Here is a 144179-nt window from a genome sequence, read left to right as displayed (position 1 = left end):
CACATAGTGGCTCAACAAAACCGATAATAGATCCCATTCCCACTTGCCCTAATATAATTAACAAAATCAACCATTATTTGTCTACTTTAGGACCTCTTTTCTTAAGCAAGAAAAGAGAAACCAAATGCTCTGATACCAATGTAATGGAAATGGCCTATGAACTTTGAGATTAACGGAATTAAGAGAATTAGATTGAGCATTTTTGTGAGATTACTTTGAGAACATAGAGGGTGAACTTAATTGATGGTAGCAACATGAACATAGTACTTAATTAACTTGGCATGAATAATACTTTTGAGAGAGAGAGAGAGAGTATTAGAGAACATTACAATAGTTGAGGACCGGATTTACTTGGAGCCGGCGGTCCCTCCTCCAAAAGGTGTTTGTATTATAGATTCTCCCATCAAGAGAGACTTGGTACAATACAATATTTGTGCTCCTTATGACCTTGGTGATGCTATGAAGATAGAAAGCTTCATGCATCATGAACATAATATAAACTTTGCAAAAAGCATAAACTATCCTACACCTTAGTCCCAAGGCCTCAAACACCTTCGAAGGTGGCAGGGAATGAGGGTAGGGAAGAGGAAGAAGAATCATTCATAGGAGAAAGATATAATTCCTCATTTATCATCACTCTTCTCGCTTAGCATAGCATAATAGCATAGTAATGAATATGAAGAAGATGACAAGCTTAAGCATTGAAGCATGGATCTTGGTTGGATTTGCATTCCATAGCCAAGAGTGTTGGTGTAGGCTCTCCACTTCTCAACAATCTTGGAGAAGGAGATAAAGCTCTTGCACTTTGCACTCCACATAATGAGAGAATGTGTGTGTGTTTGTGTATACCCCCCTCTCATGCTTGGTCCACACCTCTCTCTCTCTCTCTCTCTCTCTCTAGTAATATTTAATTATATCATTTGAGACATATGTCCTCTTTTTCCTCTTTGAGAGAAAGAACTTAATTATTTATTTTTATGCATTTAAATTCTCATTGGACCCCTTCAAATCCTATCCAAAAGGATTCAAGCACATCATGAGGGCCACATGTAGAATTTTTAACATGTGTCTTTTATGCTTCTTAAGTCATTTGATTTGAATTGAATTTGAATACTTCAAGCACTTACTCAATCAAGCATGTGTCTTTTATGATTTTTAAATCATTTGGTTTGATTTGAATATTTTAAGCACTTAATCAATCGGGCATGTGTCTTTTATGCTTCTTAAGTCATTTGGTTTGAATTTAAAACTTCAAGCCTTAGTCAATCAAGCATGGAAACATTCATGCCTCTTGAGAATTTATCTTGGAATTTAATATTTCAAAAACTTAAGTCATTTAAACATAAAAATCACCTCAAGCTTTGGCAAGGTTCCCACAACCACTTTAAGCATCTTAGCACCTCATGCTTGGGTAGGATTCCTACCTCGAGGTTAGCCCTAGCTTTCGTAAGGTCAAGGGACTTTTTAACACTAACTTTTGAAGGTCTTTAATAAAGCTAACCCTAAGGTCTTTTAAGATCCATTAGATGCACATTGCTATTTGATAGACTACCTCCTTTTGGATCCCTATTGAGATATAACCATCTCTCTTCCTTGGTCCCTTGTTGAGGTAAATCTAAAAGCACTTATTGCACATTGCTCTTTGGGTAGGTCGTTTCCTTTTGGACCATTGTTGAGATAGGTTTAGAAGCACATATCTATATCCTAACTCTTGTTCCCCTTTTATTTTCCCATATTAAATGATCAATTTAATATGAGAAAATCATTTGGTAAAGTTAGATATTATATTTTATGACATCCACCCAAAAGGAGGATGAGGTTATGATCGTTATTGTGCAAATTTTGGTTGGGATGTGTTTTTCAAAGGTGTATTTCATAGGGGATTTGGTGTCTTGAATGGAGAGGGTGGTGAGGTTTGATGGTCATTGAAGAATATTTTTTAGGGTCTTTTTTTGGGTGCTTGGGGTGGGGGTTGTTGTTGTTGATGTATTTTAATCCTAGAGCTAGGCAGTGCCTTTTTGGGAGATTGAGTGCCCTAGCCACAAGGTTTATGGAAGCCTTCCTTGCAAAAATGAAATACATCCCACATCAATAAAGCCCTATGCCAAGGTGTGGGATACCTACGATGAAAGGAAAGATAATCAACTTTTTGAGGTAGAGAAGACTTTCACAATCCCAAAAATGGCATATCATGGTTCAACCTATGTGTGTGCTAAAATAAATAGCATGAATAGGCCAATAAAATGAGGATCAACAAAATAATTGAGTTTGCAACAAGGACTTCTCTTTGACTAGAAGACTAAGATTTTATGCCTATTCACCACACAAAAGGGAAAGCGTTTGCATACACCTCACGTTAACTTTCATGTTTGGGTTCACAATGAGTGAGAGGAGACTAACATATACACCATAGAGACGATTGAGGTCTTATATAGGAAAGATTGGTGGGGTCTTTCCCCTTCATTCATTAACTACCATGAGGGCAAGTATCCCTTAGCAAGCTTGACTTAAAAAAAGTATTATTCTTGGATTTAGATTATGGTTGAACTACAACAAACATTAAAATACTAATTTTGTGCTTTCAAAAGGGAAGGAGAAAGGAGTGGAGGCCAAGGGGAGTGATGTTATGGCAAAGAAGAGCAACAGAAAAGGATCCAACTACACCTTTAAGTCAAAGGATGTTGAGAAGCCCCCTACTAAGAAACATAGAACGCAAGTGGCATCCAAGGAAGTCGATGAAGAGGAGTGGAAGGATAGCCAAGGGGAGAAGGAAGTCAATAGAGAGAGTGAAGAAATGTGAGAAAGCTTAATAAAGCGAGCAAGAAATCCGAGCAAGAAAGGGCTCAATGGCAAGTTATGCAAGGATGTGTACGCTCCATTGTGACACAACAATGCAAGACTAGGTATATAGCTTACACCACATAATCAAGATGACAATCAACCAATGTCCAACCTACAAAATATTCATTGCTTATTCCATGATCATTACTAGATAGCTCCTTGGTCTTCTAGTACATTTTGGGCTACATTCACATCAGCTTTGTAGATCCCTCTTTGAGTTCTTCATCCTTAATTGCATTCTTGTTTACTACTCAAAGAGAAGTCTCTTCAATTATGATCTCTTTTTGCTCTAGTTAGGGTGCTCGTTGTGGGTTCAAATCTCTTTGTTGGCATGCTCTTGGCTCTTATTTGCTTTGCTTTTGGGATCCATGTTTTTAATACCATGTGTAAGTCAACCCTACAAGATGCCATAGGGAGAAAAGCATCTAATATCTTTTTAGCACCACTCATAATCATAGAGTTTGTTGCCACCCCTAACGTATTGATGAGTAAGATAGCTAAAAGATTTTCTCTAAGTTCTTATCCCATTTCTCTCTAAGACTTTAGTTTAAGGTGCACCAATTTTGATAGCATCCCTGCCCAGTTGTCTTGTGGTGCAAACGCCACTGCCCCCAGCTACTTACCTCCACTAATTTTTGCAAAGTTTCGATGCTAATAAATATGTTGGCAAAACTTTTCCGTCTCTCTCTACGTACCCTAATGTATCTACATTGAGTGTAGTCCACCAACCCAAGGTTGTTTTCATCACCAAAAATTGTGTTTGTCATGTGTCTAAAAGCAGTCAAGGCCTCATTGCCAAATACATCTTCAAGCTTTGTTACTCTATTTCTTTGTCTTCTCCATGTATGTGTGTGTGTTGTGTGTGTGTGTGTGTGTGTGTGTGTGTGTGTGTGTGTGTTTTTAAGAATAATTATCTAACGATAGTTTGATTTCACAAACTATTGAACCACACAATGGGACTAGAAACCAGACAAAAGTGTATATAATAGCCAAGAATTATATCTACATTAGACAAAAAGTGTATATAATAGCCAAGAATTATGTCGACATATAGACTAGACATTTAACATACACAGTGTATCAAGGAGGCATATACAAGGGCTATCAATAAATTATATGAATAACTCGACAATGGGTGATCATCTTTCATTGTTGCAATTGTCGCCATAATCCCAAGGAGGAAACCTCTTACCTACCACCATCCAAAAAATTCAAGTCCATCAGTACTTGACAATAATTGGGAAGACAGGTGTCAACAACTCCCTCCCCTTGTTATTGGTGTCAAGAATTAAAGCAAAAACTAACAACATAACACAGATCAAGTATTGTTTTTGGAAATTGGAGTCATTTATTTTCATCTTTCAATTTTAGAAAAAATCGAACAGCATCTCCTTTGTAATTAGAACCCATTTTCAAAAAGTCCAGTCCAATGCCATCTCATTCGAGACCCTCACATGAGGATTAAGGCTTTTATTTTAGACCATTGGAGTGAATATAGAGTAAAATATGAGGACTAATTTCAAAAGCTATGCATTTTATTCACCAAATAAGTAAAGTGTTTAAAGAACAATTAACATTATAAAATTCATGAATGTGAGTATACTTGGCTACAACCATATTGCTTTCGTACAACTAGCATCATCCATGTGAAAAAAGATAGCATCAGCTCCACAATACAATGACTTCCCAGTCCAAACACAAGTGTGAGAGGTCTGTTAGGTTACAATGTTGTTCAATATATGTGATATTTGACGACCTTCTAAAAGCCACTTCCATCTCAATAAGGATATTTGAAAACCTCAATTACTTGTATACCATGTTGGCAGATTATCATGCTAAGTAATTGTATCTTACCGCATAAATAGGGTAATTAACAGTAAAGTATGGATATCCAGCAACCCCACAATAAAAATCTATACTAGGTTAGTTGAAATTCACGATTCAATACAAAGTTAGATTTGTAAATCCGAACAGATACAATCCAAAGTCTATCCGAAGATCATTAGTATTTTTCTTGTACTTGTTCATTATGCTAGGAAAAAAAACCGGTCATCTCCTCTTGTATGAGACCCTCATATGAGGTTGTAGACCCTTACAGTAAACCAAACTCTATTAGCAATCGTCTAACTTGCTGAGTATGAACATTGCCAGATTTGCAATGGTTTTTACCATTTTTCCAAAAATAACCGTGTATTATCATGAAAAGCCTTAATAGAGCTACCAACTAGCTCAAATGTTATACATATTGAGCCAATGTTATACGTGATTATTGACATGTACTTAACCGTAGATGGAAAACATTTATACATGTGTTAGAAAAGCAATAACTCGACCATCATGAAATGCTTGAATATTGAGTAGGTGCAAGACCACCTACTTGAAGTCCTTGCTATGAAGTTGTAGATTGGAGAGTGCTAAGGATCAAGTATGGGGAGTCTACCTCGACAAGCATCAGTAGACATAACGGATTCTTGGTGAAGTTTTCATTACCCGAGTCCTCTTAAATGTTTAGAGCAACAGTCGCCTGCCAATGTGAAAACTCCGCTACCATACACCCTTGAAGTTTTGCATGTTCATGTGTGTGTATGTGTGTAGATGGGTGGGTGATAGCCGTGTGTGTGAAGCGTAGCGTGTATAAATGTATGAGGGAAAGAATACTGCCTGATCTACATCCGCGAGAAGTTGCATGTGTGTGCAAGCGAGTATGAAGGCGACATACCTAGGCCGTAGCGGCACACCAAGGGCTCCCAAACATATCCCAAGCAGGATGCTTTGAGGTACCCTCAGGTAACACTCACAAATTCAGTATACAGACGGGCTCCTTAGATGATACCCAAGTGAGAGAGAAAGAGATTACGCTTCGGATATTATAATTGAGAGAGAGTAAAGAGTGTTCACCTAGAACCGCACGATATATGGTACTCCACCTAATGCAGCCCAAAAATAGAATGTGTTTACTAGGTCATAGAGATATTGGGTGGGGGGGCGAGAGAGAGAGAGAGAGAGAGAGAGAGAGAGAGAGAGAGAGAGAGAGAGAGAGAGAAAGTGAATGAATGATGTATGCGATGTGTGTGAGTATATGGGTGTTTGTATGGGTTATGGGGGTGAGAAAATATGCCACACAAGATCATTAGGTTGTACTAAGCTCCTGCAACATATGTGTGTACTCATTGATTGGTGCCAAAAATGACGAGGGAGTAAGGAAGAATATAGTCATCTGTAACATCATAAGGGTGTCAAGTTCGAGTGAATGTATGTTACCCATGTTTCATAAGGTCTAACTGATTGATAACTCAGACTGAGAAAAGGTATGGTTTTTCTAAATGTCACGGTTCACCTTAGACGTGCAAGGACCAAACTTGAGCATAGAGACAATTGACTAGATTCTTCTGCAAGTATGTTGTCTAGGTGAAATAAGAGTTCATAGCTAGCTCAAGGCTAAACCAAAATTCCTATCAACCATATTTGAGGCTCATTTCAAGAATTACTATATTTGCTAGTTTATGGTTCGTCAAGTGGTGTGATAATCACAGTTATCTACTTAGCATCCATGGTTTTACCTATTGTTGGTCATGGGGATCAGCAAAGGTATTGTACTGTTTGGATCCCCATAGTTTAAAAATAGAGAAGTTCCATTGTCTCGCGTTTAAATGTGTGTGTGTGTGTGTGTGTGTGTGTGTGTGTGTGTGTTTTGGCTTCCTCCAATAACCTAGTGTGTACTCTAATGTCTTAAACTAGACCACTATCGAAGCTACAACAATAGACCTCTATGCACCAATGCCGTTGGATTTAGACCACCCAATATGTAGCCCTAACACTATGACTTTGTTTAGTCACTGTTTCACGGGTGCACTTTTTCTAGGCCATGATCTTTGTGTTGCAGTCCTACATTGTGGACAAGCACACCCACAATGCCCTCCTTCCTCTTGATATCATCATGATTCCACCTAATTTTCAAGAAGTTGAACAAAGTATGGGGTGTTACACGGGGTAGGATGGCAAAGCAAGGTGGCATATGATAGCCAATGGAATCTAGGGGCACTTTAGTGGTGGCACCTAGCAATGGCATCAACGTGGTGAGCAAAAAATGACTCTTTCTCACCATCTAGGGACAATGGCATCAAGGTGGTGAGGCAGAACCTATCATATGCAACAAGGTGGTAAGCACAAAATGTCTCTCTCTCTCTCTCTCTCTCTCTCTCTCTCTCTCTCTCTCTCTCTCTCTCTCTCTCTCTCTCTCTCTCTCTCTCTCTCTCAGAACATTGTTATTCATGGAATTCCCAAAGAGAAGTTAGAGATGCCTCCTTCTCTTGCCATTGTTATCGAATATTTCTTCAAAACCCACTTTGGCACGTCTAGAGTTATGGTCTAGGAGCACGTAGAGTGGGTAAGCAAGGAGGTCCTTGCTCGAGAGAATGGCCAATTGTATGCACCATGCCGGATGAGACCAAACAAAACGTTATTTTTTATAATAGTTGGATCTATTTGAGAGATACAAATGTTTTGTATGTGAAGATCGCACTATTAAGGAACAAAATATGCATCGCAAGACATATGAGGAGAGGAATAAGAAAAACAAGGAGATCTCTCACAAAGAAATGTGTCCAAGGAGGAGGAAAGTCCCTTGAGAAGATAGGAATGCGCGACCTATGAGACCGAGTTACAATTGAAAATAAGCTTTTGAAATTGCAATGGATACCCATGGAATATGGGGGTTGGCACAAAAAATGACTCTTTCTCACCATCTAGTTATCATGTGTACATTCATTGATGTACTCAAAGAATCTCAAGTAACGAAGAGGGCAAGGAGGGGTAGCATGTATGGTTAAGAAAGGATTATAAGATTTTGTATCAATTGCAAAAGATGACAAGTACAAACGTCATGTATGGCTGAAAATTATGACACCAAAAAGAGGGCCCATGTTTGTAGTCGGTTGCTACATTCCTCATCATGATTCCCCCTTTTGTACTTGCATGGATAGAGATCAGCCATTTTTTTATTTAGAAGAGGACATTGCTTATTTCAAAGGCAAAGGTGATGCTATTTTCTTTGGGGATACGAATGGTCACACAAAAACATTGCAACATGATACTCAACAATTTGATATGCCATATATTTCAAGGGAGTTGGAGGAAGATCACTTGTATGATCGTACTTCAAGGGATGAGAAAGAGCCGGATCACTATGGAAAGTTACTTTTACGCATGTCATTGCAAATGGTGTATCTTTGTGGAATGGAACCAATGGATTTGCATGTAGAAAACATAATGGGGATAGTGTGATTGCCTATATGCTACTCTCTGAATCCATCATGTATCACATCAATAGTTTTATATTTGACCAATGGACTCTTGAATCAAACCATCGGACCTTATGTATTGACCTTGCATGTGGAGAAGCAACTAATCATGATAATATCAGCCAAAGGGAAGAGAAGTTATCACTATGTATGGATTTCAAACGGGCATCAATGTACATTGAAATGGTTGACCAAAAGTTATGGATGAAAAGCTTCAATATGACGCCAGAAGGGAGATTAGCCTATGGTTTGTTTGGCATGTAGTCCACAACATAGTGAATGTAGCTATAGACAAATCAAGAGATAAATTCCACAAGCATTATGGGCGCATTTGATATTTTTTGAAACCGTTCTCCACATGTATCTATAAACATAGAGAATCTCTCTCTCTCTCTCTCTCTCTCTCTCTCTCTCTCTCTCTCTCTCTCTCTCTCTCTCTCTCTCTCTCTCTCAGGAAATGGCTTTACACTTAGACTAGTATCCCATCCCCTACAACTACAAAAATACAAGACTAATTTGATATATTTATGTATTAATAATAACATACAAAAGGGGGAAATGCAATCCAAAAGACAATACACATGTGGAAACAATACACAAACGCAAAAAAAGAATTTTCTCATAAAACAAATCTAACGTGCATTGTCCTATGCATATGTAGACATGGGACTTTTTTCCATCGTAAAAGATTAGGTCCTAATACGTAAACAACAATGCGGTGCTTAGAACAAAGATGGAGTGGCATTCTTGAAACACAATAGTGCAAGGATGGGGATAAGTAACATCATAAAAATCATCTATTACACTATTAAATTTAAATAAATATAATCGCTATCAAGGGTAGCCCAACAAGTCAAAAAATTCCATGAGGATATAGAAAAGTGGTATGAGAGTGAAACCTAGCAAGATACAAACATAAAAATGCCAAAATGTTTATCCCATCAATTACGTGTAATAGTTCTTGTTGAGCACCTTAAACATATGTCAAACGTTTCATGAAAACAAATAACCATGTTGTTGTCCATCCATAAGTTTTTGCCCCTAGGTATCTTGCTTGTTTCCTTGCTCATATTTTTCACCTTGCTCGATTTTTTACACTTGGTTTTTGGTAATTCGCTAAGGGGATACTCGCTAGGAGTCCCATTTACGTGTTGAGCAAGGATACTCACATCAATGCATAGACATCAAAATCTCGCTGACCACTTGATGGGGCAACATACTATGTGGAGAGAGAAAATTTGATGGCCTTTCCTCTAGGTTAGTTTTTTTTTTTGCAATATAACTAGGCATCAACCATTGTGGACTCCTTATTATTTCTAGTATGTAGGGCCAAATGTCACCATAACACCCCTACCACTTACCACTAGTGTGCAAGGCTAGAGATAATGTAGCATACACAGCCACAATAAGTGAGTTTGGCTCTCAAATACACCTTCCAAACCTTCTCTCCGTCACTTTTTAATTGATAATGAGCACCTTGTGTTTGTTTTGGCAAGAATTTGCTACAAATCCATTGTTCATTGGTGGTTTGAATAGATTTGGGGACATGAATCCCAATTTATTTATTTGTTCATTGGTGGTTTGAATAGATTTGGGAACATGAATCCCAATATGACTTTGGGTAGGGCTCAATTAATATGGGTTGATTCCCACAGGGATCTGCCATATCACACATTAGCCATACGGTGCCTACATGGAATGGCATGAGATTCTATCTCTTTGCGTTATCAAGGACTCTTATATCGATGAGTTTTTGACAAAGACTGGTAACTTTGTTGATACTTTGGAAGGCTATGATCTCTCCAATGTGGTGAGTGTCTACAGAGATGCAGATTTGCTCTTCAAGCATATCTTGTATTTTTGGGGAAATCTGGAGATTTGAGGATGATATTTATCCAAATATTGTGAGTATGCTATCTTTGCTTTTTCAACCTTCAGTTTTTACAAGTTAAATTCTTCTAACTATTGCAGACCGATATGCTCATAGTGGCCATTTTCAATTACTCTCTAAGGCCCAAATTAGCACACTCTTGATATGATGGGCAAGGTGGGCGGTACAATCCAAAACACACACATATTTTGGAGGTCTTACACAAAGAAAGGGACCGTTTGGAGGTTGCATGGAGGATGGATGGATGCCCTATAAGAGGGCCTACACAGCGACATCCATAATTTGCATGATATGTAATGGGAAATAGAGCCATATAGATAAGGTTCTAATTGTTATTGGCTAAGTTGTATGGACAGATGGTTGCTTGGAACTTTTATAGAGGCTAAAGACATTGTGTTTGACATGTTTTCCGTCACGGGTATGATGTGGTGGTCATGTACCAATTGCACATGCATTGTGTTAGTCTCGAGTAGTACAATGGGGATTGCTTCTCATCTTTCTAGAAGGGAACACACAAGTTTCTCTCCACAATCTTGGGAAGAGGAAGTTCATGAGTCCTATCATCATACAGGGGTCATGGGACAGTGCACATACATAGCAATCACCAAAGACACATAGCCAAGTGCCACTACATGAGGGGCAATCTACTTCTCACTTTGTACCTCTAGACATGCCCCTTATGACTCATCTATACATACATGCGACCCAACCCCTCCTCCTTACTAGTGTCCAAGCATTTGTATTGTCTACCATATGTTAGAACTTGAGATGTTTATGAAGGATGTTTTTATTGACACAATGTTGTCAAAAGCACTTGCTAGGAACTGCTCACCAAAATATGGTGTTCACCCTTTAATAGTGATGTGCATTCTCACAGCATCATGTCTTTTTGTCAAAAGTGCTTGCTAGGAACTGCTCACCCAAAAATGGTGTTCATCCTTTAATAGTGACGTGCATTCTCACAACATCATTTCCTTTTGAAGCCAAGGGAACCATCAAATTTGGCATCTAAGAAGTACATCATAAGTTAGAGTTTTGGTGATTTTATATAACACAACATTGCCAAAGGGATTCAGTGTAAGCAAGGTTTCTCATATGCAAGTGTACCTAATATTGTATTATCGCTAATTTATTAATCATAATCTCTTTACCATCATAATCAATAATCCTTCTAGTATTAATCTCACAAACTCTTAGCACCAAAGACCCAATATCTTCTTGACATACTTGCGAATAACCTTGACATTGTGAACTTGACACGAAACAAGATGGGGTAAGAAGAGTGAGCCATATCGACAAATGGACAAGGCAACAGTCCAATAATTTTTGTAATAATTTGTAGCAATTCTACATCAATAGCATATGCATCATCAATAGATGATAAATGAGAGCTCTCTTTGGGATATGGAAACAAGAATTCAGAAAGCAAGGCAGGTTTTAAGAGCAAGATATATCAAAATTTGGCAAAATGTATGAGCAAGCTATGGAAACCAAAGAGATAGAAGAGCTAGAAGTAGTGGAAACTTCTCCTTGATTATGTAGAAATTGTGCATGTGTAGAAGAAATCTTGACATCACATGATACTCCTTGAATACGATTTAAGAAGGCTCTTAAAAGGAATATTTTATTGAAGATAACAAAAGGGTAACAAAGTAGAGCTTTGTTAAGTGGACTCAACAACAAGTCTCTTAGCATCAAAATTGCTAAGGAAATGTAAAAAGATGTTTGACCAGTTATCCACAAATAAGCAAAAGTCTTTAAAACTAGATAATGCACACCTTTTTGTGCAGACAGCAAATCAAAAACTTCAAAAAGGCCTTGGTGGATCTTCTATAGGATCCAACATGCGAATTGGGACTAAAAAGAGAATGGGAAGTGGTTATAGAGGTGGTCAACATGATTTTCAAGAAGCAAAATTGGATGGACAAGTTGAGTGTGGCACCATTGAGGAAGAGTTATCTTTGAGATCAAAAGGTAAAGGAACAAAGGTATAAGAACCAATATTGGAAGATCTATAAAGGTCATTTAAACATTGAACTTAATCAAAAAGTAGTCAGGCTTGAGGATAAGAGTTTAGCACGTGGATCAAGTACATTGTGTCAAGAAGGTGATACTTATTGTTGCACGTGGTATAATAGACTTGAACATATACCAAAAGATTGTGATGATGTTAATGAGACAATTAATCAAAATTTGGTTTTTTGAAAGACAAGAGGATCCACTTCAAGGAAATGGGCCTACCTCTTTAAAAAAACTTTGGAAAGGGAGGCATGAAAAAGTTTATGGAAAGATACTGGTTAAGAAGAATTTTTTTGATGCTTCAGCTGTTGGCTTGTAGGTACAACGTACTTATCAAGAAGATTCTGATGATAAAGCTCAACCAAAAGGAGCTTTTTGCCTTATGCTATGAAGACTGCACAAAAAGGAAAGGTTTCCCATCAAAATTTACGTCTAGTAAGTACTTATATCAAGAAGACAATTAGATGGGAGGATCCTATAGATTCTCTTTTGGTTTCTGCTTATATTGTAAGAACACAATATAATGAAGTCATTATGGAAGAAAACAAAAAGCAAAAAGAAGATATTCTAAGTATTTTAAAGAGAGAAATCAAGTCAACCAATGAGAAAGAGAGAGAACAAAGTCAGAATGTGCCTTCACTATCACCAAAGATTATAATGGAACAACCTCAAAAGATAAAAATCAAGGTAAACCTAGAGGACTAGCATATAAATTGAAATCAGATTTTAAGTTGGCCACATATATATAAAGAAGGTGTTGGAAGAAAGGATATCAATAAAATGGATTTCACCTTGGGAGAGATCTTAGGAATTACAAAATGAGAATTTCATGACAAAATTATAGATACCATGAAGAGGAAGTGATAGATATCATTGGGCCATGTGAACGAGACAAGAAGGACTCAAGAAATAAATTCTTCAATGACTAATGGAAGTAATCTTAGATGAATATGAAGATGAGAAGAAGAGGAATCATGTAGCATTGTGGATAGCAATCAATTTTCTCAATAAGGCATGTGTGATTTCATAAAGAGGAAAAAGCCATTTTACAAGAATCGATTGGACTAGGGCTACTACTAAAGTTTGGGTCAAGGTGGGACATTTTGATAAGCCTTTTGTTACACTTGTGGACTATAGTTTAGAAATTGATCTATGTCAAAAATCCTACAATTCAAAAAAACCATGGCCTATAGACATTGAAGATGGCTAATAGATTTGAGCTAATAATGCTCAGTAAGGGGATCTTTATGGAGCATGTCCCAATATCAACTTGACTATTGAGAGAGGTATGTAATTAACAAAATTTCTTTGTGCTTGAACATTCCACTTATCCTCTTAATTTGGGGTAGCCCTTTATTACAATGATATAGATGGAGACAAATCTTTTAGATAATGCATCTACATACATAAGGATTCACAACAAAGATGGTAAGAGTGTTGTTCAATTCTTGACTATGTGCATAGATCATGCCAAAAATAGGGATAGTCTTTGTGATCATCTAAATCCATTCAAAGGATGAAGGAAACATGCACTTCCATTATCAAAGTTTGAAGGTTCTTCAGTGCATGCACTTTCTATTTGATTTGGTTACCTCTTTTTATTCATGTTGTAGAAGTATTGTATCAATCACTATGAAAAGGGGGGAGGAAATTAATGGAGGGAAGAACGTACAAAGAAAAAAAAATTGATAGAAGAAAGAGCATGATACAAAGGCTATAAGGAAGTTAAAGAAAATGATATAGTGTGCTCCAATATGGAGCAAAGCAAATTACAAATGTGGAAGACCAGTTATTGTGACTATTGATACTAGTCCAACAACAGGAATCAAGTGGCTATCAAGCAAGATGGTGAGGAGGGAATGAGAATCAAGAAGACATGGCTATAGAAGGTTATGTTGTTTGCACAAATTTTTGCACCATGTCTTATGTTGAAAGAAATCAGTACTATTATGCATCTTCTCTTTAAAAAATATTGAAGACATGTATGATGGGAAGTGGGTACGTATTGGTCGTTACTTGAGCACTTTGGCAAAGCATGAAGAATGGAGTGACCAAGAGTTCAAGAAGATTTGAAGGAAGGCATACAAATGTTTCTTATAGAATGGAAATTTATGGAAACCTACAAACCAAATAAGTAGGACTCCAAAAGAATAGTGTGCAACGAGGAGAATCAACAAAAAGTATTGAAAGAGATCCATGAGAGTCTATGGACTGATCATCGAGGTGTATGAGCAACTTTTCTAAAGATCAAGGAAAGGTATTGGTGGAAAGGTATGTATAAACATGTCATGTAGCTAGTGGAGACTTGTGCTACTTGCTAGATGTATTTGAATGTGTGATATGATGATGTATGCATCATATCCACCCATTAGCCATGCATTACAAATGAGTGATTACCTTGGTGACTATGCATGTGAGTCTTTGGCAATGCAATACATTGTGCTTGCTAGATAAGATATGACAAATCAACTAGAAGGTCAAGCTTTGACAAGCAAGACTACAAGTGTGATATGTAAATTCCTTTGGAAGGTAGTATTTTTTGCTATGTTTGTGTTGGAAAGATAATTGTAGATCAAGTACATTGGATGCAAAGGAAACTAAGGATTTTTACAAATATATGACTATAGAGCTTATGTATGGTCAAAAACCTATTATGCCTCTTGAGGATGCAATTGCTTCTTGGAATGTGCTACCTTGGAAGGATGAAATTAGTAGGGAGGACCTTCTATCATTGCGGAACCACAATTAGAGAGAAGTTTCAAAGACATCAAGATTACAACAATGTGGTCGGAAGATGCTAGGATGAATAATGAAGAGTGGCTTGACGAGAAACATAGGCTTCATCCTAAGGAAATTGACAAGAGAAATTGGGTTATGGTATATGTTGACAATCAACATAGTACACTCGAGAAGGTTGCAAAGAGATGGTTTGATCCTTATACTGTGAAACATGAGCATGATAGCACAACATATTCTTGTGTCAACTAGATGATATAGAGTTGAAGATTCCAATTGCAAGTAAAAGAATCAAGCTTTTCAATTATAGGAGTGCAAGTGAATTATTTGAAGACCATGCACAAGGTAACGAGATATTTTTCTACAACTTGGATAATAGAGAGGACATTGATTGCAATAAAGACTAAACATGTGGCACACATTAGAGGATGTCCAGGTTCAAAGAGGTTGGATGTTGTATTGCTACTCAGACACAACGTGAAAAAGCCTGGAGAGCATTTTCATCCAACATATTTATTAGTCTAGGCCCAATGGTATTAGTTAAGCCACTAGTTAGTGTGGCTACAATGTGGATGGATCAAATTCCTAATCTTTTTGGACAATTTAGCTTATGTTTTGTAATTTTCAAACCTATCATTTTATAAAACAGCAATAAAATCATAGAAAACTTCAAGAATAGGGCACCTGCATGAAGGGGGCATAGAGCAAGTTAATTTTTAGCCACTTTTAGAGGTGACATGTAGAGAAGACAGGCTCTCAAGTTTGCTATTTTAAGAAAGAAAACATCACTCTCAAAAGTGGAGAAGGAGCGATCATGGCTGCATCTCGAGAAGTTGTTCACTTGCTACACCTTTACTACATAGTGTCCAAGATATGGCTCATTCGTAGATTGGCCACTCCAAAAATACCAATTGTGTCTCAAGAAGCTATATAGAAAGTGTTGCCTAGTGCCCACAGCATCTCAAAATTATCATCATCTCAAAATGCTACTCCAAAATCAAGTATCTCCCTACACAACCTAATGTTGCCGGTTCAATTGATTCAAAAGCATCTCAAAAGACTTGCCTATAAAGTCTAATTATTCTGACAAAAAAAAAAAGGCAATATACTCAAAGGTAACCTTTTCTTTTGGAAATTTGTACTCAATCTTTAATTTTCATTGAAGTTCTTGATACTTTCTAAGCCATAACCTCAAAATCAAAGATTTTCTCTCATTTATATTAAGCAATGTACACCATAGTTATTATCTATGGTAATGATGTAATGATCATTTTCTTGTCAAGGAGCTAGATACTGCTAAGGTGATAATTCTTTGATAGGATCTCTCCTCACACACATACTATCCATCACTATTAGCCTCTTGCACACATGGGAATGACTTTCTAAAAGTTTAATGGTTATTGCTATCACACATGGCAAGTGAAAGCTAGAGGGAATCTTATGAAGAAGAACCTTCGGGGAGTAATGAGAGATATACCACAAGAAGGAGATATGTTGGATACATGGAACATACTAGCCCAATTCCAAGCAAAGAATGAGCAACCTTTGGGTATTCTTATTAGCTCTCTTGATAATATTGTGTGCATCTTTTTTGCTGAAACCTCTTCTACATATGATGCTTGGACCATACTTGAGAGGATTCTAGAGCCAAAACCAAGCATTGTTGTAATAGAAATGGCCTATGAACATTGAGAATAGCAGAATTAAGAGAATTATAGTGATCATTTTTGTGAGACTACTTTGAGAACATAGAGGGTGAACTTAATTAGCGGTAGCAACACAACCATTATACTTAATTAACTTGGCATGAACAATACTTTTGCAAGAAAGAGAATTAAAGAACATGACAACGGTTGAGGACCGGATTCATGTGGAGCCGATCCACATGAAGTCGCCCCCCCCTCCAATAGGCTTTTGTATTATAGATTCTCCCATAAAGAGAGACTTGGTACAATACAATCGTTGTGCTCCTTGCGACCTAGGTGATGCAATGAAGATGGAAAGCTTCATGCATCACGAGTATAACATAAACTTTGTAAAAGCATTAACCATCCCCGGACTCAGTCCCAAGGCCTCAAACACCTTCGAAGGTGGAGAGAGCTAGCGGAGAATGAGGGCAGGGAAGAGGAAGAAGAAGTAACATACAAGAAAGAGATAGTTCCTCACTTATCATCACTCTTCTTGCATAGCATAGCATAATAGCATAATAATGATGATGAAGAAGGTGGAAAACTTAATCATTGAAGCATGGTTCTTGGTTGGATTTGCATTCCATAGCCAAGAGTGTGGGTGTGGGCTCTCAACTTCTCAACAAGCTTGGAGAAGGAGATGGAGCTCTTGCACTTTGCACTTCACACAATGAGTGTGTGTGTGTGTGTGTGTGTGTGTGTGTGTGTGTGTGTGTGTGTGTGTGTGTGTGTGTGTGTGTGTGTGTGTGTGTGTGTGGGAGAGAGTATACCCTTCAAGCTAGCCCCCAAGTTTCTTGGGTCGACCCCCTCTTTTTTTCCTTGCTAGAAGCTCATTGGCTCTCTCTAGCCTAGCCAATCACAAGCCTGGGGCATAACTAGCAATAGGGGTAGTCCTTAGACAAGTGTCCTCCTTTCCCCTTTGTGAGGGAGGACTTGATAAATGCTTAAACAATTAATTGAATTAGTACTATCATTGAATCCCTTTAGAGGCCAACCAATAGCCTTTAGGCACACCATGAGGGAAACCTAGCTAGGGGCTTGACATGTGTCCCTTTTGCCTCTTTGAGTAGGTGTCCTTTTGATGAAGGAGTGGACACTCAAGCCCATCCCCTACTCTCATGGATCGCCCCCTCCTTTGTAGCCTTGCTTTGAATTTTTGGAACACCTTAATCCCCTCTCGCACCTTAAGGAGTGATTAAGCACCTCAAGCACCTTAGTTAGCAAGCACGACAAGCACCTCAAGCTTGGGCCGGGTTCCCACCTCAAGTACAGCCCTAGCTTGCCTAAGGTCCTAGGTCTAAGGACTTTTAACACTAATCTTTAATGGTCTTGAATGAAGCTAACCCTAAGGTCTTTAAGCTCCATTAGCTAGCACTGTTGTTTGACAAACCATCCCTCATTTGGATCCTTTGACTTTTACCCCGTGTTGAGATAGATCCATAAGCACATGTCTATATTCTAACCCTTGTTCCCGTTTATTCTCCCACATTAAATGATCATTTTAGTATGAGAAAATCATTTGGGTTGGTTAGATATTAAATTTTATGACATTACCTCTCTCTTGAAATCATATTCGTCCTCGACTATGAGGTAGAAGAGATAAAGGCTTAATCATTAGTCGATGTTTCTTAGCGGGTGGAGGATCCCTTTTTACCCTACAAAATCATTCCAAGATGGATGACTAATCCATTTGGAGCTTGGGAGACTTAGCTGCCCCAAGCATGTCCACTCTTGAGTCCATTTCATTATCCCAAAGTAGACTGACAATTTCTACTTGGTGTTTGAGAGACGTCGTCATCACAAACATGATTCTAAGCATGCATACTACTTAAATTTGTGCACAAGAAAAAGAATATTAGTCTTATAAGACAAAAACATTGATCATTTAAAAGAAGCATGTACATTTGCTTACTCTAATGTAGCATTGTAAGCATTGACAAGGTTTGTACTATCCTTAAGCTGTATTCCTTGCGTCCATCTAGCATCTTCAAAAGGATAATTTTTGAACTTAATAAGATACCGTCGGATAATCTTACCATGTCGTAGTACCTTGTTGTCATGCCGAAGTATAGCTTCAAGTTGTAGCACCTCTTCTTGGTTTTTGATTTTTGGGGGGTCTTTAATAATTGGTTCTGTTGGTGGCTCTCCTTTGTAGGGCTTAAGTAGGCTCACATGCAAAGCATTGTGTATGAGCCAATGGTTGGGCAATTTGTGTTGATAAGCCATATCATTGATTAGCTTCAAGATTTGAAAAGGACCCTAGTATCTTTTTGCTAATTTAGCATGATACTTTTGATGGCGCGTAGGATTTTTGCCCGTTGTTTGCCTCAATCGAGCCTTGGGAAACTTAAGTAAGACCCAATCATTTTCTTTGAACGTTAAGGCCCTTCTGTGCTTATCAGTAGCAACCTTTTGCCTTTGTTGAGATATGGATATAGCCTCCTTAATCTTTTGGAAAGGTTTTTTGTAGGTCATGGCTATACTCATCAGCAATGAAGATCTTCCCATGTACTTTAAGTAGCAAGGGACTTTTAGGTCTTCCCTCTATGATCTCAAAAGGTGCTTTTCCTTAGTAGTATGGATAGTATTATTGTACATATACTCTACAATGGGTAAGTACTTCTCCCATTGTGAGTGTTGATCTACTTCTGTAGCATAAGTCTTTAGTAGATCAAGAATTGTAAGATTGGCTGTCTCACTTTGGCCATCCGTTTGTGGTGGGTGATAGGCCGTGGGTGATAGGCCGAAGAGAAATTCAATCTTGTACCTAGATTTTCAAAGAGACCTTTCCAAAAATTACTGATCATTCTATGATCTCTATCTAACACGATGGATGTTGGCAATCCATGGTGTTTGAAAATTTGGAATATGAAGAGGGTTGCCATTTGGTGTGCCTTAATAGTCTTTTTAACAGGAATAAAGTGTACTTGCTTGCTAAACCTATCTAGTATTGTCCATATTCCCGTATTCTCATGGATAGACTTGGGTAATCAAAAGATAGAATCCATGGATATCCTCTGCCATGGTGAATTAGGGATTGGCAACAGCTGAAGTAATCCAGGTTGCTGCCCTCTATCATACTTGGTCCATTGGCATACCACACATTTTGAAACACACTCTTGTATGTCCACTTTCATGGTAGGCCAATAGAAGTACATCTCTACTCCTCAAAGAGTAGGTTGAATGTGAAAGGCATAGGGGACTGGAACGTGTGATTCTCCTCCCAACCGTGTCCTATATAGGCCCTTGGCCTGGCTAAATATAGGAACCCCCTTAACGCACGTCCGTCCTAGCCCTTGGCCTTGCCCGGTCCTACCCTTGGCATGACCTTACTCCCCCCTTGGAGGAGCGTTTTCGTCCTCAAAAACAAGAGTGATACACTAATGTTTTACATAGTGTCATCTGTCATGGATCCAGTTGTTTGCTTCATTGGAACACGGTTCAATAGGAGGCTGAATGAAACCAAGAATACCATCTTGATTTTCAAGATTGTTGTCCATTTGCAACCATCTTGTGTTATCGGTTCCTATCCAATCATAGTGTGTAGACTCCATGTAGAACGCACATGAGCATGCTAAACGAGTTATCACAACAAAGATGTACCCCCAAAAGAGTACCACTTTCCATGAAAGTAACTTGATGACATAATTCATCAGCCAAGTTTAAGTCCTTGACTTGTTCGCAAATTGCATCAGTAAATAACCCCACCATAACTAGCGTTCAAGGTTGAGAACCTGATTTATACATGAAGAGACCAAACCTAGTTGCAACATGCATTAACTTAAGGTAAGAAAACTCCAAGTAGAGCAATAAATGCTTACTAATTGGATTGCTTGGTGCTAATGTAGGCACTTTGCATATCCTTTAGCACAAGATTACACTTTGTAATCTGTCTTACCCCTTGGATAACTGATAGTACTGAGGTGTTTTTCCCCACGGTTTACAAAGAGTCTTCCAGATGATTGGTAAATGAGGATCACCATATCATACAACATTGATGAGAAAACAACAATGAATCTCATAGAGATACTTCACTTAGAGTGCAAAATGCTTCATAAGCAACTCATGTGATGAATATGCATGCCGCTGCAAACCAGCCTTTGCTAAACGTCAGGTCCCATAACACTTAGTGTGCATGCATTTAGAAAAAACAGATCCGAACATGTATATTCATGACCATCCTTGTAATTACGATTGGCGAATGTGATGCACCTAGCACACATTAAAGAGGAATGTAAATAGTTTTGAAAAGAAACTATAAACTTGCAAATTGCAATCATTTTCAAGCGTTGCTGAAACGTTTGAACCATAATAGAAGGTGAAACAGTAATCACTTCTAGGTACAAACAATGAAACCTTTTCAGTAGCAACTCATAGCCTTTTTATATGCATAAACAACCATCTGTAACGTTGTTTAGCTGCACTTGTACCGTAACAAGTCATTCTAAGTATCCGACAATTTTTGGCCATCAAAATTGCTTCTGATACGTCGTGCCCAAAATGGTCTAGAAAACAGATTTGACCAGCATCGAGGGACTTTGTCGTGACACATACTTGAAATAGTGGCACCAGTATCTGTCCCAGAGACTCATATTCTCCAGATGTGGAATATGTCTCATATAAGGGTGTCTGAAAAAAGAACATCCTTTAAGTACAAGATGTACTTATGCGTGGAGGTAATTGCAAACACTCTATGACGGGATTGAAAGGGACCCTCATTAGCCTTGCTCCACACTAGCTAAACCAAACTCCTTGAGTTCCTAGACCATGTTGCATCCCATGTGACAACATGTGCCAAATAAACCCTACAAGTGGGTGCCCCTAGGATGATATCTTCATGCTTGAGAGGAAAGATGAAGAAATCTTTTTTTTCAACAAAGCCTTGGACACGAAGCCTCAATTTCCCAATCAAGGAAGTAACTGTGGCTTCTTGCCCCTTGAAGGCTCCATCGGCTACAACAACATCTCCCATCTCATGAGTTTGAATGCCTAACTTGGTGGCCAACTCCGTGGATATAAAAATCGTAAGTAGAGTCAGGGTCAAATAGGATGCAGGTGTTTGGTAGCATGGCTAGGGTGAATGCCATCTTGCCTTCACTATAGCTTAGGAGAGCGTGCAGAATAGACGAGAATGAGAGAGAGAGAGAGAGAGAGAGAGAACGAGTTGATGGATTTGAAAAGTACGCTATGTATATTATTCCTTTGTAAAACCTTACAATATATAGCAAAGGGTTGCCATGCACATTTCTAAAAGAGTGTAGTTCATCTGCATGCTATAGGGATATGTTCCCATGGGTATATCGTCAAGGGCTTGAGCCCAACAATCCCCCCCTCAAGCCCAAACTAGAAAAACCACTCTCATGATATCGTGAGTTTTTGGTGTACTCCTCTCACAACCAAGGATTTTCGTGTATCCATAACTTGGTGCTATGATAGTGAACCCCCCCTTACGCATAGATGGTGTAGGTTAAAAATTAGCTACCAATAAATGGAGTTTTTGGTTCACTGCCAAACGTTGGGTTTAAGGTGTACCCAGTAACCTCATGAGAAGCGGGACAAAAATGGGCTAAGATAAATGTTTTTGCAAGGTCTTACCACTTATGTATGTGTGGCAGTGTCTAACCCGTACAAGTTTTTTATCATGGCATGACTGACAACAGATAAAGTAAAAGAGGCTTTGATTGAAAAAGTGTATGATTGTTTTGACAATAGACAAAAGAGACAAATTTATGACATTAAACTGGCAAAAATAATTGTGAAATCTTGTACTGCAATCTCAAAGCAGATCTTCATGTGTAGCATTTGTTGATGTACCTAGTGCGTGAAGCAAACGGTTAGAAGAGTCTTCACTAGCTTCATTGCTGGCTTCAATTGGTCAAAAATACCTTGATTCGATCTGCATATGTGGATTGACCATCTTCTTGTGACTACTTTGTCTATGCCACTGCCAAGACTATCCAAACTGTGCTTGTATCACCTCTTGGAAAACTCTTTGTAATCGATGAAGCAGCTTTTAAGGGGTGCTTTCCGACAAGACTTTTCGTGGACAACGTTTTAATATACTGTCAAAAACTTTGCTTTGCTACACCGTCAATAGGCTTGATAGCGTTTTGATATGTCGTCGCTACCAAGACCAAGAAGAAAATGCATTTTGGAATGTCGTTGAACAACCTCACTAGCAACTGCACTTAAACAATGTATTTAAACGTTGTTGATGACCACCACTGTGGAGGGTTTTGAGTTGCACCAAAAGACCACCCTTTCACTACAAGTGTTAGAATTCCCCCCACAATCGTGCCAAGGACCTTTTGAGAGTGGGAAAATCCTCTTGGTTGAAGGTCAAAGACCAAATTAAACAAAGGAGAGTCAAACCAAACGAAGAAGAAAAAACAAAATTGTCGATGGCAAGCTCTGCAGATGACGCTGACAATGGCTTGCTTCAGAGAAGTGCACAGAGGCCGAATTGGGAGACACTTTAAGGTCAAAAGTTGTACCTTAGGCCATGGCAAATCTTTTAATGGTGGTTACGATCAAAACCACGCAAATCGACAAAGGCCAGATCTCCTCTGCAAGCAACTATTCTCTCAATGTGTGTCGAATACAAACTTTCAATCCAAAGCTCTGATACCAGTGTTGGGTAGCGTGGCTAGGATGGATGCCATCTTGCCTTTGCCATAGCTTAGAAGAGCATGCAGAATAGATGAGAGAGAGAGAGAGAGAGAGAGAGTCGATGGATTTGAAAAGTACGCTATGTATATTATTCCTTTGTAAAACCTTACAATATATAGCAAAGGGTTGACATGCACACTTCTAAAAGAGTGTAGTTCATCTGCATGCCACAGGGATATGTTCCCATGGGTATACTTGTCAAGGGCTTGAACCCAACATATTCCTTTGTAAAACCTTACAATATGTAGCAAGGGTTGCCATGCACACTTCTAAAAGAGTGTAGTTCATGCATGCTATAGGGATATGTTCCCACGGGTATACCATCAAGGGCTTGAACACAACAGAAGGCATCATGCTCCCTTTCCTTTCCCCAAGCATAGGAGAGAGGTGATCCTTTGCAATGAGAATCCTCTTTTGGAGCTTTGATCGTGGAAGCTCTAGGATTCTCATTGTGGGCATTTCTTTTGGGCCAAGAACGATAGCCATGTCCTTGCTCCCTTGACTTAAAGAATTTGTGGTCCTTACAAAAAAGCTTCTAGCTTAAGAGAGAGTTTATTTTTCCTCTCCTTGGACTGATTGTAATAGAAATGTCATATGAATTTTGAGAGTAGCGGAATTAGGAAATTAGATAAAGCACTTTTGAGAAATTACTTTGTGAGCATAGAAGGGGAACTTAATTGATGGTAGCAACATAAACATGGTACTTAGTTAACTTGGCATGAACAAAACTTTTGCAAGAGAGAGTTTAGAGAACATGACAACAGTTGAGGACCGGATTTATGTGGAGCCGATCCCCCCTCCAATAGGCATTTGTAGTATAGTTTCTCCCATCAAGAGAGACATGGTACAATAGATCTTTGTGTTCCTTGTGACCTAAGTGATGCAATGAAGATGGAGAGCTTCATGCATCACAAGCATAACATAAACTTTGCAAAAAAACATTAACTATCCCAAACCTCAGTTCCAAGGCCTCAAAAACCTTCGAAGGTGGAGAGAGCTAGTGGGGAATGAGGGTAGGGAAGAGGAAGAAGAAACATTTCATAGGAGAAAGAATTAGTTCCTCACTTCCTCACTTATCATCATTCTTCTTGGTAGCATACATAATAGCATAGTAATGAAGATGGAGGAGATGGCAAGCTTAAGCATTGAAGCATGGATCTTGGTTGGATTTGCATTCCATAGCCAAGAGTGTTGGTGTAGGCTCTCAGCTTCTCTACTAGCTTGGAGAAGTAGATGGAGCTCTTGCACTTTGCACTTCACACAATGAGAGTGTGTGTGAGTGTATGTGGGAGAGTATACCCCCAAGCATGCCCCTAGCTTCCTTGGTCGACCCCCCTTGTAGCTCATGCTTGAAGCTCATTGAACCCCTCCAGGTCTAGCCAATCACAAGCAAGAGGCATATCAAACAAGCATGCTAGTCTTGGGACAAGTGTCCCCCTTTCCCCTTTGAGAGAGAGGACTTGATAAATGCTAAAACAATTAATTAAATTAACTAATTTGTCATTGGACCCCTTGGGAGGCCAACCAATAGGCTTTAGGCACACCATAAGGGCAACATGAGGAGGAACTTGACAAGTGTCCCATTTGCTTTCTTTGTACCAAGCTTGCCTTGTGTGAGGGTGTGTGTATTCTCTCTCTAGCCCCCTCTTGTAGGGCTCGCCCCTCCTTGTAGGGATAGTTGTTGACTTTTTGAACACCTTACCCTCAAGCACCTTAGTCAGCAAGCATGACAAAGCACCTTAATCTTGGGTAGTGTTCCCACAATCACATCAAGCTCCCTAGTTAGCAAGCATCTTAGTCAGCATGAAGAGAGAAAGAGAATCCCAAAATCCCGTGTTTGTGTGCACCACACTTCTTGACTCTTCTCAAGGAAGATGAGCGCTCTGAGAGCATCCTGATCAGGCGATCGGGTATTTTGTCCCCCTTTTGAAGCCAATGGATCCATCAAAATTTCCATCAAAGCAAAGCTGCACAAGATACACTTTCGCCCTCTTTTATGCTAATTTTTTCTCTTAATCATGACATACACTCTCTCAATTGTGTAGCTCTTGCTCTCTTATCAATCATATATTTATACTATTGTCATTTATGATCCATGAGATGAATAAACGAGCAAAAAAAAAAACTCAATCATCGTGATGGTTGGTACCCAGTATGGAGTCTTGTGTTCTAATTCTTGTTTATGTTGCTCTCTTCATGTGTTGTGATTATTCAATCAATTGTTCCATTGAATTTATTTTGATTTAATCAATTAAAGTTGTATTGAAAGTGCTGGGAGGATTTTCAAGAAGCCAACAGTGGTATCAAAGCTTTGAAAATGCTCCAGACAGTGTGCAGAAGCAAAGAAGAATGCGTCTTGTAGAGAAATCAAATAAATTTTGGCATGAAGAATCTCAAGAAAGTTGATTTTGGAAGATTATCTCTTTTCTAAAGATGCAAGAACAACAAGCTTCCTCATCTCAATAGATTCAATCACAACTACAAGCGGCCTATTTCAAAGAAAACGATGCAAGAAATTGAAGAAAAGCAACAAACAAAATTCATGCACGCTTAGACTCTAGAGGAATAATCAGAAAGTGTTGAAAAAACAACTTCAAAGTCAATCAAAGTGCCTACAATCATCAACAAAATAAGAAGACACTCTCTCAATAGCTTCTAACGGTTGTTTTGGATTGTTCAAAGGCTTTGCATATTCATTAGAGGTCCTGGATTTCTTTTGGCTTGTTTAATATACACAAATATCATCTTGTTCATTTTCTTATAATCTTTTTCTTTTTGGAAATTTAACTTTTGCATATATTTTGGATTTACACTTATATTTTAAAAAAAATTTAAACCTTAGTTAACCAACTATGACCACCCTAGATTCTCTTCTTATGGATCAAAAGATTGATGTTCTTTTTGAAGAGCTTGAAAAGGAATTGGCATTGCACATACTCTCCTTCAAGAAAAGCTTGAGAAGTTACAAAGCAGAGTTTCCACAAGCGCAATCATGAAGATGACAATGAAGACAAGCAGATTATCAAAGTGATTAAGCATACTTTGGATGCTCAAGCCAAGACAAAACAAAACAAGATCTCTAAAAAGGCATTTACTTTTGTAAAGCATGATGGAAGAAAGGATGCTTGCGTGCTTCTCTCTTGGTTATCATCCTTGGATGACTACTTCAAGGAAAAAAGTTCAATGAACAAGGCAAAATCAAGTGTGTAGTAAACCAAATGATAGAACGTGCTTCTCTTTGGTGAAATGTGATTCGTAAATGACATAAACAACCATGAACTTGGAAGAAAATTCAAAGAATGGTAATGAAGTACTTTCTCCATTCTCAATACAAAGAGAAATCTAGACATGCATGGGATACTCTTTAATCTAGTACATGGAAAACCGTTAAACAATATACAGACACATTTTGACAAATTCTACTTATTCTACAAAATGTGGAAAAAGTTTCACCCTCTACTTTCAAATGCAAGTATATTTCCAATTTGGAGTATACTTTACCTACGAAGGTCAATAAATTTCATCCTCATACATTGGAAAGAGCTATTTCTTTAGCTCAGGATGTTGAAGTTGCGAAAGGTAAAGATCCAACTCCAAAAGGGAAACCAATTAGAAGGAGTTATTCTTTTCTTCCATCACCACACAATGTAAAAAAACTACTACACCTCAATTAAGGACCAATGGTACCAATGGACAACGATGGGTGCAACACTACAATCAATATTCGACCATAGTCGAGCAATTCCAATCAGAATGGTTTTGGACAAAGGAAGGTAAATAACAATTATTCAAGTAATGCTTTTAAAACTTTATCTTTTCCTTTCTTGAAGTCACAGAACAAGGCTCTACATAGTCACAACAACAACAACAACGGCAACAAAAATAATGGAAAAGTTAATATGAAGACTGTTGTTTGCTACACTTGTTGAGCACCATATTGTCGAAATAAAATTGAACAAAGAGAAATTCAACATCAAATTGAGGAATTATTAACTCATAGTTTAATTAAACCAAGTAGTTCACATTTTTGTGCACCAATTCTCTTAGTCAAAAAGAAAAATGGTACTTATCATTTGTGCATTGACTATAGAGCACTTAATAAAATCAATGATAATGAATGATTCCTTGTGTTGATGACTAATATGATAAATTAAAGTGGTGCATCCGTTTTTAGTAAGATAGATCTTAAATCTGGATTCATCAAGTATGTATGATGGAAAGTAATGTTCATAAAACTGTATTTCAAAAACACAATTCTTTGTAATTCCTTTTGGGTTGACAAATACACTTGCTACATTTTCATGCATGATGAATCACATCTTTTGAAAGCATCAAGTTTGTGTTGTGGTTTTCTTTGATGACATTTTAGTTTTTAGTAAGAATGAAAAAGATCATTATGCACATGTGGATTTGGTTTTTAAATTGCTGCATGAAAACCAAATTTATTTGAATTTCAAGAAAAGCTTATTCTTCAAACTTGAGATTGAATATTTCGGTCATATTGTCTCTAGTGAAGGAATCCTTGTGGATCTTGAGAAGACTCAATGCATCAAGGAATGGCCTAGACCTCAATCTATTCATGAGATGTAGTTATTATAGAAAATTCATACAAAATTTTGCATAGTTGACTTTACCACTCAAAAACCTTTTGAAAAAGAACACATCTTTCACTTGAAATGATCAACATCAAAAATCTTTTGAGACACTCAGATATGTACTCAATCTTGTTGTTAAGCTAGCACCACCGTATTATAGTCCTTTTAAAATCATTAATCATAGTAATGATAATTCTTTTCAATTGGCTCTCCCTGAATCTTGGAAAATTCACAACACATTTCACATAACTCTTCTTTATCGTTCTCTACCGTGACTTCCTATCATTGATGATCCACATTTTTAGAAGAGGATTTTGAAATCCTTGTACCTCAAACCATCAAAGACCATCATTAAACTTTGACACGGAGTGGTATGTTGCATCGCAAGTATTTTCTTAAGTATAAGAATCATGGCCTTGAAAGCACCAAGTGGATTCCAGAGAGGGTTTTTCGCTCTCATCCTAGTATCAGGCAAACTTCAAGAAGTTGAAAGTTTGTATTCTTTACCTGAGGTTTTTCCTTTGGCTCAAAACTTTGGTATTTTATACCTGAGCTTATCCCTTTGACAGTTCATTCGATGGTAATTTGATGCTAAGGTTTACTCTTTGACTGTTAGTCTATGGTATTTGATACCTTAGGTTTTCCATTTGACAGCTATTCAGTGAATCATTTAGAGCAATACTTGACTGAGGTTTTGCACTTTGAACAATGTCATGCTCTTTTTGTCTTTTTTAGAGGGCCCACTAACAATGTCTTTTCAGTTTCGTAGATTTGGATATGTGGATCGCACTTACTTTTTTGGCTTCCTCTTTTCAAGATATTATGATGAGCAGTGGAAAGTTCCCTCTGAGTACTTTACTTGATTCAACATATATCGTGTGGAGATCTGCCTCGTCTCCACACAAATTTTGAAGATTCCTAGTTTTTTCTATTTTTTGCAATTGAGGGCAGTTGCTTTCCTATTTGGGAAGACTATTATATTTTTTCACATTTTATCAATTTTGCTAATGTTTTATTCTAAAAAACCATTCAAAGAAAGCAATGTAAATAGAACTCTCCTTTACCTACTATTCTTAGAGTTTAAGTTAAAAGCAATCATTGCTATTTTTGGATGCATGCATGAAGAGAGAAAGAGAATCCCGAAATCGCATCTTCATGCACACCACACTTTTTTTAGCAAGAATTAGCTTCTTGACTCTTCAAGAGAAAGCCGAGCGCTCCGAGAGCATCTTGATCAGGTGATTTGTTGTTTTATCCTCCTTTCAAAGCCAACGGAGCCATCAGAATCTCCATCAGAGAAAAGCTGCAGAAGATATACTTTTGTCCTTTTTTATGCTAATTTTATCTCTCAATCATGACATACACTCTCTCGATTGAGTAGCTCTTTCTCTCTTATCTTTCATATATTTAGACTATTGTAATTCATGCTCCATGAAAAGAATAAAGAGGCGGAAGGCAAATACTCAATAATCTTGATTGAGGGGGATGGCTGTTACCCAGTATGGTGTCTTGTGTTGTGATTCTTGTTTATGTTGCTCTCTTTATGTGTTCTAATTATTCAGTCAATTGTTTTGCTGAATGTATTTAAATTTAATCAATCAAATTTGTGTTGAAAGTGTTGGGAAGATTTCAAGAAGCCAACAAGGACACTAGAATATGCAGTTATTGGGCGATTGAAGGCATAAGCAGAGATTTTTTAAGTTTTCAAAATTTATTTTGATGTATTATATTTTGGTTATTTTTAAACGCCTGTTTTTGAGGGTAATTGCTTCCTTAATGGAGGGGGTTGTAATGATATTTATCTTATGACATATTAATCAAGTAATTATTGTATGGTACAAGTGAAAAGCAACTTAAACCGTCGGATTATCTTTCACCATCTAACAGTGGATGTTAGATGTTCACGGACAAACCAACTCTATTCATAAACTCTCTCTCTCTCTCTCTCTCTCTCTCTCTCTCTCTCTCTCTCTCTCTCTATTCTTGTAACACTTCATAAATTTATAAATAGCCACACATGGGCTCATTGAGGGACCTAAGCGGGGGGAGTAGCCTTTGCTTGTAGTCTATTGTTGATCTTCTCCACTTATCTCTTCTCTCTCTCTCTCTCTCTCTCTCTCTCTCTCTCTCTCTCTCTCCCTTGATCGTGTCTTGCATTGGATTGTGTGTACGTGCAAGTATTTAGGTGTGCATGCTTGTCAGTTTCCTCTCTCACATGCGGTGTATTTTTATTTTCACAAGGTGCTACAAACTCTTGCAGCGGCCATGTAGCCCCCATAAACTAGAGGTGATTGTATTGAGTAAGGAACTAAAAGGGGACTAGATATATTTTGGCCATGGTCACATTGACTTGGTCACATGGTCAACGTCGACTTGACAATAGCTGGTTCATTGCTTAAGTGGGCCATTCTTGCGAGCCCCCTGCTCCACCCACTACGTGTTGCAAATCGAAAACTGACAAGTGCTGAGGAGCCTCTTAGCTTTGGAGGATGGTTCAATCACCCCCTAAACAAGAGATGTAGCAAAGTTGTTATTACCCGCCATCTTGATTTTTTTTGTTGTATGAGAACGCAACTGCCACCCTAAATCACCTTAGGGGCGCTTTTATGATGCTTATGTAAAGGTTGTCTTAGATTTAAGAAGGCTTTGTAAGTGGGGGGTCAATTGAAGGCTGGGTTCAGACGAGCCCATGGCGGTAGAGTGAGAGATTTTTTCCTGCCTCCGTCCCTATGTTCACACAGGACGACATCAATGTTTAAGATAACAAATGGCAAGAGATGGTGCAAGTACCGATGAGTAGAGCAAAGATTGTGTCATTGGTTAGAGATTTTGCGTGCAAAGCTTGACTCCATCTCTCCATGTTTTGCACCAAAAATGTACTAGGTAGTTTGTATCTTCCATGCATGCACTTTGGGGGGGGGGGGGGGGGGGGGGGGGGGGGGGGGGGCTCACTCAAGAAATGGTGGGTTTGGAGAGAAATGAGTTTTGTTTAATCCAATGGGTGCGCACCATGTAGGATGCTCGCCCCTTCCTTCCACTCTATCGTTAGCGCATCTGAACCCAACCGAAGATTTGCTTAGCCCACCCAACAACTCGCTAGAGGCTCACCTATGGATACTGTGTATCTTTAAGTGGAGTGACCTTCAATTTCACTAGCATGGAAGCCTTTGTCGAGGTCCTTGTAGCTCTTGTTATCCTACCTTCAAGCAAAACCCAAGTATAGGACAAAGAAACTCACCCTAAATCTTACCATGCCAGCATGAGTATCCTACTCTCTCTCAATTTTTGGTAGTGTTAGTGAGAGTGTGCACATTTATACTCCACAATGGCTTGTGAGTTGACTTCGGTATGTGTGATTGGCTCCTTCAAAGCATTTAGCATGACAGGCGCACGGTTGAAGAAGCATCAAAAGTCTTGTCATGTTGCTACCATGATGATCTTTTATAGATCTATTTGCTTGGAGAGTGTGGGGGTTAACTCTGCCAAGTTTGGTAGAGTTACCTCATCACTATATCACACGAGCATGGTCAAATGGGATCAATGGTGGAGGAGGAAAACGCGAGGCGCGCCAATCGTGGATCGTCAGATTTGACAATCGCTCTGAATTTACTAGTCTGTCCGAATTTACAAATTTACCCCGAATTTATTAATCGGCCCACATTTACAATATGAGATACTCGAATCCCCTATATTTCAACGAACGCATACGGACGTAGTGGTTAGTGCACATGGCTCGTCGTGAGGAGGTCACAGGTTCAAGACGTGGGGTGCGGACTACCCCGAATTTACAAGCCTACCCGAATTTACTTTTCTCCCCGAATTTACCGAATGTCTCGAATTTGTGCATCTTACGGTCCGAATCACCTCAACCGTAGATCCCATTTGAAGCTGCCCGTGCAACATAGTGTGGAGGATAGAGTTAGAAAAGGGCAACGAGGGCCTCGTGCAGAAGTACTTCGGGCAGTTATGTCCCACTGGGTGCATGCGACGCATAGAGGGCATTCATTGTGTTGCGAACACCCAATCACGCACTCAACTCAAGACGGACAGTGCATCATGCATGCATTGCAACCCCTATAAAAGTTGAGAAAAAGGCGAGACTTCGCAACGCATGAGCGCTCCACTTGCATTGTCCAGTGGCCTATGCTGTGTGACTGCTATAGAGCAGGACATGAGGCTAAAGCGGTCTATGTCTTGCATGCGCCTTGCGAAATGTAGACTCTTGTACGTTGGGCAGAAGTGTCTACTAAAAAAGACAACTTTTCTGCATATTTTGGGTAGTTGGGCTAGAGCTCTCGATATATGTTGCAGCACAGTCTCTCTCTCTCTCTCTCTCTCGGTCGGACACTCTCTACCTCGCATACAGACCCGCGACGAGGCCGCTCCGATCCTCGTAAGTCTTGCATTTCTTAGACCCTCAGATCGCCATCCAGTTGAGTGTTGTGTTTGTGTGCGCGCGCAGTTATGAAAATGAAGAATTCGTGCTCATCTCAGCACAGCTCTAAATGTTTGAAATTCACAGCTTAGAAGGTGAGCCCATGCACACACACACAGAGAGAGAGAGAGAGAGAGAGAGAGAGAGAGAGAGAGAGAGAGAGATATCATCCTCTGGAGGTCACATAAATACGCCCACGAAAAGGTGTCTTCATTTTCGAGAAAGAGGGAAATGGTTGCTACATGGAGGGAAGCCACCTGAAGGTCGGTACGGCTAGGTAATGTGTAGTGGCTAAGTGGGTTATTGAGTGAGTCAAATTGCGAGTTTGGCTATTGAGTCAAATTGCGCTTTTAACTTGTTGAGGTGTTCTTTAAGCTCTTGGTTTTCTTCCATAATCCGCCCAAGGGCTGCTTGTAGCTGTCCGATCTTGCTCGGGGCTGCTACAATGGCGGCGAAGCTAGGTTTTCGCCTTGTATTGAGCTTAAGAGTGCTTGGGGTGTGCTTATGAAGGCTTGCCTTGTGTGCAAGGCAAGTAGGAAAATTGTATTAGCCTTGGACACTCTAAAGCAAAAAACTATTGCAACACACGCGACAAACTGCACACAACTGAACTGAAACTGCGCGCGCGCACACACACACACAGAGAGAGAGAGAGAGAGAGAGAGAGAGAGAGAGAGAGAGAGTCGACACGGTATGGCGGAGTTTCGAGCCAAGAGCCCCCAAAATTGGGGCCCCTTCCGTTATTTCTTTATTATTTCTTAAAAAAGGTACAATGTCTGAGGGTACTCTTTCTATGGCGATGCTCCTAAGCTAATGAGCCATGAGCGAGGCCTTGGCTTTGTATTTGAAGCCCCTGGCCAAAAGCATACAAGTGAAAAGCATTGTCCCCAAAAGCTAGGGTCCGAAAGCTCCTGTACCAAAAGCTGCTACTTGAAAGGATGCCCCGTAAATTGCAGAGGTCCATATGCTGTGCCACATTAAGCAGGCCTATTTGTACGTTGCCACGGTATGAGCTCTACGTAGTTTGAGCCCTATGCTTTATTTTTAATGGGTTAGGCTCCATCAGCTAGGTTCTGTAAGTTGGGAGAGGTTAGGTTTTCAAACCTAACCCCTACTGGGCCTATCGGCCATAATTTGCAAGTTGTTTGGGGTTTAGGTTTTAACCCTAGTCCCCAAGTGTCCTCTCGTCCAAATATCTTCTAGTCCGGACATGCTGCCACAAACTGCTGAGGTGTCAAGTTAGTAAAGAGCAGAGCCAACCTTTAGATTACGGCCGAGGGGTCTAAACCCTAAGAAGAACAAGCAACAAAGAAGAAGTCCTACCAACTTATGGGGCCCCGTTTGATGGGGCCCAAGTGACATAAAGGATTAAAATAAAGCAAGACCCACACACACATTGAAAGACTTGCGTAGCAGCTGATGACATGGCAACTATATGAAAAAATTTAAAAAATTGCGTTGACATGATGACGTGGCAGATTGTACGGATTTTCGCGTTTTGCGTTGAGTGCTGATTGTTATTTGAAGTATCTTCGGGTCCTGACCCCGGACTTACTAGTCACTCCCACCCTTACTTCATCACGCATCAGGCACCCTCCCGTCTTTATCGCTCTGTCTTATAGGGCATAAGCCATAAAGAACCCAAGACGTGGAATTCATGGATTCAGCAGAATAATTGCAGTTTTTGCTCAACGAGCTTCACGACGTTCTTTCGTGGCATCCTCAACAGAATCTTCCGATGCTGCAAAGCTTTTAACAATTTTTGAACTACATGTTACCCCCTGTGATGCCCCTGGTGGTACCTCCTCCTCCGGCACCAGAAAGTACGAGAGCTTCCAACCTACAACCTTCTCAGCTGTCTGTTCCGATCGGGGGAGTCTTCAGGAATATGGTGCAGCCATCTAACCCTGATCCAGTGCAACCGCCATTGCCCCCACCTCCACCACCACCACCACTGCCACCAAGCTACAATTTTTTACTTTTTTAGGGGTGAAAGATCGCAAGAAAGCATTGCAGTTCCTACAACAATTCGTGAACATCTATGCTTTGGGGAACTATATAAAAGAATCCAAGATTTCTCGAGCAGCAGGATTTCTTAAAGATAATGCTATGCAATGGTGGAGTTCAATTGTGACACAACCGCATGCTCCAAGGACCTTGCAAGCTTTCAAGACAGTTTTTGCACGTAGTTACATGACTTCGATGTTTGAAGTCCGGATTTTGGCAGAGTGGGGCAACTTGAAAATGCTTGCCACCGAAACCATGGATGACTATAACAATGCAGAGGATGGAGAAATTGAAGCTGAGCTAGCCACGGGGAAAACTCAGAAAGTGGTACCGCTCATTGGCGCTCTTCTAGTGACTATACAAGATTATCATGGAAAAGTCGATTTCCACATTATGAAGCTGGGCAATTGCGACATTCTCTTGGGCATGCCCTGGCACAACAAGAATGATGCAACTTTTCAGTTTCGGAACTGAACCATTGCCGTGATGCAGAAGGGCAAGCTAGTTGTCCTCAAAGTTCGGTTGTCCGAACAAAGCCCTGAATGACCTCTCTAGTTGTTTTCTAGTTAGATACTTTTGAACATTGTTCGAGAAAGCATTGTTTGAAATATGTTTGAAATGGATACTATCTGTTTTAAACTTGTCTTGGTGCCGATTTGAATTGTTTGACTCTGGTTTTAAGTACTCGTTTTAATGATTGGTGATTTTACTTTCGGGTGGAGAAGTGAGAAATACTATTTTGCTATTTTTTGAACCTCGGAACGACGTAGGTCGATGCTTGGGGAGCGTTTCATTGTATGTTTGATAACCTCGGAACGACGCAGGCCGATGTCTAGGGAGCGTTCCATTGTATGCTAGAAAATTGCCTAACGATGTAGGCCGATGTCTAGGGAGCGTTTGGTTGTATGCTTGAACCTCCAAGCGACGCAGACTGTGATTTGGGGAGCGTTTGGTTGTACAGTTCTTTGAGCTCATGGCTCGGACCTTTTAATTTATTTGTGGGGTAGTCGTTGAGTAGCTTCATACCGCAGACCGTTTGTCTGGGGGAGTGCTCAACGGTGCTGTTTGTTGTGTCTTGTAACATGCATATGTAAGCAATTGTGTTGCATTGTGATCTGCCAACTACTGAATATTCCTAATTGGATGAGATTGCCCGGGTATGTAATTTTAGTGCATCAAGACACCCGTGGAAGATCAGCGCGGTCTGGGTGTGATGGCGTAATTTTACTACGCCAGCATATCAAGAGTTCCGAACTGGACGAAAGGAGAAGCCAACTCCTTGATCAAAAAGAGCCGAAAGGAGAAGCCAACTGCTTAACAAAAAAAATAGCAAACTAATTGTCCCTCGGAATGACCCTCGGATTTAAAAGAAAAGCTACCTTGAGTTGTTTTGCAGATATGTTGTAATCGCGGACGATTACTCTCTTTCAAGAGGGTGGATGTCACAAACTAATGACGTGACAAGTTAGTAAAGAGCAGAGTCAACCTTCAGATAACGGCCGAGGGGCCTAAACCCTAAGAAGAACAAGCAATAGAAGAAGAAGTCCTACCAACTTATGGGACCCCGTTCGATGGGGCCCAAATGACACAAAGGATTAAAATAAAGCAGGACCATAACACTCACACTGAAAGACTTGCGTAGCAGCTGATGACATGGCAACTACACGAAAAAATCCCAAAAATTGCGTTGACATGATGACGTGGTAGATTGTACAGATTCTCGTGTTTTCCGTTGACTGCCGACGTGGCAGTTGTACGGAATTTAGTGAATACGCTGGCAACATTCTGGCATTGCTTTTGGACCAAAAGCTTTTGAGTTTGAAGGATTTTCATGTAAACTGCTTTGGGGCCTAGGGCCTTTAAATATGAGGCCATGGGCTCATTCTCTGGCATGCTTCCTGGAGAAGGTGCAGAGTCTGGAGTACCGGCTTGTACTGTGTTGAGGCAATATAAAGAAATACCGAAAGGGGCGCCAAGGTTTGGGGCCAATACTCTTTGGGTGGAATTCCGCCACTCGTGTTGCGTGTCATGTCTCTCTCTCTCTCTCTCTCTCTCTCTCTCTCTCTCTCTCAATTCAGTTGTTATTGAAGTGCTAAAAGTTTGTTCAGTCTGTTCTTTTCTATTGGCACGTGGTGCCAGTCTTGTGACACATGCCACATCATTTGTTTGCGACATATCCCCCTCTTGAAAGAACGGTAATGACCCTTGATTATGCTTCAAAACAGACATAGGACAAAAACTAGCTGAGTAGGCATCGACTCTAAGTACTGACGTACTAGACTACACACATCCAACACTTGCACAAAGACGACAGTTACTCAACATTCACATCATTATTGTTGTTGAGATATCAGATTAGAATCATGATTATTATAACTTATTTAGCAATCACATCTAGACCGCATTGATCTTTTCACCGTAGTTACCCGGAACGCAGAAACAGAACGACGACGAGATCCCCCGCGGAACAGCGAGGGGTTCGGAATGGGAACGGCGCGGAACGGGAGGCATCAAAACCAGAGTTACCCGGAACGCGGAACGGGAACGGCGACGGGGACCCTCGCGGAACGGGGAACGACCAGGGGTCCGGAACGGGAACAGCGCGGAACGGGAGGCATAAAAAACACCCAAATAATGCTTGAGAAGGGAATGGGTGTGAGGGGGTGCATTTTAATTTTTGAGTCCTTGCACACTAAAAAAACACCTAATGTTCATTGCAAATTTGCAAAAAACTGCCTATTTCTTCCCATTTTTGAGAGTTGGCCGTTCCGGGCCGTTCCGAGGCTGTTTTGGAGCCGTTCCGGCCGGCCGTTCGGGTATCAAGTGGTCACCCGGAACGGCAAAACGTTCCGGGGCGTTCCAGCTTGGCAGAGGGGGAGGGAACGGCGTTCTGGCCTTCTAGGGCCTGCGGAACGCGTTCCCCGGTAACTATGATCAAAACATCTAAAAAATGCAATTTTAAGCCTTGTGTGATTGAATAATAGTAGTGTCAGAGTCCTTTGACTCTAATACTCACAAAAAAGTTGATTTGAAGACCATTCAACCTTACTATGGCAAACGTGTGTCGTATAGACTTGAGAGCTTGAGGGGGGGAGGGATGCGGAGAGAGAGGGGGAGAGGGAGAGAGCCTTGTAGACTTTAGAGTCTAGAGTCTAGAATAATGAGGCTAGAGCTTGAGAGTCAAGACTCGAGACTCAAGAGGGTAGAGCTTGAGCTTTGGCCCTTGAAAGCTTGTGTGCATTGTGAAGGTAAGGGGTGGGGGGAAGGGCATTTAATAAGGGGGAGCCTCACAAGATAAAGCACATAAATTCTGAAAATCTGCCCATTCGCAGCCGTTCCGGTACCAAATGCCTGTCCAGAACGTCTGGCCGTTTCGAGCCATTCCAAGACATGAAACCCCTTCGGAACGTTGCTCAACTTTCCCAGCCCACAAGGTGACGTTCCCCGATAACTATGCTTTTCACAAATGTCTTGATCTACCAAATCTCGTTACTATCACATTCACATAATCCCTCATGTGACTAGACAAAATGGTGTAGTCATCTCATCTTTCCGACATGTACTCAAACAATACACATGAGAGAGCACATATAACATATTCATTTTAGAAATTCCCATTTCGTACATACATATTTTCATAAAGTCATTCAGCAGAACACTATCAGCCTGTCAGTATCCTGAAATTTGGAAAGAAATCAGTGACTTTACTCCTATTGAGGTAACCCGTGACAAATGAGTGGAGTGACTCCCCTCTTGTGCAGTCCGCAGAGCACCTGATTCAACCTTTTGTTTTATCCGTAACTTTCAGAATAGTCGGAGCTAGGATACTTAACTTTGGAAAGAGCCGCTCCTTCCTCTTCCGCTTCGTAGGCGTTCTTTTTGAAACTTGAGTAGAACCCAATCATTTTCCTTCACTGCAAGTCACGTCGATGCTTGTCCATTGCCTTCTTATGCGGTGCTTGAGACTTCTCCCTTCCGTTGGCAAAAGCAGTGTTTAGATCTTGTGTATACTGCTTCATAAAGCTTGTACTTGGTGCTCAGAATTGGTGGAATCTTTTTGACACCCTCAACGATCTCAAATGGCGCCTTTCCCGTAGACATATGAACCATGTTGTAAGCAAACACCACTAAAGGCAAGTACTTCTCCCATTGAGTAAGGATCTCAAATGGGAGAAGTACTTGGTGCTCAGAATTGGTGGAACCTTTTTGACACCCTCAACGATCTCAAATGGCGCCTTTCCCGTAGACATATGAACCATGTTGTAAGCAAACACTACTAAAGGCAAGTACTTCTCCCACTAAAGGCAAGTCACTTCAGTAAGGATACATCATTTATCGCTTCCTTTACTTGAAAGGGCCCATAGTATCGCATACTAAACTTTGGAAAGAGCCGCTCCTTCCTCTTCCGCTTCGTAGGCGTTCTTTTTGAAACTTGAGTAGCACCCAATCATTTTCCTTCACTGCAAGTCACGTCGATGCTTGTCCGTTGCCTTCTTATGCGGTGCTTGAGACTTCTCCCTTCCCTTGGCAAAAGCAGTGTTTAGATCCTGTGTATACTGCTTCATAAAGCTTGTACTTGGTGCTCAGAATTGGTGGAACCTTTTTGACACCCTCAACGATCTCAAATGGCGCCTTTCCCGTAGACATATGAACCATGTTGTAAGCAAACACCACTAAAGGCAAGTACTTCTCCAATTGAGTCTTATGATCAGAGAGAGATGACTTTAATAAGTCCAAAACCACTTAGCTGGCTATCACTGATTGCCCATGTCCGTGAATGAAATGAGGATGAGAATCTGAGCTAAGTGCCTATATTCTCCCATATTGCTCTCCAAAACAAGCTCGCAAATCGGGGATCTCTATCTGACATTATCGATTCAGGCATCCCATGTAATCAAAAAATCAGTGAGACAAATCGCTTGGCCAAGTAATCGGCTTTCATTGTCTTCTTTATCGGAATGAAGTGAGCTTGTTTGCTAAACATGTCGACGACTATCCAAATGCTATCATACCCACTCCGAGTCCTAGGAAGATCGAAGATGAAATCCATTGTTATACCATGGTCAGTGTGGAATAAGTAAAGGTTGTAGTCGTCCTAGTTATTTGTTTGTCAAACTTGACCTTTGACACACCAAACAAGTGCGTACAAACTCATCCACATCCTTTCTGAGCTTAGGCCAATAGAAATACTTTTCCACCCCTTTCAAAGTACTCTCAATGCCTCTATGCCTAGCAAAAGGTGGATTATGGCACTCTGTCAACACCTTGTTTCTCAATCCTAATGTGACAACAACATGGTCTTTCTGTCACGTGCGCATTGCACTTGAGCCATGTGGACAGGCTACTGCTGTAGTTTATTATCCGTCTTAGTTAGCTTAGGATCTAGCTTGGCATTTTGTGAGGCTCTAGAAGGACGTGCATGTTTAGGCAGGTCGTAGCTGCATACCCTCAGTTGCACAATACAGTCACCTAAGCATATAGGCATATGAACAATCACTTAAGTCATTCATTAATGAGTGACTTTGACATGATAGGAAAATGGCAAAAGACCTATAAAAGAGTCACTTGGCCTTCAATTTAAAAACAAAAGAATACAGTACCTGCAGAACAAGTACTTGCAGTACAAGTACACGCAACACCATCACCTCAGCACCAGCGTTTTCAGTATTCAGCATCAGATCAGCCCTAGCGTTTGCATCAGATCAGCCCTTGTATTTTTGCAGCAAATCAGCGATCATTTTTGCATCAGCATTCAGCCCCAGTGTTTTTGCAACAGATCAGCCTAGCGTTTTGCATCAGCATTCAGCCCTAGTGTTTTGCAAATTTCAACATTTAACACTCGGTATTCAGCATTTAGCCATTGTATCAGCATTTGATCAACATTTGTGCAAGTAACCAAAGCAAGTACTTACTCTGGCAACAGAGCAAGGGTGCCCTTGAGGGTTGTTGGGACCCGACACGTGGTGTCATCTCTCTCTATCATTCGAGCAGAGCTAGCTGCCCCTCCTATTCCTATGGAGATTGAGGCACTTACCAGATCAGTCTCCTTTGTGCACAGCTTGTGGGATACTACTAGAGATATGCTAGACTGGCCCTTGAGTCTTCCAGATAGTAGCTCTTCAGGGGGAAACTTCATGTTGGTATGCACAGATGACATCATGGTTTTAGATGCATGGCTTCACCATGGACAGGTTGCCCCCTTTCCCGTACTCTCTTCAGGCACCCTCGATGTCTCTTACATGGGTGGAGATTACTACTCATTCGTCAGGAGGACATGGATAGAGCCGCCACAGGAGTTGGGCACGAAGATGGATTTCTATAGAGAGCATCTTCTCCACCTCACAAGAGATGGGTTTGTGATTCGACCCAGCTACATGGATACACATAGTCTCATGGTTTGTGGTGTGCCATTGGTCAGATATGCCACCAGCTGGAGATTGGGATTGGTAGATTCAAAGGGATACCACCAGACAACAGGATATGCCGCTTATGCCAGCTAGAGCCAAAGACAGAGCTACATTACATATGTCATTGTACAGTGTACTATGAGATATGGGACCGTTTCCACTGCTTATTCAGAGAGGGTTTCGGTCCTTTCTCTAGGGTCATGAGTTATGAGGATCAGAGATGTCTTGGGCTATATCTACTTGAGTTACACAGATATAGAGACACTTTACTGGGGAGAGCTAGAGAGAGACAGTCCCAAAGACGAATTACAGATTTCTTTTTACTAGATATGGGACAGCCAAAGGAGCAGCCATCACTGCAGAGCTCGGCCCACACTCATTCGACCACTACCGTCACTCTCATCGACCGAGCATTGGAGCTACGGAGATCCAGACGGCCACGATTGAGGAGAGGGGCTACACAACATCGGCGGAGACTACAGCAAAGGATTCGAGCCATACTCTCTCGACATCCAGAGTGCAGATGAGGATGGATTCTAGTAGTAGTAGTTTTTTTTTTCTAGTCCTTTTGTACCCAGACATGGTATCAGATTCACAATTTTGTAACAGTTTGGTCTCATAGGTCATTTTGGCCTTTTGAAGACGTTAATATTTCATTTCTCTCTCTCTCTCTCTCTCTCTCTCTCTCTCTCTCTCATTGTGTTCAGTTCAGTCTCTTTCAAGTGAAGTAAAGTAACTTTGTGTTTGTGCGAAATACCATATCCGAGTTAAAATCCTTGAACCCTTCCACTGTACGTGACATTGGTATCAAAGCTCTGGATGTGCTCCGGCTTCACAAGCTTGAGGAAAGAACCCAGATGCTAAGGAGCCTCTTTTTTTTCCCCTCAAAGAAGCCTTGCAGCCTTGCATCGGAATTATTAGCCATTCCCACCCTTAGTCCATCGTGCATCAGGCAGGCTCCCATCTTCATCGCTATGTCTTGGATACCCTTAAGACATAACCTCTTCATCATGAACAAAGATCCTCATCAGATACACGAAGATCTTGAGTACCAAGATTCGCATGTCTCGAATGCAGATATCGAAGGAGTTGGAGAAAGGATCCCTAACCCTCTTCTGCATTTGCATTTAGCTTGCATCCACTTCCATCGACATGGAACCATTAGAAATACCTTTCATCTTCACCCTGAATGTTTTGCAACAGGACTATTTGGGTGGTAGCACTTGCTCGCAAGGCAGAGTCAGCATCAAGGCTGATATTTTGCGATAGTAGTAAGGCTACCTAGCAACTCGGCTGGTCAGTGTTTACATCGTAGCAGTACTTGTAATAGACTTGGACAGAGAGCAACACACGTGAGAAACTGAAAACAACTGAGTTGAACTTAGAGAGAGAGAGAGAGAGAGAGAGAGAGAGAGAGAGAGAGAGAGAGAGAGCATAGTCATAGGGGACGCCCATTTTTGGGCTTCTCGTTCCCACTTGCCGTCCCGCCCTCTTTTTTACACTAAAAATCCATTTGAGCCCCATCCCCTCTCCCCACTCCTCGGGCCGTGTCCCTTTTCTGAGAGAGAGAGAGAGAGAGAGAGAGAGAGAGAGAGAGAGAGAGAGAGAGGAAGAAGAAGAGAGTTTTAACGTTGTAGAAAACTATCCCAAGAGACCTTAAAGACGAGGAGAGTTGAACTCAAGGCCTGCTATTCAAGAGGGAAATGGCATAACCAATCTACCACACTTGGGTGATAAGAAGGTTATACCATTTTCCTCTTCTTACACACACTCGAGAAGAAGAGAATTTTAATGTCGTAGGAAACTATCCCAAGAGACCTTAAAGATCTATCCGACGAGGAGAGTTGAACTCAAGACCTCTTATTCAAGAGGTAAATGGCATAACCAATCTACCACACTTGGGTTGTGATAGAAAGGTTATACCATTTTTCCTCTTCTTATTAGCGTGCACACAGACACACACACACCCGAGAAGAAGATAACTTTAACGTCATAGGAAACTATCCCAAGAGACCTTAAAGATCTATCCGACGAGGAGAGTTGAACTCAAGACCTGTTATTCAAGAGGGAAATGGCTTAACCAATCTACCACACTTGGGTGATAGAAAGGTTATTCCATTTTCCTCTTCTTATTAGCGCACACACACACCCACACACACATCCGAGAAGAAGAGAATTTTAACATCATAAGAAACTATCCCAAGAGACCTTAAAGATCTATCCGACGAGGAGAGTTGAACTCAAGACCTGTTATTCAAGTGGGAAATGGCATAACCAATCTACCACACTTGGGTGATAGAAAGGTTATACCATTTTCCTTTTCTAAGTTCTTACACACACTCACACACATACGCGAGAATAAGAGAATTTTAGCGTCGTAGGAAACTATCGCAAGAGACCTTAAAGATCTATCTGACGAGGAGAGTTGAACTCAAGACTTGTTATTCAAGAGGGAAATGGCATAACCAATCTACCACACTTGAGAGAGAGAGAGAGAGAGAGAGAGAGAGAGAGAGAGAGAGAGAGAGAGAGAGAGAGAGAGGCATGGCACGGCGGAATTCCGCGCCCAGATGCACCGGCTCCAAAGATTGGCGCCCCTTCTCAGTATTTCTTTATTATTAAGCTTCAACAAGTACAATGTCCTCTCTCTCGCAAGCTCTCGAGCTAAATTGCCAAAGTGAGGCCCTGACGGTGTGGCTTACCTTGTGTCCAAGAACCTTGATCTTGAGATCTTCTAGCATCCCAATAGGTTTAACGAAAGCTAGCGCCCCTTGGGTCTTTCGTAAAATGCGGAAATCCGTATGGCGTGCCACGTCAGTAACGCGATTCGCAAGCGTCCGTACAGCCTGCCAGATCAGTAGCTCTACGCAAATTGGGGTTGCTGCTTTATTTTTATAGGGGTTTTAGGCCTTGCGGCCGGTGTCCATATGTTGAAACACTTTTTGTGTTAGGTTTTTAAGCCTAACCCCTTCTGGGCCACTCGGCTGGGTTATGTAAGATGGTAGAATTTCTTTTGCCTCTTTTGCTATTAGGCCCCCTTTTGTCCGGCCTCTGTCCTTTAGGCCATGCCATGTCATCACTTTGTGACACCCAAAGTTGTATTGATTGGACTGGGCTATTATTGTTTTTGTGGTTGCTATTGTGTTGTGAAGAAGCCATGTAACAAACAACAATGAAACATGAGAGCTGCAACCGTAGTGGTGGCATGCACGCCAAAACATGAACGTGTGTTTTTTTTTTGCATGCCCAGCATTGGCTAGGGTAGGGTCTGGACTCTGGAGAAGTCAAGAGGTATTGGAAGGTGTTATCAAGACGAAGGGAAGGGTTAATCAGTTTAATCTTGAAGCTATGATTTACTTATGTTCATTCACTTGGGTGATTGGTCAGCATGCCTGCTTACTTCTGTGTTGTGTTCTTGTGCTAAGGTGTAAAAGTACAGCAGTATGCTGCAACAAATCCAAAGCAAGCTCTTCAAGAAGGAGTCTCTGTTATGGTGGACTTTGCTTGGAGTGGTTGTGGGGATTGGTCTTGGTGGGGGTCTCTACAATCTTAACTGTTCAAGCTTGACCATTGAATTAATAGGTATGCAGAATGCGTTATAAATGATGGGAGGGCCTGAATTTTTGAGCATTTAATTATAGCAAGAGAAATAGATAAAATTTTGGTCTAGGACTGGCATGTGCTTTCATGTTTGTTTTCACCTTGGTGATCAAAAATCGCACGTGTAGGCTATCCAGGAGAACTTATGATTCAAGCACTGGAGGAGCTTGTGCTGCCATTGATAGTCTTAGCATTAATGAGTGGCGTTTTCAGTTTGAGGAATACCAATGATGGGTGAGTTCTATCAAGGTTTTCTGCTGTTAAAGCAAAGCTTAAATCCCTTTTATTCTCTTGCAGAACTGGACGCATAACAAGATGGTCCCTCTCTTATTATCTTCTCTCTATGATACTGGCTGTTGGACTGGGTATAAGTCTTGTCTATGCCATTAGGCCAGGCAGAGGAGCCCCTTTTGACGACAGTGGAATAATAGGCTGCTCCAGTGACAATTCAACGTAGGTCCTCATTCTTTTGTTTCTAATCCTATCCTTTTGCATGCACCAAGTAAAAGGAACCACCTTAAAAACAGCTCCTTCCTTGGCATGTTGCATGAGCTTTTGGGACATAAAGTCTTAAATGAGCATTGAAGGTTTTGAATTGAGTGCTGAAACATACGAAACATCTTTCTGGAATGCTAACCAAAAATGCTGCATACAACATGCGTACATTAACTCGCTCTAGAGTAAATTTTGAAATGGTTGGATATGAAGGAAGGGAAGATAGCTTGAGCTCAAACTACACCAAGGCTGATGGTGGTCTGGTGTATGTAGATAATGGTTTAAACTGTGCCTGAACCACAACCTTTGGCATATATAGTCTATTGTCGTAAAGCTTCATATGCAAAATTGCAACAATGTTTGGCTTGCCAACTTCTTATAATTTCACGTAAGCAAGCAATAAATTTTTCTAAAAGGTATGGACTCCACATCCTCGGAAACTGAACATGGCTGCATCTATCAACACTCTTCAAAGATCCATTCGTTTGCACGTCGAGATGCTTTCTCAGAGCCAATGAAATTGAATCTTCCGATCACGTTTTTTTCATTTCATTTCTGGAATGGAAATTTAACCCACTTTATGCAAGTCTAATAACTATAGGAGTTTTTAAGAAAGCTTTGCTTGCTGAGGGTATACTCGTCTTGCAATTACAGGTCATCATCAGATTCCGAGAGTTCCACAGTTGAGTCCCTCTTGAATATTGGTCGGAACATGATCCCTACCAATATAGTTTCAGCAGCATCAACATCAAATTTTTTGGGAGTCATTACGTTTGCCATAATTTTTGCGTTTTCTCTGAACACACTAGGTAAATGTTCTACTTTGGTTTACTTCCAACTTCATAGTTATATCCCTTTCTCTATCATTTTGGGAGGTTGGCCCAACATCATGCCATAGAATCTCTATTGTGATAAAGAAGGCGAGACAGTTCAGGTAGGGAGGCTTGTAGTTCGTGAAGAGATATATGATGGTAGAAACAGAGAGAGAAACATTTGATGATAGAGATAACTTAAAAGGTGGGAGGGAGAGGAATGAATAGGCTGTTGTTTAGCTAAACTTGTATGCTTTTTATTAGATCTAGGTCCTCTGTCAACCATTGGCTCTCATGGACATTAACTTGATGTGATTGGTTCCTTCATTGCGGTCTTTGTAGTGATTGTGTTATGATCATCAACTTTCTATTGTGCTTTAAGGCACCACACACACATCCTGTTGAGCTTTGGACTTGTGAATGCAAGTGATGGTGCATCCAAGTTCTGCAAGGGCATGCGATTGAAACCATGTGTACCAACTTCTAGAGTCTCCTCCCATGGCTAGCTGTTGAGATGACTCGACGGCCAATCTGGCATATGATGACCTGGAAGGCCCCACGAGTAATGTACGTGGGATACTTATGAAGTAAGTGCCTTAACCACAAATGGTGTAGGTCAAGTTTGGCTCTAACAACCTCATTTGGCACTGCAGCCTTACGTTTGATCATCTTGGAGATCATAATGACTAGCTGTCTCTCCTCAGCCATCATTGAGACATTCGACCAGACTGACTATGATCATCTGGACCAGGTCCTCAAATCTGTACCCGTGTTAGTCTTGAAGTCTCTGCCTCTCTCATAGAGAAAGAGGGTTGTGATAAATCGACTTCAAGATATTTGTAGGACTCTACGTACTCAAACCACTTGTTGCCCATATGGCCTCATCCTATGTGCCATAGTGTTCAATATCATCACCTTGGTCTTGCCAAGGTTCAGAATACAAATTTCTACCTCATGCACAGCTCCATAATGCATGCAGCGGTCTCTGTAGCCTTTGGTGAGTTAGCAATAAGAACAATATATCCACATGAGGCAACAAGGGTATCAAGTGCCGGATAACTGTGCATCTCTCTCTCTCTCTCTCTCTCTCTCTCTCTGCCCCCTGTGTGACATCGAGCCTGAGACAGAGTTGCACTACACATGCCACTGCCCCGTCTACTACGAGATACGAGGCCGTTTCCATTGCTTTTTCAGAGAGGGCTTTGGACCACTCTCCAGAGTCATGCGATATGAGGATCATAGATGCCTGGGTTTGTTTTTGCTCGAGCTGCGCAGACACAGAGAGAGCTTGATGAGAGGAGAGGCTAGCCAGTCTCAGAGACAGATCACATTCGGATCACTTTGGCCCGACATGCACGACGCTCGGTCACCATGGAGGAGATTGACGAGATCCACCAACTACCGATGCTGGATCTCTTGTGATCTAGCTATCCCAGCTAGCTGCTTAGTTCACACCTAGCAGTTTAGGATTCAATAGTATTTTATTTTGTCATCTTGTTACTCTGACTTGTATCAGATCCACCACATTGTAACTTTCTGGTCTCATAGGTCAATGTGGCCTTTTTAAGACGTTAATATAACATTTGATTTCATTTCATTTCATTTCTCTCTCTCTCTCTCTCTCTCTCTCTCTCTCTCAATATAGGCTGATACCATATCAATATACTTACGAAAAAGTGTAGGAGAGAGTGGACATTCTTACCCTGACAAGTTAGTGATGTGGCAGCCAAGAGGGTTAGGGTTTTTAAACCTAACCCTTCCAACTTAAAAAGTGTGGCAAGTGTGGCCGAGGGGCCTAAACCCTAAAAATTGCAAATCTCTAGTTGGCTTACAATTCATGGAATTGTTGTACGGACGTTCGTAATTCACAGACCTGTTGACGTGGCAATTGTACGGATTTTCGCCAAACACGGAAGCAGCTTGGAAGCGCCAATTTTTGGGCAAAGTGCTTTTGGAAGCAGAGCTTTTCGTGAGATTGCTTTCCAAGGCTAGGTTCCTTTATGTAGTGAGGGCTCTCTCTAGCATTCCAGTTGCAGTGAAAGCAGAGTAGAGCTATTGTACTTTGCGAAGTAATAAGGAAAGTACCGAAAGGGCATCGGACTTTGGGGCAAGTGCATCTAAAACTGGAACTCCGCTGCTTCGTGTCGACTCTCTCTCTCTCTCTCTCTCTCTCTCTCTCTCTCTCTCTCTCTCTCAGTATGGGAGATACCTCATAGAAATGACGATTACACATGGATTAGCCATACTTAATGGCTTACAACGATTTCTTGGAGCAGCCGGTTTCACATGCTTTCCACATAGACATGGGGCCAGTACAGTGGATTATGTTATGACACAACCGAGCTTTGTCCCCTGCATTCAGGATTTCACAGTGGGAGCCAGGCCAGTGGGCATAGCAGTAGATCATGCTCTCTTGACACTATCCGTTAAATTTTAGTATAGTACAACCCAGACATCAGGAGGCAGGTCACATACCCGCTATACATTTACACTAGAGACTGATTTCCTTTATTCAGAGGAGATCTGGGACCGTCTATTGGAAGGCAGGAGTGCACAACCCAGACATCAGGAGGCAGGTCACATACCCGCTATACATTTACACTAGAGACTGATTTCCTTTATTCAGAGGAGATCTGGGACCGTCTATTGGAAGGCATAGCTGGCACAAATGGTACATGCCTCTCAGTGGAGGAGTGCACCACTCTACTGACTGAGACACTGCATGCGGCTGCATCAGTGGCATACCCACACACTCAGCCGGGCAAGAGATGACATTCTGGGAGCATGCCCCAGAATAGTTGGTATGATGAGGAGTGCAGAGAGATGAGAGCCCAGCTTCAGAGGGATCTTCTTTTAGGAGTCATCACTTACAGACAGTCTAGGATTGCTTTCCGACGCCTTGTGCGACGGAAGAAGCGAGCTTACCTAGCTCAGATGGAGCGAGACTTGTATCAGATGTTCTTGAGTAGGGACTCAGGAGAGGCATGGCGACTCTTCCATGAGCACTCCCCTCCCCCAGTGATTACTTCACCTGAGGTGTGGGGCCAATATGCGACATCATTATATACGGTTCCTGGACAGGAACCCCTTCCAGACCCTACCAAGCCTTGCCTAGCTACGAGCACTTTCTTACACTTGAGATGGTACAAAGGGCCATCGACAGGATGAAGACCGGGAAGGCATATGATCATGACGGTCTAGTAGCGGAGCACTTTATACATGCCAGGGATATGTTGATGGAGGTTCTCGCAGTGTTGTTTAATCGTGCTGTAAGGTGCAGCGGAATGAATGTTGTAGTTTCTCAAGATTAGTGATCTTTATTGCTCAAGGTTCCTTTTAGTTCTTAGGGAAAGAGAGAGCTTTCCGTCTTATGGAGAGTACTATGATCACGAACAAAGTGAGTGGATATTGTGCGTGTAAGTGAATGAGACTGAGAGAAGGAGAGAGAAGAGATACGACACCCGAGAGTTGTAAAACCCTCCTCCGAAGGCCCCACTCTCGTCGGCGAGAGTGGTCTACTTTGATTGCACAAAGGTGTACAATGCCTATGCAATGGACTGATGCAACTTGGACTATGCCGACGACGACGACGATGATGACGACGACTACTTGATGGCTGAAATCTGGGATCTTCTAATCGCTGATTTTCGGGACTGTTTCGGTGGCTGAAAATGACTGTTTTGGCTGCATTTTCTTGGCTAAAGATGGGGGAAACTTCGGCAACCAACTTGGGGTGGTTCTACTGCGACTGGTCTGCTGAAACCTGCGTTTCTTCAAGGCTGAAATCTGCTGATCAAAAACGCTGAGAGGGCTGGTCCAAAAACGCTGAACTGTGCTACTGAAGCTAGCGTTAGTCAATGGCTGAAATCGCTGATGATTGTCATGAGAAAAACGCTGATCTGCTGTGGGTAAAATGCCAGGCAATGGTGGTTGATGGCGATGCTGGATCTAGGAAGCTGTGGGAGAAAAACGCCAAGGGAGGGGTGGTGATGGCGATGGATCTGATGCTGAGGGGGGGTACTGTTGAGAAATTGCCTGTTGAGCGGGAAGCTCCTGCTGCCTCTTCTGCCAGAAAGTGCTAACTTGGGTTTGCTTATATATTAACTTAGCAAAATTGCCCTACCTACTTTTGTTGGAAAGTCACTTAAAAATTATAAGTGAAAATAACAAAAAATAGGCTAAATGCACTGGAAAATTCCCCTAACTGATGCTAATGGATTCTGATGGGAATTCTGATGATCATGCTGTGTGCAACCGGAGGATATGCATCTAAGCTAAGTGACTGGGCATGCACGGTCTACGAATAGACTCACAAAAGTGCGAGATCACTGCTAATCTAACTTGACTTGACTGACGGAAACCTTGCTGTGGTGTAGCTTGTCCACGGACACATAGTGTTGGGATGTGTCACGTGACACGTGCCATGTGTGAGGGATTACCTGAGACTTGGAGGTTGTCTAATATTGTGCCCATCTTCAAGGCTGGTGACCCTACAGAGCCTGGGAACTACCGCACTATTATGGTTGGACACACATTGGCACGGTTGTATGCATCTATCTTGGAGCAACACTTGAGTAATTGGGTAGAGGGCGAGGGTGTACGAGCGAAGGGTCAAGCCGGCTTCAAGAGGGGTTTCTCCACTCTTGATCATATTCTGACACTCAGGGCCATCATTGAGGAGGGCAGAGCACATGGGAGACGGATCTATTGTAGCTTTGTGGATTTTCATAAAGCATTTGACATGGTACCAAGAGCTCGATTGATGCGTAGACTACAGGAGATGGGGGTGCCCATAGAGGTGATTTGGGGGATATGGCTTTGTACAGATCAGTGATGGGACATGTACGCACTCCAGAAGGGGTATCTGATTTAGTTCACTCTACTATTGAAGTGAAACAGGGCTGTCCATTGTCTCCTACTCTATTTGGTATGTATGTTGATGAGGTGTCTGATTACATCGACAGAGAGGGTGACAGAGGTGCACAGTTGGCAGGGACGTGGATCCCATTGTTGCTATATGCTGATGTTATTGTCCTGATATCTGACTCACCAGAAGGTATGCAACGACAGTTGGATGCACTACGCAGTTTTGCAGAGGATAGTGGATTGTGTGTAAACCTAGGTAAAACCAAGGTTATGGTGTTTAACACCACACCGCAATGGGTCAGGAGATCAATACCTACTTTCAAATATGGTCAGGAGATTGTGGAGTATACAGATGCATACACTTACCTGGGGGTAGTCTTTACTGGGCCGAGATTTTCCTTGAGAAGAGCGGCAGAGACTAGACTAACTAGAGCTGGTGCAGCTCTGGGAGGAATGGATAGAGCCGATACAGGAGTTGGGCACAAAGATGGCTTTCTATAGAGAGCATTTTCTCCACCTCACGGGGATGGGTTTGTGATTCGACCTAGCTATATGGACAGGCATCTTTCTCATGGTGTGCGATGTGCCATTGGCCAGATACGCACGTCCTCACATCAGCTCGAGATTGAGACTGGCAGATTCAGAGGGACACCAGTAGATAGCAGAATATGCAGCTTATGCCATCTAGAGCCAGAGACAGAGGTACATTACATATGTCATTGCATAGTGTACTATGAGATACGAGTCCGTTTTCATTGTCTATTCAGAGAAGGTTTTGGGCCTCTATCTAGGGTCATGAATTATGAGGATCAGAGATGTCTTGGGCTATATCTACTTCAGCTACACAGGCATAGAGAACCTTTACTGAGGAGAGCTGAAGAGAGACAACCCCAGAGACAGATCACAGATTTCTTTACACTAGATATTGTACACCCAGAAGAACAGACAGAGGAGCAACCAACAGTGGAGAGGTCTATCCGCACTACTGGCATTCTCATAGATCGAGCATTGGAGCTAGGGAGATCTAGACGACCCCGATGGAGAAGAGGAGCTACACAGTTTCGAAGGAGGCTACAGCAAAGGATTCGAGCCATACTTTTTCGTCGTCTAGAGTGCAGATGAAGATGGACCTCTATGAATATAGATCTCTACTTCCCTCCCAAATTGTCTACACATTGTATAGCTCAATTCACACATTTCACGTCTTTCGCCTTTCACACCTATCCGTTTAGTTTAGGATTCCGCAGTATTTATATCTTGTTATCCCTAGTTTAATTTATTTTGTTAATCTAACTTCATATCAGATACACCGCATTGTAACTTCCTGGTCTCATAGGTCACTTTGGCCTTTTGAAGACGCTAATATAACATTTCATTTCATTTCTCTCTCTCAACTCTCCTCGTCAGCTAGATCTTTAAGGTCTCTTGGGATAGTTTCTACGATGTTAAAACTCTCTTCTTCTTCTCTCTCTCTCTCTCTCTCTCTCTAGTTCTGTTGTTGCAGTTTCTCATGTGTTGCTGTTGATTTCTCATTTGGAGTGTCCAAGCTTGTTACAGTGGTATCAGAGCCCGGACGATTCTTCTCCTACGGAGGAGTTGATTCTTTTCCCTGTAGCACATATAGATTTTAGGAATGAATTCAACAGAGAGGAAAGTGTTCCATCGACAACCCTACTCTGGGAAGATGGAGAGCGCTTCATTCCTAGTGAGGGAACGGAGGCTACTAATGGAGTTTCCAACAAGAGCAAGCCTCCTTCCGAGACAGAACGGAGTACCGATGTCAACTTCAAGTTGATACATGTGCCAAACGAATATTCAAGTTCTCCAAAGACCTGAAGTATGTAAAGTACCTGAAGGATCACCCTTTTGAGGAGGTTCACTCTAGATGGATCATGGCGAGACGCCGTCCACTTGGCCATAAAGACAAAAGCAAAGCCGAGTGTAGAGAAGCTGAAATTGTACTCGCAAGAAAAGTTTGAAGACGTTCTTGAATAGAAAGTCAATTTGTTGCTGAAGAGCAAAAAGCTCTCTCAAAAGAAGAGCAATCTAGAGGAATACCCTAGCTACCTAAGTCGGAAATCAACTTTCGAGGAGGCTAGTAGATTCAAGAAGCGTGTTCGCTTCAAGGATGACTCGGTTCTCTGTCTTTTTGTCACATGCTTGATGTGGCATGGCCTAACTTGCACATCTTAGCCGAGAGGCTTAAAGGGGTTAGGTTTTTAAACCCTTACCCCTCTTTTAACTTAATAGAACCCGGCCGAGGGGCCTAACCCACTAAAAATAAAGCATGGAGCCCTATTTGCGTTAAAAGTGCTGATGTGGCGGGGTTGTACAGACGACCCGTACAACGGGCAACTATTGTACAAATTCTTGTGTTTTTCGGCCACCCCTCTGGGCGTTAGCATTTGGAGCAAATGGTTCCTCTTTCATCCCTAGTGCAAGGGCTGAAATCACATCTCTAAAATCGGGATCAATAACATACTCATCTATCATAGAAGATAGATCATTGTGAGTTGCTATGGAAACCACATTCACTCTCGGCCGTCTTGAGAGTGCATCGGCTACTTGATTATGTTTGCCAGCAATGTGAGCAATATGAAAATGAAATTGCGAAAGAAAATTTGCCCACCTCATTTGTTTGTCGGAGAGCTTGGTCTGCGTCATGAAGTACTTAAGACTTTGGTGATCCGTTCGCAGAATGAAAGGAGTCCCCAATAAATAGTGCTTCCATGACTCTTAAGGCATGTAGAAATGCGAGGAGTTCTTTTTCATACATGCCTAGAGCTTGCTCAACAGGGTCGAGCCTTCGACTTTCATAAGCTATGGCGTGTCCTTGGAGCAAAACAGCTCCAAGGCAATCACCACAAGCGTCACATTGGACCTCAAATGGCTTTGAGAGATATGGAAGTGTAAGCACAGGTTGAGAGACAAGCTTTTCTTTAAGCTTTTTGAAAGCATTGTTCTCCTTGGCAGACCATGTATACCGAACTTTTTTCTTTGTTAGATCATGTAGTGGTCCTGCAATTTGTGAGAACTTTTCTATGAAGCGTCTATAGTATGCACACATACTTATAAAGCTTCTTAGTTCATGAAGATTCCTTGGTTTAGGCCATCCGTTTATTACCTCTTAACGTTGATGGATTTGGATGCCATCTTGAGAGATAATGTGACCTAAATATTGAATCTCTTGCAAGAAAAATTCACTTTTCTTTCGATTAACATAAAGTTTATTCTCTCTTAGAACTTGAAATATTACCTTGAGATGTTGCTTGTGTTTATCTAGTGAATTAGAGTAGATGATAATATCATCAAAGAACACTCCAGTAAAGGTTCGGTGAGGCCTGAATAGCTTCTCCATCAAGCGGTTGAATGTGGCTGGTGTATTGGTCAAGTCAAAAGGCATGACAATATATTCGTAAAGACCAAACGTAGTGCGGAATGCGGTCTTTACAATGTCTTGATTAACTATCCTTATTTGATGATAGCCACTTTTTAGGTCAATCCTATTGAAGTAGGTGGACCCTTGTAGCTTATCAAATAGGTCTTCTACCCGTGGAACGAGAAACCTATTCTTGATAGTGATCCTATTTAGTGCTCTATAGTCGACACACATACGATATGTGCCGTCTTTCTTTTGCACTAATAGCACAGGTGAGCAAAATGGAGATGAGCTAGGCCTAACCATGCCCTTCTCAACTAACTCATGCACTTGCCGCATAATCTCCTCTTGCTGAGCTTGAGAAACTCTGTAAGGACGTTTATTAGGCGGTGAACTTCCTAGAAGAAGTTCAATTGCATGGTCATCATTGCCTCGTTTAGGAGGTAGTTCACAAGGGATGTCGTCAATAAAGACATCTTGAAACCCCTTGAGAAAATTGGATAACTCTAAATCCTTGTTAGTGTGTATATTTTCTTTTGCTAAAACATCAAGTTCATTTTGAGAATCTTTAACAAAAATCATGTACACGGAAATAGAGCTCTTTATTGACTTATCGAAAGCTTGCGTATGTACAATGGGTATGGTGTTACCCATGTCCTTAGCATCTATGTACATATCTTTTTCCCTAAACCTAAAGTAGATTTTCCTTTCAGGGAATTTAACATTGGCAGCCATGTGATCAAACCATGGTGCCCCTAGGATTACATCCTCATGCTTGAGAGGAGGGATAAGGAAGTCCTCTTTGTCCACATAGCTTTGGACATGGAGCCTCCATTTCCCGATTAAGGGAGTGACTGAAGCTTCTTGCCCCTTGAAAGCACCATCTGCGGGTAGGACATCTCCCATCTCGTAAGCTTGTATGCTTAGCTTGGTGGCGAACTCTGTGGATATAAAATTGTGAGTAGAACCAGGGTCAAAGAGAATAAAAGCATCATGTTCTCTTACCTTTCCCCAAGCATGGCATAGAGGAGATCCTTTGTGGTGAGCTTTTTCTTCTTGGATTTCGACCAAGGTAGCTCTAGGAGGTTCATGGCGGGTGTTCTTTTGGGGACAAGCGTGGTACACATGCCCTTGCTCGCCGCACTTGAAACAACGGTTATCCCTTCTCCTTAGCTTTGTTGGAATTGCCCTTACGAGACTTTTAGACATTGTCCTTCCCCTTAGGCTCATTGGAACCCTTGTTTTCCGTGTGCTTAGAATTTCTCTTAGCCCCTGTTTGGAAATTGATTCAAGAAGCCACCATAGTATGGTGTATAACTGCCGATATGGTGCGTGGCCTTTGGGAGTTGACATACTGTGCCATTTCTTTAGTTAAGCCCGCACAAAATTGTTGCTTTTGCCTCCAAAATCCATCTTTTGAAAGACAGTGGCTTTGAGATGTAAATCCCAAAACTTGTCTACAGATTTGTGAATGGATCGTAGGGAGAGAGCTTCAAGCTTCGCCATTCAGTGAGTACTTTGTCTTTGGCATTGGTGGCCAAAAACTGCTTCATGATGGAAGCTCTTAGAGCTTTCCATGTTTGTGGAGCTTCACCATTGGCCCGTAGGCTAGACCACCATTGCCTGGCGGACTTTTGAAAGTGCATAGCTACATGGTGTGAGCTTAGAGGACTCCGTGAAGCCCTCATCTCCAAACGCCGCATCGAATTGTTGGATAAAGGCCAAGACTTTGTCCGTAGCACCAAAGGTGCCATCGTAGGTAAGGAAAGAGATGCTCTTTCCTCCCTCTTTGAACTTCTTGAGCTTGGACGACCTCTTCCACGCGGCATAGGATTTCCTATGGCGTCTTCTTTTTGATGGTTCAAAAGTTGCACCATCACTTTCTTCAGAGGATGAAGAATTTGAGGAAGATGGAGAAGAGGGTGACCTCTTTCTCGCCTTGATCTTCTTTGTCTGCACCATCACTTTCATAAAAGGAAGAGGATGAAGAAGATGGAGAAGAGGGTGTCCTCTTTCTCTCCTTTTTCTTCTCTTGCTTTTTGTCATCCCTCTTTGAATTATGGTATGGAGAAGTGTGTGATGGTCTTCTCCGTTTTGGAGGTGATGGAGAGCGTTTAGCCCGCCGTCTTCGTGGAGCCATCTCCGCCGAGGTGGCAGGAGACTCACTTTTTTCTCGTTCCTTCGGTGGGGACTCTTGAATTCTCCTTTGGAAGGAGATGCATCATCAAGAAGCAAATTTTTGAGCCTTTCGTATGGATCCTCTTCTTCTTCCCAAATCGGAGAGAGGCCTCTTTTGGGAGTCTCACAAGGAGGCTTCCTAGGTACTCTCTCGTCATGGTGGGGAGTTTGGAGAATCCCATGAGCACGAAGCTGCCGTTGCACTTCACTTTGGAGGGATGGATTGCCCATGGCTTGTTGAAGCCTAGAAACAAGGTAGTTAACAAGCATAGGGGCATCATTAGTAGCTTGCTCATTAGCAAAATCAAAGTTATCAACATTAATTTCACTCTCTTTACTATTGTTAGCCATTCTAACAACTTTTAGGTGTAAACTTTTTAGGTGTAATTTGGCACTTTAAGCCCTAGTTGCTATTCCTCTTCACCCCTTTAGAAAAGCACTCAAGTTAGTGTATCTGTGGCTCGAATACCATTAATTGCAAGGAATAGAAGAGAGGGTCTTTCAACACCAAAAGAACACCGGCTCCTGTCAAGCTTCTAATAGCTCAATTGTGGTTAAGCCGTAGGCAAGCCCCGTAGGACTCCACTATTAAGACCATAGCTCTCGACGGTGATGCCCCGTTATCTGCACGAAGGCAGGCGCACTGCAAGGCTAAATTTGGAGGACCTTAAATTTAGAGTCAAGTCTCTTGTTTCAAAAGTTTTTGCGTACAAGCTTGAGAAGGATAGGTACAAGGCATTGCTAGTAGAAAAGTCAGCCTTGAACTTTGACTTCTTATGGCTGAAAAATAAGAATGTAGATGTAGACAAAGGAAGAAAGAGATTCACCCGGATTGTAGATGACATTGACATCATATCTTGGTTAGATTTTCTTTTGGACAATTACCATCGGCGACTCTCTTTTCAAGCAAACAATTGGTATCCCTATGGGTACCAATTGTGTTGTTTTTCTTGCTAATTTCTATCTTTTTATTTATGAGTTTGATTTTATGGAGCGTCTTGTCCTTGCTAACACTTGCCCAATATTTTTGCACAAGTTATGCAATGTAAGACGCTTTGTAGATGATCTTTTTGTCCCTGACGTTCCTTCTTTTCAAGATTTTATGTCCTTGAATTCGAGTTCTTTAGGCGGAGGAATTTATCCCAAGGAGTTTTTTGAACTTAACTGTACCACAAATAGTGATTGTTGTGCTTTTTTAGACCTTAAGATTTTTCAGACTCCCTTGGGATTAGAAGTAGATATCTATGATAAGCGCCTTGAACTAGAATATGCCAATCTAAAAATCATCCGTACACCTCACATTTCTTCGAACATTTCTCTTTTAGCTAAGTACGGTGTCATTTGCTCTCAACTATTTAGATTTTCTCGTCTTTGTTCTAGCAAATCTACTTTTGTTGCTCAATCTTGCCATCTTATTTCTTTACTGGTTGAAAAAGGATACTCATTCAAAAGAATCATGAAAAACGTTTGTTCATTTTTGCATCGTAGTAAGTTTATTTTTAATGTTTCTTCCTTTGGAATGTTCAAGATAATCCGTAGTAAATTCAATAGAAGTGGGGAGCTAAAAAGCCCACTTATTGTTTGACTTAATAACACCTTATGTTGTTGTTTTGATCTTTAGGGCTTCTAGTATTTTTAATATAGCTTGACAAATGCTAGCCTTTATCATGGCTGAGTATGCCCATTACCTCCGGAGGGTGATAGAAACTCAACTCGTTGGTTTTGTAGAGTACGTTCAAAGCATGAATGACCTCTATATAAACCTGCACCTACTCTTGGGCACTGACGACGTGAGTAGGGATGTCATAGCTGTTGTCCAAGCTATGCATGATAAAGGTGATAATCTTATTCTTCCTGTTTGGACAAACAACGAAGTTGAGATCACATATTGTCAAGTTTGGTTTTTTGCTCTTCGTATGTTTGTAGTAGTATTCATTTTTCGATTTCGTATTTAGCTTACCTGAAGACTTAAGAATGTGTTTCGTTAGAAGTTGTTGTGTGAAGTTTGATTTCTAGGATTAAGTTTTTAAGATGTCTTATCCTTTTTTTGCTTAAAGTTGAGTACTTGTTTTAAGCCAAATACGTTGCGTCAACTTATTTTACACATGCTTTTTCTAAAAACATTTTTTAAGTTAATAATGTTTTGTTTTATCTAGTTTTGTTTCGTAGCAAACAAAGTGATTTAGTTTGTTTGTTTGTTTGTTTTTGTTTTTCTTTTCTTTTCTTGTGTCCCTTGCTTTTATAGTTTTATGAGTGCTTTATTCCCTCTTATAATTCGTGAGTTCAGACTATTCTGAACTTATGAAGGTACATTTATAGCTAGCTTGAGGATCCCCCTTCTTGAGCAAGAAAAGAGAAACCTTGTGTTGTGATACCAATGTAACATTAATGGCCTAGTAACTTGTGTGTAGCGGAAAATAGCATGAACATAGTGAGCATTTCATTAGAATAGGTTCCTAATGAGCATAACAAGAGTGCTTGGGTGGAGAGAGCAACAAAAAACATAACACCTAGCTAGATAGCATGAACAATACTTCAAAAGAGAGAGAAATTAAGCTATTGACAACAGTTGAGGACCGGATTTTCATGGAGCCGGTCCCCCCTCCAAAAGACTTTGTATTATGGTTTCTCCCATCAAGAGAGACATTTTACAATACAATTCTTTGTGTTCCTTCAATACTAGCTAGTGCAATGAAGATGGAAGCTTCAAGCAATAAGCAAAACACTTATAAAACACAACATCAATTCCCTCACGGTCTCAGACCCCAAGACCTCACACACCTTCGAAGATGGTGAGAGCTAGTAGGGTATGAGAGTAGATTGAGAGGAAGGAGTAGTCTTATGAGAAAGATGTACATCTCCTCACATAATCACTTGGATTAGCACAACATAGCTTAGTAATTAGCATGGTAGAGGAGATGAGCATGCATTGAAGATTGGCTCTTGGTTGGATTTGCATCACAAAGCCAAGAGTTGTTGGTGTAGGCATCCCTTCTCACAAGCTTGGAGTAGGTGATAAGCTTTTCATGAAAGCTTGAGAAGGAGAGAGAGAGTCTTCTTGCTTCACACATGAGCTTGTGTGAGTGTGTATGCAATAATGCCTTTGAAAATTCAGCCCCCTCTCTCTCTTGGTCGACCCCTCTTGCTATTTGCTCATGCTACCATCCCATTGGACCTCTCCTGGCTTAGCTGATAGGATTTAAGGAGCATAAGTTTGAAAATTCAGCCCCCTCTCTCTCTTGGTCGACCCCTCTTGCTATTTGCTCATGCTACCACCCCATTGGACCTCTCCAGGCTTAGCCGATAGGATTTAAGGAGCATAAGTGATAGCCTTCTGACATATGTCCCTCTTTCCTCTTTTTTTGAGAGCTTTAGGTAATTAATTAATGCAACTAAACTCTCATTGGACCCCTTTATCTCCTGGCCAATAGGAATCAGGCAAGCCATGGGCTACTGAATGCTCATTGGACCCCTTGGGAGACTGTCCAATAGTCTTCTAGAGAGCTTAATTTTTATTGGTTCTTTTATTAAGTGTTTTTAAATTAATTAAACTAGATTTACTCTAGCCTAATTCTCATTGGTCCACTTCCATGGTCATCGAATAGGATTTGAGTACACCTTGTGGGCATCTAGCCTAGGGAGATGACATGTGTCCCTCATTCCCTTTGTGTAAAGGAGGCTTGTGAATGTGTGTGAGTTTCTCTCTCATCCCCTACTTGCAAGGCTCGCCCCCTCCTTTGTAGGATCCATGAAGACTTTTGTACACACACAAAGCATCCAATTTTCCTAAGCTTAACCATTGGACACAACCTTTGATTTTTGGAACCTTAGCATTTTGGAAGTCTTAATGGGCTGAACCTTAGGGTCTTTAAAGCCCATTGTTGCACATTGCTCTTTTGCAGATGGCCTCCCCTTTGGATCCCTATTTTTCCTCCTTTGGATCCCTACTGTGGCCGGTCTGCTAGCTTAACCAATATTCTAGCTTTTTCTCCCTTGGCACTTTCCCATATTAAATGATGAGTTTAACATGAGAAAATCATTTAGGAGAATTAGATATTAGTTATTATGACAAGTACTCTAAGAAAAAGCTGGGAGTCAAACCATCCTCACCTGGACAGCTACCACGGGGCAGTGCTCTGAGGGCCACGTGGAGCTCCTCTAGCTGGAGAGGCAACTCAAGCCTCTGGCGCATCTCCTCAGTCACAAGACAAGGCATCTGAACCCAAACCTGCTCTCTGTATGCATCCTGACGCTCTGAGTGAGGCTCTGCTGATAGCAAGTCACGGTAAAAGTCAGTAGCAACTGCTCGCATGTCCTCAGGCTCTGAAGCAAGTGACCCGTCAAGCCTCCTCAACTGGCTGACCGTGGCATGCATATGACGGGGTCCCACTGTCTCAAAGAAAGCCCCTGTCACTCTGTCACCCACCTGAGTCCACTAAGATGCCTGTTGATGGAAAGCAAACTCATGGCGCCTCTCCTCTGTGCTGGCAAGCTCCTCGCAAGTCTTCTGCAATTGCTCCTCCAACCAAGGACTGTCTGGATGCTACTCTTGCATCCTTTGCAAGGAAGGAACTCCCGATCGGAGACGTTGCTCCTCCTCTTTTGCTGCAGCCAGGCGAGCCATGGACTTTTGAAGAAAAAGCCGACTAAGCTGAGCAAGTCCAGAGCTCACTCTATGAGTAGGAGAGTCTTGCATGTCTAGGCCCTTTGTCCAAAGAGTCACCACTCGCTCTATGAGTGCAGAGTCCAGTAAAACCCTCTCAGGGATACGTAGCATCGTGCTCCCCCTCCTTTGTCTATTTGTCACTGTGAGGATCACTGGTGCATGGTCCGAAAAAGAAGTCCCAGCCAGAATGCACACTATCCCACCCAAGTCACAGAAATGGTCACTAGTGTAGAAGCGAGCTATCCAAATAGATTCACTTCTCCCACTCTTCGGTCCGAACGAGAGAAGGCTAGGATGTCTGGGGGCCTCACAAAGCGAGAATGCTGCCACACATCTGAAACCTGTAGAGACATGCATAACCTCTCCCAAGCTGCCAACTCAACTCCATGCACAGTAGTATGGCTACCTCCAATCCTGTCAGAGGGGTCCTCCAACGTGTTGAAGTCACCGCCAATGCACCATTGCTCTGCCTGCGGCAGAGTCTCAACAATATGAGACCAAATCTCTGCACGTGCACTCGCCACATTGGGCGCATAGATGTTCAGGAAGCCCATGAGACAACCTTGAACCTGCATAGTGATCCACTAAGCCCTGCCTGGCACAATAATCCCTCTGCCCACAATGGCCTGTTGCAAAGAATCCGCAATAGTCATACATACCCCTCCCTAGATGCCTCCAGGTCCAAATGCAGTTGATCAAAACGTCTCATAGCGACCACACAAAATCTGACCACACCATCTAATGCAGCTCTCACAAAGATGATGCTGCTGAAGCATAAGAATGTCAATCTCACCACCCACAAGGCATCTCTGAAGCTCCTGACGCAGCCGACCCCTCTGACGTTGAAACTGGGGCCCTCCTAATCCATGCACATTCCATGAGATGATCCTCATGGAGTCAGTGAGAGAAAACAGATACTGCCACAGCAGCCAACCTCGCTATCTTTGAGGCTGGTTTGGATGGGGAGTAATCCGCATCCAAACGACCTCTAGACAAGCACGAAAGGAGTGACTGTTCCGCCCAGGCCCAAGCCGAGCATGCAGCCCGAAGGGCTACATCCTCTGTCCAAGAATCCTCATGTACAAATACATAACGAGGGCTCTTAGTGTCAGCAAACAAATGCACCACAATGTGCCTGCAACTCGCTGCATCTGGAGACGTCACGTTGAACTTGGCAAGAGGCCAAAGTGTCTGCACCAAATCTGTTACCCCTAAGTTCCCTGTGTGGTGTGAGAACTCTGTAGCCTGAATCTGGAGCCAGTCCAAAACTGTGTGTTGGGTCCACTCTGTAGCCTGAACCTGGAGCCAGTCCAAAACTGTGTGTTGGGTCCACTCTGTGGAATCCCTACCGCACAGCGGAAAGGAAAAACCCACCCCTGTGTCCAAAGCCTCAATGCCTCTAGCTACAAGAAAGAGGACGTGGACTCGAAAGCAAGTCTCCTCCAGGTCAGGAGAAGAGTCACCTAGAAACTGTGTGAATCTGTACTCGAAGAAGTTCCAGTGTCTGCGAATGTCAAAGCTAGTCAAACCTCTAGGGACTACTGCAAAAGGAGAAGTCTGCACCAAAAAAGGCGGCCTCAGGTGGGGCTGTCCCTCTCGAGCCACATGGCTTGTAGCGAAAGCACTACCAAGAGATCGCCTTGCGGCAGACGCGTGTCCAGTCCCCTGCATTTGAGGAGGAGTGGAGGAGGGGTTGGGAGATGAGGTTGTGGGCCCCACCGGGGAGAGAGGAGAGACGGAAGTCGGAGGTGGAGGTGGAGGTGGGGGAGGGGGAGGAGGCGGGGGAGGCGGAGCGGCAGTGTCTGAGGGAGGAGGAGGTGGAGGAACTAAAGTGGATGGGGTGTTCTCAGGCGGGTCCTGCTGAAGGCGGTCAAAACGGTTCCCAGCCGGAACCTAGTATTGTTGAGCTGTAGGTCGGCTCACCAGGGGGAGCAGTGGGGTGTTGTTCGGCGGCGGTCAGGCACCTGCTGCCAACCGTCAGTTGTCTGATCGCTGGTCTCAGTCGAGGCACCAACCTGTGCGTCCTGTGTGCCTGGCTGCTGGGCTTGCTCAGCCTTGGGAGGCTGCGCATGCGCTGTGGGTCAAGGTCTCCTACGAGGACAAGCCTTTGCCAAATGGCCCGTTTGTCTGCAAATGAAACACTGATTCGGGAGCCCCGAATACTCCACGCTCTAACGGAACCAACCCCCACTCACGTGAGGTAGTAGGATGACCTTCGGAAGAGTGTGGGTGTCCCGAACGAGAACACGTACTGAGGGGATGCCGGTCGCCTTGGCAGCTACAGAGGCTGCCGTGCGAGGCGTCTCCAGGACAGTCCCAATCTCTGAGCCTATCCTGGACAAGAGTGGCAGGTACTATCTCCTCAAACCAAGAAAGCAGACGGAGATGGGAAGGTCTGCCTCCTCTACCAGAACATCTGTAGCTGGATCAAAACCATGCCTCCACTGTCGAAAGCGGGCTCAAACTGCTCGGATAGCCAAGGGGTTCATCGCGATGACCTTGGACGCCATCTCGGAAGTCTCGAACCCTATCTGATAGTAGCCGCGTCCGAGGAATTGAACATCCAAGATCTTGCCCACCTCTGCGAGAAGGCGGGCTTGGAGAAGATCACGCAGTTCTCCTATGTTGGGTCTGGTAGCGAGAACCTTGCAGATGACGGAAGTCGCCTGAAGGCGTTCCACCTCTGCTGCGAGGCTTGCTTGCTCTGTTGGCGAAAGAGCAAGTCGGATGGTGGGCTCTGCAGGGTCGGGCGAGGGAGCTTCTTGAGAGTCCCTCTGAGGTGGAGCATGAGCCTCCATCAATGTCTGCTGTTGTGGAGAAGGGGTGAAGTGGCGTCGACGAACGGTGGCGGCTGGCCACTGCTGGACCGAGCACGTTGAAGGTGTTGACGAAATCAGCCCAGCAGGACCAGAGGGGGGAGGGAGGAGAGCGGAGAGAGAGGGTAAAGGCAATGGGAATGGGCGAGGGGCAGCGGGCAATGGGCAAGGAAGCGGGGGGGGAGGGCGGGAGGAGGGTAGTGCGAAGAGCAAGGGGGGGATGGCAGGGCAGCGTGAGGGCAAGGGGATGGGCAACGCGAGGGGGACTGGGGTCCGGGCGAAGCACAGCGAGCAGCGAGTAGGTCACAGATCCGGATTTTTCTTCATTCGAATACAGAATGGGGAGGTAGTAGCGGGATATTCCATATGGGATGGCTACTTGATGAAGAAAACGATGTTGTGCATCACACAGCGGTTGAGGGAAAAGGTTTTGATTGAGTGCCATTGTCCACCTTTTACGGGTCACCACAACATCGACACCACCTTGAGAGGTGTGGAGCGTTACTTCTTTTGGTCGAGAGTCAAGAAGGATTTGGACGACTTTGTTCGGAGTTGTTTAGTATGCCAGAAGGTCAAGTTTGACAGGCATAAGGCACAGGGATTACTACAGCCCTTACCCATTCCCACCTGCCCCTGGGAAAGTATTGCAATGGATTTCATCTTTAATCTCCCGAAGACACAGAGTGGGCATGATAGCATTTGGACTGTCATCGACAGATTTAGCAAGCAAGCTCACTTCATTCCAGTGAAGAAAACAGTCAAGTTGGATCATTTAGCGAGACTGTTCATTGCACAAATTTTTCGACTACATGGCATGCCTGAGACAATCGTCTCCGACAGAGATCCTCGATTCACGAGTTTGTTTTGGAGGGCTATTTGGAAGTACATTGGCACACGGTTGCAGTTCTCGTCATCATTCTACCCGCAGACAGATGGGCAATCTGAGATTGCAAATTCAGTTGTTTTGGATTTATTGAAATCTTAGATCTCCGATCAGAGACTCAATGGGAAAAATATTTGCCTTTGGTGGAATTTGCCTACAATAACACGATCCACTCTTCTACGGAGAAGGCACCATTTGAGATCATTGAAGGTGCTCCGAAGGTTCCACCCTTTTTTAGCAGTAAAGATAAGAGTTTTGAAGCCGACCAGTACACGAGGGACTTGGACACTGCTTTTGCCAAGGTCCGGGAGGCTTTAGCAAAATCTCAAGAACGACATAAGAAGGCAGCAGATCGACATCGACGAGATTTGAAATTAAAAGAAGACGATTGGGTGCTCTTACGTTTTGAGAAGGCACGCCTAAGAAAACGAAAAAGAAAGGAGCGACTTTTCTCAAAGCTCAGCATGAGGTATTATGGCCCTTTCCAGATAAAAGAAAAGATAAATGATCTCTCCTTTAGACTCAAGCTGCCCGATACTTGGAAGATTCACGATGCATTTCATGTGAGTCTATTGAAGCCTTTTGAAGGCGATGTGCCAGTTGATGGGGAGCTTGATGAGCAACCCGAGTGGAGAAAAGCAAGGAGATACTCGTTCCAGAACAGACTTTGGCACACAAGGACAGAAAGATAAAAGGTAAAGTGATTAGGCGGTTCTTGGTTAAATTCAAGAACTATCCTGCATTGGATGTGAAGTGGATGGAGGAGGAGGACCTATCAGATACTCCTCAGATTTTGGAACTTTACCTTGAAGCATTCGGTTTAGCATAGTTTACTTCAATAGAACCCCGAATTCAACGAGGGTGAATCTAGTGCAGCGGTTTTGCACAAGAGGGGAGTTACTCCGCTCCTTTGTCAACAGATTACCCCAATTTTGAATAAGGTCATTGCTGTCCCCTTTGGGTTTCAGGGATACTAATGGGCTGACTAGTATTCTGCTGTATGATTTTATGACAAGGAATCCCCGAAAATGAATATGATTGATTTGTACTCTCTCATTTGACTTGTTTGAGTGCAGGAATTGAAAGACGAAATGACTGCAGCATTTCAGTCTCATAAATCTCTATAGACATGATTGCAATAAGGATTGACCATCGGCAACGTTGCCGATGGTCATGGACTGAGATTTGGAATGAATTTTTCTGTGGTTTGTTATGTGATGTCTTGAGATGTCGAGTGATGTCCTGTGATGTGACTGTCGTTTTGTACAAGTCCTAGATGTGACGTGTCTAGTGCGTTGGTACTAATAGTCATTGTCTACTGAGACAATTTATGGCCTCTGTTTGTTTTGCAGGCGTAATCGAGGGCGATTACAGTTCTTCAAGAGGGGGGTATGTCACAAACTGATGACGTGGCATGACTATAAAGTTGTTCCAACTTATAGACAACTGTCGGGGGGCCAAAAAGGGACACCAGGCTTAAAAATGGGCGAAGAATCTGTTGACGTGATTGTTGTACGAATGACTGCAAATTACGTTGGATGACCGCAAAACGTGCTGGTTGCTGACGTGGCCTGACTGTACGAAATTTCGTGATTTCCACTGGCTGTTTTTAGCGTTGGCAGCTTTTGGGTGGTTTGCTTTGATTTAGATGCTTTTAGGGGCTCTGCTTTTAGCAACCCTTTGTAACTCTTTAAAAGGACCCTGGGGCTCACTTCTCAAAGTATCTGGACGCAGAGTCTAAGAGCGAGCATCCGCGGCCTCAGTTGTACTCTGCCCAAAGATTAATATAAAAATAAATACCGAAAGAGGCGCCAGTCTTTGGGGCCAATATCTCTTGGCACGGAACTACGCCAGGTCGTGTCGACTCTCTTGTGAACTCTGAACTAATTTGAAGTGAATCTCTGTTGTGTCGCAGTAGAATCTTGACTTGGGGTGTCCAAGTTTGTTACAGCCCGTGCCCTGTCGCGGCCTGCTATCACAAAGTGATGACGTGGCGGACAGCAGAAACCTAATTTCTGCCAGAAACCCTAAAATTCTTGCAAACCCTAATTTTTGCCAGAAACCCTAATTTTCGGAAATCGCGGAGGCGGATTATTATATATATATATATTTTTTTGGGAAATTTTGAGCGACGCAAATCTCAGCTTTTCGCTTTGATTTGGAAGAAAGAAAGAGAAAAAGAGAACTTGCTTTTTACTCACTCTCATTGAGAGAGAGAGAGAATCTGCTTTTGCTTTCAAGCTTTTGGGGCTTTGCTTTTGGGCATCCCTTGTAACCTTTAAATTAGTGGTGAGGGCCTCACTTCTCAGAGCATCTGGACGCAGAGTCTGAGAGTGAAACCCTAGCCACTCTCTTGTACTTTGATTTGATTAATATAAAAAGAAATACCAAAAGGGGCGCCAATCTTTGGGGCCAATATCTCTAGGCACGGAACTCCGCCGGGCCAGTGCAAATCTATTGTGATCTGTGATTTGTTTTGAAGTGGTTATTTGGTGCTGTCGCGGTTGATTCTTGACTTGGAGTGTCCAAGTCTGTTATAGTGGTATCAGAGCACGGCCGATTTCTCTTCTACGGGAAATCCGATCCCCGAATTTTTTTTTCCGCGGCACCTATGGCTTCAGGCAATGATCAGTCGACTCCCTCTGCATCTGGAGATGCGGGCTGGGATCACAACGAAGATTCAGGCAGAGAGTATTGCCTGCCTTGGCCTACTTAGGCGGAGCGGCGAGAGATAGAGCGTCGCCAGTTGATCGGCGATGCAACAAAGATGATGCTCAATTTTGCCAAGGACCCGAAGATGGCAAAATATATGAACCAGACCTCTTTGGAAGAGGTACAGACAGAGTGGCAGAGAACCACAACACCACTCCCGAAACCCACTCTCAAGAAATCTTCTGCCTCCAAGAAATATACGGAGAAGGAACTAGAGAACGTGGTTGATGCACGGATTGCTCAGCTTTTCGACGTGCAAAAGAAGGACAAAAAGCATGGCAAAAAGCAAAAGAAAGGCACTGACTTCCCGGAATATTTGGGTCGTCGGTTGACATTTGACAAGGCAAAGAAATTGAAGAAGCGCGTCAAGTTTGAAGACCTACCCAGTTCTTCTTCTTCTTCTTCTGACAGTTCTTCTAGCTCCTCGGATTAGAGCGAAGAAGACAGAAAAAGCAAAAAGCGAAGCAAGACACAAAGCTTCGGAAAGGGCAAGAAAAAGGCAAAGAAGGCTACATCTCGCCCAGAGACTGACAGTTCTACTGAGGACTCGTCTACAGACAGCTTAGATTCCGATGACGAAAAGTTTTATGCGAACAAGAAGAATTTTTACAAAGCCAACCAGTATGACTTTCTCGAAGATGAAAGCAAGAAAGTCCGAGAGTTTAAGGAAGGTGGCCACTCGATCAAGTTTGATACTTTTTCAGGATACTCAGATGCTTCGAAGGCTTTGTCTTTTATACAGCAGTTTGACATTGCTTTCGCGGGAGGACGCTATTCAGAGCACTCCAAGATTCGGAGAGCTGCCTCTTACTTTAAGGGGAATGCTCGTACTTGGTGGTCCACGCTTCTTTTAAACAAGACTGCGCCAGTTAAATGGCTGAAATTTAAGAGGCTTTTTATTTCTTCTTGGTTGACTCAAGAGTTTGAGCGAGATATACGGGCTGCTTGGAACCATCTTCGGATGACCAAGAAAGATACAATCAATGCTTATTGTGAAAGATTCTGGAGCTCTTTTCTACCCGCCTCTTCATTCAAGAAGATCTTGTTCAGAGAACAGATTGAACAGTTTACCTTGGGTCTACCTACAGAGATCTGAGATCACTGCTTGGAATAGAAGTCAGCTTCTATTTAGGAGTTGATGAGTCATGCGAAGCGGGGCTTTGCCATTCACTCTGGTAGTCTGACCTACCCCACAGATGAGGCCATGACACAACGAGACGAACAGACTTTTGGGAATGAAAGTAGAAAGAAAAAAGAGCAACCCAGAGGAAAAAATGATGCACGACCCAAGCTTACTCCTGAGGAGAGAGCTCGCTTCATCAGAGAGGGGAAGTGCTTTGGATGCGGGGAACATGGACATGTCTCCGCGAAGTGCCCTAATAAGGCACAGAAAGAACAGAATGATAAAGACGACGACAGGCCTGAGAGTTCGAGAGTAGCTGAGGAATGTGGCATAAAAGGCAGATAGAAAAGCAGAACTGGTACCACATGGCGTGGGACTTGCACCGAATCTAATGAATGAAAGTACTAACTTTGCCGCTTTTGGGGCAAAGTGAAGGATCAGGAAGCTCTTTTGAAGGAGCCAAGGCCAACTTCTTTTCACTTGGAATTGGCGGCTCGATTTGGAATTACGCCCAATAGACTGACGCCATAGGCGGAGGTAGTTCGACTGGCACCCGGATGGGATGTTGCCATTACACCGAGCATTGGCAAACTTCGTTTGCAATGACAGGGGTGTTCAGGGCACACGAGTGATGTTCTACTCAGGATCCCTTGGTACCACAAGAACTACGCCGTGGTTGACTACCGGGCTGAGAAAGCGACTTTGATAAATGAAGGGCTTAGAGATTGTACTTGATGAACTTCAGTTTTCTTACTCATTCTTTTGGGAGAACTGAACGATGGATAAAGGTTGAATATGTTTTGACCTGAAGAAAAGAACGCCAAGATTTTTCTCCCCACTCATGCCGATTGCTTTTCAGAGGGCCTGAAGATCATACCATTGATCTGATATCTGGAAGCACGCCACCGAATCGGCCACCTTATTGTGTGAGCCGAGTACAGAATGAAAAGATTATGAACCCAATGAAAGACCTCTTGGAAAAGGGTCTTGTCCAGCCTAGTACTTCACCATATTGCTCTCCAGTGTTGTTGGTTTTGAAGAAAGACGGATCTTGGAGAATGTGCATCGATTATAGCACTCTCAACGAAATCACCATCAAGAACAGATTTTCGATTCCTAGGATCGATGATATACTTGACAGGTTACAGGGATCCTCGTGCTTTAGCAGGATTGACTTGAAGAGTGGATATCATCAGATCAGGATAGCGCCAGGAGATGTCTACAAGACAGCTTTTCGGACGACTTTTGGGTTATTTGAGTTTCTGGTGATGCCTTTTGGCTTAACCAATGCTCCTGCGACATTTAACCGGATGATGGATAGGATTTTTCGAGAGTATAGGCTATTTGTTGACACTTTCTTTGATGACATCATTGTTTTCTCCAAGAATGAGGCAGAACACAGAGATCATCTGCTTCAAGTCTTTCAGGCATTACGAGATCACACGTTAGTGATTAATGCAAAGAAAAGTGAATTTTTCCTACCAGAGATACACTTTTTGGGACACATTGTGTCAGCAGCAGGAGTGCAAATGGACCGGGCCAAGATAGAGACTATCTGTGATTGGCCCGATTTGAGGAATGTCCATGAAGTTAGAAGCTTCTTGGGACTGTGTTCGTACTACAGGCGGTTCATACGAAAGTTTGCAGAGGTTGCTTCCCCTTTGTATACCTTGACACAGAAAGGAGTACCTTTTTCGTGGGGACCCACAGAGGTGACTGCCTTTCGGACATTGAAAGAGAAATTGACTACGGGACCTATTTTGACTTTGCCGGACTTGCAGAAGTCATTTGAAGTATATTGTGATGCTTGTGGTCGTAGTCTGGGTGCGGTCTTGATGCAAGAAGGCCATGTCATAGCTTACGAGAGCCGTTTGTTCTCTAGGCCGGAGATGACAACACAGATCTATGAGAAAGAGCTTTTGGCGGTTATCCATGCTCTTACTCAGTGGCGGCATTACCTACTCGGAGCGGATTTTACTGTCTTTACAGACCATCAGAGTTTGCGCTACTTCTTGTCACAGAAGCAGCTTTCGGAAAAGCAGATGCGGTGGGCGAACATCTTGTCACAGTTCCACTTCCAGATTGTCCATGTGCAGGGACAAAAGAATGTGGTGGCAAATACTTTGTCTCGGAAATCGTTGGTTCTGGCTATTTCCGCGATACATCATAGGAGCTTCGAGGATATGGTCGATCAGTATGCCAGAGATACAGATTTTGCAGATATTTTCACACGGCCATGGGATGGGGAGACAGTAGCTGGATACTCCCTTCGGGAAGGCTACTTGATGAAAAAGACTATGCTGTGCGTTACACAGCCGTTGAGGGAAAAGGATTTTTTTTTTTTTTTTTGGTGGAAATTTTGAGCGACGCAAATCTCAGCTTTTCGCTTTGATTTGGGAGAAAGAAAGAGTAAAAGAGAACTTGCTTTTTACTGACTCTCATTGAGAGAGAGAGAATCTGCTTTTGCTTTCAAGCTTTTGGGGCTTTGCTTTTGGGCATCCCTTGTAACCTTTAAATTAGTGGTGAGGGCCTCACTTCTCAGAGCATCTGGACGCAGAGTCTGAGAGTGAAACCCTAGCCACTCTCTTGTACTTTGATTTGATTAATATAAAAAGAAATACCGAAAGGGGCGCCAGTCTTTGGGGCCAATATCTCTAGGCACGGAACTCCGCCGGGCCAATGCAAATCTATTGTGATCTGTGATTTGTTTTGAAGTGGTTATTTGGTGCTGTCGCGGTTGATTCTTGACTTGGAGTGTCCAAGTCTGTTACACCTGCTGCCCCGCTTCCCGCTACCCTTTCCCCTTCCCTCCGTTGCTTTCCAGTTCCTCTTGCAGCTCCCAACTCCATATCACCTTTGACGCCACTGCCCTCTGTACTGATTTGGTCCGTGGCCTTCTCCTCCGTCCTTGCGTCTCCCCACCCGAATCCCAAGTTGCCATCCTACTTTCCTCAAGAAGAAGCCCGTCCGAAAAGATCTCTGCCCGGAGAAGGTTGCTTGCGCAATCTTGCTTCCCACACCAGCTCTCCTCCTGCTGGTGCTGCAGACTCCTTGGCAATTGTTCGAGCATTTCTCCCTATGTTGAGCTTGCTGGTTCGTTGGTGCCTGCATGTTTCGGGTTTGGTTTCTTTATTCCTCTTTTGTTGCTTCTTCATCTTTCATTGGTTTTTGTTTGCTCTTGCTTTTATGCTTGTGCGGGTGTGGGTGTGGGTGTGGGTGTGTGCGTGTGTGTGCCTCTGAAGGCTTGCTTCTGGGTGCGTGTGGGTGTGAGCGAGCGTGCGGGGGTGTGTGCGTGGAAGCTTGCCTTAGAGTCTGTGTGGGTGTGTGTATGTGTGCTCCTTTGTTGTCCTCGAAGCGCTTTCTTTTGTGTGTGGGACATAGTTACAGGGAATGGCCATTTTCAGGTCCCCGTTCCCATCCTAATTTCCCGTTCCGATACCCATTCTGTGTTTCAGATGTTAGTATCCGAAACAGGGAATGGCATTTCATGCATGTTGCCGTTCCTCGTTCTGAGTAATTATGGCGTGGGGGACGGGGGGGTGCGTGCGAGTGTGTGTGCGTGTGTGAAAGCTTGTCCTTGGAGTTTATTTTACTTGCTTCTCGACTTCTGTTGCTCTTAGTTGTTTTGTTTCTTTCCTTCTCTTCTCGTAGTCTTGGGTTGTTTGTTTGGGCTTAAGTTGTTATGGCTCGTTGGCTGCTGGTTTGTTCGGGGATGGCTCGTATTGTCACCTCTACGCTCTCTCCCAAGATTCTTCAGCGGTTTTCCACGTGGATGCGGCTTTCATCGTCTCATAGAAGTCCTTTCTCTAGTAATGGTCTTTAGGAGCCACCTTCAACAAGTGGACTGCTCTCTATTTTGGATAAATGCTTCCTACCAGCTCTTGTGCAGCACTTTGTTACCTACCTTGTGCTATCCTCCTGTAGTTTCTTTGTCACAAAGTGATGACGTGGTGTGCCCAACTAGAAAGAGAAAGAACTAGCCAAGAGGACAAGAGAAACTGAGCCCAAAAGAAAGGCCGAGGGGCCTAAGGGGTTGAAAATTAAAATCCTAACCCCTACCAACTTATGGAGCACTGGCCAAGGGGCCTAAAATGTAAAATATCAAAAGCTTGACATCTGGGGCTGATTTTTGTAAATTGCGTTGACTGATGACGTGACAAGCTTTACAGATTTCCTTGATTTGCGTTGGCTGTTTTGAACAGCTTCTCACTCGAGCCTTTGAGAGCAGATGCTTTTGGGAGTTTGTGCTTTTCGAACCGATGTTTTTAGATTATGCTTTTGGGCATCCCTTGTAATTTTAAAAGATCCCTTTGGGCCACTCTTCAGCGAGCATCTGGATGCAAAGTCTCGGAGAGAGTTGGACCCTTGGGAGCTGTACTTTGCGAAGCATAATAATAAAGAAATACCAAAAGGGGCACTAGTCTTTGGGGCTAGTGTGCCTTGGTGTTGAACTCCGCCGTGCCATGTCGACTCTCTCTCTCTCTCTCTCTCTCTCTCTCTCTCTCTCTCTCTCTCTTCAAGTTCTGTGATTTGCAGTTTCTGTTCGTGTATTGCAATTGATTTCTCGCTTGGAGTGTCCAAGCCTATAACAGTGGTATCGAAGCTCTGAACGGAAGATTCGATTCTCTCTGCAACACACAAGGGTTCTCGCGGAGATTTGACAGAGACAACACCCCTTCGACTATTGGTCGTCGGGGAGATGAAAAAAAGCTGAGTCCCAACGCGGAAACATAAGAAACCAATGGAGATTTAGGTAATTTCCGGGAATCTGGATAGAGCGGAGTGGAAACATCAACTTCAGGTCGACACTTGTGTGAAACGATTGAGTACTTATGTGAATCATGTGAAAATTACCTGATTGATGGGATTCATTGGAGATGGTGAGAGGCAGTTGATTCTCCTCTCAAGACGGTAATGAAACAGAAATCAAAGCCGAGGGCAGAAATGCGGAAATTGTACTCGTTGAAAGAGTTTGACAAAGCTCTTGAAAAGAAGATGAACCAGTTAATGAAAGTCCTAAAGCTCTCTCGGAAGAAGAACAAATCAGTGGATTTCCCTAGTTATTTGGGACTTTCGAGGACGACTCAGATTTTTCTTTGTCTTCAGAGAGTTTCGATAGTTCGTTGTCCTCTAGTTCCAAAGAGGATGAGAAAAAGTGGAAGAAGCGGAGAAAAAACAAGACAAGCACATTATTGAAAAAGTTTAGAAGGCACAGTGAGCAGTTGAGAGGAGGAGACTTCATCCTTTGCCGACAGTTCAGATAGTGAACAAAAGGACAAGAAGATCAAAGAGTTCAAGGATGCGGTCAAGCAATCAAGTGTGACACGTTTTTAGGGTATCATGACACCCATTGAGCCCTTGACGTCGCCTTCTCAGAAGGTCGTTTCTCAGAACGCTCCAAGGTGCGAAGGGTGGCATCTCACTTGAAAGGAAATGCACATGTTGGTCTATTCTGTTGTTCCGCAAAGAAACACCTAAGAAGTGGCTAAAGTTCAAGAGAGTTTTCATTTCTGCTTTGGTAACGGAAGAATATGAAGAAGATGTCATCACGGTTTGGTATCATGTGAGAATGACTAAGAAAGATACTTTAGATGACTACTGCCAGAGGCTTTGGGATACCTATCTGCCAGTGTCCTCGTTTCGAAGGGTCACTTTGAAGGACTAGATTGAGAATTTTTTCTGTGGTTTGCCAAAAGAGATCTGACTATATTGTCTGCAACAGAAGTTTGATTTCATTCGGAGACTTATGGGACATGCCAAGCAAGGTTTTGATATGCATGCCGGCTCATTGACCTATCCTACATGCAAGACAATGTCCACCTCAACAGGGAAAGAGTCTTCTAGGGAAGGGAAAGAACCAAGGGAATTGGATGAAAGATCATCAAAGAATTTGGAAGAAGTTAGGGAATCAGATGATAGTGTATTTGAGGATTCCGAAGAAGCAAGGGAATCTGTTGATGACCCATTAGAGAATTCCGACGATTCAGATTGAGGTGCCAAGGGACAGGGGAGGCGAGCGGGGCTACCAATAGGTCACAGGGCACAAGAAAAGAACAGAAAGGTAAGCTAGGTTCACCAAGATAATTTGGTCAAGGGTACTTTTTGGCCCTCAATGCAAAGTGAAGAGGAGGAGAACATCGCAAATTTTCTTCGGGTTGAGTTGTACCTCGAAGCTTTTGGATTATTAACAGTGTCTATGCCAAATGAACCATCAAATGCGGACTGCACAAGAGGGGAACCTCTCCTCTCCTTTGTCAGAGAGTGCCTAGATTCATTAAAGTCATTAATTTCTCCTTGAGATTTTAGGGATAATGATATGCTGATAGTATGACTTCATGAAAATATGTACATTGAATTGGAAATCTCCTAGAATTGAAGTAAAGACATTTGCTCTTTTATGTGTGTATTGTTACAGACATGCCGAGAAAGATGAATGTGTGCAACATTTTGTCCGATGAATGATTTTTACTTAGTGCATCTAGAGGTTTGTTAGAGATCAACGAGATCTGGATGTGATGGCTAAGTGAATGAGAACAGATTGAGATTTTAGTGCATCAAGATTTCTATCTGGTTGTTAGTGCATCAAGAGTTCCGGAAGGATGAGATGGTTCCACAGTTATCTAGGTGCATCAAGAGTTTTGGACGGGATGAGATGGCTAGATTGAATGATTGAAACATAGTGTTCAGTGTGAACTAAGTGTATGATTTTGTGAACTGCATGCTATGTGAATGTATTGTCTTGTGGGGATGGTAATGGGCATGGTTTGGTTGATTGAAATGTGAAAAGAAAGGATATGAATCTGATAGTAACAAGATTTAGTAGATCAAGGCATCTGTGAATAGATCAACACGGTTTGGATGTGATTGCTAAATGGTTATAATGATCATGGTTTGTATATGAGACCCTCGACAGGAATGTGATTGATCAGTGACTGATGTCCTTATAGAAGTGTTGGATTTGTGGGGTCTGGTGCATGGGTACATAGAGTCAATGTGAAGCAAGTTTCTGTCCTATGGCTATTTTGTAGGTGTAATTGAGGGCGATTACAATTCTTTCAAGAGGGAGGAATGTCACAAAGTGATGGCATCGCATGCCCAACTGGAAAGAGAGATAACTAGCCAAGAGGACAAGAGAAACTGAACCTAGAAGATGGGCCGAGGGGCCTAAAACCTAAAATATCAAAAGCTTGACATCTGAGGCTGATTTCCGTAAATTGCGTTGATTGATGATGTGGCAGGTTGTATGGATTTCTGCGATTTATGTGTTGTTTTGGGCAGCTATTCGTGCGAGCCTTTGAGAGCAGATGCTTTCGGGAGTTTGTGTTTTTAGAATTGATGTTTTTGGGCTCTGCGTTGGGGCATCCCTTGTAAGTTTAAAAAGGGCCCTTTAGGCCACTGTTTAGGGAGCATTTGGACGTCAAGTCTCAGAGAGATTTGAACCCTCGGGAGTTGTACTTTCTGATGCATAATAATAAAGCAATACCGAAAGGGACGCGAGTGTTGGGACTAGTCTCTCTCTCTCTCCAAGTTCAGTTCTTTTGCAGCGTCTGTTCGTGTGTTGCTATTGATTTCTCGCTTAGAGTGTCCAAGCCTGTAACATTCTTGGTGATGTCAGTTGCCTCTTCACCCTCATTTTCGTTACCAAATTCTCTCTTCCTTAGTGTTACACCATTACCTCTCGCCGTCAAATTTTACCAGTTGGCGGGCTTCTGCTCAATGCCAAGCTTCTAGTAGTTGCTCACTGTCATCTTCACTGCTCATGTCTTTTGGCGACTCCGGTTCTTGATCTGCAGGGGCGGAAAGGCTTTTGGTCGAACTGCCTATCCTTTAGAGGCTACTGTCATCCTCTTTCCACTTGGCTTGTCAAGGCACTTTTTCCTCTCTTTAGGAGAGGTTTTTGCCTTGGCTTTCCGTCTTTACCGAATGGCCATATGCGTAGTTGTGTCTCGTTTTTTAGTTTTCCGTTTGATGCCTATGGGCTTGCTTTGTAAACATTGATGTACTTGCTCTTAGAATAGGCACCATTTGGGCGTTCTTGGGAATTTTCAAGTAATAGAACTACCCTCTTTTCATATGAGAGAGAGAGAGAGAGAGAGAGAGAGAGAGAGAGAGAGAGAGAGAGAGAGAGAGAGAGAGAGAGAGAGAGAGAGAGAGAGAAATGAAATGAAATGATATATTGACGTCTTCAAAAGGCCAAAATGACCTATGAGACCATCAGATACAAAGTGGTGAATCTAATACAATGTTTGAAATTCAAGTACAAAAAGTACTGAAAGTACAAAAAATGAAAACTGAAAATGAAGTGTGAAATGTGAAATGTGTAATGTGAAAATGTAGAATAGGCCCTCAATGACAATCTGGGTGTCGTGCTAGAATGCCTTTGATCCTCTGCTGGAGTCTCCGTCGATGGAGTGTGCTCCTGTGTCTCGGTTGTGGTCGTCTCGATCTCCCGAGCTCAGTCGCCCTGTCAATGAGGGTACCTCTGGTATGAATGCGGGTACAACCTTGTGTTGGTGGTTGTACCCGAAATGAAGAGAGAGAGAGAGAGAGAGAGAGAGAGAGAGAGAGAGAGAGAGAGAGAGAGAGAGAGAGAGAGAGAGAGATCTGATTTGATTTGATATTCACGTCCACGGGGGGCCAAAATAACCCATGGGACCTTTTAGACATTCTCCTCTTTCGAGGGTGTGTTACTCGTGTGACTTTTTGCGTCTTCTGTGAGTGTTTTGTGGTGTTCTAGTATGCGGGCAAGATATGTCCCGAGAGCTGTAGGGGAGGGGTCCGTTTTGGAGAGCAACTCGGCGAGAGTATGGCATCCGTGTATGAGCTGCTGAAAATCAGCTTGAATATGTGCGTATGCTGGGCATTCTAACGTCACATGTGCTTCATCTTCAAGGGCTCACATAGTACATGATGTGCATATTCTTTTCTGAGCATCAATTTTCAGCCAGCCGCCTGTTTCTATCTTAAGCAAGTGTGATCTTGTACGCATCAGAGTTATGGCTTTTCTTGCCATATGGGGCATAGGCGTTTGGATGTGTACTTGGGCTTCCGGCTTGCTTGTGCTGTAGAGCTCCCAGTATTTTGTGTTGACATGTTTGCAATAATATTCGAACTTGGACCAATGTGTGGTCGTTCGCCATTTATTGTGAAGGCATTCAAGTAGTGCTATTTCAAAATTCAGCATACATTCCCCTTCTTCCCCCTTGACAATGGGCATGTCCACATATGCCTCTACATTCCATTTTGCAAACCACTTCCTTATGTCTTGGATAAGACTCGATGTTAAGAATTTACTTTTCTTAGTCTTTTGTAGTGCACATCCGGCCTTCCATGCTATGTGGGGGATTCGAGTGGAGGGCATCAGTTTAACTTTCATAATGTATGTAAACATTCTTTGCAGGGCTTTCATTTCGAGGGGTCTTTTGCTTGTTTCCAAAAGCAACACTGAATACGGTGTAGTTTTTTTGACTCCCAGATGTCTACATAGGAACTTCTTTTGTATCTTTTCAATCTCATTCCATGGGTGGGCTGAGATACTAGCTCCCCAAATTTCTACTCCGTATAGGATGGCTTGTACTACACACGTCTCAAATATAATTGCTTTAATTTCCCATCTCTTGATGACTTTTTGTGTATATGTTTTCAAGTTGGTAATATTTGGCATGCCCCACATCAATTCTATATCGTGCACATTGTCCCCAAGCATAATTAGATGGTATATCCATTCCCAAGTACATAAAGCTGTCTACTCTTTCAATTTGCTTCCCTTGGTACATGAGAGTTGGTTGAATTTCCTGTCTTTTTTGAGTCCTCACTAGCATAAACTTTGTCTTGTTTACATTGATTGAGAGCCCCGTGTTTTCACAAAAGGTATGCATGGCATCTACCAATTTTTGAAGAGATACTATATCATGTGCAAAAAGAGCAACATCATCTGCATATATGAGTAGCAGAAGTGTGAGCATTCCGATGGCCGGTCCATCTGGTTCTTTTGCGAGTGCCTGGGGTATGAAGTCCTCAATCTGGTCTATGCATAGCCCGAAGAGAGTTGGGGATAAAGGGCATCCTTGTTTAACTCCCATGTTGCTTGAGAATTCCTTGGACATACCTGCATGTGTTTTCAGCTGGCATAGAACTCTTTGGTAAAGATGTGCCACTGCAATTCTGAGATGGAGTGGTACCCCAATACTTTCCATTCTTTGCCATAGGCCAGTTCTCGGGACCGTGTCGAATGCTTTTGTGAAATCAACAAAACAACAGTGCAAGGTTTTCCCTTTTAGCCGGCTCTCTTCCATTAAGACCCTGAGTGAAATAAGGTGGTCAATCGTACTATGCTTGGGTCTAAAACCTGCTTGTCCTATTGCGCGCTTGCCATTTGTTTCTGCCCATGAGCTTATGGCTTGTTCTAGAACACTCCCCAGAAGTTTAGACATACATGATCCAACCGTGATGGTTCACACAGAGAGAGAGAGAGAGAGAGAGAGAGAGAGAGAGAGAGAGAGAGAGAGAGAGAGAGAGAGAGAGAGAGAGAGAGAGAGAGAGAGAGAGAGAGAGAGAGAGAGAGAGAGAGAGAGAGAGAGAGAGAGAGAGAGAGAGAGAGAGAGAGAGAGAGAGAGAGAGAGAGAGAGAGAGAGAGAGAGAGAGAGAGAGAGAGAGAGAGAGAGAGAGAGAGAGAGAGAGAGAGAGAGAGAGAGAGAGAGAGAGAGAGAGAGAGAGAGAGAGAAATGAACTGAAATGAAATGTTATATGTCTTCAAAAGGTCAAAGTGACCTATGAGACGAGAAAGTTACAGTGTGATGGATCTGATACAAAGTGAGAGTAACAAAATAACAACATAACAAAACAAAAATACTATATCCTAAGCTGGTTGATGTGAACTAAGCAAAGTGAGCAGCTGGCTGGGATAGCTAAATAGTTAAATCACAGGAGATCCAGCATTGGTCGCTAGCGGATCTCATCAATCTCCTCCATGGTCAGTAGTCTGACCGGGCATCGTGCACGCTTGGCCAGAGTGCTCTGAATCTTCTGATGTAGCCTCCGTCGATGTTGTGTAGTCTTCCGCAGTCGTGGGCGCCTGGATTTCCCCAGCTCAATCGCTCGGTAGATCAGTGTACCTCTGGTGTGAGACGAATGTGAGCTTTGCTATCGGAGTAGCTCTTGCGGCTGTCCAGTGTCTGCTCTAAAGAAATCCGTGATCCATCTCTGAGACTGGCTAGCCTCTCCACTCATCAGGCTATCTCTGTGTCTGCGCAGGTCGAGCAAGAACAAACCCAGGCATCTCTGATCCTCGTATCCCATGACTTTGGAGAGTGGTCCAAAACCCTCTCTAAACAAGCAATGGAAGCGGCCTCGTATCTCGTAGTAGATGGGGCAATGGCATGTGTAATGCAACTCCGTCTCATGCTCCATGTCACACAAGGGGCATGTCCTGGCCTCTATTGGTACTTCGCTGTATCTCCCAGTCTCAATCCGCAGCTAGTGAGAAGATGTGCGTATTTGACCAATAGCACATTGTATCCCATGAGACAGGTGGGTGTCCATGTATCTGGGTCTCGTCACAAAACCGTCCTCCGTAAGCTGGAGAAGATGCTCTCTGTAGAAAGCCATCTTCGTGCCCAGCTCCTGTGCTGGTTGTATCCATGTCCTCCTGGTGTCTAGTTGAGTCAAGTCTTGGTGGATGAGCCTGGTGATCTCGGACTGCGTAAGCGTGAGAGATGGTGCATCCAATGAGTATTGGAAGGGTGGCAACCTGTCTATGCTGAACCCATGCCTTGAAACCATGATGTCATCTCCTCATACCAGCATGATGTATCTCCCTGCATGGCTAACTGTCGAGAGGACTCAAGTGCAAGGCGGGCATATCTGTCTCTCGGAAGTTCCCACATGCGGTGTATGAAGGAGACTAATGTGGTGAGCACCTCAACCACTAGTGGGGGGGCCGCTAGCTCTGCTCGGATAATGGCACGTGGTATTGAAGCCTTGGCTCTAATGAGCTGCGAGATCATAGAGACCAGAGGTTTCTCCATGCTCCCCCATCCATCAGTGCGACCCGACCTCCCGTGATGATCCAATGAAGGTCCCCATATCTCAGCTCCATAGAGCAATGCAGAAGCCACCAAAGTGTCAAAGAGCCAGAGCTTCGTCCGAGGCTCTTGAACTGAACCTGTGAACACATCCTCTCCAATCTACCCAATGCTGCATGGGCTCTAGTCAATCTGGTCTCTGCTGCTCTCCTTAGTGAAAATGCAGGTCCGCTAAAAACCACTCCAAGGTAAGTGTAATCATCTGTATACTCCATAGTCTCCTGGCCGTATGTGAATGTAGGTGCTGACCTCCTGATCCACTGTGGGGTGGTATTAAACACCATAACCTTGGTTTTACCAGGTTGACAGACAAACCACTTTCGTGGGCAAACCTATGCAAAGCATCCAAGTGACGTTGCATCCCCTCCGGAGAGGTGGAGATCAACACAATATTATCAGCATATAACAATAGTGGAATCCATGTGTTTGCCAGCTGTGCACATCTATCACCATCGCTCTCAGTGTAGTAAGAAACCGATCAGTACAATGCCATGATCCCCCAAATGAGCTCTGTGGGTACTACCATCTCCTGTAATCTGCGCATCAATCTAGCTCTGGGTATTATTCAAAGGCTTTGCGGAAGTCCACAAAGCTACAATAGATCCGTCTCCCATGAGATCTGCCCTCCTCAATGATGGCCCTGAGTGTCAAGGTATGGTAGAGAGAGAGAGAGAGAGAGAGAGAGAGAGAGAGAGAGAGAGAGAGAGAGAGAGAGAGAGAGAGATGAAATGAAATGAAATTGTCACGTGACACATCCCAACCCTATGTGTCCGTGGACAAGCTACACCACAGCAGGGTTCAGTCAGTCCGATCAAGTTAGATTAGCAGTGATCTGGCACTTTTGTGAGTCTATTCGTAGACCGTGCATGCCCAATCACTTAGCATAGATGCATATCCTCCCATTGCATACAGCATGATCATCGGAATTCCCATAAGAATCCATTAACATCAGTTAGGGGAATTTTCCAGTGCATTTAGCCTATTTTCCTATTTATTGGGATTGTCACTTATTATTTTTAAGTGACTTTCCAACAAAAGTAGGTAGGGCAATTTTGCTAAGTTAATATATAAGCAAACCCAAGTTAGCACTAAATGGCAGAAGAGGCAGCAGGAGCACCTTGCTCAACAGGCAACTTCTCAGCAAGACCAACCCCCGCGACTACTCTGGCGTTTTCTCCACAGAAGACCTAGCGTTTTTGCATCAGATCAGCCTTGGCGATTTGTGCACAGCAGATCAGCCCCGGCGTCATCACAACATAGCAGATCAGCCTAGCGTTTTTGCATTTGTAGAACCCCGGCGACAGAAGGACCAATTTCAGCCCCTGGCGTTTTTGGACTTCAGCAGCAATTTAAGACCGGCATTATTCACCTAAAGTGTAGCAGATTCAGCCCGTAAAGACCATCAGTTTTCAGCCCTAAGAAACCTCATTTTTCAGCCAAGAAAACGCAGCCAAAACAGTCATTTTCAGCCACCGAAACAGTCCCGAAATTCAGCGATTAGAAGATCTCATATTTCAGTTGGGTCGTCATCGTCGTCGTCGTCATCGGCATAGACCAAGTTGCATAGTCCATTGCATACGCATTGTACACCTTTGTGCAATCAAAGAATAGACCACTCTCGCCGACGAGAGTGGGGCCTTCGGAGGAGGGTTTTACAACTCTCGGGTGTCATATCTCTTCTCTCTCCTTCTCTCAGTCTCATTCACTTGAACGCACAATATCCACTCACTTTGTTCGTGACCACAACACTCTAGAAGACGGAAAGCTCTCTCTTTCCCTAAGAACTAAAAGGAACCTTGAGTAGTAAAGATCACTAATCTTGAGAAAAAGCAACATTCATTCCGCTGCACCTAACATTGGTATCAGAGCTTTGGAAGTGTTTTGCATTACTCAAGGAAAGAACCACAAGAAATTTTTTTGCGTGTTGCAATCGCATGAACCCAAGTTTACTTGGGCGTGGCGATTCCTAATCGTGTTTTGTTGAAGAGTGACAAGAATCCCAAGAAAGAGAAGGGCTTGTCCAGCCTCCCCTTGTGTCTCTTTTCACTCATTGAGAGCGGACCGTGCACTTAGCGGCCGGCCAATCGACGTGAGGTGGGAAAAAGCAACCTTGGTGTGAGCGCAAGGCCGCCAAGGGGTGCGCCCGCGGGAAAGGGTAGAACTCGGGTGAAGAGAAGATCCTTCTCCAACGCGATTTGCAAGCGAAAGAACACCTCAAGAACCCTAGATTCTCACAAATCAAGGACCTCAAGAACCTCAAGAACCCAAGTTCCTCGTGAACTTAAGAACCCAAGACCCCCAAGAACCCAAGTTCCTCGTGAACTTAAGAACCCAAGACCCCCAAGAACCCACAAGAACTCACGACTTCAGAATGGTCATCACTCGAAGTGGAATGGATACTTCGCTTGGAGGTGATGAGCATGAGAGAGGCGAAGAAGAATTTTCCACACCAGGAGGTTTTTCCGACCCTCCCCCTTCACCATCTACGACAAAGATTGCACTAACTCCTATGGAGGAGTTGGAACAAGAAAGAGAAGCAGAAAGAAAAGCCTACGAAGAAGAGATGGCAGCCATAGAGCGCGAGTACCAAGAAAGAATGGCAGTCATAGCGCGTGAGAGCGAGCAAGCACTCTTGGAAGCCAAAGCAAGAGAAGCAGAATTTGATCGAGAGAACAAAGAAATGCAAGCCAAGTTTGATCGCGAGAACAAATCAATAAGGCAAGAGATGTTGCGACTCTTTTCTCGAATACAGGCACAGGTGCAACAAGATCGGGATGACACACAGGATTTGCATGATTGTGTGAAGCATAATGATGATTTGATTGACAATGATTTGCATGATGATTTGAATGACAATGCTAAGCATGATGATTTGGATGACAAAGATAAGCATGATGATTTGAATGATATTGCTAAGCATGATGATTTGGATGCCAATGACAAGCATGATGATTTGCATGATCAAGATGTCATTTCTCACAAGCATGATGAGTTGCATGAAGATGATGTGATTGTTCACAAGGATGATGTGTTAGTTGATGCTTTTTCTAGTGAATCTAACCTCGTTGTAGATTCGATCAATCACGAAGATCCGATCTTGGCTTTCGTGTCGAGGTCTAATGAACCTCCACAAGAAGATTCGATAGATTCCGAAGAAGCGATCTTGGCTCTCGAGCCTTGGTCCAAAGAACCCTCACAAGAAGTATTATGTGTTCGCATGATTGATACGCACGCATTGTTCGAGTGTTTCATTCATGAAGGTTTCCTGTATTTTAGTCAGCATCGTTATGTGATCCCTTTTACTAGGCATGACATATTGTATGTCGAGCACGTTTCTCTCATGGATGAGCACGAATATATGCGGATTGTTCATGGAAAGTTGAAAAGTTTTTATGTCAGGAAGTCACATTCCATGTCTCTTCCTTGGCATGACACAGTTTCCGAAAGAGCACATGATTGTATGAGTACCAAGCATGGGCATTTCCATTGTGATTTGCCACAGTTGATTGATTTCGATCAAACAGAAAAGATTCGATCTCATTGTTTGCATGTGTTTGAGGAACGGGTTGTCACTCCGTCTATTTGTTCATCTACATGGCATGCACAGTCTTTAGCAAAGACAAGATTTTTTTCCTTCACTTTACATGGAATGGGTATGTTCATGGTTTTGTGTTGGAGATGGTTTCAGGAATTTTCAGCCATGGAGATTCTTGAAGACGAAAGAAGCATCACTCTAGACGAAGTTGAAGCATTGAAGGAGCCACAAAAGACTTTGTGTCGCTTTCGGCGCGGCCCAAAGAAGCAAGCGTTGCAGACCTTTATGAAGTTCAAGTACCGCACGACCCACACATCAGAGTGGGCCGGCGAAGAGTCCCTTCCAGGATTCTGGATGCTGTTGGCGATCTTCCTCGACGCCATACAGTTCGGTACCAGTACCTCACTTTGAAAAGGAGGGGATGTCACGTGACACATCTCAACCCTATGTGTCCGTGGACAAGCTACACCACAACAGGGTTCAGTCAGTCCGATCAAGTTAGATTAGCAGTGATCTGGCACTTTTGTGAGTCTATTCGTAGACCATGCATGCCCAATCACTTAGCATAGATGCATATCCTCCGGTTGCATACAGCATGATCATCGGAATTCCCATCAGAATCCATTAACATCAGTTAGGGGAATTTTCCAGTGCATTTAGCCTATTTTCCTATTTATTGGGATTGTCACTTATTATTTTTAAGTGACTTTTCAACAAAAGTAGGTAGGGCAATTTTGCTAAGTTAATATATAAGCAAACCCAAGTTAGCACTAAATGGCAGAAGAGGCAGCAGGAGCACCTTGCTCAACAGGCAACTTCTCAGCAAGACCAACCCCCGCGACTACTCTGGCGGTTTCTCCACAGAAGACCTAGCGTTTTTGCATCAGATCAGCCTTGGCGATTTGTGCACAGCAGATCCGCCCCGGCGTCATCACGACATAGCAGATCAGCCTAGCGTTTTTGCATTTGCAGAACCCCGGCGACAGAAGGACCAATTTCAGCCCCTGGCGTTTTTGGACTTCAGCAGCAATTTAAGACCGGCATTATTCACCTAAAGTGTAGCAGATTCAGCCCGTAAAGACCATCAGTTTTCAGCCCTAAGAAACCTCATTTTTCAGCCAAGAAAACGCAGCCAAAACAGTCATTTTCAGCCACCGAAACAGTCCCGAAATTCAGCGATTAGAAGATCTCATATTTCAGTTGGGTCGTCATCGTCGTCGTCGTCATCGGCATAGACCAAGTTGCATAGTCCATTGCATACGCATTGTACACCTTTGTGCAATCAAAGAATAGACCACTCTCGCCGACGAGATTGGGGCCTTCGGAGGAGGGTTTTACAACTCTCGGGTGTCATATCTCTTCTCTCTCCTTCTCTCAGTCTCATTCACTTGCACGCACAATATCCACTCACTTTGTTCGTGACCACAACACTCTACAAGACGGAAAGCTCTCTCTTTCCCTAAGAACTAAAAGGAACCTTGAGCAGTAAAGATCACTAATCTTGAGAAAAAACAACATTCATTCCGTTGCACCTAACAGAAATGTTATATTAACGTCTTCAAAAGGCCAGAATGACATATGAGACCAAACTGATACAAAAGTGGTGAATCTGTTACAATGTCTGGGTACCTTAGTACTAAAGTACTAAGTGTGAAAAGTGTGAAAGTAAATGTGAAGAAACTAAATACAAAGTATTAAATAAACTTCTTAAGAGCATTCTAGGTGTTTGGCAATGCTTCTAATCCTTTGTTGTAGTCTACTCCGGTGAAGTGTGCTTCTGCATCTTGGTCGTGGTCGTCTCGATTTCCTAAGCTCAATCGCTCTGTCAATTAGGGTGCCTTTGGTATGAATGTGGGTACTCCTTTGTGTTGGCCGCTGGCCTCTTGCTTCCCCTTCCACTCCTGCGTCTCTCGATCCGAAGAAATCTGTGATCTGCCTCTGAGGCTGTAGTGCTCTTTGTCTTCTCATTAGATTGATGTAGTTCCAGTAGGTACAAGCCTAAGCATCTTTGATCTTGGTATTGCATGATTCTATCTAGAGGTCCAAAGCCTTCTTTAAAGAGGCAATGAAAACGCCCACGTATCGCATAGTATACTGTGCAGTGGCATATATAGTGTAATTCTGTCTCCGGCTCCATTCTGCATAACTTGCAAATTCTGCTCTCAGATGAGATTCCCCTAAATCTGCCAAATTCAATTTCCAACTAGTGTGAGGATGTACGAATCTGACCAATAGCGCATCTCAAACCATGAGACAGGTGGGTATCCATGTAACTCGGGCGAATCACAAATCCATCTTCAGATAGTTGTAGGAAGTTTTCTTTGTAGTCGGCCTCTTAGTATCCAACTGTATAAGATCTTGTCGGATGGTTTTATTAATCTCCGTTCGTGTAATTGCCAGTGATGGAGCCTCAAGAGAGTATTGGAAGGGGGGTAATCTTTCCATACTGAACCCGTGTCTCTGAAACCACGAGGACAGTTGCACATACCAACATGATGTATCCCCTTTCATTGCCAATTGTCGAGAGGATTCGAGGGCCAGTCTAGTATATCGGCCATTATTTGTATCCCACAAACCATGTATAAAGGACACTGATCTGGTAAGAGCTTCAATTTCTATCGGAGGGGCCGCTAGTTCCGCTCGGGTAATCGCGTGTGGTACGGAGGCCTTGGCTCTAATCATTCGGGAAATCATAGATACCAAAGGTCTCTCCATTGACTTCCAATTATCTTGATCCACAGATGGTCCCCAAATCTGGACCCCATAAAGCATAGCCGAAGCCACCACAGTATCAAAGAGCGAAAGTTTTGTTCGTGGTTCTTGAAACTGCACTTGTGAACACATCCTCTCCAACCCTCCCAGGGCCGCAAAGGCTCTGGATAATCTAGCATCTGCTGCTTTCTTAAGAGTAAACTTCGGTCCTGCAAATACCACCCCAAGGTATGTGTATGCATCTGTGTACTCTACTGTATCCTGGCCATATGCAAATGTAGGTGCCGATCTCCTAACCCACTGCGGTGTGGTGTTAAACACCATAACTTTGGTTTTACCCAAGTTTACCGACAATCCACTGTCCTCCGCGAATTTATGCAATGCATCTAGCTGCCTCTGCATTCCATCTGGTGATTCTGCTATCAATACAATATCATCTGCATACAACAACAAAGGGATCCATGGCCCTGCAAGTTGAGCACCTCTGTCACCTTCTCTATCAATGTAATCTGATACCTCATCTATGTACATACCAAATAAAGTAGGGGACAGTGGGCATCCCTGCTTTACTCCAACGGTGGAATGAACAATGTCGGAATCCCCTTCTGGAGTACGTACATAACCAGTTACTGACCCGTATAAGGCCATGATCCCCCAAATAATCTCTTTGGGGATCCCTAACTCTTGCATCTTGCGCATCAATCTGGCCCTTGGTACTGTATCAAAAGCTTTCCGAAAATCCACAAAGCAACAATACATCCTTCTCCCGTTTGCTCTTCCTTCCTCAATAATGGCTCTGAGCGTAAGAATATGATCTAAAGTGGAATAACCCCTTTTGAATCCAGCTTGTCCTGTTGCCCTTATGCCCTCATTCTCTGCCCATCTACTCAATTTTTGTTCAAGAATGGATGCGTACAGTCGGGTCAAAAGTGTGACCTACCATAATGGTACGGTAGTTCCCGGGTATCATAGGATCCCCTAACTTGAAAATAGGTACGATAGTAGATAATTTCCAAGATTCAGGTTATCACACATGACCCGATTAAACAGACGAGCAAGGACTTCTGAAAGTAGATCCCTGGCATGGATCAGATGTTCTGCTACTAAACCATCATGATCATATGCTCTTCTTGTCTTCATCTTATCAATGGCTTTTTCCACCATTTCCGTAGTAAAGAAAGTACTAGTAGCAGGGCATGGCTCTAGCGGATCTGGTAATGGAGGCTGTCCGGATACCATATATAATGATGTTACATATTGACCCCAAATCTCAGGAGAAGTAATCGTCGGAGGCGGTGAGTGCTCGTGAAATAAGCACCAGGCCTCATGTGAGTCCTGACTCAAGAAGAGCTGATATAAATCCTTCTCCAGTTTGGCTAAAAATGCCCTTTTCTTGCGACGTACTATACGCCGAAGAGCAATCCGAGACTGCTTATATGTGATGATCCCAAGTGTAAGCTCTTTCTGGACCTGGGTTCTCGTCCCTCTGCATTCCTCGTCATACCAACTGTTTTGAGGCATGTTCCCAGATCCTCTCTTCTGATCAGGTTGAGTATGTGGGTATGCCTCTTGTGTTGCTCCATGTAGTATCTCTGTTAATTGAGAAGTAATCTCCTCTACAGTATATACTAGCTCGGCTGTCCACATCCTATTATAGATCTTTGCCACATAGACTGAATCAGTTTCTGGCGTGAAAGTATATCTTGTGTGTGTCTTCTTCCTTTGTACTTGAGAGGCATTGTATTGGAAGGAGATTGATAAGGTCAATAGAGCATGATCCACTGCAATCCCAACCGGTCTGGGTCCCACCTTAAAGTCCTTGATACTAGAAATAAAGCTTGGTGAAGTCATGACATAATCCATTGTACTGGCCCCATGCTTGTGCGGGAAGCATGTGAATCCCCCAGATAACGGGAAATTCTCTAGACCAGTAAGTATGGCCAAACCATGTATAGTTGCCATCTCCATGAGATGTCTCCCATATTCTGTGTGTTCTTTATCCTGTGAGTTTCTAGTAAGCCCCCTCTGTGATAAATCCACTTCTCTGAGCATTTCCTCAGAAGTATCATAGAATACTGCTTGAGAGCTGGCCGTTCTGGCATTAAAGTCTCCTAAGAGAACGATGCCTCCATCTCTAGAGAACTCCCATGTATCATCATTCAATATGGAGAACGGGGATTGTCCTTTAGGTGAGGAGTAGACTGAGGTACTCGGAGGGAAGTAGCATATAGCGATATATAGAAATCTACCTGTCTCCGCTCTCATTCTCACCCACATATACCTTGCTTGCTCATCTTTCCTGATATCTGTAGTAGTGGTTTCAGCTCCTCTTTAAATAAGACTGCTACATCTCCTGAACCCCGGCTACCTTGTAGAGATCTCTTGTCTGGTCGACCAGCTGTTTCCCATAAATACCCCTTCACATGTGGCATACGCTGTCCCGGTATCTGGTGTGTCTCTGAGTAGAAAACTATGTCTCTGTCCCTAAAGCTGTCTTCAAAGGCACCTACATCTAGCCTATATGATCCATTACAATTCCACACCGCTATCCGGAGCGTCGCCCCATAGGTCTCGCACCGTCATGCTGAGCGCTTTTCCAGAACCACTACTTTCCCTCCTCTATAAAAGGCGATTTTCCCCTTTTCTCTTGCTGCCGTGATTTCTGGCATCAACTCTTGCATGTGTGTCACTTGTGCCAATGTAAGGTCATCTCCCAGGAAAATACCGGTTTTCTTAAGAGTTGGCCTCTTTTTTAGAAATTCTTTCCTTATTTCTATATTCGGGAATCGGAGAATAAGTGCCCTATCCTTTACGTTTCCCTTCTCATCGATTCCTTTCTTGCCACTCTCCATGCACTTGTGTGAGTAGGCTTTGTGATGCCCATGCATTGTAGTAGTTCCTTCACTTCTTCATCTACATTCTCTTTGTCTTTGACTCCTGTGACCCGCACATGCAGAGCCCAAGTCTTCCTTTTTTGCTCTTCCTCAATGATCATATTAATAATGGTAGAAGTAGGTGTGGTCTCGAGCATCTGGGCCTTCCCTTTCTTCGCATCCTCAATCCATTTCTCTGCTTCATCAACCTTTTCTTGTGTCTTCACAAGACGTTCCGCCCATGAAGATGCCATTTTCGATTTTTGTTCATCTCCTTCCCGTAGAGCTTTCATCTGATCCTTCATGTCCTCGAGCTCCTTCAGCACCGAAGGTTGGTCGTCTCCCTTCTCCTTAGTTGCAGATTTGCAAGCCGCAAGTTCTCCTTTTAGCTCCTCGATTATTGCATCCTTTTCCCCCATGTGTTTTTCCATATTTGTTCTCCATGCTTCAAAACTTGCTACTGCCTCATCGAGTTTCTTTTGCATAACACATTCTGTTACATTTACTTCGGCCTTGATTAGGTTTCGTAATTCCGTTTTCAAGCTCTGAATCTGCTCATTTTGTATCCCCCGGATCTCTCTCCTTAGTTCTCTCATCATGTCTCCATACATGGAGTTCCTGTAGCTCTGAGAGAGAGAGAGAGAGAGAGAGAGAGAGAGAGAGAGAGAGATATATGAAATGTTATATTAACGTCTTCAAAAGGCCAAAATGACCTATGAGACCAAAAAGTTACAACTGGTGAATTTGATATCATGTCTGAGTACGAAACTAAAACTAAAACTAAAAGAACTAAACTAACTAAGAACTAAACACTAGAACAGTGAGGAAGGAAATAAATCTGAAGCTGATTCGGGATTGAGACGAGATACAGAGAGAGAGAGAGAGTTGCAGATGGATGGTCCTAAGTTGGCCTTTTTCAGCAATTGTTGTAACCTTTTGACCCACATATCTGACATTAGTGATAGAAATTTGCAGGTGAGAAAGCAGAGGTTTTTGTCCAGCTAGTTGAGGTTTGCAATGAGGCTGTGATGAAGATCGTGAGTATCTAATGTTTGGCATGCATGTAATATATCTGTGTACTCGTTTGTTGATTTGCTGTATGCAATGATCCTGCACAGCTTAAACCTTGTATCTTTTCATGCTCAGGTATTTGCAGTGATCCTTTTTACTCCTGTTGGGGTGGCATCTTTAATTGCCAAGACAATATTAAATGCTTGCAGCATTAGCCTTTTACTCAAGTCCTTGGGCTTGTACATCGTGACTGTCCTAAGTGGCCTTCTAATTCATTCTATTATCGTTCTTCCCACCACTGTCTTTCTCTTATCTGGACGCAATCCTGCACGAGTTTTTAGGTATGTTAACGATTTCCTCCTAGTTTCATTCCTCTTGTTCTGTCTTCAGTTAATGCTGCACTTTTCTTTCAATTTTACAAGTGGATGTCCCTTGTTTCTGCTGGTTTTGTGTAGAATGTAGTAGTGAGCTTCCTTTTGCCAAGTTGATCATTTGTAGCAAACTTCATGGGGTGCTTAAAATCTCTGCAGCATTTCCCAAGCAGGATATGATGTAAATTGTGAACTGGGATTAGTTTTTGGTTATTGAGTGTATAATACTTAAAAAGTGGGTTCTAGAGCCCAATTGATCTGATGAGGCCATTTTAATGTGTTGTATGTTTTGGAAGAAAGCTGTGAAAGAAAAATGGTGCAAAGAGATGAGTTGTTTTGCTGTTTTTGAAGGCAAAAATGCCACTGAATGTACGTTGGCATCTAGGGTAAAACCCAAAGAGCTATGTTCGTCTATGCAAAGCGCTTGCAAAGGTAACAGGTACAAGAGCTAGGATGGAAGTGGCTACAAATCTAAAGGTTGTCTTTCTGGTTAGGATGGATGTAAAGATATGTAGTGTTGACTCGTCTTTTCCCAGCTGCTGCTCTTCCCTATTATTCAGGTGCAGCTGCTGGTCTCCGATGTAACCTTAGGATGGACCTAGGCTTCTTATATCAAACATAAATCTGCATGAGGACTACTTGATGTCAATCCATGGGATGTATATGATCCGACTAGTGCATGGAGGCTACAAGAGGTTGTCAAACCCTTGAAAAACTTAGAATAAGGGAATTGTACTAGACATTACAGGAAGGCTTGCACATTAGTTTTATGATAGTCATGATAGCGTTTGCTTACATTTGTTCTATCGTGCAGGTCCTTCTCTCCAGCTCTTATCATGGGATTTAGTACCTCTTCAAGTGCTGCTTCTATGCCAGTGACAATGGAATGTGGTGAGAATTATGGATGTGACAGAAACATTGTACAGTTTGTTGTGCCGCTTGGTACAAACATAAATAGAGATGGAGCAGCTCTATATGAGGCTGTGGCTGTGATTTTTATATGTCAGGTAAGGAACCGAGTACGGTTTATTTTTCTCAAACTTGTATTGCAACTGTCTTCATGCTTGTATTTGCATATGAGCATAGATACACAAATATCAGCACATGTGCGATAATTGCTCTCTCTAAAGCACAATCTTCCTTTTGTAGGCTTGTGCATTCCGAAGCTCCACACATCCATAAGTACGCTTCAGACTGTAATTCTGCAGGAACTTCTGAGCCAGCCATGGTTGCTGAATCAAAATCCTCTACAGATGCCTTGCCTATGTCCTTGTAGCTGTGATCCCTTAGTTTATACTTAGGTGGTGCAAGTAAATATACATAACTCCAATCCTTGGCCATGTAGTTGACACTTAAAGGTCGTCCAAGAATCTCGCCAAGAATGATATCACGGGTTAATAATATTCTGTTTTATCTAGTTTTGTTTCATAGCAAATAAAGCGATTTAGTTTTTTCTTTTTCTCTCTTTTCTTTTCTTGTGTCCCTTGCTTTTATAGTTTTATGAGTTCTTTATTCCCTCTTATAATTCATGAGTTCAGATTATTTTGAACTTATGAAGGTATATACTATATATAGTGGCTATTGCATCAAGTATAATGTTGGCATAATTGGATATATTTTCGCACGACTGTTGGTAATAGAAATTGCTTACGTGACTTTTGTGGTGCAAAATTTTTCTTGGCAGGCCAATGGAGTGAGCCTATCAGTTGGCAATGTTGTGGCTATTGCGTTAAGTGCAACCTTGGCAGCGATAGGATCCGCTTCTATTCCAAATTCTGCTCTTGTTTCCCTTGTGACAGTACTTCAGGTTGTATTTTCTGTTAAAAAGGTTCTCAAAGAGTGAATTTTGGGAATAATTTTTGATTCAGAATCATGATAGGTGGAACAATGATAGGAGAGTGAAGTAGAACTTTCCAAACAATTACTGCTGTTTGCTTGTTTGAGGAAAAGGAGAAAACACGTACGTGTTTACTTACACAAGGAACACTTTCATGCCTCTCCTGTTTTTAAAAACTGTTGTTTGAGAGTGTGGGAGTATGTCTCTCCTGTTTTAAAAAAACTAATGTGAGAGCGTGGGAGTCTAGTGTAGTGCCAAGCTCACCATTACTGTGCAAATGCAGGCAGTGTCTATGACTGAATACATCAGCGACATAACGATTCTTTACTCGGTCGACTGGATCATTGGCATGTTCCGCACAGCTGTAAACATATGGGGTGATGCATGCGCATGCGTAATAGTGGATACTTGGGAGAAGCAGCGATCAAGAAAGAAAGATCTCCCAGAACATGTAAGTCCAAGTTTTCTTACTATGTGGACTACATGTTTGCCACTATTGTGATGTATGATCGCTATCTTGGATTTCAGACGGTTACTGCGAAGGGAAAACATCTCTTAGTTGAGCAAACGGACTACTTGGAGCTACAAGGGCATCAGTGATTTTTTCTTGTACACGTTGTCTTGTGCATTTGTACATTTCATTCTTTGGTCAAGCGGCATCCACGTAGTTACGGCTGCAGTGGTTATATGAAGAATTATAGAGACCCTATGGCATATCCCCACTACTCTCTGTACAAAACACCAAGCTGAAAAGTAGACCCTGGCTTGTTATGCGGTCTCTTTAAAAGACATACCCAGTGTTTCCTAGCCATAGCTATGGCAATGTGAAGTGAGAAATAATTTGTGCTTACTATTCCTACCATTTTTTCATAGAGCTAGGAGGTCTACTGTCATTCTCCTGGTACTCTTGTAAATTGATATTCATTCATTTTTTCCCTCGTTACCCTATGGGCGAACCAAATTGCTGCCCTATGGTGCTTTATATCCACTTGCTGATTATCGCTTCAATACCACTCTTGGCTGATATTATCAGATGTCAGCTTATTTTCCGACACAATTGTACAAATGTTATGAAGACTGTTGCCAATGTTAAAGGAATGGAACTTTATGCATCATCAGAATGCAAAATGATGCTACCTTTTTTTATAGTTGAAAGTAACCGACTGCGAAGCGAAATCCCCTGCCCTTGACATTGAGCTTTTTTGGAAAAGAATCTTTTCTGTTTGTAAGTAAGAATACTTAGTCAAGTGACTTGTGTAACATTGTTAGTGGGGTGTGTTTAATACAACCATGTCGGAAGGTGGCAATGACGGGTTTTTGAAGATGACCATTGATGTGTAATGTGAGTTGTCAAGATCAGCAAGTATTTGTGTGCTTGTGGAGGAGAAAATATCTGCTTTGTGTAAATTTCAACTTTATGACTCTTAGAGGACCTTCACATAGTTTGGTGGGAGAAGGAAGAGTTTTGGAAACAGTCAAAGGAAGCCTTCACATAGTGTTAGGTTGCTTTCAAGACAATGCATGCTATAAAAGGCGATACCATCCATATAGTACCTTTTGGCATTGGAGCAGAAGTTTTTGTGTCGAAAAGTATCCACACACCATGAGGCTTGGTGCGTGAAGTGGGACCAGAGTGTCTAGGTGGGGGCTTCCGGCTCGTTGGAATGGATCACCTTTGAACTCTCCATAATAGCCATGGGCTTGAGAGCTTTGAAATCCATGCTTCATTTTAGAATGTCCATGTGGATGTGTATGTTTTCAGGCCTTTTTTGTGGAAATTGCATCTTCATATTAAATTACATTATGGAATCTCTCTCTCTCTCTCTCTCTCTCTCTCTCTCTCTCTCTCTCCATCCAAAAAGAGAATTATCATTGTCCCCAAAAGAGTATCTTACTAGCATTTCCTTTCCGTAGCAAGGGAGGGTTGTGTCGGTGGAAAATTTTAGCCTGTGCGTGAGGCAGAACCTTTGTGATCTCTCTCTCTCTCTCTCTCTCTCTCTCTTTCGTACCAACCCTTGAGCTCAAGAGTAGACAGAGATCTTTGAAGTCTCTTCTATAACTTCCATGACAATGGCTACAAATATTTGTGGCTTTAGGTGTTGGCAAAGTTTGCAAGGGTTCGAATTTTGGTTCCCATGCACTAGTGGCTAAGGCGAATATCAATATCACAAACCCTTGTCACCTGAAAAAAAAAATTAGTTGGTGACTTGGCTCCATTCTACAACTATAAATCCAAACAAACATTTTGTCAAGTTTATGGAGTTCTAATCCTTGATATCGTATATAAACTTACATAATCAGTTTGAAAATAAACCAATTATGAATTTGTTGACTTTTTAACTAGTATATGAATATATCAACCAACAATTTCAAGAAATAAACTAATATATGGGCAATGTCACAAGTATGTGCCAACGATTTTAAAAAAATCGTTAATAGCACGAATCTGGGGCGATGCCCTCTCAGAAGCAATCAAAACGGCAGCAGCTAGAGGAAGGCTTCTGCGGACACTCCGGCAACAATTGGATGCATTGGCGGCGGAGTCGTCCTCACCAGCAAGGCGGAGGGAGTAGAACGAGTGGGGCTTGGGGCGCGTAGGGAAGCCACTTCACCTGCATAGGCGGAGCGAGTTGCAACAGGTCACGATGAGGGAAAGACATTTTTTTTAAAACATAAGCGAAGCCGTTCGTCGGAGCCTGGGTATGCATTCGGATGGCTTAGGTTAACATCCCAAGGTTTCAACGCGATCTGCTGAAGGTTCGAATCCACGCACCTCAGTTTTGATTGATAATTTTGAAGGGAAAGCTTGCACCAAATGGCATCTGGGCAGATTCCAACCAATAAATTGGACAATTAATGAACAACAATCGATTTATTATATTGACCAAAAAACAACTCAACTTTCTTCTCTTCGCAACGCTTCTTGCACCAAGCACTAATAGCTTTCTTGTCTTCCTTGCACTGAGTACTAATGGCCTTCTCTTCCACACCCACAAACCTTCTCGCCAAATGTTCTAAATATCATCTATATATTGGCTTGGATCCTCAATATGAACCATTATGTAAGCGAAGTAAAATCAACACACAAGTGACAGTAGCAGAGAAAGAAGAGCAGAGGGAGCAAAACCTGTAGACATTTGGACACATGGTTCGCTCTATCCTTTCAATCCTAAGACTAATGGCTCTCTTGCATTTACAAATCCTATTGGTTTATTGGCCTTGCTGGTGATGGAGAAAATGGTTTGCTTGGCTACTGCAAAGCTTTAACTGGCCAAGCTAAAAATCACAAATGCATGCTTCATGCTTAGGCGAAAGAGATTTCACGACTCTCTCATTTGCTTTGTAATGATCAAAAAATCATATTATAGCATACACAAGAATTACAGATCTTGTGAGAGAAGGTACAAGCCTTATGAAAGAAAGATACGACCTTGGGTACTCGTGTGCGAAAGAAAAAACTACAGAATCTTGGAACTTTGAAGGTTGGACCAACCGGATGGTCTTAAGAAAAGAATCCAAGCATTGAGGCGAGGAGTTTAATTTTTCTTAACTATTTCAATTAAACTACTTGACTTCTTTGACTTATGTATTGATTTCTTTGTAGACAAGCTATCTATCTAAACAAAGAAAACCTTGATCCCACAGCCAATGTAGGGAAGCAATTGAAGCCCTTAATAAGCAGTAGTCTTGCAAAAGGTATAATCCATGACAAAAAGTTCAAGGTTTTATAGCGAGATATGGTATATCGTTTTATTTCAAAGAATGCAGTGCTAGCCACAAAGATATAGAGCACACTTGACTCACTTGGCATGAGCAAGATTTATGACGAGTACAACAATATTTTCATGGACCTTACTTTGTTGCAAACTAAAATGGTAGAGTTCTACAATGTCACATTTAAAGAGACTGGCGATGTGCTACATTTTGTCTTAAAGTTAGATGAGTGTGAGATCCTTAAAGAAAAGAAGCTAAAACGAGTGACAATCACATTAATCAATAGGGCACTTTTTGAAATGTACCACCAATGATCCTTTATACTTCAATGTTCATTAAAAACAAACATATGGTGGCTCGGTGCATTTGAGGCTTCCAAATCTTATACTAAAATAATACATTTTATTTCACATCACATTGAGATTAATCTTGCAGGTAAAGAAAGAGGACCATGACATTTTATTTTGGTTCTTCAATCAAACTTCTATTCCTAACATAATTGACCGACAAGTGAATCCAGGAGAGGTGCTAGCTGTGGATGGAAGGTGAGACTTTCAAGTCCAATGACATCTTGCGGGTGACCTCAAAACAATGAAGTGTGTGTATAATTGTGGAATGGATGCCATAGAAAGATCTCCATGCTTGTTCTGCATGGAGTTTGCAAAATTGATGGACCCAAAGTGGTGGAGAAAGGCTCATACTCATCACAATGAAGACCCTAACTTCCACCCAATTTTGGCTATTCCACTTGTTAATATCTACATTTGTACAATGCACACGCTTTACAGAATTATGGATAAGTTAGTATATCTCTACATTAGGTTTTCTTGAAAATCAAGAAGTCAAGTGAACGTCTAATGGCTCTAGATGTCGTTCAACTAGTATTTTAATGATATTGCTGTAGCACATGCACATAGGTTGACCATAATGGACCAAAACAATGAAACACTGAAGAGAATAAGGTGGAGATATGATAATTTGCTTATGCCCAATAAATTCAAAACAAGAAAATGAGAGAGATTTTGCTCATACCTCCAACAAGGCCACAATCAGAGGTTAAAATTATAAAGGTCACGCACGATGTGAATACCATATCCAAAGGCAAGTAAGAAAAACGATGTGCAGAGGAGTCCAAGACACTAAAAGAGAAAGAAAAGGTCACAGTTGTTGTAAAAGAAGAGAAGAAAAGCTACAACCCAGTAACATGTGAGATAGATGTGAGAAACAATAAAATCTTATCATCAATGAAAGATGAACCGCTAACAGACATACCACTAGTAGCAGATGGGTCAAGGAGATTAGCAATCAATTTAGTCGATATTTATATATTTCAAGATTCACATGCACAGATAACAGATTCTATCGTGTATATATGCCTAAAGTAAGTCCCATACTCTAGCTTTAGCATACTTAGCTTTTGGCTTTAAAATGGAGAATAACTTCCATGAACTGTTTGTAGTTTGATCAAGAGCCAACTTTCTCAAAAAAGCCAGTCCAAAATATATACCTTGGATCCACAAATGTTTGTCCTTCTCAGAATGAAGAATGCCCCTTAGAGCACATACAGAGATGGTTTTTTCACTGCTCTATGCTTCAAGTCACAAAAAGAAAATTTTCATATAAGAGCAACAACCACTGGAGTTTCATATGCATTAAGATTGACAAGCCAATGTTATGGACTCTCAACCCAATTCAAGAAACCCATTCAGAATTAAGGTTGTGAGTATTCAAATTTTGAAATTAGTTTTATGTGAGATTAGGTCTCCATGAAGTGATTGTTGTGGTTGAATAACAAATTTTTCTGTTTGTAGATGCATAAAAAGATTATTGCATGCATATGGCAAGCTATGTGGTAGTTATGAACTATACAAGGCGACCATAAAAACAATCACAGTGCAAAATCAAACGGATGCAAACTCATGTGGATAAAGATGTCTCCTACATGCTAAGTACATACATTAGAGCTTCTTTGCACTAGAGTCATTCATATCAAAGGTAGCCATTTTGCAAAGCATTACACTAACATGGTTGTAAGGTCTCTACTTTCAAATTTCACACAAGTTCTATTACGCATTTGAATTTTTTTAACCATCACTCATTATTTAAGATATTCAAGTTCAAATTATGAATCGTAGGTTGAGAAAACCTAAAAATTAAAATTTACGCTACAAAATTCTGACATGTTTAGCTATATGACTCACTAACTAACTTATTGCAAGACTTATTTACTGATTGTAGAATTTTCTTTTACTACTGTAAAGTTAATATAAGACTGTAAAGTTTAACTTAAAAATGTAAAGTAAATTATCATTAAGAAAATAAATAAAATAATTATAAAAACAAAAGAATACACAGGGATGACAAATGAAGGCACATGGACTCACATAGGAGGGGACAAAGTGGGACACACTGTCACATGACAAAGGAGAGGCTACTCTTGACTAATTTTAATGAGGGGGGGCCTGTGTGGCTTTATCTTTTGATGATAATGACAAAGTGGTCAAGCTCATGGGTACCACAAGGGTACCAAAAACGCGGGTATGATTTTTTGGGGGGGAAAAAAAAAAAAGTTGGAGTTTTTCTTTTCTGCTATAAATAGAGCATCCATGCTCACACTTTAGACATAGAGATTGCCTCTATAGCGCTCACGAAGTGCTGCCACTTCTCTTAGAGAGAAAGCGTCCACAAACCACTAAGAGAGCAAAAACTCTAGTGGACTAATAAGGTGCGTATTAATTGAGCATTCAATTAGTATTAAGAAAGATATACTCTAATTTCTCTAATAGATTAGTAAGATTCAATTAGCTATGTGTGTGTGTGCTATCTTTTACTCTAATCTTCTAATAGATTAGTAAGATTCAGTTAGCTTTAAGAAGGATATGTGTGTGTGTGTGTGCTATCTTTTACTCTAATCTTTCTAATGGATAGTAAGATTCAATTAAATTTAGAAAAGATGTGTGTGTATGTTTTCTCTTACTCTAATCTCTCTAAGTATATCTACTCTCTCTAGTTAGTACATCTTCACTATTAACTTATGCATAGTTAATTGAAAGTTAATACATAAGAGAACTCATCATATTCTTATTATACATGATGAAATTCTCTTTCACCAATTTTATTGTCAATTAGATTAAGTAGAATTTTGAATAATACTAAAAATTGATTTAGTTGAAGTTAGAATTGGACTAGAAATGTGAAGCATCAAAGTAATGCAATCCTAAACTTTCACTCGTAATTTACACACTTAATTTTTGATTAATTAAGATTAGCAAATATTTGATGTATAGAAATTAGATGTAGAACAACAACACTAAGAGTGAATCCGAGTTAGCGAGGGTTCAAATTACAGACTCTCTTTGGAAACAAGGAGACTGCTAGAGAAATTGACCAATTTAAAGTTCTAAGTGTATAACATAAGTGTAGTACAAAAAAAATGGCTCCAAAGCGTGCTCGAACCCAAGGCGCTAATGATCATGAAGCTGGTACAAGTAACGGTGGAATCCCTGCGGAAAATGCTATGTCTCCACCAGTCGGACCAATCGAAGCTATGGTACATGTTAGTATTGCAGTTTCAAGTTATGCATCATTGCATATGCGAAACCATAGGAATATATTATTTACCTTATGAAAAGAAAACACGGACCGAAACCACGGGGCTTAACCCCAAGAAACTCGTCATATGTTTGACAAGTAGGAAAGATTGTCTGGTTAAACTGTTTGCTATAAGAAAGAATGTTTGTCCAAAACCTTCGGTATGGTTTCTCTCAAGCCTCTCTACTTATTAGCGCTGATATTATGTGGCAGTTGTCGAGGCGTGAGATGACGCCCAGGATGGCACCGCTGATGTTGTGGTGGGAGTACACCTAGATTAGCCCAGTTGGATACTGCGGTTTTGTTTTGCCGTGGCGTGAGGATGACACCCAGATTGACACCGTTGTTGCTGTGACGGGAGTACGTCCAGATTAGCACAATGAATACTTGTCGAGCGGTATGGGACGCTCATGAGGACAAGGGTTTTTATAAATAATGTATATACCGATCGGACATAATAGTGTCATTAGAGATTCTTGAGTGAACCTAATCCAAGGGTTGTTGGTTTAAAATTGGACGACTTCTTGTTTGACAATTGTTTGTAATACTGTTTGAAGGGCTGTTTTAACGAACCAGTATCATAAATAAAGTAAAGGAACATGTATGTTTAAACAGTGTGGTAGTAATTAGATAACAAAAGAAGGGTGAGTGTGGTGTGGAAAGTGTGAGAATGATACCCCGATGGTATCATTCTATGGACGGGTGGACCCGATGAGTCGGGTAACTTTCCAACGCTAGATTTTTTTTTTTATTAGTCATAAATCTTAAAAGAGACAAACCTTGGCGGCTGTGCTTCTGAAACATGGGGAAAAAAGCGCACAGGTTGGTCACTCTAAGATTTATACTTTTAGGTATAATTGATTATAGATAGTTTTTAGATAGGGTTATGGTGGTCACGCTCCGCCATAGAGAGATAGGACCAATCCTTCACTAACGGTTCATGCCTGTGGCTACGTAGTAGCTAAAGCAATGTCCGTTGGTTTTTCCTTATCAGGATTGGAAACCTATCAAAGGTACTCCGCTCCTCTCAAAAAGGGGCAGGGACCTTACACTGGTATCAGAGCCTAGGTTAAAGCTTGGGGAGATTTTTAGATTGATGTTTGGATATTGAAGGATGCGAATGTTTGTAATAATAGAAGAACCTAGAAAAATTGTTTTGAGTTTTTATATGGTATTGAAGACTGAACTTTCCTGATACAGGAAAATGTTCATTTAGTCTACCAGAAATTCCAGGTGTTCATCATCTTGTTTGAAAATGCATGCCAATCACCGAATTATCAGTTTCAAAAAAGGGTGATGATGATTTTGGATAGGGTGTTTGCACCACTATTCCAAGGGTGCATAGAGTATGGGGTATCAACTGGAGTCCATTTGGAGGAATCTATACCATCGATGCTGACAAGATATGGTGCATGGATACCAATCTCAAGAAACTTCGTTGGGAAGAGGAGTTAAAAGTCATCGAAGTGTATCTTTTTATTGGTACTAAGAATCCGAATGCTACCATTACCTTGGGAGGAGAAAAGATATCTCAGACTCAATGGGTCTATAACCAAGTTACAAAAGTTATCCATGGTGGTAGGATTCGACCCATATGTGTATCTCGTAGCTTTCAGGGGTCAAAAGAAACTTATTATTTTGATCCTTTAGCCTATCCTTTTGTAGTCACTAAACTCAAAATATAGAGACATTACAATCCTTGTACCTAAAGACTACCATCCTTGGTAGCAAATAATGTGTATATAAATAAAGTTTGGATTAATATTATCTTTTGTTTGTATTATTGTGTGATCAAGTCTTTCCTTAAAGTGGATTAAAGTTAGAGTATCCAATAAAGTTTCACTTAATCTATATTGCACAGAGTGCGGTGTACACATCTCTTCAAGAGAAAAAGCTACTTCTCAAGCAAGCTAAACTTCCCTCTTTCAAAGGGGAAGGAGCCCTAGTTGAGCGCGATGCAGAAGTGTGGCTTGAAGAGATGGAGGATTATTTTGCTGCTGCTGGTACTACTCCCGATAACCAAGCAATGTTGGCTATGTTTCGTCTCACGGGGGATGCCAAGCTTTGGTGGAAACAACACTGCAAAGATAATCAAGTAGCTCAAAACACTCAAACTTGGGAAGACATTAAGTATGCTGTCAAAGGACGTTATCTTCCACCCGCACACGAATCCCTTAAGATGAATGAATTCTTCAACTTACGTCAGTTTCATCTTACAGTGGAAGAATACTACTCCAAATTTGTAACTCTTAGGCGCTATGCTCCGCCAATGACCGCAGATCAACAAGTAGCCCGTTTCTGCCAAGGGCTAAATGCTCCTTTAAATACTCGTCTAGAAGACATGAGGCCTGTAAATTTGCAAGATTCTCTTTTAAGAGCTAAACCCTTAGCTAAAGAGATGTCAAACTCTCAAAGGGTGCGAAATGGAAAAATAAGGAATGCTGAAAGGAGAGGACGGCCTATGATGTGGAACCAAAGGCAAGTTTACCCAGTTCACCAAACTCATCCAATAGTTGCAGCTTCAGTAAATGGAGCTCAAAATGCAGATCTTAGATGCTATGAATGCAACGAGCTAGGACATTTCAGGAATGTATGTCCTAGGCGAGTCTCCGCAACAAATACACCTAATCGAGCTAGAGGACGAGGCCAAATAATAAATCGTGGAGGAAGAAATGGAGGACAAGGTCGAGGGCGCGGAATGGCTGCCAGAGTCAATGCTATCATAGGAGAACCAACATTGGGAGAAGAACAAGAGGAAAGAGCAACTCTACATGCTGCAATTGATAACCCAAGAGCAAGACAACAATATGCTGTCATTCAAACACCTGCAAATCACCAAGGTGAAAAATTTGAGCTTCTTATTGATTGTGGTAGTACTCATTCTTTCTTGTCACCTAAATGTTTAAGGAGGTTAGGACTTAATCAACACCCTGCAAGAAAAATGAGAGTTGAATTAGCCAATGGAAAGGAGGTGTTATCTCAGTACACTGTGGGAAAAATAGATTTCAAGTTGGGAGAATACTCTACTTCTGCTACTTTTCGAACCTTACCCATAGGAATCTATGACGGAATTCTTGGAATGGATTGGTTAGCCAGTCATAATGCCAATATCCATTGTGCCCAAGGAAGTGTTACTTTTGTGGACAACCTAGGTCAAGAAGTTACTATTCAAGGCCAGAATGGACGACCAAAAGCTTACTTGGTCAAAGCTAATCGTCTTTTGAAAGGGTTACGCAAGGGTCAACAAATTTTTGTAGTCAAGCTAAACAAAGTAGAAAAATCTTCTTCCAACCCTGAACCAATGTGGCTAGAAGAATTTTCGGATGTTTTCCTTGCTAAACTTTCTGAACTACCACCACCTAGGGAGGTAGACCATGAAATCAATTTTTTTCCAGGTAGTGAACCAGTCTCAAGAGCGCCGTACAAGATGTCACTTCCAGAGGCTATAGAACTCAAGGAGCAGCTCAAGCAGTTGATTGAGCAAGGGTTTATCCGACCTAGTACATCTCCATGGGGTGCACCTGTTCTCTTCCAAAAGAAAAAGGATGGCTCTCTTCGACTTTGCATAGATTATAGGGGCTTAAATGAGGTTACCATCAAGAATAAATATCCAATTCCTCGTATTGATGAGATGCTGGACAGATTACATGGAGCCAAAATATTCACAAAGATCGATCTTCGATCTGGCTATCATCAAATTCGAATCCAGGAGGCTGATATCTCCAAAACAGCTTGCAACACTCGTTATGGTCATTAGGAATTTACAGTGATGGCTTTCGGACTTACGAATGCTCTTGAAACTTTCAATCGTCCGATGCACGATATCTTTAGAGAATTCTTGGATGATTTTGTCCTAGTATTCTTTGACGATATCTTAATTTATTCCAAATCAGAGGAAGAGCATGAAGGACATGTTAGGAAAGTGTTAGAGCTTTTACGCCAAAATAAGCTGTATGCAAAGAAAAGCAAATGTACCTTCTTTACCCCTAAGGTCTATTACTTAGGGTTTATCATTTCACCTGAAGGAGTCTCTATTGACCCTGACAAAGTCAAAGATATTGTGGAATGGCCTCAACCCACTTCACAAACCGAAGTCAGAGGGTTCTTAAGTATCACAGGGTGGTACAGGATCTTTGTAAAGGATTATGCTCTTAAAGCTGCACCATTAACCGACTTACTAAAGAATGGAGCTACGATACTTTGGGAAGAAAAACATGAATCTTGCTTCAAACAGCTGAAGGAGTATCTTGCTTCAGAACCTCTCTTAAAACTTCCAGACTTCACCCAAGAATTCGAGGTGATCACAGATGCTAGTAACCTTGCATTAGGAGGAGTCCTTACTCAAGAAGGAAGGCCTGTAGCTTATACTTCTCGGAAGCTTAGGATTCATGAAGTGAATTATGCTACACATGATTTAGAATTGCTAGCAGTTATTCATGCTCTCAAGCTATGGAGACATTATCTATTGGGACGCAAATTCCAGTTGGTAACAAATCACAAGAGTCTTAAGTGGATTTTTACCCAACCTAACCTTAACATGAGACAGAGGAGATAGATAGAGCTCATGCACGAATATGATTTTGATATTAAATTTAGACCAGGTAAGGATAATGTTGTGGCAGATGCCCTAAGCCGTAAAGCTTTTCTGGGGGCAATTTCCATGGCTAACAACCCTATTCTAGACAAGGTCTTGGATGCTGCTGTCAGAGATGAAGATTACCAGATGCTTGCTAGTATCCTGCGTGAAGAGAGGGTATCATCAAATCAGCCTAAACCTCTACATTATTCCTTAGAAGATGGGAAAATTTACTATAGGAATCGACTATGCATACCTAAGGATTCTACCCTAAGGAATGCTATCCTATATGAAGCACATGATGGCCCAACTTCAGGACATCCAGGTTATGCCAAAACCATCAATGCAATTCGCAGAAGTTACTATTGGCAAGGTATGAAGGGTGATGTCCTTCGCTATGTCAAGCAGTGTTTGTCTTGTCAAAGGATTAAGGCAGAGAGACTAAAGATGCTAAGTAAATTACATCCTTTAGATATTCCCCAAATGAAATGGGAATGTATTAGCATGGACTTTATCACTGGGTTTCCTTCTGTCCAAGCTGGATATGATTCAATCATGGTCATAGTCGACTTGCTTACTAAAGTGGATCACTTAATCCCAGTCAAGACAACCTTTACAGCTTCAGATATTGCTCGTTTGTTTGTGAAGGAGGTTTTCAGAATTCATGGTTTACCCAAGAGGATTGTCAGTGATCGTGATGCCAAGTTTACTTCAAAGTTTTGGGTATCATTGTTTCAAGCTATTGGAACCCAATTATGTTTTAGTACTGCATATCATCCTCAAACTGATGGCCAAACTGAAAGAGTTAATCAAGTAATTGAAGACATCCTTAGAGCCTACTGCAATAGAGAACCTCGCAAGTGGATTCAATACCTACCCTTGGTAGAGTATGCATACAATTCCTCTACTCATAGAAGTATTGGAATGACACCTTTTAATGCTATTTATGGTCAAGAATGTTTGTCACCTCTTCACTTTTCTGACCCCACTATAAGGGTAGAAGCCTCAAAGAAAATGCTTGAAGAAATGGAAGCTCAAACCAAAGCTATTCGAAGGGATATTCAAGCGGCTCAAGATCGACAAAAGAAGTACGCCGACTTAAAAAGATCTGATCGGATTTTCAAAGAAGGTGACAAAGTTTTCTTACGAGTAAAACCCAAAAAGAGCAATCTATCTCTCGGAAGGTATAAGAAGCTTAGCTACCGATATTGTGGACCTTACGAAATAATCAAGGTTGTAAGTGATCAAGCTTATAGACTAAAACTCCCTTCTCATCTCAAAGTGCATGATGTATTTCATGTAATTATGTTAAAACCTTATGTATATAACCCTGACCATGTCCTTGATGATGAGCAAATCATTTTACCTGCTCAAGATGTTCTACAACTCCAACCTGATACTATCCTAGAAACTCGAGAGAGAAAGCTTAGGAATAGATCCATCAAAGAACATCTTATCTTATGGAAGGATTTCCTTATAGAACATGCTACTTGGGAAGATGAGACATCCCTTCTTAAGGATTACCCTTCACTGTTCTTGAGATGAGGACATCTCAAATTCTAAGTTGGGGAGATTGTAAGGTCTCTACTTTCAAATTTCACACAAGTTCTATTACGCATTTGAATTTTTTTAACCATCACTCATTATTTAAGATATTCAAGTTCAAATTATGAATCGTAGGTTGAGAAAACCTAAAAATTAAAATTTACGCTACAAAATTCTGACATGTTTAGCTATATGACTCACTAACTAACTTATTGCAAGACTTATTTACTGATTGTAGAATTTTCTTTTACTACTGTAAAGTTAATATAAGACTGTAAAGTTTAACTTAAAAATGTAAAGTAAATTATCATTAAGGAAATAAATAAAATAATTATAAAGACAAAAGAATACACAGGGATGACAAATGAAGGCACATGGACTCACATAGGAGGGGACAAAGTGGGACACACTGTCACATGAAAAAGGAGAGGCTACTCTTGACTAATCTTAATGAGGGGGGGCCTATGTGGCCTTATCTTTTGATGATAATGACAAAGTGGTCAAGCTCATGGGTACCACAAGGGTACCAAAAACGCGGGTATGATTTTTTGGGGGGGGGGAAGTTGGACGTTTTCTTTTCTGCTATAAATAGAGCATCCATGCTCACACTTTAGACATAGAGATTGCCTCTATAGCGCTCACGAAGTGCTGCCACTTCTCTTAGAGAGAAGGCGTCCACAAACCACTAAGAGAGCAAAAACTCTAGTGGACTAATAAGGTGCGTATTAATTGAGCATTCAATTAGTTTTAAGAAGGATATACTCTAATCTCTCTAATAGATTAGTAAGATTCAATTAGCTATGTGTGTGTGTGTGTGCTATATTTTACTTTAATCTTCTAATAGATTAGTAAGATTCAATTAGCTTTAAGAAGGATATGTGTGTGTGTGTGTGTGTGTGCGCGCTATCTTTTACTCTAATCTTTCTAATGGATAGTAAGATTCAATTAACTTTAGAAAATATGTGTGTGTATGTTTTCTCTTACTCTAATCTCTCTAAGTATATCTACTTTCTCTAGTTAGTATATCTTCACTATTAACTTATGCATAGTTAATTGAAAGTTAATACATAAGAGAACTCATCATATTCTTATTATACATGATGAAATTCTCTTTCACCAATTTTATTGTCAATTAGATTAAGTGGAATTTTAAATAATACTAAAAATTGATTTAGTTGAAGTATAGAAATTGAAGTTAGAATTGGACTAGAAATGTGAAGCATCAAAGTAATGCATTCCTAAACTTTCACTCGTAATTTACACACTTAATTTTTGATTAATTAAGATTAGCAAATATTTGATGTATAGAAATTAGATGTAGAACAACAACACTAAGAGTGAATCCGAGTTGGCGAGGGTTCAAATTACAGACTCTCTTTGGAAACAAGGAGACTACTAGGGAAATTGACCAATTTAAAGTTCTAAGTGTATAACATAAGTGTAGTACAAAAAAAATGGCTCCAAAGCGTGCTCGAACCACAGGCGCTAATGATCATGAAGCTGGTATAAGTAACGATGGAATCCCTGCGGAAAATGCTATGTCTCCACCAATCGGACCAATCAGAGTTGTGGTACAGGTTAGTATTGCAGTTTCAAGTTATGCATCATTGCATATGCGAGACCATAGGAATATATTATTTACCTTATGAAAAGAAAACATGGACCGAAACCACGGGGCTTAACCCCAAGAAACTCGTCATATGTTTAACAAGTAGGAAAGATTGTCTGGTTAAACTGGTTGCTATAAGAAAGAATGTTTGTCCAAAACCTTCGGTATGGTTTCTCTCAAGCCTCTATACTTATTAGTGCTGATATTATGTGGCAGTTGCCGAGGCGTGAGATGACGCCCAGGATGGCACCGCTGATGCTGTGGTGGGAGTACACCCAGATTAGCCCAGCTGGATACTGCGGTTTTGTTTTGCCATTGCGTGAGGATGACGCCCAGATTGGCACCGTTGTTGCTGTGACGGAAGTACGTCCAGATTAGCACAACGAATACTTGTCGAGCGGTATGGGACGCTCATGAGGACAAGGGTTTTTATAAATAATGTATATACCGATCGGACAGAATAGCGTCATTAGAGATTCTGGAGGGAACCTAATCCAAGGGTTGTTGGTTTAAAATTGGACGACTTCTTGTTTGACAATTGTTTGTAATACTGTTTGAAGGGCTGGTTTAACGAACCAGTATCATAAATAAAGTAAAGGAACATGTATGTTTAAACAGTGTGGTAGTAATTAGATAACAAAAGAAGGGTGAGTGTGGTGTGGAAAGTGGGAGAATGATACCCCGACGGTATCATTCTATGGACGGGTGGACCCGATGAGTCGGGTAACTTTCCAACGCTAGAAATTTTTTTTTATTAGTCATAAATCTTAAAAGAGACAAACCTTGGCGGCTGTGCTTCTGAAACATGGGGAAAAAAGTGCACAGGTTGGTCACTCTAAGATTTATACTTTTAGGTATAATTGATTATAGATAGTTTTTAGATAGGGTTATGGTGGTCACGCTCTGCCATAGCGAGATAGGACCAATCCTTCACTAACAGTTCATGCCCATGGCTACATAGTAGCTAAGGCAATTTCCGTTGGTTTTTCCTTATTAGGATTGGAGACCTATCAAAGGTACTCCGCTCCTCTCAAAAAGGGGCAGGGACCTCACAATGGTGGCTGTATAGCAATAAGGATTGATCTCTATTTTTTTATTTTGCAAAGTACATTGAAGAAATACACCATATAGTATTTGCATTGATACCATGTAGCACTTATCCAACATCTACTCTCTATTGGATATAAAAGACAACGTGCCAGATGGCTATGCAGTAGAGATGACAATGGCAAGTGAAGGACACAAGTCAACGGACCTCCCCGAGTGCTCAAATTTTGCCAGATCAGATGAGAAGACACAGGATGAGGAGGAGGAGAAATGCCAATCACAAGGGAGGCCTGAGGAGAAGAGTGATCATGCAAAAGGAGGGGTTGAGAGGGAAGGATGCATCATGCAGAGAGAGATGCTGAGGAGGAAGGAAGTGCGGAGGCCGAGGAGCCAGAGTTGCGCTGTGCCGAGGGAAGGGTTGAGAAGAAAGATCATGTAGAGAAAGGGGTTGAGAAAGGATTTCACATTGAAGCTCCCAGCCCTCAAGCAGAGCCCTTCACCATTCGAATAGAAGATCCTGAATATTTTTTTCATTTAGCAGTGCCTGAGCCTCAAGCAAACCATACCACTTTAGAAGCCAATTCATCTTCTATGGACACCGCTATGATGGAAACACAAGAGTCTTGGATTTCAGAAGCACAAGGGACTGAGGAGGAGAAGCTTGGGGACATCAAAATTGGATAGGACAACCTCTATAATAGCCAAACCCAATATGGACCCTTGCTAGATGTTGACATGGTTGTTCTAGTAATAACCAATGTAAAAGATTAAGAAAGTGATCCTACTTTCTAATTACTTATTTGTTTTACAAAATTTTTGCAAACTTTGATTATTTTGGACATCAATGGATTGTTGCTGTTTTGAGAGTCATATGATGCAGATGCAGTCTGCATTGACTTACGCACTTTCCAAATAGGCAATTGCAGGGTCATTGTTTGGCCATGTACTAAGGAATTTTTGAAGTTTTTTCTTCCAACTTTTGGATTGCAATATGGTCCTCCATGCAACAACATAAACTTGACCCCCTGATGGCCGTAGTTTGCAACATGGCCGAAATCCAACGATCAAAATTTAATTTTTTGTATTGCCAAATGCAATGTGTTGCCATTGAGGGCCACTACCACTCTACAAAAACCAATGTATATCTTTATTACAAACCTTTTTCCAAAATCCATGTGTCGTTTGATGTTGACAACATTTTGTTGATAATGGTTTGCTTAATCAACCGGGCACAACTCTCTCCCCACCCTCATTTCAAGTGCCTGCACATGACTTCTACATGCAGGACATTTTGATCCCATAACTGCAAAATTTGTATGACAACCCATTGACTTTCAATTTTTACTTGTAAATACTCTTTGAAATGCTAACTATATACATTTTAGATTCTTTATACCTGTCAAATTGGTGCCAATGATAAGAGAGAGAGAGAGAGAGAGAGAGAGAGAGAGAGAGAGAGAGAGAGAGAGAGAATATGTAGAGGAATGGAAGAATGATTGAAGACTCCCTCACACGGAAGAGGGACATAAGACAACAAATTCTACATATATTGTACAAAATGTAAAGAAATGACATATACTTTCACAAGAAAAGAGAAAGAGACAGATTCATCTCACTATTAAAATAAAGATACAATGCAATGATTAGATTCATCTCACTGCTGAAATAAAGATTTCAATTAAAAGAAAAGTTATAGTCAAATAGAATTCGAGTTACATTGGCACGATTTGAACTTGGCCACCCAGCTCTCTATAGACAATTTGCTTTTCCCTTCGTTGCATTACTTTGCATCCACCCAACAAGAAATACGATTGTGAGGGATCGTTGTTTGCAGGTTGGAGAAGGTTGCATTGCTCCCTTATTGTGGTCACTGTCACAAGGTTGAGCTTTTTGTCCACCACTTCCACATATATGAAAAAGTTGTTTTCGAAACCCATTGACTCTTGATCAATAGGCACAAAACAACCTGTAATAACCTGAGAGCGCTTGTACCAAATCAACATGATAAGTGAGTGAGTGTCAATCATGTACTTGGAAACCAGAGTGTCAAGTGAAATCTTGTAGCATATTCCATCCACCTCTTTCACATACCATTCTCAATCGAGAAGCTTATCATAGAAGGAATAAGCAAGAGATTTACATACTAGCATAGTCTTAGTGACATATACATAGGAGGTGTGAAAAAGCTCAACAAATAAATTAATAGGATATAAATTTGCAAACTTCACCAATTTGGTGGGTATAGAGTTTCAAGAAGATTTTTGCACATCCCTATAGAGCTTACTCCATAGAGACTCACTCACTGTTGTGTCCGGGCTGACCAATCCACGGAGTTCCAATTTGTTGGTAGAGGAATCTTAACCAATGTTCCTTTTTTATTTCTTTGGTTGAGTTGGTAGAAACGGTCGTAGAAGAAAATTCCCTCATGTGCAAGGCTCTTTCTTGTTCTTCTAACATACTATAAAACACCACTGTGAGCATGGGTTACAGATAAGAGTCATATAATGCACTCCATTGGCTCCCATTCCTCATATGACAAAGGATAAACATCTTAAGTGTAATACCTAAATGTAAGAGAACAGAAATATCTAAATGGACAAGAATAAAAAGAAGGATAAGAAACCACTTACAATTGCATCGTGGTGATGTATCATTGAAACATTACCGCCATGAGCAATCACTCAGAGTGAGTGGAGACATGCTGAACTAGCCTTTATTGTCTTCTTACCAACCTCCACTTTAAAATCCAACACTCGTGCTTTCCATGCAGAACAAAAACGATTTGTTGTAGAGGACCTTTTTCTCCTTCTTGGCTGCATGCGAACCCAAGAACCTTTGCATATCCTCTGCTCTTGCCATTGATTATCTGCAGTGATGGAGTTTGAGATAATAATATAGCTTATGTTGCTGCTTGGCCTCCTTGGTAGTCTCATGGTGAGGTTAGAGAGTAGAGTAACCCCTAGAGCTTTTATGGCAAAAACAACAAGAAGAAGAAGCCATAGTTCTAAGTGTAAGAAGAAAGATAGTTTGCTTGTAATGGAGGGAGGATGAATTTTGAAGGCTTTCTTAATAGAGGGATAGCTTTTAGTGGCGGGAGTATGATAACTTGTAGTCACTATCTTTCAGTAACTTGATGGGTATCAGAGTCCCTTACCAGTGGCTCCACATATTGATACCGCCATCCCCATAAAAACAAGATTTTATCGCACAAAAAATTTTAAATTCTTTTTATTTTGAAATAATTTAATTTATTTCATGTATTTTCTATGTTACATTTCCTTGCTGCTCATTGGATGCGCTTTCTTTCTCTCTCTTCAATATAACCCTCTAAAATACCTTCGAAATCTCCTAATGGGTGCAAAAGTAATGACCATGTATGTGTGTATACATATGCACACGTGCACATACACACACAACCCCCCCCCCCCCCCCCCCCCCCCCCCCCAACCAAAAAAAAACACACACACAGACACACAAAAACTATTACATTTAATAAACAAAACTAAATCCAATAAACACTCAAAACAACCTAAAAGACTATTTAGTAAAAATTTATTAGCCCTTTTGTTTTAATGCTCGCCCATGCTATTGCTACTTATATATCTCAAGGAAGCTTAATAGTAATAAATAATACATTCAATGAAAATGACTTTGAGTTTGAAGCAAAGCAACATGATATAACACTTTATTTTACACCCAATATAATTTGACGAAAAGGTTTAAAAAGAGAAAGCTAAAGTAGGAAACTAATTCAAAACAAAAGTAAAGTATATGACATTTTGAATGCACAAGTTAAACTTGCAGTAACACAACGAAATATGAACCCATAGAATATATTCATAGGTTTGATATTAAGATAAAAAAGATACACAAGTAATAGCTATCCAAACTACTTTGCACGTACAAGTAAAGATATGAACCCGTAGAACATAATCATGGGTTTGATTTTGAGGGGGAAAAAAGACACAAGTAATAGCTATCCTACCCACTTTGCACTTATAAAAAGTGATTCGCGGAACAAAAGTGGAGTAATGATCTTTTTATAAGGTAGTACAACATGACACCAAAATGATAAAATGGTTGGGGTAAAGGCATTGCATCTTTGTTTAGGGTTGTTTAGGGCTGGACTCCCAATCTTCAGTCGCCCACTATATGTACATACGCATTTTTTATTCTTCATATACACAAAGAATAAGGAGTTCCTCACCATATTCTTGGAAGTTGCTCCATCCACACAATGTGTTTTTTTCTCTTCTTCTCTGTCCCACTCGGCATGCATCGTGCATCGCTTTCGCGCTTAGCACTCTCACAAGTGGTATCAGAGCTTCAGTTTTGCGCGGGTGTAGTGTGACGATCGAGTGGACAACTTTGCGACAATAAGCATATTGATGGTAGTAGATTCAAGATAATGTAGAAGAGAGAAACTTGGAAACATGTGTTCATCATAGGTTTACTAGCAGTTTTGTTCGTGTACATGAAAGCTTCTACGTTGACATTGTATGCACATAAATTGCAGTGCAAGAGAAGTCCAGATTGTAGATCTGAGCTTATGCATGTATATTCAGCTTGTATTGAGAGTGTGTGGTAAGCCATTCTTGAATTTTACAGAGAAGAAGCAGGAGCAAAAAGTACTACAGCTCGTATTTGTTGTATTCGGCTCTTGAAATGGTGTTTTTTGTATATCTCCGTCATATGCCAGATCGGATAGATATGATCCAGGAGTCTAGGTTGGGGTTTTAACACATTTCAGACACAATGATAATGTCCATTTTATGAAATTTTGATCAAAATTATAGCAGGTGTAACAAGAACAAGTTTGTGTTGTATTTCTAGGCCGAAAACGGATGTTTTTGACATATCTCTCACACCCGGACTCGGGTTTCGGCACATTCTTGACGCGCTGATCATATCAAAATTTTGAAATTAGAGCGTTGAATTTTTTACAGTAATTTGCAGCACCCTCAACGTATCAAAGCTTGACAATTGATTCCTATATTGCAGAGCATTGTGCGGTTTGCATCTATGGCTATGTATGGCACACTGTGGTGCTATTTGAGGGGGAATTCACCTTGATTTTGAATAAACAAGTGATGATTTGGGATGTGAATTTTGGATTGTTACACATGCGGATGCGGTTTTATACTCATTGTGTGACTGTGTGGGGCGTTCCAAAGAGTGGTTTTAGCATGATTTTGTGCAATTTATGCTATGTATACATTTGTGGATACTACTTGAGCTAGGTATAGCTCGTAGGTACCAAGTTCATAGGTATAGAGGTGTTTCGGACAGGTGAAGTTGTCCATAGAGCTACTCATGCAAGAGTGAGCTCGATTGCCATGCTTATGATACATGTATGCCATATGTGGATTTGTAATTAAGACGCATTGGTCTCAAAAAGGTTTATATGCTTTTTGATTATGGTCCTCAGTTTTTGTCTTGCTTCTCTTCATCGTGGTTGGAGAGCATTTAGTCCCTTTGGACTTGGTGTATGACATTTGTGGATGAGAGACCGAGTCTATAGCGCATTATCAAAAGGGCTTCATTGATGTATTTTACGCATTGTTTGTATTGCCGATTGTTTATGGCTGAGATGTTTTGAGTTTTTACTCAGTTTATAGGGGAAACTTTGTCGAATTTTTCTAGGTTCTCGCCATGTTTTATGCATATCTGCAATTTTTCTCTCTGATGGTTTAGTGGTTGAGTATTTGATAGATGTTGTCATCCTTGTACACACTCTCGCAAGAGTGTGAGTTGCATATGCTCATGTGGCTACAAACTTTTCCAGTCACAGGTTTTAGAGATTTTTTGCAGACTTTTATAGTCGGTTTCTCTTGTGGAATGCGTTTTGAGCTAGTTTGCTCACTACTTGCATATATGGTTATGCGCTTTATGTTCTATTGAGTTGTTTGTCCCAGATTGTATGCTTGCAGATATAGAAAATTGTGGAGCTGATTTTATGCATATGTGAGCATCGGTTTTGATGCGTTTGATTATGATTTTCATGATTGTGTAGTGGTCGAGCTATCTCCCACTTTGTTGCCAGTTTGGAATGGTCTATGGTTGAGCTTTTGCTAGAGTTATTTACTCAGTTTAATGAGGAAACTATGCCAAATTTTTCCTAGGATTTCTCGCCATAGTTTGATTTCTTGGCATCCACTTAGCAGACATGTGTGAGAGTTTAGAGTCTATAGTGATGACTTGTGAGAGACCGCGGTCTCGTAGCTGCTGATATATACGTTGTTGGCATTTGGCCACACAGGGCACATTAGACGTCGTTGTTTTAGTCGTATGAGGCAGCAACAAAGATCTATGTGTGATACACATGAGGTTTTGATTGCTAGAGCAATACATTCTCATATGCAATTACCTCATACATCCCATGAAACAAAGTACTAGCTTGCACAATCGTATCATTTGCAATAAGATAATGTCCTATACATCTATCATCCACAAATTGAGAAAAAAGTACGGCTTGTAAGGTTAAAGAAAGAAAATGAGTAAAGTGGTAGGTATCCTAAGTTGTCATAAGATGATGTTGAATTTTATGGTTGTGGTGAGTATAATTTTTGTGAGAGCCCTACCTCCAAGAATGTGCTGAGGATATCCTTATTCTTTGTATATATGAAGAATAAGGAATGTGTATGTGTATATAGTGGACGGTCGGTGGACACCGGACGTCCGGCCCCCGGCAAAGACACAATGTCTTTATCCCAACAATGTCCCACTTAAAGGCGATGTGCTGATAAGTGAGTGCTACTAGCTAAACTACTAGTATGTACTAGAAAATAGGTGAAAGACTCTAGAATGGAAATATTTTTTGTCGAGCTTCTCTAGATTCACTATTTGGTTAGAGAAAGCATTGTCAATCTATGTGAATGGAACCCCAACTTTCAAGGTAGGCAGGAGAAATTCCATCAGAAGTACAACATGAAGTCCATAAACTAATTCAAATGGCATCCTTCCTACAAATTTCTTGTAGGTGGTTTGGTAATCCCTGTAGATTCTTGGAAGCTTAGTCACCAAGGTTTTTTTGTACTTTCCACTATTTTTGTGAGTTCCATACACAACACTTTTTTAGTGCTCTTCACTTTCCCCCATTGGATCAAGGGTGATAAGGTGTTGAGAGGTTATGTGTTATTAGAAACAATTTCAAATGGACTTTGACCAACTCATCATGAGGAAGTGAGAGCCTTGGTCACCAAAGATTTCAATTGGTAGATCGAAGCTCCCAAAGATGTTTTGATAAAGGTATTTTATCATGGTGTGTGCATTAGCATTTGTACTAGGCATTGCTTTAGCCCATTCCATAAGGGAATGGCTACTATTATTTATTGTTCCCTAGTGCTTGAGCCAAATGGAGCAGTCCAACAAAATTGATCCCCCACTTGGCAAAAGCATAAGTGCTCATAATAGGTGTTAGAGGTTGTTGGTTATAGTTGGTTGGTACATGTTTCCTTTGGCAATCATCACATTGAGCCATATATGCATTGGAAACCATATGCAAAGTGGGCCACCATAAACTCAATTGCAAAATCAACTTAGTTGTGAGAAATCACCCACTCCACCATGGGAATTTTTTAGGACTTTCAAATAGCATTTTCTGGGGGCACACAATGTAAGATTATAATAATGGCGAATACACTTAAGCTAGTCTCCCATTATTTGGTACCTATTACATTCAGCAATGGTGTTGCATTTCTTATATTTTGATTGATTAAGGTTTAGAAACTATCCTTGAGGTAACAGTGGAATGCAAGCCGTATTTTGGTAACCCTATAAGATGATACAAGGTAGAATGCTTGCCAAATGTTGTGCATTTGCATCAACTACAGACTTGCACAAATGTAGCTACATCTTGTTTCATAGTTGGACACCATAGTCCATGGAACTTAAGAAGCCTAGTATTTTCTTAGGAGCTAGGTGTTGACTATAAGGAAGCACATGGGTAATCCATAGATGGTGTATCTACTCATCAGGTAATTGTAGCCTTTATAAGACCAAGTCATCATCCTTGTAATATGAGTGACCTGCTATTGGTATAGACAAATAGCTAGCCCATAGAAATATGAAGCATGATCTGCAAAGTTCGGAGGAACAATAGCAATGGTAATCACATTTACTACATTTTCACTCAACTTTGGCAACCCATTCTATTGCAAATAGTGAAGCATAGTTGGTGCTTGATCCCCTTTTTAACAACAACTTCAACTTAAAACTTGAGCAAGATATTGAACGAGCGTACTATTCTATCCATGTTTCATGACTTTTGACTAGGTAAAGGAGGGCTTGGTGGTTGACAAAAAAGGACAAACTTATTTGCAAGTAAATAATATTGTAATTTTGAAACAAAATAGATCATTGGCGAGTCCTCTTGCTCTATGGTTGTATAATTTGTCTCTACTAGCGTCAACTATTGACTAGCATAGGCAATGGAAAATTCCATGTTGCTTTCTCCTAGTTGAGACAAAATAATTCCGGTGGCAAAAGAAATGGCATCAACGTGCACATGAAATACTTTAACCCATTCATGTGCTTTCATAATTGGAGCACTCACTAATGCCACCTTAAGCTTTTCAAAAGCAATATCACGCTCAAAATCCCACTCAAAGGAGACTAGAAAATGGTACAAAAATTGAGCTATTTGTGCATACATATAGATAAAATTCTAATAGTAACCCCAATGACCCATAAATACTCGAACCTCTCATGCGCTAGTAGGCCTCATCTATTACTATACCTTTGTGGAGTGATGTGTGTGAGCACACTTAGGACCGTAGGGGCATTTTTTCCCTCAATAGGAGGTATTTTCCCTCGTGCATTGTGCATATGCATATCCCTCTAGGGCTAACTTATCTTTTCATTGTGCACTAAGAAATACTATTCTTTGTTGTATGCCTTGAGATTCTTTGTCTTCTCCAAGCTGTGTGTGTTTCCCTGCAACCCTATTCCCAACAATTGGTATCATAGAAGGTTGCACCCTCTCAAGCATAATCGTTAGCATTGCCAGCACACACCTGCTCACTTTCTCCAATTTTGGTGACCTTTTGGTGAGTGTCAGCAAGTTGAAAAATACTTCAAGGGATCTCTAGAGCTAGGCCTACTGCCTTGATCTCTAGAGCTAGGTCTACTGAGGTTTTCCATTTGAGCTCAGTTTAGCCTCCATTTCCACTACAAGCAGTATTGTGAAGGCAATTTCATCATTTTGTGCAGAATTTTTATTAGTGTAATTTTTTATAGAAAAGGTCCTTTGTAGTCTTGTTTGGGTTTGGCTAATAGCACGTGTTGGTCGTGCACCTCTTTTCGGCAATTCTCACATTAGTGCAGTCGCTTGTCATGGCTAACAACAACACAAATGTGTTCAAGATGTTTTTTGCTGAGGATAAATTGGATGGGGACAATTACCCAATGTATGCCTACATGATGCAACATGGTCTTGTGTCAAAGGGAGTTTGGAATTCAGTGCAGGTCATTGATGTATGTCTTGATTCTATGGATACAGGCGTTGTTGAGGATGTTGTAGGTTTTGGCTGCAGGGTTGCTACTGCTAAAGCTATTTTGCATATGGCTGAGTAGTCTCATTGTGGTGTTAGAGATGCGCATGCTCATGATTGATTGCTTTATATGTGAAGTGCACTATTACTCTTCACATTTGTTCCCGAAGCTAAATCTGCAAAACAAGCTTGGGATATTCTGACTGGTTTTTATGTAAGTCACAATGAAGCTAAAATTGCATTGTTGCGTAAAGAGTTGGAGTCAAATATTATGCATGAAGAAGATGAGACGGCCACTTTTCTTGCTATTATCAAGGATTCTAATGAGAAACTTATTTCTACAGGTAGAGTCATTTTTTATAGTTTCCTTGTGCAAACTATTCTTGATGCATTCGCTAAATTCTTACCAGACTTTTTCTAGTACCTGGAGACTTATGACCCAAGTAAATCCTGATGTTGTCAAGTTTGATGCATTATGCACATTGTTATTGCAAGAGTCACTTTCAAGAAGCACCTTCTAGACATTTGAATTTTGTCAGTTTCCTGCGTTTGCAAAAATTTGATATGCTTGCTTCTTTGCCGTCTCTTAAAGCACGTGTGAAGCATGTTTGTGAAGACTGTATTTTGGGTAATATGCAGCGTTCAAAGTTTCCAAATGATGGTTTAGTTAGGGCTACATGTATATTGCAACTTGTGCACAGTGATGTTTGTGGGCCTATGCAAACTTTGTCCTTGGGCAGTTACCTGTACTTCTTGACTTTCATTAATGATTAATCTAGGCATACATGGGTGTATCCGTTTAAAGCTAAGTCCAAAGTGTTTATTTGTTTTAAGAAATTTCTCACTATGGATGAAAATGTCTCTAAATATACTATGGACTCATGAGTTTAATGCATTTTTGGCTAGTCATGGGATAAAACACCAATGTACAGTGTCATATACACCTCAACAAAATGGTGTTTCTAAAAGGAAAAACAGGTCTCTTACAGAGATGGCATGATGTATGGTCAAGAGTCAAGCTTGTCACATTCGTTTTGGCTTGAGACTATCATGTGTGCTACTTATGTACTTAATAGGTGTCTTTCAAAAGCTTTGCAGACTATGACTCCTTATGAAGCATGGCATGCTAAGGAGGCCAGCTATTGATCACAAGGGCATTTTTGGTTGTTTGTTGGTTCATGCCTTGGAGTCACAAACGTAGCACAAAAAATTGGATGATAAGGTTTTCAAATGCTTTTTTGTTGAATATAGTACTGAAAAAAAAGGTTACAGGTTGTACCATCTGCAAACAAAGAATATCTTGGTTTTACGAGATGTTATGTTTGTGGAAGAATCTATTCAAACCTTTGTTGTCATGTACTAGAGACAGTAATGTTAGATCACAAGGCTTGTATGACAATTTGTTGCCTCTCTTTAATGATGGAAGCTCGAATGTAAATTCAAATGAGGCAAATATACAGCCTATGGGAGTTTCTAAAAATGTTATTGTTACCATATACATGTGGTAGTGATGTGTGTGAACACACTTAGGACTGTCGGGGCATTTTTTCCCTCACTAGGAGGTTTCCCCCCCCCCGTGCATTGTATATACATCCATTCATTCTAGGGCTATCTATCTTTCCATTGCACACAAAGTAAAACACTCTCTATTGTGTGCCTTGAGATTCCTTTGTCTTCTCCAAGCTGTGTGTGTTTTCTTGCAATCCTAATTCCAACAATTGGCATTAGAGCAGGTTGTGTCCTCCCGAGCTTAGTCGCTAGCAGCTCCATCAACGCTTGCTCATTTTCTTCAATTTTTGTGAGCTTTGGCGAGCCTTTGCAGGTCAACAAAAATTTCAAAAGAGCTCGTAAAGTTTGGTCTGCTTAGATTTCTAATTCAGACTCATTTCGGCCTCTGTTTCCACTAGAGGGAGTGCTGCATAGGCTATTTTTTCATTTTGTGCAGAATTTTTGTCAGTGCCTTTTTTGCATAATAGGTCCTTACAATCTTCTACGGTTTGTGCTATATAGTACATGTTGTTCTTGCTTCATTTCTCCTCTTTTTGGGAAGTTTTCACATCAGGTGCAGGCATTCGCAATGGCTGACACCAACATAGATGTGTTCAAGATGTTTGCTACCGAGGACAGAATGGATGGGGACAATTACCCTATGTGGGCTTACATGATGCAACATGTTCTTGTGTCAAAGGGCATCTGGAATATTGTGCAGGGCATTGATGTACATCCTGATTCTGAGGATGTAGGCGATGCTGAGGATGTTGCAGGTCTTACTGCAAGGATTGCTGCAGTTAGAGTTGTTTTGCCTACGATAGAACAAGCTCGTTGGGATGTAAAGGATTCATAGGCTCATGCGTTGATTGTGTTGTCTGTGAACTGCACCATTACTCCTCACATTCATTCAACAAAATTTGCAAAACAGGCTTGAGATATTCTAGCAGGTCTTTATGCAAGCTGCAATGAGGCTAAAATTGCTTTGCTGCGTAAAGAGTTGGAATCAAAGATTATGCATGAGGAGGATGATATGGACACTTTCCTTGCTGGTGTCAAGGATATCAATGAGAAACTTATTTTTGCAGGTGAAGTCATTTCAGACATTTCCCTTGTGCAGACTATTCTTGATGCCTTGTCAGACTCTTATCAGACTTTTGCTAGTACTTGGAGACTCATGACCCAAGAAAATCCTGAAGTTGTCAAGTTTGATTCATTGTGTACATTGCTGTTGCAAGAGTCACTTTCCAAAAAAAACAGGACTAGGCACCGTGCAGTTGAACAGGCTTTTATTGTTGCTCAAAGAAAGGGTGGTAATAACAATGCAGCCACTTCTTATGGTTCTTCTACGAGTGAAAAATCACATGTTTCTGATGCTTCTACTGGTAGCAATTTGTTTGGAAATTCTGGTGATAAGGGCAAAAAGAAGATGCGTTGCCATTATTATAAAGCTAATGATCACTTGATCAAGCAGTGTCCTAAGTTGAAGGCCAAAGAGGCTAAGAAGAAAGAGGGTGGTTCCACTGCAAATGCTGATTCCACGACAAATGCAGCTATTGTTGAGTCTTCTAGGAAAGGAGACTGTCATGCTGATGTTGATGCAGAATGGGATTTTAGTGCAAAGTGTACCTACTATAATCCTGTTGTCCATGATGCATGTATGTCCGTTGCTGCATATTCACATGTGTGGTATTTTGACAGTGGTGCTACAAAGCACATTACCTCACATTGTGATTTGTTCACCTCTCTTAAGTCTGTCCCTCATGGGAATTCAATAACTTGTGCCAACAATGCCTCTTATCTGGTTCAGGGAGTTGAAAAGATTGTGCTTACTGCTGCAAATGGCACTTCTTTCACACTTGTTGATGCACTTTGTGTACCTGGGATCAAGAAGAATCTTTTGTCTGTATTTGCACTTGCTAGACTTGGTCTTGTAGTCAAATTTGTGGATGACAAATGTATTGTACATCATCTCAGTTTTGGTGATGAAATTGTTGCATCTGGCATTTTATGTCGTGGGCTGTATAAGCTCACTTTGTATGACAGTGTCGGTAGAACTTTGCAAATGCACTTGTGGATTCAAAGGCTATTTCAAATGAAAAACTTTGGCATGCATGTTCTAGTCATCTGAATTTTGCCAGTTTGCTGTGTTTGTAGAAATTTAATATGGTTGCTTCTTTGCCACCTCTTGCAGCACCTATCAAACATGTTTCTGAAGGCTATATTTTGGGTAAAATGCAGTATGCTAAGTTTCCAAAGGATGGGTCAGTTCGTGCTACATGCAGATTGCAACTTGTGCATAGTGATGTTTGTGGGCCTATGCAAACTCTGTCCTTGGGAAATTACTTGTACTTTATGACTTTCATTGATGACTACTCCAGGCATGCATGTGTATATCCGTTGAAAGCTAAGTCCGAAGTTTTTATGTGCTTCAAACAATTTTTGGCTATGGGGCTGAAAAAGTCTCGAAATGTACTATGGGCACCCTCTGTTCCGATGAAGGAGGGGAGTATATGTCTCATGATTTTAATGCATTTCTGGCTAGTTGTGGTATAAAAAACCAATGTACAGTTTCATATATGCCTCAACAAAATGGTGTTGCTGAGAGGAAAAATAGGTCACTTACAGAAATGGCACAATGTATGGTCAAAAGTCACGCTTTGCCGCATTCTTTTTGGCTTGAGGCCATCATGTGTGCCACTTATGTACTAAACAAGTGTCCTAAAAAAGCTTTGTAGTCTATTACTCCATATGAAGCATGACATGATAGAAAGCCTTCTATTGAACACACGCGTGTTTTGGGCTGTTTGGCATATGCTTTGGTGCCACAAACATAGCGCAAAAAATTGGATGATAAGGCTATCAAATGTATTTTTGTTGGTTATAGTGCTAAAAGAAAAGGTTATAGGTTATATCATCCACAAACAAAGAGTATTCTGGTTTCATGAGATGTTGTGTTTGTGGAAGATTCAGTTCAACCCTTGTTGTCATGTACTAGAGATAGTAATGTCAGCTCACAGGACATTTATGACACTTTATTGCCTCTTTTTAGTGGTGGAAGTTTGAATGTAAATTCCAATGAGGCAAATGTACAACCTATGGGGGTTTCTGAAAATGTTACAGATCAGCCTATTACTAATGTAGATGTACATGATGTACTTGATGAGGAAAGGGCTCAAAATGAGCAGGCTATATGTATGCCAAAATGGCTGGTGCATACATTGTGTGACAGTGAATTGGATGCACCTTTGTCTAGTTGCACTCATTCAGGCTCTCACCATGCATCTTATGCATCGGATTGTTATGCTTTGGCTGTGTCTAGCTTACATGATGTTGAGGAACCTCTATCTTTTGATGAAGCACAAAATTAAAAAGATTGGATGACTGCCATGCAATTAAAATATGATGCACTTATAGAAAATGACACATGGATTTTATGTAATTTTCCATCTGGAAAAAAGTCCATTGGTACAAAGTGGGTTTACAAGTTGAAACGGAAGCCGAATGGTGAGGTTGATTGTTATAAGGCTCGACTTGTTGCAAAGGGTTATGCACAACAAAAAGGCATAGGTTATGAAGAGACTTTTGCTCCCACTTGTCGTATGACTACTGTGTGTTTTCTATGTACATTGGCAGCTCATTTTGGTTGGGATGTACATCAATCAGACATTGTTACTGCTTTCTTGAATGGTGACATATTTGAGGAAGTTTATGTAACGCAGCCTCGCGGTTTTGTCAAGAAAGGACAAGAGGATAAGGTGTGCAAATGTAACAAAGCTTTTTATGGGTTGAAGCAATCTCCTCGTGCTTGGTATGAGAAGGCTGACACTCATTTGTCCAAAGGAGGCTTTTGTAATAGTCCAATAGAAAGCACATTGTATGTAAAGTGTGAGGGTGATGTACTTCTTTTTGTGGTTCTTTATGTGGATGATTTGTTGATCACTGGACCAAATGAGAGACATATTGCTGAATTTAAGATAGATTTGAATGCTACTTTCAAGATGAAAGATTTGGGGTTGTTGCATCATTACTTGGGTATACAGTTTAAGCAGTGTGATGGTGGTACTGCCTTGTGTCAAAAAAGTCACATCGAGACATTGCTATGTAAGTTTGTACTTGAGGATTGCAAACCTATTTCCACTCCCATGGAAATAAGTTTGAAATTTAGTCTTCATGATGCTGGTGATCGTACATATGTCAACTTTACCAAATTGTTGTTGGATGCCTCCTTTATGTATGCAACACGAGGCTAGATATTTAGTTTGTAGTCTCACAGGTCAGCAAATTTATGCATAGACCAGGGTCTAAGCATTGGCAGGCTATCAAGAGGATTTTTTGCTACCTTAGTGGCACTTTACATCTTGGCTTGTTTTGTCCCAAGGGGGGATCATTGCCACTAGGACTTACATGCTTTTTTGGACTCAGATTGTGCTGGTTGTTTTGACATGCGAGCGTCCACAAGTAGTTTTTGTTTCATGCTTGGCAGTTGATGTGTATCATGGTTGAGCAAGAAGCAACCTACTTTGGCCACTTCTAGTTGTGAGGCTGAGTACAGGGCAGTCTTCACAGCTACGGTTGAGTGTGTATGGCTCAAATACCTTATGGCTGATTTGGGTGTTGAACAGGACACTGCCAACACTATCTACATTGACAGTCAAAGAGCATTTGCAATTGCAAGGAACCCAATTTTTCATGCTCGCACAAAGCACATTGAGGTGCATTACCACTATGTCAGGGAGAGACTCTCAACAGGAGAGATTACCTTGGCTTATGTGCCAACACAGGAGAACCTTGCATATCTTTTCACAAAGGCATTGTCTTGTGAGAAGTTCAAAGCTTTTCGCAAAGCTTTGGACTTACTCCCCTTTGTGGATAGATCATGTTCTATTGTGTACCTTGAGCTTCCTTCATCTTCTCCAAGCTATGTATGTTTTTCTGCAACCCTAATTCTAACAGCTATAGATCATCCTTCTTCTGATGTAGAAGTACATGATGTACTTGATGTGGAATGGGCTAAGAATGAGTAGGCTAGACGTATGCCAAAATGGTTGGTGCATACTTTGTGTGATAGTAAATTGGATGCATCTTTGTCTAGTCGTACTCATTCAGGCTCTTGCCATGCATCTTATGTATCAAATTGCTATGCTTTGGTTGTTTCTAGTTTATGTGATGTGGAGAAATATCTTTTGATGAAGCATAGAATTCAAAAAATTGGATGGCTACCATGAAATCAAAATATGATGCACTTATAGAAAATAACACATGGACTTTATGTGATTTTCCTCCAGGCACAAAGGCCATTGGTACGAAGTGGATTTACAATTTGAAACGTAATTCAGATGGTGAAATTGATCGTTATAAGGCTCGACTTGTTGCAAAAGGCTATGCACAGCAGAAAGGCATAGATTGTGAAGAGACTTTTTCTCCCACTTGTCGTATGACTACTATGCATTTTTTATGTGCATTGGCAGCTCATTTTGGATGGGATGCACATCAATTAGACATTGTTATTGCTTTCTTAAATAGCGATGAAGAGTGCGTGCGAGCGCGCATGTGTGTGTGCAACAATGGAGAAGAGAGGAGACATAGGTTTGGGTGGACTCCAAACACAATAGTGTTAGGGTTATGAGTCCTTATTCTTTTATGTAGAATAAATGAAAGGACAATGTGCCTTTAAGTTGGGGTGACAATGTATATATATATATATATATATATATATACAATACAGGTAGACAATGACCATGATCATCTACCCAATGCCCATGAGTGGCCGAAAATGTGCAAACCGCTTTGAAGGTAACCCCTTTGTTAAAAGATCAGCAGGGGTTTTAGTGGTGTGAATCTTGGCAAGTTGCAATCGCTTGTCCTCAAGCACCTCACGAATGAAGTGATACTTCACATCCACATGCTTTGTCTTTGCATGAAACACTGGATTCTTTGCCAATTGTATAGCACTTTGGCTATCACAATGTAACACATGCATCTCAACATTGATTCCCAAGTCTCCCACCAGCCGACCAAGCCATATAGCTTCCTTGCAAGCTTTTGAAGCTGCGATATATTCAGCCTCTGTAGTAGACAAGGTAACACAATCTTGCAAACAAGATCGCCATGAAATTGCACCTCCAATGAATTCAAAAACATAGCCTAAAGTGGACCTTCTCTTGTCCAAGTCTCCTGCATAATCTGCATCCGTGTAACCAATTACACATGCTTCCTTTCTTCCAAAGAAAATGCACATGTCTTTTGTACCATTCAAATATCACATAACCCCTTTCACTGCCTCCCAATGTTTCTTGCCTAGGTTTGACATATATCGATGCTAACAACTCCCACTGCAAAAGCAATATCAGGACGTGTAGCAATCATAGCATACATCAAACTCCCAACTGCAGATGAATAAGGCACTTGTGCCATTTCAGCCTTTCCTCTTCAGACTTAGGGCAATCATTTTTAGAAAGTTTCACATATGGAGGCAATGGAGTACTCAATGCCTTCCCCTTCTCCATATTGAAACGCTTGAGCACTTTAGCAATGTACTAAGATTGAGACAAATAGACCAATTTCTTGCATCTGTCTCGCTTAATGCGCATGCCAAGGATATGGCTTGCGCCCATGTCTTTCATTTCAAAGTTTGCATGTAACTCTGACTTCAAGGCTGAAATCTCATCCCTGTATTTCCCGGCAATTAACATATCATCCACATAAAGGACCAAAATCAGCAAACTACCATCGTTAGCTCGCTTAGTGTAGAGGCAATGGTCCATATTGCTATGTTGTAGCCTTGAGAGAGCATGAATGAGTAGAATTTACGATACCACTCCCTTGATGACTGTTTTAGACCATAAAGAGTCTTTTCTAACTGACACACCAAGTCTTCATTGCCCTTCTCAACAAAACCTTCTGGATGCTGCATATAAACTTCTTCTTGAAGATCACCATGCAAGAACGATGTCTTGACATCCGTCTGGTCAAGTTCCATGTCGTCTTTAGCAACCACCACAAGTACACACCACAGAGTAGTCATCTTGACAACCGAAGAAAAGATCTCATCAAATTCAATACCCTGCTGTTGCTTAAATCCTTTGGCAACAAGTTGTGCCTTGTACTTGGGTTTATTATCATGAGGTGTAATTTTTTGCTTGTACACCCATTTGCATGGTAATGCCTTTTTACCTTTAGGCAACCGAACCAACTTCCAAGTTTGATTCTTATGCAACGAGTCCATTTATAATTGCATAGCTTTCTACCAATTTGCCTTGTCATCCATTGACATGGATTCCTTATAGTAAGAAGGCTCTTCGCAATCTGTCAACATAATGTAGTCCAATGAGGGAGTAAATCTATCAGGAGGCCTTGAAACTCTTGTAGACCTTCTAATAATTGCTTGAGCCGGTTGTCCCTCAGCAACATCTTGTACTGCAGGAGGATTCTGTACTTGTTGTCTGACATTAGGCACTGCTACCCTATTGTGGACAATTCCATCTTCTTGGAAGATAACTCTCCTGAACTCCACTATATGCACAGGCTTCTTATGCATCTTTTCTTCATTGAAGTATATGTCATTATTGTGAACTATCTTTTTAGCTTCAGGATCCCATAACCGAAATCCCATCTTGCCAGGATTGCCATAGCCAAGAAATATGCATTTCTTTGATGTAGGAGCCAACTTGCTTAGAAACTCCTTTGGAACATGGCAGTACGCTTCACAGCCAAAGACTCTAAGATGATTGTAAGAAGGTGGCTTCCCAGACCAAAGCTCTTTAGGTACCTTCTCATCTAAATCCTTGTTAGGAGATCTATTAATAAGATGGCCAGTAGTTGCTAACGCTTCCGCCCAAAATCCATTAGGCAATTCTGCATTAGACAACATGCGACCTAACTTCTCATGTATGGTAAGATTCATCCTCTCAGCAACAACATTTTGTGGAGGGTTATATGGAGCAATCAACTCTCTTTTGATGCCTTTGGAATCACAAAAATTCTGAAAGGCTTTAGTGACATACTCACCACCATTGTCTGACCTCAAGCACTTAACTTTCTTGCTAGACTGATTCTCCACTAATGCCACAAAATTTTTGAAATTTTGAAAGAAACTTCATCCTTCTTCCTGAGAGGATATACCCACACTTTCCTTGAGAAGTCATCAATGAATGTAACAAAGTACAATGAACCTCCCATGGATACGTTAGGCATAGGTCCACAGACATCACTATGCACTAACTCTAATGGCTCACTTTTTTGAGTGCTTCCCTTTTTGTATGGTGAATGTGTTTGTTTACCATAAACACAATGCTCACAAACTGAAAAGTATGAGAAATTGAAGCTAGGTACATAACCAAAACGAGATAAGATTTTCATTCCGTTTTGAGACATATGTCCTAACCGGCAACGATGCCACAAAGAAACACTTGGCTGCTCGGTTACACAAATTACATGGTTTTTAACATTGGATACATGTAGCATGTACAAAATCCCAGACTTTCAACTATGTTCTACCACTAAAGAACCTTTGATGATCTTCCACGAACTATCACAAAATGTGCAGTAATATCCTGCATCATCCAATTGTCCTGTACTAATCAAGCTTTTAGTAAGCTTCGGCACATGTCTTACATTCTTGAGCATGAATGAATAACCATTCTAAAATTTTAGCTGCACATCGCCGACACCAACTATGTCACAAGCAAAATTATTGCCAAGACAAACACGACCTTTACGGGCTGCAGTATATGTACTGAACCACTCTCTGTGAGGAGTCACATGAAATGATGCACCTGAGTCAATAACCCAATCCTGTAAAGCATAGTCATCAGTGGCAATCAAAAATGTTGAATCCATGGCATATGTGAGATAAATATCTCCATCAGAATCTTTAACAAAAACATTGTTGATCTCTTCAATCTCTATACTGCTTTCCTTAGTCTTGCCTTCTTTTGACTTCTTGTCTTTACCTTTCTCTTGTTTCCACTTTCGACAGTCTTTCTTCATATGACCCTTTTTGTGACAATGATAGCACTCAATGTCTTTTCGGCCACGTGATTTGCTACGAGATTTTCCTCTCTGATTCTGCTTGCCCTGTGATCGACCATGAACAACGAGAGCATTGCTAGTACCATGAGAAGTATCAAGATTCTTCCTGCTAACCTCTTCAGTAAGCAAACTGCCCTCAACATCGGCATATGTTAAACCATTAGGAGGTGCTAAGTTACTTATGGCTGTGCGAAAAGTATCCCAACTTTCTGGCAGCGTAACTAGCAAGAACATTGCTTTCATCGAATTGTCAAAATTGACTCCCTGCGTAGAAAGCTGACTGAAAATTGTGTTGAACTCATTGAGATGGTTGCACATGGGTGTGCCCTCATCCATCTTCAAATCAACTAACTTTTTCAGCCACTAAACCTGTGATGTTGCACTTTGCTTCTCATACAGGTCACATAACTTCTTCCACAACTCGTAACTAGTCTTTTCCATGTTCACATTGAAGTACACATTCTTTGACAAATTCATCATGATGGTGGACCTGGCAAGCTCATCCAACTCCTGCCAATCATAATCAATTATATCCTCAGGCTTTATCCCTTTCATCTTTATCAGTCGGATTTGCTTCTTCAGTACTAAGACATTGTAAATTTGTTCCTTCCAAAATGGGAAGTTAGTGCCATCTAACTTCTCAATGTTGAACAAAGAGTTCTCCAATGATGAAGCCATCACTCAACAAGGAACAAAAGTGATGGATCTGCTCCACTAAAGAAGATGATAGAAAACCTAAAAATTTTCGGCAGAGTCTCCCCTACAAAATGACTTCTGAACCCAAAAAAAATGTGTGCAATGACCAAAATGCTGATCAAAGTGGCTAAACCAACAAGATAAAATCTCAAAGAACTGTCACTGTCAATGTTTCCAACTCTAGAAGAGTGTCTCTGACCAACTGGACATTGTCAAAGGCATACACATAAATATGACAACAATGCCAACAATGGTTGGTCAGCAGATGCACACCAATACTTCACTAACCGCATAAACATACATCCTATGTTAATGCCAAAACTATGGGGATGTCGGGGGCTCGCTCCAAAACCTGTATCATCGAAAGGATCTCCACATTTGAGAATCCCCCAGCTCAATAAAACCTTATCACGACCCTCAACAATAGGCTTTGCATATACCCATCACAATACATCAACCGCATAGGATCTTACATCAACCACAAAAACCCTTTTTTGTAACCGATGCGGTGGTTTGTCTGATATAAGAGACCCTCAAGACCTTACATCAAATATGCATGTGACAGACATTGCAGAAAGAGTCTGCAACAAAAACGTGTACGCAGAAGAACCGACGAGGGTTGACCACCCTGTTGTCTGAACTGAATATCTCTCAAACTGTGCAAAATTTGCAGAAACTTCCTTCTGCAAAGTTGTAGACCACGCAAAAACGGCTGGGGATCGCGAGAATGGACTTGAAATAATCTGTTTTACAGATCAAAATAGATCTGTAAAAATTTGCAGCTTCTACTTCACGACCTACAGGCAGTCTGAGTGACGTATCTCAAAATTGGTGAAGATTTTGAGAAAATTTTCTTCTGCAAAGTTGAAGAGGACAAAAATACGGTCAAGAATCGAAAACGTTTTGGTAGGCCAAAATAGATATGCAAAAACGTGCTTCAGTTTTTGCTGCTTCTCCGCTTGCCTCCCCGCTGAGCCCCAATGGTGCTCCCAATCCCTGAGCTCTGATACCAGTTGAAGAGTGCATGCAAGAGTGCATGTGTGTGTGTAGCAATGGAGAAGAGAGGAGACACAGGTTTGGGTGGACTCCGAACACAATAGTGTTAGGGTTATGAGTTTTTATTCTTTTATGTAGAATGAATGGTCAGTGTTAGTTCCCGGTAGTCTTCGGCCGCCCAACACTTAGGCGTGGCACATTGGGCTTTACCACCCCAACAAGTGACATATTTGAGGAAGTTTATATAACATAGCCTCACGGTTTTGTCAAGAAAGGAGAAGAGGATAAAGTGTGCAAATGTAAGAAATCTTTGTATGGGCTGAAGCAATATCCTCGTGGATGGTATGAGGAAGCTGACACTCATTTCGTTAAACAAGGCTTTTATAACAATCCAACAGAAATCACTTTGTATGAAAAGAGTCAGGGCGGTGTATTTCTCATCATGTCTCTATATGTGGATGATTTGCTGATTACTAGCACAAATGAGACACATGTTGCTGAATTTAAGGTTGATTTGAATGCTACTTTCAAGATGAAAGATTTGGGGCTATTGCATCAGTACTTGGGCATACAATTTAATCAATGTGATGGTGGTATTACCTTGTGTCAAACAAGCTATATAGAAACATTACTATAACTACAACAAACCTATTGCTACTCCCATGGAAAGATGTTTGAAATTGAGTCTTCATGATGTTAGTGATTTTGCCGATATCACTCTTTACCAGATCGTTGTTGGATGCCTTATTTATGCATGCAATATGAGGCCAGATATTCAATTTTCAATCTCACATGCCAGCAAATTTTATGCATATTCTAGGTCTAAGCATTGGTAGGTTGTCAAGAGGATCTTTTGCTACTTTGGTGGAACTTCACATCAGTATGCATGGCTTAGATGCCTTATAGCTAAATTGGGCGTTGGATAGGACACTGCCAACATCATCTACACTGACATTCAAAGCACATTGGGAATTGCAAGAAACCCAATTTTTCATGCTCAAACAAAGAACATTCAGTGAGATGCATTACCATTATGTCAAAGACAGACTCTTAGCAGGAGAGATCAACTTGGCTTATGTGCCGACACATGACAACCTTGAAGATTGTTTAACAAAGGCATTGCTTTATGAGAAGTTCAAAGCTTTTTGTAAAGCTTTGTGCTTACTCCCCTTTGTGGATTGATCATGTCCTTAGTGTGGTTGTGATGTGTGTGAACACACTTAGGACCGTCATTGTATTTTTTCTCTCACTAGGAGGTTTTTTTACCCGTGCATTGTATATTGCCCTTCATTCTAGGGCGAACTTATCTTTCCATTGTGCACTTAGTAGTACTACTCTCTTGTGTTCCTTGAGCTTCTTCGTCTTCTCCAAGCTGTGTGTGTTTCCCTACAACTCTATTCCAACATCAAGGAGTAGAAAATAACAAAGATTTTATCAAGGCTGGTGGTAATTCCTTGTTTTGACACAATGTGGCCAACAATTATATTGTGCCTTACATAAAATTACAAATATCAGGGTCTGTGCAGATTCTATAGGTGCAACATTGGATAAAAACCAAAATCAAATGGTGAATGTGATCTTTATGCTCTTGGTACTGCACACAGATATCATCTATAAATACTTCCAAGAAGTATTGAAGGTAAATTATGAAAGTATGGCACATGAGCCATCAAAAAGTGGTTAGGGTATTGTTCAGGCCAAAGGCCATGACCCAATAAGCATGACAAATGCCATAGTATGTTGGTTATGTAGTTCTATTCTCATTTGATTGTTTCCGGAGAAGCCATTAGGAAACTTAGGCTTCCTTTCCTACTGTCCTTTTGAGTACGTGATCCGTGATGGTAAAAGTGCAGTTATCTCAAATTGTAGCCACATTTACTTGCTTGAGGTTAATGCAAACCTTGAGCTTGTCGTTTTTATTAAGAAGTACCACAATCAAAGATACACATTGTGTATGCTTGATCTCATACATAAAATTTTCTTCCAAGAGCTTGTCTATTTCCTCTCTTACCTTTTTTGCAAAAGTTTAATAATAGGTATAGGGGCACTATTTGTGTTGTCCTTCATCCTCCTTGAGAGGGATAGTATGTTCAGAAATTGATGGATCTACCCCTTTCAGATCCTTGTAAGACCATGAAAAACCATTCGTATACTCCTTGACAGTAACAAAATTTCTTCTTCTTTGCTTATATTTGTGGCTATTTACACTATTTTAGGTGGTTCATCCAGTCCAATTAGGTTCACTTGTTTAGCATTCTCATGACCATTTTAAAATTCCTTGCTAATCCAGCAAGCTCTTGCTTAGGATTTCTAGAATAATGTTTCTTTCTTGCACAATGTGTCCTTTGAAATGAGCAAGTAGATTGGGATTTTTTTTCTCCTTCACAACACTTCTTTCAACCAATTCCTTTTGATAGTATTTTTTCTATCTCTAATGTACTTTCTTCATTCTACTTGATAGATTTCTATGTTTCCTTCTTGGAGGTTTTTGACTTCTTAGAAGAGGTATCATGTATTTTGTTTTGGTTTTAGTCTTGTGGATGGGATTGAATTCCTTCTAGGATAGATTGGAGGTAGTTTAAAAGCCCATTCCTTGTTTCCATTGATTTTGTTTTTTAACACAATCGTATACTTTCACAAAAAGCAAGTATTCCATTTTGCTCTCAAATTCCCTTTGTCATTTGAATCCCCTTGAGGAAGTGAATTTATGTTTGTGTTCCTTGAAGTGTTTATTGTGAGTGCATGATGCATGCATGTGTGCGAGGAAGAGGGTGAAGTAGAAGCTCTATATGTGGATGGAGAATAGAGCAACAAGATCTATCTCCTTATTCTATTTCATATAAAAGATAAGGGGTTAGTGTTTAGTGAGTCAATGGGTGTCCGGACATCGAACGTCCAGCCTAAGACAAGGCATGTTGCCTTTACCCCAAAAATATCCCGCTTGAAAGTGAATGTACAATAAGTGGTACCTACTAGCTAAACTACTAGTATGTACAAGAAATATAGGCAAGAGACTCTCTCTACCTACGTCCACTATCTTGCTCACTTGAGCTGCATGAAGCCGTATCGGCTGTAGTGATAGGCGAGCATGAAAATCCAAGCTAGATCCTTTATGCAAACCTTGCAGAGATCTTTGTATGGTCTACATGCCTCCACTAAGCATTATGATAGCATCAGTCATCGTATAACTAACAATTATTGCTTCAAATGCTCCCAGTATAGATGCTAAGTCAAGCCTCTACACTAATAAGTCAAACATGAGATGCCTGAACACTGATGAAATATGTACAAACCTAGCTATATTGGCTTTTTCAACACTATCTATATGCATTGCATCATCAAGATTACTCACATCATATATGGATGTGTCATGGCCGACACTCGGATGGCTACATCACTCTTATCCATAGGCAGAACTATGTGTCCTAGCATCAACTCATCAGCCTCTAGCATGGGCATATCAAAAAACTTCATGTTTGTCATCTCTACATGTGTCTCCAGCTCTACCTCTATCTTGACTAACTCTAAGACCACCTATTGTGTCTCATTGGAGTAATTTTGCTCCATCCATGCCTCTACAAAGTCCAATGACATGTCCTTCACGACTTCATACTGGACCTCACTTGCAAATGAGACACATCTCATCTCTTGCATACCACATATCAATGATGCAATCAAGACCAAACCATCTCAAATCTTAGATGCATCCAATGGAGCAAAAAAGCCATAACTAACTCTTCTCACAATCAGAACCGATTTGTAGTGCATCTACAAAGACTACTCTCAAAGTAGTACATGGAAACCACAATCTACTAGCTATCGCATCAAGATAAAACTCTGTGCAATCTCAGGAACATAAGGCACAAGCCATATCATAAAAGATGCACCACTAGGTAATGAAAAGCATACATCTCCTACTCCTGCAATGTCAAATTCCAAACCATTAACCAATTACACACAACCAAGCCTCCCACTAGACAAGATACTAAACTACTCATGATATGGTGTGATGTGGAAGAGTACATCCTCATCTATCAACCAACACAAAGAAATGTTACCTATGCCAAACATATAAGCAAGAGAACACTAGAGGTAAACATGAAATCATTTTCACTCGCATATGAACCCACCTGTCTTGCCTGTGTCAAAATATCACATGCATCACGCATACATCTCCTTTGCTACCTTCTACATATGAAAATAATGGCGCCTAATGTGTTGTGTGTGACCATAGTGCCAACAATGCAGTTATTGGCATGAACGAGACTATCGTCTCTCACAATTTATCACACTTGACTCTGACTTGTCACGCATAATGGATGTCATAACAGTGAAGAAAAACGCATATACGTCAAAAGTGGGAGATTATGCAACCACTACACTAATCAAGCATGAAATCGCACCAATGCAATGCTCACATATATAATATGTAGCTTGACTAAGCTCTACTCCAAGATGTGCATAAGCAGTGTCCAATGTCTGCTCTAAACCAAACAAAATTTGAGCATAAATATGCGCAAAGTGATAAGGCAGGCAACTCAAGAGTGGGATAAACAACTCTCAACTAAGCATAAAGTGCATAACCATGCATGCAAGTCATGAGCAAACACTGTGCTCAAAGATGCATCCCACAAATAGTGCTTCAAATTTGAAAATGTACACTTGTACCTGGAACTAGTGATTACTTGTAAATTGTATGTAGTAGACTCATGATTGGAATGTTTGTTGATCAAAAGTAGTGCATACCATAAATCTACATGTAGCCATTATGAGCATCCATAAATCGCACTCCTAAGAGAGTGGATACAAGAACATTAAATTGTGTGCAAGCTGAAAATTTTGTCAAAGTGAGAGTAACTAGCTGATCACTATCAAAAGTAGGAGAAACTTTTGACCACTAAAGCATTACAACATAAGTTGTAGGTACATAGAAAGCATGGTAAAAAAATAGACAGAGATTCCCCTAAAATTCAAGAAAAATTTCAAAAAATCTTACCAGAACCGTATATACCATAAATAGAGAGTTTTACCAAGCCCCGAGCGAATTTTGTCAAGCAAAGAAAAAATCGAGCAAATCACACCCAAACTTAAATCTCTTTGTTGAAGGATGGAACTCTTTGTGAAGAAATTCTTGAGCCCACAATGCATTGGGCTCTTCTTTATCATCAAATTTTACTTATGCCTTTGAAATAGCATGGGAAACTTTGGAGGGCCTTGTATACAATATTGTTAGACACTGTTGTGTGAAGGAAACCTTGATTGCTCAAGCGTATGGTTACTATAGGTGTGAAAGAAACCTCGATCGCTCAAGTGTATGGTGCTTTGGTTTTTCCTTGCTCACCTTGTTCTGAATACATATCATTGCCTGTATAAGTAGCTTAATAGCATTTTAGTGATTTCTTGTTTCTAAGAACAATCACCAGCTTGTCGATAGAAAGTTATCCTCGTACACTTATACTTGACCAAAAAAACTATAGAAGCTCTTTCATGTAACTATGGTTATTTGAGAGAGAATTACACACACACACATATTTGAGAGAGAATTACACACACACACACACACACACTTGGAACTCTTGTGCATGAAGAGGTGACGCACAGACCTGGTTGGAACAGGGAAAAGGAGGAAGATGGAAGTAGAGGGTTGAAGTCCATTGACACTCTCTCTCTCTCTCTCTCTCTCTCTCTCTCTCTCTCTCTCTCTCTCTCTCTCTCTCTCTCTCTCTCTCTCTCTCTCTCTCTCTCTCTCTCTCTCTCTCTCTCTCTCTCTCTCTCTGTGTGTGCATGTCTCCCCTACACTTCTCTGCACGTCTCCCCCTGGGCGAGGGTGGCCCTGTGGGGAGGCGTTAGCCTTAGCTTTGACTGCCACACAGAGAAACACACCCCCCAACCCCTCTCTCCACTCTGTCACACTCGCGCTCTGTCCCCGTTGTACATCCCGCAATGTCCAACTGCCCTACTGCATCCTCACGCTGCTTGGCATCAAGGGTCTGTAGGAGAACGAGGTTGCACCATAAAAAGAAACTAAGGATAAACCTAAGTTCAAAAACAAGGGACTGTTCCCACCTTCGAAGTAAAATGACCTTGACGTCAATCGCTCGCACCCGCAAAGCTTTTCTTGCGGTTGTAGTAGCACCAAAGAAGGACCCGTTTGCTCGCCAAGATGCGAGGATCACAACTCTAGACGCCCAGGTTGAGGAGTTCATTAAGGAGAATGCTCAACTCAAGGAGCATTTGAGCAAGCTTGAGGAAATGAAGGACATCGAGAGCCAAGCTCTAATTGCAAAAGCACATGAGGTGGAAATCAAAGAAACCTAGGAATAAGCTCATGAAGAAACACATAAAAAGATTGTCATTGAAGTACAAACAGAATTACAAGAAAATTGATTACAAGAATCCATTGGCATGAAGGTTTGGATTGGCAGACTCCATACGCCATGGTGCACAGACAAGGATACTCTTAAAGATGCAATCACCAAGCTTAACGACATTCTCCAACCAGTAACTATCAAGCCAGAAACCATCTCTTGGATCAGAAACACACACAGAAATGTGCCACCCAAGCATTGTATCCTTACTTTCAAGGACATAGAAGAGCGGTGGAAACTACTACGCCAGTCTTACCTCTTGAAGGGAACAAAGCTTTGGATCGCCAAAGAGCTGAACCCGAATCAACTCAAGGTCAAAGAAATTGAACTCAAGAAGATGCACGAAGCTCACAAACAAGGCAAATGGGCAGTCTACCGAGGTGGTAAAGCCATCATTCAGGAGTTTGGAGCTCCCAAACCGGCCCCCCTCTATTGGAACCCCCTTAGGTTTCATCCCTCATCCTCCTTTTCATTTTCATTACCCTTTTGACGGACCCTCATTCCTTAAGTGATATGTATCTATGCTTCATTGTAAAGCAAGTGTTGTAATGTTTTGTCATGGGTCCCATAGGTCATATATGACCTTTGTGGATGATAATTCAATCTATCTATCTATCTCTTAGTAAGTGAAGGCAGGAGCTCATGGAAGGTAGGAGGAGGGAAGACTGTGGAGGCAAAGAGGAAGGAGGACTAGGGAGGCTGCACGAGAAGATGGGAGAAGGACGGACAGGGGATGTAGAGAGGAGGGGGCAAGGGGAAGCCCGGAAAGGGGAAGGAGATTCAAGAATTGAGAGATACAGGGAGAGGCACTAGAAGTAAATTTTAGCAACCAATAGGCCCCTATCGAGTAGCTTATGATGCTTAAATTTGGAAGGTACTACAAAACAAGAAGTTGTTGATGGGGTATATACAGAAATGATGTAAGTGATACATTCTTTTGTGTGTGTGTGCGTGTGTGCGTGTGTGTGTGTGTGTGTGTGTGTGTGTGTGAGAGAGAGAGAGAGAGAGAGAGAGAGAGAGAGAGAGAGAGAGAGGGTGGGGGAGAGAGGGCCACCATCAAGGATATTCAATAGTTGTCGAGAAAAATACTACATAATTCCCAACAAAGTATACCTATTGTGGAGAATGGTTGTATAGCTTAATGTGATTTGCAAGAGAACTGCTACAATTGCAGAATCTTTGGTTGTGCTTATAAGTTATTTTCTTTATTTCCTCTTTAGTCAAATTCTTTTCTAATGTGGGTGTGCTTAAGATTAGTTCTCTAAGTTTGTCCAAAAATGCTAGCTTGGTTGGTTGAGTACTTGCCATTGGTGACCCAAGGCATGGGTTCGAGTGCGTCCAAGTGACCATGTGCGCTTATAAGGATGCTTGTATTGCCTCGCACGGCATGTGTGTGATTATGTTCCCGGTGCATGATAGAGGAGAGCCAATTGCGCTCTCTCTCTATCCATCTCCTGCTATGTCAGGGTCAAGATGTTGGAGGAGAGCCAATGTGCTCTCTCTCGCTCTCGCTATGTCAAAGGTGGAAAGAGGATGCCAAGAATGTTGGCTGAAAAATACCTTTTACTGTGCTACTCAAATGGAGGGACTAAGGATATAAAGGGCTTTGAAAGGGGGGATCAAACCCTAGGACACCTGATGGAAATACTCTTGATATGATGAAGAAGCTGCAGCAACAACCAAAATCAACATCTAGCCTAAATTTGCATGCATGCGGATGTGAATTTCATCTCTCTCTCTCTCTCTCTCTCTCTCTCTCTCTCTCTCTCTCTCTCTCTCTCTCTCTCTCTCTCTCTCTCTCTCTCTCTCTCTCTTAGCTTTGTCTCTATTCTTGCTTGAAAAATTTCTACACAAAGCTACTGTGCTCCAAGCTTTACTTCACACTTGCTACACAGTCCTTTGTCAAACTGCCAATTTGCTCGAGATAGAACTTAATCCAAATTATCGCTAACTGAACCTTAGCCACTTCAAGAGAGGCTGCATGCATCCATGAGCGAGGAGGAACACCAAAGCTCTGATATCACTTATGAGTGCATGATGTGTGCATTCATGCGGGGAAGAGGAAGAAGCAGAAGCCCTCTTTATGAGTGATGGAGAATAGGGCAGCAAGATCTATCTCCTTATTCTATTTCATATAAAGAATAAGGGCTCAACGGTTAATGAGTGAGTGAGTGGCCAACAAACATTGGATGTCTGGCCCGAGGCAAGGCATGTCGCCTTTACTCCAACATTTACCTTATTGGGTATGAAACCCATCGTAAAGAGGTGTTTCATCTAGGTGACCTCATCTTTGGTGTTTATCTCTTTGTTTGAGCTATCTAGGCTAGATGAGCTTCTAGATCCACTACATGACACTTCCCTCTTATCTATTCTGGGCATTCTCACCCACGCGCATAACTGCTCTTCTTTTTCTAACTCATCTTGATCTTCAATAAATGATACCATCTTTATCAGCACTATGTTGTAAGCCACCCTCGTTGTAGAATTGAGTTCATGTCTCTAGAGCATAGGTACCTATAGTGCCAAAGATCTACATCCATTCTTGGTTGACCAAATTCAAATCAAGGAAATCCTAATAGACATAATCATTAGCCATGTTGATCATGTTATCGCTTTTTTGAACTTGACCGATAAGAGTTTTCTATCTTCCACTTGGAAAAGAAGAAGATTTTCCATCCCCTCACATGCGTCACTGTTTTCACTCATGGGTAAAGTAGTAGCTAATTTGAGGTCTTCTATTGGTATGTATGCTATATCCTTGTAGTTTTGGGTTGTAAGTTGACCCTTGTAGTTACTCTGCCAAGTCCCAAATAGAGTATTTGAGGTCTGCTCTACTGGTATGCATGCTATATCCTTGTAGTTGTGGGTTGAAAGCTTGACCCTTGTAGCTACTCTGCCAAGTCATAAATAGAGATGCCCATAACCCTAGTCTTGCACACCATGAGTTGTAACACGAATAGTCTACCTAGGATAACATGGTAATTAGGGCCTCTTTCAAAGTCCACTATGGTAAAGGTATGCATGTACTACATTCCGCAACTAGCCTTCCATCTAGTATTTGGAGGACCATCCTTATTTTCTAGAGAGGTAACCTACCCCACTTTTCCCATGTTGGTTTCCTTGTTATGCTCATTATTTTCCCTATATCTAGAATGGACAAAAAATCATGGGCTTCGTACTCCGTTGGTAGGATGGTATTTCCCTTTGTGGCAATGTTGTCTTCGTATGAGATTTTATGGACAGATATAGTTTTGTGTTTCCTTTTGGGTGTAGGTTTAAGGAAATCTTGGTCCAACCCATGTCTCATGCAATATTTTGTCATTGGGTTTATTTGTGTTATATCCTTCCATAAGCAAGATGGATTTAAACAAATATTTCAAAGATAGTATGCAAGTGATGGGAGCTCACATAATGGCTTGAAGGTTGTAAGGTTCCTTCTCGGTGGTTGGGGTTGGGATGAAAAGGTGAGGCCAAGGTTGAAATCAGAATTATTTCTAACTTTCTCTCAAATTCCCATATGTAGCTAGGCAAAGTTCTTATCCTTATTTGGCTATTGGTTTGAATGTTGCTCTTTTCCCAAAACTCCCTTGTATAAGTCCCGGGAGATTCACCATGGAAAATTGACTGCACCACGTAAGTGTAGGGGTGGGGGTTTTTTTACAAGCTATATAAGCGTATAAGCTAGGGGCAGGCCCCAAATAATTTATCTCCCAAGCTTAAAAATAAGGGAGGGGTATCATATTTATTGGTAGTGGTGGTTGGGGTTAGGGTTGGGGGGGGGGGGGGGGGGGGGGAGAAGTGAGAAAAGGAAAAAAATGAGAGGAAGTTTTTGTGTTTCAAAATCATGGCTTCCCAAAAGAGTCTGCCCTCAAACTTGTGAGTCAATGGCTACAAAGATACATGCAAGAATAAACAATGCTTTATATAAATTTCTTGTTTTGTGATTATAGTTCATTTGTTGAGGGATGAAAGCTATAAAGAATTTGTATAGATGCAGATTTACATGGAGAACCTAGCACTACTTTCTAACCATGTTTTTTAGTAATTTAGATGGATCAAAATTGGATGAGCAGCTAGAAAGGCACATAGTTTGAAAGTCAAACTAAGACACATTGAGGGAAAATCTAGTTATCAATAGGAGTGGTTCCTTAGTACTTTGCTAATCACTATGCTACATGCTCTTTGACTAATTTTACTCAGTTTGATCATGTGAGACCTAAATTTTATATGTAAGATAGGGGTATGAAAGTTTTCTGCATTGATTGTCGTATAAGCGTAGAAAGGGGGGTCATATTCCCTAATATGAGTCGTATATAGGGGTTTTATCAAAGTTGTCCGCTCTCAACTGGCGTCCCATTTTATATATAAAGTGAATACCCCGGGGTATAAGTCCCCGTTTTTGCTTCATCTTCCCATTCCTTGGAGGCGCTATGGTTGAGAGAGGAGGAGGGATGATCCTTTTCTCTGGTGACATTTTTTGTGGACTTCGTCCCAGAGTTGAGAGATTATCTTCTTATCAATCTCTTTTGTTTTTGAAAAGGTTTTAAAGGTTCTTTTTCATAGTGGAGCTTGTCTATTGCAATAGAGCTTGTTCAGGGAACATTAAAAAAATTTAGACACTTCCCTAACCACTTTTTATGTTAGCTTCACTAGTGACAAATGAGCCTTTGTAACATCCTACATTGTAGTTTCCTATATTTTTTGAGCAATTTGGACGTCTCTATCTATATGCTTTTGTAATTTATTGATTCCCAAAAAGGATTATGTGATTATGAGCTATATGAAGCGGGGCTAAATGCTTCTAGATTATATCAGTAAATTGTGAGGCTATAAAAGAGTTAGTACGTTATCCATTTTTGACATAAAACCTTTGGCTAAGATATAAGAGCAAATTTTTGTAAAGATTTTGTAAGTTCTATTTGGATAATTAGAGTACGATGATTTTGTGGAGCAGTGTGCACTTTTCTTCTTCTTTCTCAAGCTCACAACTCCCTCACAAAAAATGGTTTGTTTGGAGTGTCATCTACTTCAATGAGTTCGCAGGATAAAGCTCTTTGGAACATTGTAAGTTTCTTGCGGTAAAACAATGTTTTTGTTAAAACTAACCTCCTTCTAAATCTGCTCATAACTCAAGATATACATAACCAAACTGTATTTGATACATAGGAGGATGTAGGCCATCATTGCTAAGCTCAATGGTGCATTCAAGGCGGAAAACTCAAGTGGACTTTGTTTGCTTAGTGAATTGATGAGATTTGCTTGCGGGTGTCATAGTTCACATTTGTTGCTTGACATGCAGTTGAGTGTAGATTCAAGTAGATATGGATTAAGTGTGTTTTCCAAGATCCTAACAACCTCTTGCAATCTCCATGTACTAGTCTAGTCGACTCCTTTCCATGGTATGAAATTTATGTACATGGTTCCAGCAAGCTCATGCACTAGTCGAGTCGACTAGTGCATGAGTCAACTCCGTCCCACCGTATGACATTTATGTACGTGATTCTCACTATTTTTACAATAAGATAGTGAGGCTTGGAAACCTATGAGCACACATTTCGGTGTCACTGTTGGGGATGAGGTGACTTAAATTAGAGAAAAACCTCAGTGCTCAGTAGTATCATCTGAAACTTCCTCTAGGTTCACCTAAAGTACAAAAGAAAACTTTTCAAAACTGCACGATTGAGGTGTGTCTACTTTAGCTATAGAGGTATCTTGGGAGTAGTCGTACTTGTTGAGGACCTTTCGGCATTTTTGAGTAGTTGAGAGCTTAAACTATGTCAACGTCTAGGGATTGACACTCATTTCAAAAAAAAAAACAAGAAAAAAATAGTGTTAGTGGACAATTTCCACTACCTTTTGCTAAGTTGATTAGGAGTAGGGTAAGTAGACATAGAGAAGGATTTTCGACCTATCTCATCTTTGAATTATCATCAGTAAAGTGTTTTACAAAATTTTAGAATTTTTAGACGCGAGATTCAAAGGTGAGCTCGAAGGACCCAAAACAGCATTTCTAGTCATCATTCACCTTGGAAAAGATGTAGCACATTGTTGGTAGCATTCGAAATCGGCTTTCAAGAAAATTTTCACAGTTCAGCTCAAAATGGGATTATTATCTCAAATGAATGAATGATGCACATAAAATATTCCATTTGCACACGAACTTCGGCTGGCCAGTGGCCACCAAATCTTGCAATAGGCTACATAAGACCTAAATGCCATCAAAATTCCCAAAAAATGTATTTTTTGGTCGTAGATAATAAGCTCTTTTTTTCTGAGGCGTGAAATTGAACTTTTTTCTCAAGAACATCTTGCTTAGGTGAAGTGTGAACACTTTGGTGAAACTCCAAAGGTTTTGATTTCATTTTAGTGCAAGAATTAATGAGGATAAGAACACTCCAAACCAAACAAAACTTGATGAGACCTCTTGATAGGTCTTAAAATACCTTGTTATAACTGTGAGAATCGAAAAAGTGAGAAAAAGTTGCAAAATTGGGGACCTAGATAATAAGCACGATTATTATATTCGGGCTTGGAAATGCAAAATTCATGCAATAAGACCTTGATCAAGTTTGGTGTCTATTGAGATCAGGCTTTATATACCTTTATGTACCTTAAATCACACCATATGTAAGCACATGGGTCCTATGGGCAAGGCCACCGGCACGACCAGACAGTGTATACGCTAGGGGGAGGCTATAAGATAGCACGGTTGGGTGGAGATTTGATGAGACCTCTTGATAGGTCTTAAAATACCTTGCTATAACTGTGAGAATAAAAAAAGTGAGAAAAACTTGCAAAATTGGGCACCTAGATAATAAGCACGATTATTTTATTCGGGCTTGGAAATGCAAAATTCATGCAATAAGACCCTGATCAAGTTTGGTGTCTATTGAGATCAGGCTTTATATACCTTTATGTACCTTAGATCAAGCCATGTGTAAGGACATGGATCCTATGGGCAAGGCCACCAGCACGGCCGGACAGTGTGTACGCTAGGGGGAGGCTATAAGATAGCATGATTGGGTGGAGACTAGCACACGCATTACCATCTTTCACTGGTATCCGAGCTATTTTTGGGAGGAAGCGAAAAGCGGGCTGCATGTGCGTGGGACGTTGTGCATCTCTTCCATGTTCCGTAGACAGTGACTTCTCTATTGTGCAGCAAAAGAAGACAGACACCCTTTTCTGTGCGCAGCGCGTGGACAAACAAATAACGATAGCCGACTGCGGCCACCCCATCTACAACCAAGGCGGGCGACCAAGGCAAACTCGACCGGCAACTCGACGACACCGAGGCTTCGAAGGCTCCCGTTGGCGTCGTTAGCTGTGTGCGTAGGAAAGCCCGCTTAACCCTTGTTGTGTATAACAAGGAAAGATAGCCTACTTGTGTTGAAAGGAAAACTAAAAGGAAAGGGAAAGCTTCAAACTTCAAGGAAGTAGCTTCACCCTTCCTTTTCACTTCTTGGAGGAAGGCAAGTTTTCCTC

General features: G+C 41.4%; 1 protein-coding gene across 3 annotated transcripts; it reads left to right on the top strand.

Moving 5' to 3' along the window:
* Nucleotides 1-31975: 31975 nt before the first annotated feature.
* On the top strand, nucleotides 31976-93668 carry LOC147449401 (uncharacterized). 3 transcript variants are annotated; one of them, XM_086521843.1, is made up of 11 exons: nucleotides 31976-32132; nucleotides 44014-44170; nucleotides 44317-44422; nucleotides 44486-44641; nucleotides 45338-45492; nucleotides 90297-90358; nucleotides 90468-90673; nucleotides 91518-91710; nucleotides 92388-92510; nucleotides 92824-92991; nucleotides 93069-93668. In XM_086521843.1, exons 2-11 carry the CDS (start codon nucleotides 44032-44034, stop codon nucleotides 93138-93140), a joined length of 1380 nt encoding a protein of 459 aa, XP_086377969.1. In that variant the 5' UTR covers nucleotides 31976-32132; nucleotides 44014-44031; the 3' UTR covers nucleotides 93141-93668. The 3 variants fall into 3 exon arrangements, with proteins under 3 accessions (XP_086377969.1, XP_086377970.1, XP_086377971.1); XM_086521844.1 differs by lacking the exon at nucleotides 31976-32132 and adding an exon at nucleotides 32193-32269; XM_086521845.1 differs by lacking the exon at nucleotides 31976-32132 and adding an exon at nucleotides 32331-32451.
* Nucleotides 93669-144179: the final 50511 nt, after the last annotated feature.

The sequence above is a fragment of the Adiantum capillus-veneris genome, chromosome 10 (genome assembly GCF_014529385.1).
Source record: "Adiantum capillus-veneris isolate H3 chromosome 10, ASM1452938v2, whole genome shotgun sequence".
NCBI classification, from domain to species: domain Eukaryota; kingdom Viridiplantae; phylum Streptophyta; class Polypodiopsida; order Polypodiales; family Pteridaceae; genus Adiantum; species Adiantum capillus-veneris.
The sequence above is the reverse complement of the archived record's forward strand: the minus strand, read 5'-3'. Positions and strand labels throughout refer to the sequence as shown.

Bases quoted from the DNA above. Each gene is read 5' to 3' on its own strand.
- LOC147449401 (XM_086521843.1), top strand. From the start codon at position 44,032: ATGCTGCAACAAATCCAAAGCAAGCTCTTCAAGAAGGAGTCTCTGTTA. The intron at 44,423-44,485 runs GTGAGTTCTATC...ATTCTCTTGCAG, and splicing joins TTGAGGAATACCAATGATGG to AACTGGACGCATAACAAGAT. The intron at 45,493-90,296 runs GTAAATGTTCTA...AGAAATTTGCAG, and splicing joins GTTTTCTCTGAACACACTAG to GTGAGAAAGCAGAGGTTTTT.